Here is a 142419-nt window from a genome sequence, read left to right on the forward strand (position 1 = left end):
CCTTAGCCCTGGGGTTTATAGGTGAGCCAGGCCCTGCCCTTTCCGGTCAGCTGCGTGCTGGCAGGTGTGGGCCACTAGCTCACTCTGGTTGCCCTGGTAACCAGCAGCTGGGGCCTCCAACTCACTGCTATGTCTCCTTCCCTAGCAGTTTCCCCGCTTTAAAGGAACAGTGCACATAACTGCTCTGCGACACAGGGTATAGAAAGTAAAGGAAGATATATCGTGTGAATTTGTTGAAAGAGTGGAGGGAACAGGATGTCTTTTTGATTGACCCTTCCTCAGACTTCTTTAGTGAGATATCAGGTTGCGCTAAGGGAATGGTCCACCAAATAATCACTCCTGTAGGCCAAATTGTGAGAGAGAAATGGAGAAGGTTCCCCTATTATAGATATTAGGTGATCCGGGAGGAAATTACTAAGATACTAGACCAAGGAGTCATTCAAGAATCCTGGAGTCCCTGGTGTAGTCCTATTGTGGCAGTAACAAAGCCAGATGGGTCGTTAAGGTTGTGTGTTGACTTTAAGAAGGTAAACGCCATATCCTATTATGACACCTTTCCCATGCCCCAGATAAGTGAGTTATTGGAGAGGGTGGGGCAGGCTAAGTGTATCTCAACTCTGGATTTGTTTAAGGGTTACTGGCATGTGCCCTTGAGAAAGAAGAATATGGCCAAGACCACCTTTGGCACCCCATTGGATTTATATGAATTCAGGTGTATGCCTTTCAGATTGCACAGGGTGGTAGCTATCTTCCAAAGATTGACTGATTGGGTGTTGGTGCTGCATCATATATATATGGCAGCCTATATAGATGATATTATCATATACACCTGGGATTGGGATGAACACCTGGAAGCTGTGAAGGCAGTGTTGCAGGAATTGCAGCAGGCTGGCCTCACAGCTAACCCCAAAAAATGTACCTTAGGTAAAGATGAGACTAAGTATTTGGGGATCATGGTGGGACAAGAGCATATTCGCCCATTGACTGATCAGGTCGAGGATTTGCACCATTATGTTTCCCCACATACCTTTAAGCAGTTAAGGGCATTTTAGGTCTTGTCGGGTATTACCAATGGTTTATTCCTCAGTTTGCAGAGATCACAGCTCCCTTGACTGACTTATTCAGAGGGAAAAATGGGGGCCCACTTGAATAGGATCCCCTGAGTAGGCAGGTGTTTGAAGAGAAGAAGACTGCCCTGTGTTAGAAGGCCATGCTGGACACCCCAGACTTCAAATTACCTTTCATTTTCTAGACTGATGCATCAAACAGGGTACTGGGTGCAGTTTTGTCAGAAGAAGTCAATGGAGTCACCCACCCTGTGGCCTATGCCAGCTGAAAGTTGAATCCCCAGGAAAGGAGGTATGTGACCGTGGAACATGAGTGTTTAGCTATTAAGTGGGGTGTGACTTATTTTTGTTACTACCTGCTAGGCCACGAATTCACTTTGATAACTAACCATGCTCTGCTGCAGTGACTCAGGACTAAGCAAATAGTTAATGCTTATATCACCTGCTGGGCCTTGGCCCTGTGGCCTTTTCATTTTATTATCGAGTATAAGCCAGGGAGGGCTAATGTCACTGCTGATATTTTTTTGAGATGTCATGAGGAAGAGGAACTATCTGAATATGAATGCTTAGAGGTATAAAAGACACATGCAAGAAAAGAAAGGCATGCCAGGATGGTGGCTTGCCTAATGGTGAGGTAAAGGGGAAGATGTGTGAAGAGGCTAGTGGTGCTTCTTCATGGGAGTGCGACACCCCTAGCCATGAGTTACCTGTGAAGAAGATTGCCACGCTGTGGAGGGAACTCCCAGCACACCCGGAGCCGGCTTTATTACCTTGTCAGATGTGCCATATTGGCTTTCCCAGTGCCCGGGGGCTATTTCTGGCTGGGCAGCTCCAGCAAAAAGGGAGAGGAGAGTGAGGGAAGGCAGGTTGGATGGAGCCGCTGAACATTCCATTTGTGGAGAACTTCCCTGGGATCGGGTGGCAGATTGATTGATCTGAGAGCTCAGAGGAGCTCATTGCTCATAAGGGGTGTTAATTGCTGCCGCAACCTCTTAATTATCATGGCAGCATGTCAGTTAATTGATTTGGCTGTAAAGATTGTGTGGCAGGAGTTGCAAGAACCAGCGGGCTGTAGGCAGGGCAGCAGCTAAGCCTGCCAGCCCAGTTTTCCTTTTTTTTTTTTTAAACTCATTGTTAGGTATTTTTCCCCCAGAGCCAAATCCACTGGAGATATCCACAGCTGGGTCAGACTGGGTGAACACCATCCTTCCCAGAACTCAGTAAAACAAAGTCATGGCAGGCAAGAGCAAGGAGGAACCCCAGTCTGGCTAAGTCACCAGGGTTTTCTTCAGTGATGGCAGGCCCCCCGATATCATCGGGGTGCAGAGGGCCATGTCCTTACGTGGTGGTTGCCTGACCCCTATCTACTTAACCCAAAACCTCCCCACTTGGGGTGGAAAATTGTCCTAAAACAAAAGGTGTGCTGCCCCTTTAAGACAATCCCATTCCTTCTCAGGGTAAAATAACATAAAAATCAGTCGGGTGATAGTCATAACTCAAACATCCCTGGTCTGGGTAAGTGCACATAAAGAAAGAGCAGATTACCACTTTCACTACAGAAGTTCTCCTCCCTCAGTGCACACCGCAGATTCATAGAAGCTTAGAACTGGAAGGGACTTTGTGAGATCAGTTGGGTCCAGCCCCTCTGCTCTGAGCAGAAAAGACTCCTGGAGTCAAATAACCCCAGCAATATGTGCATCTCATCTCCTTTTGAAGATCTCCACGGTAGGTGCCTACACCACCCCAACCCAGAGCCTTCCCCTCTTCCTGAGCTTCCACTGCACCACTTGGAGTATTCCAACTCTAGTACGGATGCTAATTTGGTTCTCCCTTCTGAGCGTTCAGCATCCATAGCCAGCCCCCTCATCTATTCACAGGGTGCCGCCTTATCAGCGCCAAGTGAGTCACAGGCTCACACAAGTGTTTTGTCCTTGCGGCTAACGAGATGCCCAATCCTTCCTCATGCTGTTTCAGTCTGCAGACCTTAGCTCTTCTTGGTGCTTGTTTGTTTATGCCACCTGGTTGTTGGCTATATTTCATCCTTCTCACTACCAGGGCCCCCTGGATCCCTCTTACACTTGTATTACAACAATACTTAGAGGTCCACACTGAAAACAAGCTTCCTTCCTTGCATTAGGTCACAGCGGTCCAACTTCTAAGTGGCTGGGGGGCCGCATTCTGTGCAGCCCCTACTGTGTCCCATGGGCGCTCCAGGCCACAAGCTTCTACAGCAATGTGTGCTGCGATGCACCACACCACCTCCTGAGACAAGGAAATGGGAGCACAAAGATTTTAGCTGCTGCTGCCATCTGAGTGATGGGGCAGAGCTGCGAACTAATCCCTCACAGGCCACCAGTTGGGCAGCCATGCATTAGGTGTGGTATGTACATATTATAAAAGGAAAATCCTGCCTAAAAGAGCTTGTAGACAAAACATAGAAAGCAAGAAGAAAGCATTGTTATCCCTCCTTTACAAGTGGAGAATTGAAGCACAGGGATATTAAATTGATTTGCAGGAGTCAGATGGGAAATCTTTGAGAGAGATGGGAAATGAAGCACAGTACAGTGGCGTAACTATAAGACTTTTCTTCTGAAACAAATGTGGTTTATAACTTTGAGCTATCTATGTGGTGTTAAACATATGGAGTGCAGTTGTTATCAGTTCCAAGAAAAAAATCCTTTTTAGGAAGATGACAGGTTTTAATAAACTCAATATTGTAAACATCTGATATGTTAAATATCAGACTTTAAGTAAACTAGGAAATTACAGAGGCAGGAGAAAACACTAGATAACACAAGTGTACAGAATAATCTTGTATTGAGCAAATCTATACTGCCAGCCAAGCATGGAACTTTTTACTTCTCTGATTGTATGCTGGTTTTGTACTGAATATTTTATTCTGCAATTTACAGCATGATTTGCCTGAGGTGGAAGGGAAATTATTCCAAAATTTAAAAACTGTAATACTTGTGCCCATTATATGATTAGTTTAGTTATTTCACCTGTGGGCACACACACTTAAGTTTTGATGAATACAGTCTTGCACCTGTTTTAAAGGTGGCTTTTGTAAACTTGGCAGTGTTTTATCCATAGTTCAGTTATATGGATAACTATGAGCTGAAGTACTTGATTTGTATATGCCACCATTTCTACATATGTTTTCTCTATAAGATAAAAAAAATATTCATTTGTTCTCAGGGGTATAGGTTGCAGCTGTATTGGTCTAAGGACATGGCCATACAAGGTTATCTGGGTAAATCTGATATCTTTTATTAGACAAACTAAATAGCTGCAAAAAAATTTCTTAGCAAGCTTTCGGGTTTAAAAGCCCTTCGTCAGGCTGAGGAAGCATCTGCAGTTGGTGTGTGCTCTTCCTGGATGGGATGAACAGTAAAGAAGCCAAAGGCTGGTTTATTATCCACCAAATAGTAATAAAACCAGCAGATAAAGGAGGAGCTGTAGTCATCCTTAACTGGGAAGACTACATAAAAGAAGCCAACAGACAACTCTCTGACACCATTTACTACAGAGAACTACAGGAAGGTTCTACTCCCCTTCTCACTTTGAATAATCAAAAATGCCATCAAATCATTTCCATCAGAACTACAAGAAAAACTACAGACCTTGATTCCCCCCACTACCTAACTTGGGGACTTTTTACATGTTTTCTAAAATCCACAAACAAGTGAACCCTGGCAGAGCTATCATATTTAACCATGGAACCCTAACTGAGGAAATATCAGGTTCTGTCGAATCAATCCTAAAACCGCTTGTCACCCAAAGAGCAAGTTTTGTCCAAGTCATTAAAGACTTCTCTAAAAACTTAAAAGCCATGGACCACCATCCCAGCAACACCCTCCTAGCCACCATGGATATTACCAGCTTATACACTAACATCTCACACCAAGCCTGTTTTACATACCTACAAGAGAAAGATGTCTGACCCCTACAAGAGTCAGACTTGAAGATCTGCTCAGGTCCCTTCTGACCCTACCAACTATAAAACTATGACAACTCAGAGTACAGACCCAAAGATATTACTGACCTTATACACTTAGTCCTCACACGCAACAATTTAACTTTTAATACCAACACTTCCTCTAGACCATGGGCACAGCTATGGGCACCAAAATAACCCTACAGTATGCCAACCTTTTTATAAGCTGCCTGGAAGAAGAATTCCTCAAGGACTGCACCATCAAACCCTTGCTATACTTAAGATATATCAATGGCATCTTCATCATTTGGACTGAAAACCAGCAATCTCAGATTGAGTTCCACCAGAAATTCAGCAATCATAACCTCTCCATCTGACTACCTCTTGAATACTCTGGCACCAACATCTCCTTTCTAGACATGATGATCAGTATCCAGAATGGTAAAATACAGACCATGTTATACAAGAAACCCACAGACCAACATACATATTTGCACAGAACCAGTAATCACCCTAAACACACAAAGAAAGCTGTGATATACAGCTAATCTCTCAGATACCACTGAATTTGCACTGAGAACACCTGGGATTAGCACCTCACAAATCTTAAAAAAACTTTCACTCAGTGAGGACACTCCTCCAGAGAGATAGAGTGCATGTTTGAAAGAGCCACCTGGATACCATGTGAAGAATTGCTGCAGTACAGAAGGAAAACCCCCATGAATCACACACTGCTGGTTATGTTATATCACCCCTCCCTTGAGCCTATACGGAAAATCCTCAAACAATTGCAACCCATACTAGAAGGAGAATCAGTTCTTAAAGAGATCTTCCCAGAACCATCCATCCTAGCCTTCAAACAAGCACTGAACCTCGCTAACCTTGTCACCAGAAGCAAACTTCCTACAGCCCAGATCACACCGAATGGATCCAGACCATGCCACGATAAGAAATGCAAAACCTGCCAATGTATCTCCACTAGAGGTGTACTGATACATTGGTCCAATATCAGATCAGCACCAATATAAATAAAATGTAATATATTGTGAATTGGCTGTATCAGGTTGATAATTTGGCCGATAAATTGCCTGTACATCCACAGCACAACACAGGCAGTGAGGAGCACAGCCCAGTAGTGTGGAGAGCTGCCTCCAGTTAGTAAGTCTGGTGTGATGGAAGGGGAGGGAAGAGGTGTGGGGCTGGGGCATGGGCAGCTGGGGTGGGGAAGGGCAGGCACAGGATGGAGCAGCAGCTCATTGGGAGGTGCGGGGAGGGGTGGAGGATGGCTTCCGCCACTGAGCACCACTTGGCCAGGAGCTGCTGATCTGGTGGCTCATCCAGTGCTTACCTGCTCATCGAGGAGCTCCCACCGCTACTCCTGCCACTCATCCAGGAGGGCATGGGGAGGGGTGCATGTGCCTCCAGATCTGCGTGGGGCGGGCCAAAGCCAGAGCTGCGCCAAGCTCTTTCCGACGGGGCAGGCTGCACTGGGAGGAGACTACGGGGGCTAGGGGGGACCGTGGTGGAGCCACAAATTCACTGTAGCCTCTTCCCAGCGCAGCTCTACCGGGAAGAGTTTGGTGCAGCCCCAGGCCCAGCCCACCCTATGTAGACCTGGAAGCACACGCCTCCCCACACCCTCCTGGCTGAGCAGCAGGAGCCGCTGGATGAGCAGGTGAGCACTGGAGAGCCGCCGGACCTGTGGCTCTCAGCCAAGCAGCACATGGCGGCTGGAGTCACTCCCTCCCTCCATGCACCCCCCAGACAAGCTGCCGCTCCATCCCATGCCCAACCCACCCAGGCAACCCCTGCCTCATGCCTCACTCCCCATGGGGGCCTTGATCTGCTCTCCCACTTGCTCTTCCCCCTTCCCCCGCCTCCCTGTCACCATACCAGATTTACCATCTGGAGGCAGCTCTCCATGCTCCCAAGCTGGTATCTGAAATTAGATCGGTATCCGCCAATATGCCTCCTTGAAAATCGGCTATCAGTTTTGGCCACAAAAATCTCTGTCGATGTACCCTTAATCTCTACCACCCCCACAGTTATTATACCCCACAACAGAACCATCAGCATTCCTGGATTTTACAGCTGCACCTCCAGAAATGTAACTGTGCCCACCTAGCCTCGAAGGCCTGTTCGCACACCGCCTTGGCCCAAGTGGCCGATGACGGACGTGCCGGTGCTTCGTATGGCCCCTGAAGTAGGTTTATACCACCTCGGTGGCTGCCCCCAAACTTTCCTGCCATGACTTTGAATGTACTACCAGTGGGGGGTGGGATAGCCACTGGAGGCCCCTCCGGGGTGGTTAGTCTGCTTGACAGCCATTTGTGGGGCTCTACCTCCCCTACACCCCAACCTCATGCCAACCTCCAGCAGGACACCGGGTCTTGCGGCGGTTGTTCCTCCAGTGTAGATGTTCCCTTGATCTCAATGCCTCTCTCGGACTTTGTATTCTGTGCTTATTTTGCCTGCATTGGCTCCCAGGCCTACTAGTTATGTTGGCCGGGTCTCTACCTCCTTTGGGACTACCCAAAAGGGGGGAACAAAAATAGGAACGTGAAACAAAGGAAAAATAAGGAAGGGAGCTGCAATGCTGGCCTCCCTTAGCTACACTCACTCCCCTGTGCTGGGGACCTTCAGGACTATGATACTCCATTAATGAGGCCCACGTGCCCCATCACTGCCCCACCAAAAGAGGGAAAAGAAAATTGAACAAAACCCAAAATAAGGATATGGGTGACCTATTGAGCCGTTCCACTGGCCCCACTATCAAAATGCGATGGGGTCCCCTTGATGTCCCTCCTGGGGAGTTTCTTCAGCTCTGCTACTGCCAACCCGTCTCCTGTGCCCAGTACCTGGGGTGGTCAGGAGAATGACCCATTGTCTCCCTTGGGTCTGCTGTGGCCCCTTCCTCTGGAGCACTGCTTCCCTCACGTTGCTGAATGCTGCCAGCGGTGCTGTCTTCCTTCAACGCCGCCTGCAGTGTCCCACCCCGACATCCTTCAGCCCTTGGGGTGTATGATCTCCTTCACCTGGGCAGAGGGACCCAGCCACCTTCCCTGCTGATCCCTGCCTGAATCCTCCCCTGCTAAGTGAGCACCGGCTACTGCCAGTGTGGAGAGCCTCCTCTGGCTCTCCCTGCTTCTCCTGCGGTGATTCTTTTTATTTCCACCGGCCGGTGATTACCCGTCACGTTACCAGCCACCTTCAGCTGGATAAAGGCATGGCTCATAACCCATGCGGGCTCCAATCCTTGTTCCTGCTGTGTTGTGTATTCTGCTGCGGGTGAGTACTTTTCTTGGTTTTTTGCTTTTAAACATGGCCCCTGTCCCTGGAGCCCCCAGGGTGCAGCTCAGGTCTTTTTTGTCTGAATGCCCCCAGGACAATAACATATCTCATCCAATGTACCAAATGCCCTGATGGAAAATACACTGGAGAGACGAAACAACAACTGCGTACAAGAATGAACGTACACTGGAAATCTATTAAAGATAAGAATACCCAATTACTGGTGGGCACATTTCTCACAAGAAAATCACTCTCTCTCCAATCCCTCAGTTCTAATCCTCAAATGAAACTTACAAAATACTTTTCATAGATGAGCCTATGAACTTCACTTCATCACTGATGCCAAGATGAACATGGGCCAGCAGTGTAGGGATGCAGTCAGGAAGGCTGACCGCACCTTGTTGTGCATCCACAGATGCATCTCAGGCATGTCCAAGGAGGTGATACTTCCCCTCTATGCAGCACTGATCAGGCCGCAGCTGGAGTACTGTGTCCAGTTCTGGGCGCCACACTTCAAGAGGGATGTGGACACATGGAGAGGGTCCAGAAGAGGGCCACTTGCATGATCAGGGGGCAGCAGGGCAGGTCCTATGAGGAGAGGCAACGGGACCTAAACCTGTTCAGCCTCCACAAGAGAAGGCTGAGGGGGGATCTAGTGTCCTGTTACAAACTAGTCAGGGCGACCAGCAGGCACTGCAGAAGTCCCTGTTCCCCTGTGCACTACTAGGAGTGACCAGGAATAACGGTCACAAGCTGGCAGAGGGTAGATTTAGGTTAGATATCAGGAGGCGCTACTTCATGGTCAGGGTGGCTAGGATCTGGAACCAACTTCCAAGAGAAGTGGTGCTGGCTCCTACCCTGGGGGTCTTTAAGAGGAAGCTAGATGTACACCTTGCTGGGGTTGTTTGACCACAGTACTCTTTCCTGCCATGGCAGGGGGTCGGACTTGATGATCTGCTCAGGTCCCTTCAGACCCTAGAAACTATGAAACCTCCTGGATACAAAAAATCATGAACTAAACATAGACATTGGATTTATGACACATTATAACCTACCTGATATCTGGCTCCCCAGATACCTCTCCGCTACTTACCTCCTATATTCATCCCCTTTCCACCCCCCAGCCCCTCTCTTACCCACTGACTCCTCAATTTACATCTTCACTGACTGGCTTTCTTGCATGTATACCAGCCTCTGGCTCCTTTACTATTCATTCCATCTAGAAAGAGCACACATCAACTGCAGATACTTCCTCATGGAAGGTTTTTTAACCTGAAAGCTTGCTAAGAAAACATTTTCCAACTATTTAGTTGGTCTAATAAAAGATACCAGATTTACCCAAAGAACCTTGTCTGTTTGTTCTCACACTTTCTACATGAAGTAGCAAGGGCACAGGTTCATTTTTCCAAAATACAATAAACAGGTAAGAATAAAAGATATGACAACTAGGAGACCATGAAATATTTTTACTTCGCCTCCACTTCGGGTTATTTTCATTCCCATTTTTCAGGACACTTAAGATTTCAAAAACTGTTATATTTTCAACAAGAACATCAATAGTTTTGAATTCCCAAATTCATTGTCATGGGATGGTGTCCCTAGGGATGGACATGATGCCCCTAGGGCTCCATGACCATGCCAATCTTGCTCAATGGACACCCTTTTCCTCGCCTACCATGTATTGCTGGTAATTATAATATAGGGAGGCTGCCCTTGAGTTTATATTTAGACACGGTCCTGATGGACCCCACCGACCCTGTGGGTTCTTGCACCCTTTTTGGGTCCTGCTCAAAATGGATGCCTCACAGGACACCCTCAGCCTTATGGGCTAGATGCGTGGCTCCAAACCGCCCCTTTGCCATGCCCCAAGCCTCACGGATGACATTCACACATTGTCCCTCCGAGGCCTTAGTTTAACTTGGCCTCCAGTCATTGCTAGGCTCTCTGCAGCCCCTTTGTCACTGTGCCCCTGGTGCTGGGGTCCCCACACTGTAGTGGGACCCCAATGAGACCACCTCCTTCTCAAATAGCCTCAGCCCGATCCACCAGTTTACAAACAGAGATCAAAATATTAGCCCCTGGGCTATAACATAATGCAAACAGTTCAGGGTGTGCTCTGTCCCTTTAAAAGCATTAAACCTCCCCCCCAGCACTAAATGCCTTGCAGGCCAGGGTCTCTGGTGATCCCCTGGAGCCTCTTAATCCTACCAGAAGCAGAACAGCCAGTCAAACATCTCCACTTAGCTTCCTCTAAGAGAGCTCCTTCCCCCTTGGCTGCTGACAAAGAACTGCCTTCTAGTCTCAGCCCTGGGGTTTGTGTATGCTCCAGGCCCTGCCTCTTCCAGCCAGCTGACTGGCTGCAGGTGCAGGCTAATTCCCTAATTCCTGCTGCCATGGTAACCTGCACCTGTGGGGTTCCGGCCTGACTGCTAGGGCCCTCTCTCTAGACAGTTTCTGCCCTTAAAGGAGCAGGCACCGTAGTGCCCTGAAACACAGTTTTCCCAAAATGAGTAAATTTTAACTGAATACAGAAATTCTGTAATTTCTACTTGACATGCGCAGAAAGCAAAGTATCGTAAAAACTCTTGTTATCCGGCATCCCCCGGGAATGGGGGATGCTGGATAACAAAATATGCTGGTTAACTGAGCGGCCCGGGCCACTGCTTCTCCTGCCATGTCTGGGGCATCACCATCCCTCCCGCCAGCCCAGTGGGCCCCGCACAGCCTGTTATGCCCCTGGGCCATGGGGACTCAGCAGCTCAGGCTGCTCTACCCTGGGCTATGAGGGCTCAGAGAAACTGGAAGTGACATGGTGGGTACTTCCAGTTTCATTTTATCTTACAAGCCAGTATGCCAGTTAATTGAGCATGCCGGCTTGTAAAATGCTGGTTACAAGAGCTTTTACTGTATTAGGATTGCAAAATTTGAAATAAAGCATATGGAAGTATAATAATATAGGGGTAGAGGGTAGCATGCTTACTTGGTAGCATAATGGCCATGGATGTGAGAGCCAGGTTCAATATGTGCTTCTACAACTAATTTGTTGACAGACTTTGGGAAAATCACAATATTGCTTTCTAACTCAATATCCCGATCTGAAACTAGGGATCATTATATTGGCCTCCTTTGTAAAGTGCTTGTACTGAGAAAAGGTGCTATATATGAACCATGTATTTTTATTATTAGATATGCATATACAGAACTTAGTGCATTCAAGATTGCATTTATTTTTAAATGTTAATAACAAAACCTGTCCATGATGTCTCCTGTTGATAGTACTTCTCTGCACCTGCTTCTTCCTCCTTCCTCACAGGAAATACAAATCCTTTTTATATGCAAGATTGGAGCTACTGGGTATGCTTTCCTATATGAATCAGTAAAATTGTCACTTGTAGGCATTGTAGGGCTTCAGCCCCTTCTTGATAGGTGCCTCACTCCCAGGCGACGTCAGGGTGAGATCACTAGAAGGTGTGGGTGCTGCTCCTACTTGTCTGCCATGTCTTCCATTTTCTTTACTGGGAAGGCAGTTCCCTTCAGGTGGCCCCAAAGCAAAGAGATCTTGACCCTGGTCTCTCTTTGTGGGGCTCAATGTGCTGCACTCCCAGGCACACTTGCAGATGCAGCTCCCAGGAGCAATAAACTCTGGAGCAGTAAGCTCCAGAGTTTATTCAAAAGCAATAACAGCATGTGTAGACATGCCCACTGATTATTTCTTTGCAATTTATCATGATTTCTGAAGACTAATAAGAGTGATTTTCAACAGGGTGCCTTGAGATCCTTTCAGAGGTGATGCAGGATGCCATGCAATTTTAGCACTGTTAAGTGTGCAAACATGATTTATGAGATATACCCAACCATTTCAGACAAGAATCCACAGGGTTGCAAACATTCTGCCTTGTTGTGGTCTTTCTGATTGCTTTGCACTAGAAAAAAATTGTTGTATTATTTTTCTATATTCAAAAAATGAGTAAAAATTCACAGCTGGGTTTCTGACAGGTGCCTTGAGCCTAAAAAGGCTGAGAGCTACTGGACCAACGACTTCAGAGCACTTGGGGCTTGCACTGCTGCAAAGAAGACATACAGCTGTGGAACCAGGAAGGGTGCACTGCTGCAGTTGCACCCCACTTTGTTTACCGCTCTACCCAAAATTTTAAACCAATTACTGGCAGTGACAGCAACATTTCTGTTCAGGCAGCAGTGGAAGCATTAATTGAATTCATGGCTCATTAAAATCTACCTCTTTCTCATCCAAGAATTCTTCATTTCACACATGTTAATGACCTTCTCTCCTTTTTTAATAGTCTTGATGTTCTGCTAATCAAGCTACCCTTTCTTCTGCAACTCTGCTATTTGTTAGTTGCTCCTGGTAATGTAGCTCCTATTTCACAGCTCTGCAGATTGTTTTAAGCACATTCCAGTGAACTTATATTTGTTTTTGCTTTGATGTTAAACTGAATAATATAGTCTCAGGCCCCTAGCATACTAGTAAGGCTTCTAGTTTCTTTATACATTGCGAAAAAGATGTGCTTTGTTATATGGGATGCACTACATTGTTTGCATTTAGCTTTTCAAAACTGTACATCTGCCCACAGCAACACATTAATGATAAGCACTGAAAACAAACCCTCTACAAAGATATGCAAATACTCCAGAATAGAGATGGTCAGAAGAAAGGCTTGATAAAAAAAACCCAGAACTACCATTTACTGGATCAGACCAAGTGTTCAGCTTGCTCAATATCCCGCATCAGTGACCAGGAAAGAGTCTCTGGGCAGAAGGACTCCCAGGAACTGTGGGGCCACTTTTCTGTCTCTGGTCTGTTCACATCTCTGGGCAGAGTTTCACTTTGGGCAGCGTTGGATTCATTCAAAGGCCAGCGGGCACCATCTGGTGCGCTCTGCTCAGCATGCCACCTCGGTACACTCATTTTGAACCTATGACCTTCACTTCTGACCCTGTTTTGTGATGTGATTAGTGGTCCCCCTCAGCAGGGGGGGGCTTATAGTTCTACTTGGTGGACTCTGGCCCAGGTTCTAGAATGGCATATCAAAAGGCCTGGGTCATACAGTGGTAGGGAATGGATGCCGAAAGGGAAAGTGAACAAGGTACAACCAGGAACAGTGGAAAAACCCTTTTCTCACTTGCAGTCTCCAGCATTTAAGTTCTAGGAAGTTCTAATTTAGAGGCTGTATCCCTAACACCTATGCTCAGTAGCCACTGATGCCCCTTTCCTCCAAGAATCTGTCTGATCCTTTTTTAGAATCTGGTTACAGTCAGCTTCCACCATACAAGGTGTCATAGCAAGGATGTCCACACTTGAATGACATCCTGTGTGAAAAAGAACTTCCTTTGTTTAATTTTAAATGTTGTTAACACTGGTTCTTCTCTTGTGTGAGATAGGAAATGATAAATCCTTATATACTTCCTCTTCATCATTTATTATGTTGTCAACCCTTCTCATATCCCCTCTTAAGCATCTCTCCTCTGAACAGAATGGGCCTAACCTCTCTAGTCTCTCCTCATGTGGAAGCCCCTCATACAATTATTCTTGTTGCGTTCCTCGGGACCATTTTTAATTCTTCTACACCCTTTTTGAGCCATGGGGGATGAGAACCCGGCACAGCGTTCAAGGTGCGGCCACACCTCAAAAGTATAAAAGCATGAGGCTACTTTCTGTTTAGCTTACGGTTCTCTTCTGAAAAATCTCTAGCATTTTGTTTGCTTTCTGGACAGCTGCTGAAGTAAGCTGCTGTGGGAGCTATGAAGGTGGATGAGGATACTGTCTTCACTCATGAGGAATCAGAACTTGTGGCAGAGGGGATATCTTTCATTGACCAACTAGGTATTTGCAAAAAAAATTATTCCAAGCTTTGGGGCACAGACACTCTTCTTCAGGCATAGGAAACAGCAAAGGTTGTAAAAGTTCTCCTAGGTAGAGATGAAAATTCATATTTCACAGGAAAACTGAAGGTGTGGTAAAAATCTCCTGTTTGGACAGTTCCTTTTATGCAGATTAGGCTCAGAGAAATTGGAACAGTCCTTTACCTCAAAGCTGTCTGGTGGTTATGATGTTTCATATTTCACAGAAGAGTAGAAAGACAAAATACTTCTCTGGGCAGGAATTTTTTTTGTGGTGAGGTATCTCTGGGCTCTGTGAAAATGCAAATTACCTGGAACAAAGGCAGGAGCAGGGTGTCAGGTTTCAAGTGGGAAAACTTGCTTCTTTTTTGTAAAATTATTAAGTTTTAATTTGAAAAATCAGCTGAAATGCATTATCTTTCATGTGCCAGGTGTGAAGGTTGCAGTTGTAGTGGGCTAGAGGCAAAAGGATTTCTGGATACTATACAACCTGGATACCTTCGCTCATGTGAACACACACAACCCACCCTCCTGGGTGCCCGGCTTCACTTGCTCTGGTCTTTACTTCATCCCGTCCCGCGCTACAACCAACACAGAAAGAAGCCGCCTAATCATGTACCACACTCACCTCCACACCCCCTCTGCGCATGCGTTGCTCATTCGGAGACTTACCCATTAGCCAGCTCCACCCTCCCTTCCACTCTGCGCATGCGTCCTACTTGCTGGCCCCTCCCCCGCACGTCTCCAATCGATGATTCCTCGAGCACTTGGCCTGGCCTGGGGAGGTGGCGGAAGTTGCCAGTCCAAACCTGTCGCTCGCTGAGTCGCGCTTGCAGCTGGCCGCCGGGGAGCTCACGCCGCAGTTGCGGGAAGAAAGATGGTGAGAGCCAGGCTTGGGGCCAGGGCCCGGGTCGGAGCAGGGCAGAGGGAGCGGTCGCGGCGTCGGGGGGCCGAGTCGCGCCTCCAGGCTGGGCTGGTGGGGGAGGGGCCGTGAGTAAGCACTTCCTCGTTGCACGTGAGGCCGGGACAGGCCAGGGTGGGGGGCAGGGCAGGGCAACTCCTGCCCCCTCGGCGGAACACGCCCGGCTCTGCGCCTGCTTTCGCTTTCGGGCCCGGCCTCGAGATCCCCCCGTGTGCCGGCTTCGGCCCCGCCCCCGGTGCGCTGACAGGGCGGGGACGGCTCCTCTGTGCAGTCCCGCGCGGCGCCCGGTGCTTTATGGCAGCGCGTGTCCATCCCTCGTGCACCGCTGCGGTCTCCGGGGACTTGGCGCCCCAGGGCTGCAGCTGCCCCGGGGCCTCTCCCCTCGGGGAAGTGATGGGAGCCGAGGACCCCACCCCCCACAAAAATAAAAGAAAAAACAGGTGTTTTTCATAGTCACAGACAATGAGGGTTGGAAGGAGGTCATCTTGTCCCACCGTTCTGCTCAAGGCAGGACCAGCCCCAACTAGGTCATCCCAGGCAAGGCTTTAGCTGGGCCTTAAAACTTCCAAAGATAGAGTCCAGCACCTCTCTGGGTAGCCTGTTCCAGTGCTTTGCTACTATCTTCCTGAGAGTTTTTCCTGATATCTAACCTAAATTTCGCTTGCTGCCATTTAAGACCGTTGCTCCTTGTTCTGTCATCTGCCACCACTGAGAACAGTCTCTTTCAAACCCCACTTTAGGTAGTTGAAGGCTGCTATTAAATCTCTTCTCAGTCTTGTTTTCTTTAGATTAAATAAGCCCAGTTCTCTCAGCCTCTTCTGAGAAGTCATATGCCCCAGCCCTCAAACCATTTTCGTTGCCCTCCACTGGACTCACTCCAGTTTGTCTACATTCTTTCTGTAGCAGGGAGCCCAAAACTGGATACAGTGCTCCAGATGTGGCCTCACCGGTGTTGAATAAAGGAGAATAATCATTTCCCTCAGTCTGCTGGTAATACTCTTACTGAGGCAGCCCAGTATGCCAGTAGCCTTCTTGGCAACAAGGGCTCACTGCTGGCTCATATTCAGCTTATTGTCCACTGTAACCCCCAGGGCCTTTTCTGCAGAGCTGCTGCTTGGGATGTGTAGATGATGTAATGCTTATATTAGTGCTGAGAGAATCATACACTGCTTTTCCTTCAGCTGTTTGCTGCTTGGGCAAAGAAAAGGCTTCATTGTATAAGTGGGGTAGTGGTGCCTCTACAGTTGAATGCTTTACTGCTTCATAATTTCCTGTCACCTTAGTGCTTTAGTTTGGATGCAAGTTCACCAATCAAGTTAAATGTGCTATTTATCCTTCACTGTTTATATTTTCATCTAATTCTGGTTTCAGGTTAAAGAAAATGGTTTTAATATAATAGACATTTCTTTTCCTATCTGCATATATTCATACTAACAAGTTTTAATATATTCATTTCAGTTTCGCAACCAGTATGACAATGATGTCACAGTTTGGAGCCCTCAGGTAAAAAGATTTCAATTGTGGTTACTTGCTTCCCATTTTTACTGGTGTCCTTTTTCTCTCTTGATGACAGTTGCATCCAGGCATTCAGTGTCCAGGCCCTTTAGGATAGCTTAAATAGCATGGCAAGCTGATATTGCTCCTTGAATGACTTTTGAGTGTTCTAAAACACAGTATGAATAGGGCTGCCTATCACAGGTACTATACATCTACTTTTCCCATCCCTGCAGTATTTAAATCTCCCTCAAAATCCCGGGAACATCCCAGGAAAGTAGGTGAGTTATTAGAATCTGTGTTTTCCAGAGGGCATGTAAGCTTCAGAGATGCTAAATGATGCATCCATGGTCACCCAGGAATTCTTGAGGAACAAGGAATTTAACCCATGTCCTTGGTTTTAGGTGTGTCCTCTAATGACTGGGCTATTCTTCAGGTGTTTGCCCTAAGATACCAAAGGGCTGTTAAATTTAGGGTTCCAAGAATAATGTCAATAATATTTTATTACAAGCTTTTTTTGTTATGTCATTATTAATTGGTGTTTTGCTTGGGTGCAGAGCATAAAGAATAATTAACACATCTGCACAGGTCTGTTTAGCTCTTTAGGTGGATTATAGCAGGGGAGCTATTTCCTTTTCTGATTCAGAAATTTTTTTTTTGTAATACTGATTAGTTACTTTATTGTGTCTTTAACATTTAAATGGGTGTCTTTCCCCATTGTACTCAAACACTGCAAACTATTTTTGTCATTGAAACATAATTCTGTAAATATAGAATAGTTTACATGGCAGCTATATTTGATTTTGCACGTTGTGCAAAAGAGCTGGAGTATGTAAATGATTCGAGATTTTGCCTTTCTGTAATATTCTACGCTCCTCCAATATATTTTGCACAGTGCCAGGTTTTAGTTTTCCAAGTAGAAATATATTCTGGAACCTGCCCTGCACACTACATGGAGTAGCACTCCATGTAATCATAGATGCTTCATAATGGTACCATAGTTAAGCTTGTATTGAGATTTGCATTTATATTAAGAAATAAATTTGTCTATAGTCATTTGTCTATGACTTCAGAATGAGCTTTCTGAAAAATACATTGTACTCCACTAGGGCACGGTCTCTTCGTGGGTGAACAATGTACAACCCAGTGTAAACAGTGCTCCTTAACCACAGGGACAGTATGGGCTAAGTGCTTCATTAAGCCTGGCTATCTTGTTTCTCAGGCCTTCTGCCTCTAATGACAGCCCTGAACTTGACAGAACTAGTTATTCAGAAGACTTTAAATAGATGGCTACTAGTCAGTTTCATCAATTATGTTGTTACAGAGAGTGCAGCTATATTACAAACTAGCCCCTTGGCCAAAGAGTTTTCATTGCGATTAAATAATAGATAACCATTATTTTTTACAGTATGGTTAAAGACACTGCAATTCAGTGAATAATGCAGTTGTTTGATATAGAGGGAAGTTCAGTCCACTACGTCTTGAAATGATCCTTTTCCCTTGCTTTGTGTCCAACTATTTTCAGATAACTGTAGCAAATTACAGAATTTTGAGATCTAAAAACTATTTCATGGTTCTTGGTACAATTAAAGATGTGGGTTATTTTTAAAGTTTGTCAATCTTTTCAGCTTTTTATGCTTCAGTAAGAGTTTCTACTTGTATTTATTAATCATGAAGACTTTCACCATTAAACATCATCATCTAGTGAACCAGAATTTGTTTTTAACAAAGAAGAAAAAGCTGCTAGTTTTCATTATTATGGAAATAGTCTTGAAAACTTGAATGGAGTATAAGTTAATGCAGCAGTGTCTCTGGACCACTGTCTGCAGTTGTATGAACTGTCCATTCATCTCAGTGTGAAGCTAATTAAAATTTAGAGGTGACAATTTAAGTCTTAGCGTTGTAGACCATTTCACTGCTGATGGATTTAGCAGTAACATATAGCTGCTGAGATGTGCGTTTAAAATAGCCTTTATAATTTTGACATCTAAACATTAAACATTCAGTTTGCCTTCTGAGCTTTATTATTTGATTTGGAGCAGTTCTCAGAGGTATCTGCTTAAGGCAGCCTTCATTCTCAAACAGTTGTCATTCTTGGTTTACTTTTGGTTTTATTTTCAAGTTGATTTTCACAGTCATCATTGCTAGACTTTGTCTCCACAAATTGTCACTGTAGAATTGTGCGTTCTGCCTTATAGTGAAACGCTTCATTTCAAAGCCAAGTAGCTGTTACTTGCTTAATGGCAGTAAAGCTGCAGGAGGTGTGAGATTGTAACACAGGAAGATTATGAGTATCATCTTCATCCCTAAGCCTTCCAGTAGCTGCAGGTTAATAAGTGTCTGGTAAAGTTTTCAAGCCATGATGCAGAGATCCTTAAAAAAAATATAGTACTATTATGCATTGTGTGTAGGGGGGTGTATGGTGGGGTGGGGGTGTGGGGTTTGTGAGGGGGGGTAGCTATGTGTTGGGGGTGTATATGTAGGGAGTTGTGGGTGCAGAATGTGGATATGTGGGGGTTGTGAGAGATGAGGAAGGGTGTGTAGACCCACCACACATTTGCCCCTCCCTCGCACCCACACCCTGCTTACTGAGCTCTGTGCTCCTGCCAGCCCCACACTCTGCCCAGCCGCAGCTCCTGCCACCACTTCCCTACTGGCTGCCTGGACCGAGTGCTGTGGCAGGGAGACGAGGAGCCGCTGGATGCCAGAAAAACTGAGCAGGTCCCCTGGCAGCTGCAGAAGTGGCAGCAGCAGCCCTCCTGGAAGCTGCGCAATGGCTGGGCCGGGCCCTTTGCACGCAAGGGTGGGAGCGAGGTGCTTAGCCCGGATGTGGTGCAGTTAATTGGTGGGCAGTTGCAGACTGGATGAAATTGCCTGGCAGGCTGGATCTGGCCTGTGGGCTATATTTTGCCTACCTCTGGTCTGTGTTAATCAGATAGATGGATACATTGTGCAAGGACATGTGAGGGCAGAGTCTCAGCTCTGCATACTCAAGCTTTGCGTTCTGCTTCTTCCAGTTGTCTCATGCATGCTATTTTTACCTGGAATTTGCTGACAGTTTGTTTGATTAATATAACTGGACTGCAGATGTAACTATGAAACCACAATAACTTTCAGATATGTGGCTAATGTTCATTTCTGAGCTAAGGTAATTCTGGTCCCAGTTGAAGTCAAAAGGAAAATTCTCATAGAATTTAAAATAGGCCTAATTTTTACTCTTTGTGCATAGTGCCTTGCTTACTTTGCTTGGAGCGTTGATTTTTAGAGTGATTAAATTTGAATTCATTCTGCAGGGCCGGATTCATCAAATAGAGTATGCCATGGAAGCTGTGAAGCAAGGCTCGGCTACTGTGGGTCTGAAATCGAAACTACATGCTGTTCTGGTTGCTTTAAAGGTAAATTTAAAAATAAAATTTAGAATGACTTTTCTTTGAAAGAAAGGCATGGTAAAGAAAAGATTTCTGTCTCTAAATGAGAATGCAGTTGAGGCTGAGTAAGTTGTCTTCTAAATTTTTGTTTATTGTACCTTAGAATACTTATTATCATATTCCTATATTGTTATAGAACTACTAATATTAATCCTTTGGTGGTGAATTGAGCCTTAATCCTATTGTAAAATGGAAGAAGTAGATGAAAATATATAGTTATAAAACAAAATAAGTTGGTTCAGTGGAATCTCCATATTTGCAGTTAAATGCAAAAAAGTTAAAATATATTGTACTTATGTATTTCCAGTTAGAAAGCCCAGTTCTTTTCCATCAATACGTTTCTTCTTCAGGTGGGATTGGTCTTTAATTTCACATTTTTTTTTCAAGGTTACAGAGTTTGGGCTCTTTTGTGAGGTTGCATTCAGTCATTTTTATGAATGCTAAAAACAGGTCCCTACTTATTGGTTTGTGTAGTCTGCCACAGTAACTTTTATGATTTATGATCTTTTGTGATGTAGAGAGCACAGTCTGAGCTAGCTGCTCATCAGAAAAAAATCCTCTATGTTGACAACCATATTGGCATCTCAATTGCTGGGCTTACTGCTGATGCAAGACTGTTATGGTGAGTATATATTGTGTATATACATAAGGTAAAAGTGCTTGTACATTTCTTGTGTAGTTATTAAATGGGATTTTATGACCAATTAGGAACTTGCCTATTTTAAATGGTCTTTAGTACTATACAAGAGATGAATATAGCTAAAATGTCACTGCAGAAGTGAGTGAAGGAATTCCCATTTAGTGAGGTTAGGATTTTACTCCTAGACTTTATTCTCTGTCATTGTCTGGCTTTCCTAAATCTGTGTGCAGTATGAGGAATATATATCACACATTGCTTTCTAATAATTCTTCCAGATGGTGGTGTAAATAAGCTCTAGAAAGGTTCAATTTTCAACTGTGGTTTTGGTAAACAGGATAAATGTAAACCAAGTAAACGATATTTCTCACTTGGTTAGGAAGGCAAAGAAGAGGTAATGAAGAATCCACTCAAATATGATTTCTTTCAGTAAAATTACAAAGGAATATTTCATCTTAATTTATATTTGTTTTGTTTCATATGACCCTCTTCAATCTGCATAAATTTCTACTTTCCTTTCATTTATATTGTTGCAGCTGTAATATTTTTGTCAGCTATGTGGTCAACTCTCTAAATAATCATGGGTCATAAAATGAAATTGTATTGTGTTGTCCCTTAGCTTTATGCAGAAAAACAAGCAGGAAAAACCTCACTGTGTTGGTAATCTGTGTGTGTTTTGCTCTTTTACAGCAATTTCATGCGTCAGGAGTGTCTGGATTCTAGATTTGTTTTTGATAGGCCTCTTCCAGTGTCACGTTTAGTGTCTCTAATTGGGAGCAGTATCCTCTTTGTTATGAAAATACATTTTTGACATTTATGACTTTGTTTTTCTTAAAGTTCAGTTTAGTTTTTAGTGTGTTCTTATAGCTGATTATATACATCAATGCTTATTTTCAATTTTCTCAGACACAAACACACATTGCCCTGAAAGTTAACAGGAAATAGATGTAAAGATCTTATTTGCTCATTCTTTGAGAGGATATCCTTTATTATCCATTGAATGGGTTGATGAGGAAATGAAGTGCCGTACAGGGGACCTTGTCTACCTTTTCAAAACAGTATTTTGAATACTCATTTTCTGGAACACCCACACTGTTCCAGTTAATGTTTCCTTTTGAGGGAAAGGGTTCAGCCTTTAGTGGAATACAATGAATGGTTCATACACTCTTTACTTGATAACATAACAGGTGCTTCAAAGGGAAGGGAGTTAAATTGATCATAAAATTGATCATATTACTTGTGTGACTATACTAGTAATTTCTTTGGAAAAACTATTAGTCTGGTCCTATTTCATAGACATTAAGGCTGGAAGGGACCTTGGAAGATCATCGAGTCCAGCCCCCTGCCTCAGGAGCAAGAAGTCAGCAGGGGTCAGTTTGCCTCCAACCCAGCTCCTTGAAGAATGGTTCTTGTCATAGAGCCAGTCTTAGCTCATGCACTCTCCTTACTAATGCATGGGTGGGAGATGATGGTGGGATGGGGTTAGTGAATGGCTGGAGGGTGGCATGCTGTACCATTCCCCCAGCCCTGACAGATGCTGCTTCTCTGTTCAGTCAGGAAGGCAGTGGCTGATCAGGGCTGAGGACAGCCAGCTTCATCGTGAGCTGGTAGCAACATGTAGTTAAAGCATGTGTGTAACCAGAGCACAATCTAATGCAGTGCTGAGTCTGGTGAAGTGAGGGCAGCTTTTGTTTCCTGCCCTTCTGTCCCAACCCACTCATCCAACATACTTGTTTGATCTGGAATGTCCTCAGTGCTTTACACAAATAAAGGCTATTGGGATGAGTTGGGGCTGCAGTTATTGGAGGTGAAGACCTTGTCGTTGGCGTTCAAGATGAAGAATGAAATCTGTTTCCCTGAAAGGATATTTCTAATACAGAAAAAAGTAGAGGGGAGCTGAGGCATCAGTCCAATATCGGGTTGGCACTGATATAAAGAAAATGTTCTTTGTATCGGAAATCGACCTGATGTGGCTGATTAATTTGTCTGATAAATGCCCGTGTGTACAGCTGCAGCACAGCATGTAGGCAGGAAGGAGCAGAGATGGCAGTGTGGAGTGCTGCATGCAGCTGGTAAGTCTGATGTGGTGGGAGAGGGGAGGGTTGGGGGGTGCAGATCAAGGCCCCCGAGGTGAGGGAGGGAGTGGGGCAGGGGTTGCCCAGCTGGGGCTGGGGGGAGGGTTGTGGGAAGGGAGGGGGGGGCCTTTTCCACTACTGCATACTGCTCATCCAGTGCTTGTCTCGCAGTTCCCACCACTGCTTGTCTGGGAGGGCACAGGGGGTGGGGGGGATGGCATGTACCCCTGGATCTGTGCAGGGCGGGCTGGGGCCAGACTCTTCCTGGCCAGGCAGATCCGGGGGCACATGCCCCTTCCCCCCATGCTCTCCTGGATAAGCGGCAGGAGCAGCAGTGGGAGCTTCCAGACGAGCACTAGATGAGCAGTGTGCAGCGGCAGGAGACGCTGCCCCCCAAACACCCCTGCCCTCCTCTTCCACCACACCAGACTTACCAGCTGGGTGCAACTCTTCAAGGTGAAGACCTGTGTATTGGAAATTGGATTGGTATTGGCCAATATGCTTCCTTAAAAATTGGCTACCAGTATCGGCCCCAAAAATCTGTATCAGCGCACCCCTAAAAAAAAAAAAGGTTTCTGCTGTAAGATACTGGATGGATATTTCTAGCTTGTTTAAGATTAAAATGAAAACAAATTACTTTGAAATGTTATTTTTAAAAGATTCCTTAACTTGCTTAAGAAACCCAAATACCGACACAGCGTTATGGCAGAAGACCATATGGTGTAGGACTGTTGATTGCAGGCTATGATGTAAGTAAAGTATGCTGTTTTCCTGATCTGATCTGACAGAAGAATGTAACAAATTACATTTTTTTCATTTTAAATAGTATTTTGGGTTTTTGCAGGGTGCAAAATTTGCTATATGAATGCCCATTACCAGCCAAGGGCCTTCTTGCCTCTTCATATTAAACGAAGCTGCTTATTCCACAGACAATGTAGAAGTTTTGGGGTATCATCTACACAGTATAAATCTGAGAGAAGTCTAAATATGGGTCCCAAAATTAGAGTGGTATAAATCTTGCATTTTCAAGGCTTACCAAAATGAGATACCAAATATCACATTTATTTTTTTAAATTTTTTTCTCCATTTCAGCCTATTGGCACAAATGTAAAAACTTGTTCTGGGTAGCACCCTGATCTACAGGATTTGAAATAGGAGATGCATAAAATGCTATATTTACTCTCATACACCATGTACTTTTTCTCTGAAATTAGCTCCTGGGTATTTGGATGCATGTCTTAAACAAGGAAACTGGGGAACAGAGAGCTCAATCATATGCATAGCTGAAGTGGGCAGCCAGTAACACCTGCCAAGTCAGCTTAGTGTCTGTCTGGCTTGAGAAGCCAGGCAGTTCATCTCAGCCAGCAGCACCTGCCAGCTTAGCTGAAGGTAGATCCTGCTGGAGCTGAACTGCCTAGCCTGTCTCGAGTCAGAGGCAGCCAGCAGTGCATGCTGTACCCTGCAGCTAGAGGGTTAACAGATCAGCCAAAGGTTTTTGCTCTCTTCCTTGCTGACATTACACATGATTTATCTTGAGGCTGAAATCTTTGTAGGAAGCAGTCAGTCCTCCTGAACATGTTTGATGTATAAATATTTTATTTTGTCTTTTGCCAGGATATGGGTCCTCACATTTTCCAGACCTGTCCCTCTGCTAACTATTTTGACTGCAAAGCTATGTCCATTGGCGCTCGTTCACAATCAGCTCGAACTTATTTGGAGAGACGCATGGCTGAGTTTGCTGACTGTGAGTGATGACTTCTATTTATTTAGTGATGTTTAAAGGATGTGTAGATTATTTTGTGTTTGTTTTTATAGTTACTACTCTGTGAAAGGAGAAAATTTAAAAGCCAAGTACAAATAACAGGGTAAACGGAGAGTGAAACTGGATGGAAAGGACTGCATTTTCCTGTCTGTTAAACCAAATAAAGGAAAAGCTTCTGTGCAGAGAAGCTGAAACAAAGTTAAATAGGAAGAGTGATTTTTGTTTTTGTAGAAGAAGCTATACCTGCTCTAACACTTGTTTATTACAAAATGATTCACTGTATTTAGTTGCATGTAAGACAGGGGTGGGCAAAATGCAGCCCGGGGGCTGGATGTGGCCTGCCAGGCCATTCTATCCAGCCTGTGGAGCCCCTAAAAATTTAGAAAATTAATGTTTATCTGCCCCTGGCTGCCTATCATGCGGCCCTCAATCGCTTGCAAAAACTCAGTAAGCGGATCTCTGCCCAAAATAATTGCCTGCCTCTGATCTAAGATGAGGTTTTCGCCTCAATCAGCATGGGGGGTGGGAAAAGCCCCTTTCTTAGATCTGCATACAAAGTTGGGAAGGGGAAGGGGGCAGGTGGTTGCTGCAGCTCTGACTGGCTTTGAGCCCAGGTTGGAGCCAGAGTCAAACTTACTGCAGTCTCCTAACCGGCATGTGTCATGTGTGTCGTTCCTCCCCCCCACCCCCCACAAACACACTAGTCCTCTAGAGCTTTTGCCTTCTCCTTGCCCCCCCTTACTCTCAGCCACAGCTCAGCTCCAACTTAGCCTGGGTTTTCTCCCAGGCATGGGAGTGCCAGCATTGCTGCATGGCTGACAGGGGGTGCTCTTCCAGGTGCTGTGCTATGAGAGGGAACGATGCCAGAGCAGTGTTTGATAGTAAGTGAGGGGGAGAGGCAGAAGCTGTGTTTGAAGTGGGGAAAGAGGCTGACTGCATAGAGCCAGGGGGCAAAGAGAGAGAGAGCTTGTGGAGTGTGGGGGAAAGGTGGAGATTGGGGGGAAGCAGGTGGTGAGGGGGCAGGAAGGCTGCAGAGGGTTAGGGGGCCATCTGACTCCTCCAGCCACTGCTTTCTTAGCTGTAGCAGTGGGATGAATTTAACACAGTGCTCCAATACTTAGGTTCTGTACCTGGAAAACTACCAAATTTATAAATTATACATGTATAGAATCTAATTATTGGGGGGGCAACTTAAATTCAGGTAAATATGGTCATATTTAATAATTGTGATCTACTACCAAGTATCTGAAGTACTATGACATAAAGGTGATAAATTAGTTGCCATTTATTCAGATTTTAATATTAGTTTTCTGATGTCAGTCTTGAGAGCAGTTTCCTCTGATATCCTAGTGTCTATTGTACAGCTTACTATCAGTAAAGCAAATTAGGAACTTCTAAGGTCTGAGCTGGCCAGCCTGCTTTTGCAACTAGAATGGGATGCAAGTGAAGGGGATCTCTAGAAATAATATTGTAGGTTTGTAGGTATTTTAATTGTCTAATTGCATATTATCTTCAGGTAATCTAAATGAACTAGTTAAACATGGTTTGCGTGCCCTGAGAGAAACGCTTCCTGCAGAACAAGATCTGACTACCAAGGTAAATGCTAAGATTTTTACTATTTCCAGAAGTCCCTGCTGGGATTAATTATTGTAATGTCTACTAACTTAAAGTGTAGTTTGTTCTCTAAGCCCCATTTCAAGTGTGGAGCTCTGACTTTCAATATCTGATGAGAATTTATCATTACCAAATATCACGTGAAATAATCAAATTTACATCCATGGTGCCAACCCTTCCTGTGTTTTGGTTCATATATGCAGAAATTCTACATACTCTGTTATAAATTTTAGTTTCACTAGTAGTTTGTGTCCAATACATTTTGACTACTATTCCCTCAAATAGTGCTGTCCAACTTTAGGCCCATGAGGGGCTAGTATGTGGTTACTTCTCCCCCTGCTGCATGGTAAGGGAGAGGCTGGGAGGGGGCTACATACTTCTGGTACAGCCGACACAATGGCAGGCATTCTAGTGGGCCATATGCTGCTACTGCCTTTGAAGATCCCTGCCCGTACAGTATTTATCTTCTGGCCACACTGACATTGGACAGCTGTGCCCTAAAACCTATGTTTAAGTACTGTTGCTGTATTAGATGAGAAACAAGTGCACATGTAGGTGAAGAGATTCTAGAAGAGAAAAGAAGAATGACAGTACTTAAAGGTTCATTGGGGATAGTTCTGATAGATGAATAACCTTTAAATCATGTTAAATTTGATTGAAATAAAATCTAAAATTATTCAGTGTATGGATTTGACATGGATAGCCCTGGATTTATGCTTGTGTATCTGAGCTAAGAATTTGCATCAGGGAGTATGTGTTTGTCCTCTAAATTCGTTATAAAACAAGTCATATGGAGTTTTTATCCTGTGCAAAAAGATTAAGTGTAGTAAACACTTCTGCAGGTGCTCTTCTCCAAGTCACTGCTTCCAGGGGCTTTGGCTCAAAGTCTTAGAATACTGTCAAAACTTAGAGTCTGTCAAAACTTGTCATCTTAGTCACTTTTGTTCACTAAAATTCTTACATTAAGATAATTTTAAAATATTGTGTAAAGCCAACAGTAGTGAAAAAATGGATGATTCGTTTGTAAAATGGCATGTTTGTCTGTAAAATGGTGCAACATAGAGCCAAAAGTAGTTGTAAGAGTTGTAAGTCGGAAATCATCAAGCTGCATTATGACCAACAGTATCTTGGAACGCAGTAATGTTCTTAGAGGGCAACTGTCCCTGCTTTTCTTTGTTTACAGAAAGAAGCAGCTTACCACAAAACAAATATCTTGATTTTTATTCCCTCAAGGAGATGCATTTGGCAGAGTGCTCTTGGCAGGCAGCTGCAGTCTACAATTGTAGTATGTAGATTACCAGGATACAGTTTCTCAGGTTTTTTTAAAAATTGTCTTTTACAGAATGTGTCTATTGGAATTGTTGGCAAAGACATGGAGTTTACCATCTATGATGATGATGATGTTGCACCATTCCTAGAAGGTCTTGAGGAAAGACCACAGAGAAAGGTATGTGTGCGTTAGATATGGTATATAGGTGATACAATATAGTCAAGTTATTATAGCTTTTGGGGAGGCAAGCAAAAGAAGTTAAGGTGTTTTAATCCTTTAACAATTTACTTAATATTTATGGGCATTTTAAATATCTTTAACATCCTCTTAATATAACAACTTTGAAAATGTTTGAGGTTGCTTCCTATTGAAGATTAACAGTTAACACTAGGCTGAAAGACTAGGCACAAAACTTATTAAGTAATTTACCAAGTGAGACAGTAAACTTTTCAGGTTGTCTTTTCACCTCAGCTGCAATTGGCTCAGACCTTAACTGCATTTTTTGTGTACTGATAAGAGTATATCTCCACTTTTTTGATGGTCTTCACACTATCCAAGTCCTGCCAAATTCCATTTCTCTCAGAATCAGCCCTCTCCCCATTATCCCTTCATGGAATGGATTTAACTCCACTCCCTTCCCATCCTTCTTCCAACCCCCACCCCCAAGCTTAGCTTGAATAATTTTACTTCTATCTTCTCTATAAACTTAGAGGCAAAGATGTAGTCAGATGTGGAGGTGTGATGGGTTTTTTTTTATGGACACGTGACGGGAGTTCTTAGAAAAGAGCCCAGGCCAACTACAGACTTTTGCATTATCGCTATAGGGTTATTTCACAAAAATAAAAAAAAGAAAATGTACAAAACCCATGTTTTGGCTAGTGACTTTCAGCAAGAGAATAAAGATTTGTATAATAGAAAAATAAATTGACACTGGTAGGCCAGTGATGGCATGTAATCTCTGTGCTCTAATTGACTGATGCACTTTTGTTTCAGTACGTGTTTTTTAACCACCCTTCAGGGAGTTGAATGCTGCTATTAAATCCCCCCTCAGTCTTATTTTCTCCAGACTAAATAAGCCCAGTTCCCTCAGCCTATTCTCAGAAGTCATATGCCCAAGCCCCCTAAACATTTGTGTTGCCCTCTGCTGGACTCTCTCCAATTTGTCTACATCTTATATGTAGGGTGGGGGGCATGCATTTCACTTGGCCACCTGAGCGCACACTTATTCCAGTACGGGGCTGACTTATTACTGATTTTTGCCTTTTGTAGTAAAATCTTTTTTTCTCTCCCCAAGCCTGCTCCACCTGCTGATGAGCCTGCAGAAAAGGCAGAGGAACCAATGGAGCACTAATTTGTGGATGAGCCTATCCATGTGTTGTCGTATATGAAATCATACGGGAATGTTCATCCATATACTGGTAACCTTTATCCTGATCCAAATGCTTATTATAATGATACACTGGGAAATTAGCCCTAAAAAGGATTTGCAGCATACCTAAACTGGGAGCCAAGAAGTCATACTTGGGCATATTTTCTTTGAAAGGAAAGGTGTAATCATTTTTTTAAATAGTACAGAACACTGTTTTGTATGAAGACCAATATTCTCTTTGACTCATAAGCACATCTGTAAAATAAACATTTTCTTGAAACTTTCTGCATTCCTTTGTAATCTGTGACACCAAAAACTGACTAGTCAAAATATTTATGTTATATCAGCATAATCTTGAAGTGCTGTCGGGGTGCCTGTGCATTTGACCATTTAAGTTGCAACAGCTACTAAGCAATAACTAATAAATGAGAATTTTTACTTGCTAATGAAGCTGGTGCTTCTAAAATGCATTGAATTGAAAGAAAAAAAGAATGAAGTTGTCTCAATCTGCAGTGCAGCTGCAGAAGCATTAGAGTACAGAACAGACTTCCCTGTCCAACTGACATTTCAACCTTGATCTGGAAAGACGCTTCTAGTAATGAAGATTATTTATAAAATCCAAGTTTGTGCAATCCTTGGTATTTCTTATGAGGTGTTCAACAAGCTTTTTCAATTATCTTTTTTCACTGGTGATTTTAGTAATGGTGGATCTCTGCCCATTTAGAATTGCACTGAATCAATTCATTTCTCAAGAGCCATCAAACAGCCACCAGCTGGGTAAGAGCTTTCAGGCACTAATAGGGCTGAAAGGAGCTGATGATGGAAATGTACAAAACTCTCCCATTACCTGTCTCCTGAGATTTCCTGTCTCTGCATTGCCCATTAACAACTGTAGACACTTTATGGGCCTCAGTCTGCTATGGAGCGCACATTCACTCTTCAATACAGCCACAGTTTGGGTTTATGTTGAATGCCATAGAATTTGAACTACCTTCTAAATACTTTAAGATTTTTCAATGTTAAATCAGCTTTGCAAGAGCTTTTCTTACTGACGTTCCATAAATCTTTTCAACACTAGGCATTTTATGAGGAGACCGTTAGCCATGTTAATCTGTGGTTAGGCAGAAGGTAGAGCAGAGTGGCATCTTAGGGACCAGTTAAGAGAAGCACGAGCTCTCATAGGCTCATAGGCTTGCTTCATCGGATGCCTCTCTGAACAAGATAGCCTCCAAGGTGCCCATCCTGCCATGCCTTCTGTCTAGATATTGCTATTGAATGGTATAGTTCCATAGTTTCTAGGGTCAGAAGGGACCTGAGCAGGTCATCTAGTCCGACCCCCTGCCATGGCAGGAAAGAGTACTGGGGTCAAATGACCCCAGCAAGATGTGCATCTAACCTCCTCTTAAACACCCCCAGGGTAGGAGTCTGCACCACTTCTCTTGGAAGCTGGTTCCAGACCCTAGCCACCCTGACTGTGAAGTAGCGCCTCCTGATATCTAACCTAAACCTACCCTCTGCCAGCTTGTGACCATTATTCCTGGTCACTCCTGGCAGTGCTCGGGGAACAGTGACTCCCCCAATGCCTGCTGATCCCCCCTGACTAGTTTATAACAGGCCACTAGATCCCCCCTCAGCCTTCTCTTTTGGAGGCTGAACAGGTTCAGGTCCCATAGCTTCACCTCATAGGGCCTGCCCTGTTGTCCCCTGATCATACGAGTGGCCCTCCTCTGGACCCTCTCCATGCTGTCGACATCCGTCTTGAAGTGTGGCGCCCAGAACTGGATGCAATACTCCAGCTGTGGCCTGACCAGTGCCGCATAGAGGGGGAGGATCACCTCTTTGGACCTGCTCGAGATGCATCTGTGGATGCATGACAAGGTGCGATTGGCCTTCCTTACTGCCTCCCCACACTGCCAGCCCATGTTCATCTTGGAGTCAGTGATGACCCCCAGATCCCTTTCCGCCTCTGTGCTGACAAGAGGGGAGTTCCCTAACCTGTAGATGTGCCAGTTGTTCCTCCCGAGGTGCATCACCTTGCACTTGTCTGTGTTGAAACCCATCCTAGTCTCGTCCGCCCACCGTTGTAACCTGTCTAGGTCTGATTGTAGCCTGTTGCATCCTTCCAGTGTGCCCACGTCCCCCCACATCTTCGTGTCATCAGCAAATTTGAACAGGGTGCTTTTTAGCCCCTCATCCAAATCACTCATGAAGATGTTGAACAGTGCGGGCCTGAGGACTGAGCCCTGTGGAACCCCACTGCCCACGTCCTTCCAGGCTGAGAAGGACCCATCCACCACCACCCTCTGGGTGCGGCCCTCCAGCCAGTTGGTGACCCATTTGACCGCGTGGGTGTCTACACCACAGCCCCCCAGTTTCTTAATGAGAACGGGGTGAGAGACAGTGTCAAAAGCCTTCCGGAAGTCCAGGAAGACTATATCCACTGCTACCCCTGCGTCTAATGATCTGCTGATCTGATCGTAAAAGGCCACCAGGTTGGTCTGACAGGACCTGCCACTGATGAACCCGTGTTGGTTGCCCCTAAGCATGCAGTCCCCTGCTGGCCCCTCCTGGATGTGTGCTAGCATAATTTTCTCGAACAGCTTGCCTAGGATCGAGGTAAGACTAACCGGCCTAGTTTCCCGGGTCCACCTTCCTGCCTTTTTTGAAGATGGGGACCACGTTGGCCCTCTTCCAGTATTAGTTTGATTAGCCAGCAATCAAAGAAGTAAGTGGCTTACAGTTCCTAGTGCTGGACTGCCATCTTGTAGATTGCTAATGAAGTCTATTTTCAGTGATACCAGCTGCTAGTAAGCATACATTCTAGGAAGTCGACTAAAATTCAAATGCAACTTCAAAGATATTTTGCACTTCACAACGATGCTCCGTCCATCGTGCAATAAGCAACATGAATTTGGTCTGCCTCCTCTCCTCTGTTGCCACACTCTACTGCAAAAACGTTATTAGGATGGCCCCAGGGACCATGCCCTATCTTGTAATTTACATTAAATTGTAACCTGTAATTTGCATTAAAAATACATGACTTTTAAAACTTGGCTTAAAGGAGGATATAGTAGACTGTAGAGAGATATTGCAGTACATTTAGTAGAACTACAATGTACAGGTGGCTCTTGCCTGGAGCTGGACTAGCCTGGTTGCAGCCCCGTGTCCTGCTCTGGGTGCAGAAAGCTTGGGGGGGCACATGTTCCCCCTATCCCCCCTATTCATCACCTGTGCCTCCCTGCCTCTCCAGAGATCACCTGCCTCTCCCCCAAACTTAACTGGAGGGAGCTGCTGTCCACCACAATACACACATGCATGTGGCAGCCAGGTATGCATGTGGTGCTCCCTGATAGCCTGCAAGGGGAAACTGGTGGTTTCCTGAGTTTTTTTTCCTTTAAAGAAGAAAATCTGCAGTTTTTGGTGGCAAATGTATAAACTCGATCCGTCATCATCAGAAAGCACCAGAAAACAAGAATTCAGTGGACTAAGGGCTGACAGCCTACTGGGTCTGGCTTGCAACCTGGGGTACTATGAAGGATCAAGAACACGGTTGCACCAACCCACCTGTTGCTTCCACAGCCCTTCCTCATCAACTCTTCCTACTGCTCTCTAACCATTGCTGCAGAGAAGCTGGGTATCTGCAGTGATGGTAAGAGCAGGCAGATGGGGCTACAAATCTTTGTCCCCAGGAGAGCTCAAAGTTGCAAGCTCTGGACTGAGGGCCCTAGAATTCTGCTGCCCTTTGCAGTAGGTGGTAATGTTAGGTTTGACAGTTTAATGCTGATTTCCAGATGCTTTCTTAATAATATCATGTTGATTTTATGCAGTAGTTTGTGATTTATCTGTTTTTTGCCTTAGTACTTCATACAACTAGAAATAACTTTTTCCAGTTGAACATGAAAATCTAACTTGTATAATTTTTCTTTTGTGCATGGTCTTACTAAACTTATGAAAAAGGAAAAATATTGAAAAAAGGCAGTCCAAAGGAACGATCAAACTATTATATGATTGCATTAGTATCTCATGCAAGCAAAATCCTGTTAAGACTAGGGAGTTTGGACAAGTTTTGTATGTCCTGTCAACTTCTATACTGTATTTTTTGGTTCACTAGGACACACAATGCTATGCCTATGCATGCTTGAGATGGGTTTCTTACCACACTTGATGGAGCTGCTGCATAAACTGTATGGAAGCCAGAAAACCATAGTCAGAGTTGCTGGATTGAAATCAGAATAGTTCCAAGTAGACGAAGTTTGTCAGGTCTGCATTTTCTATGTCTATGCACAAGTGATTGTGTACCACTACCAGGACTTGAAGGGGGTCTGGGATTTGGAGGCTGAAGGCTTACTAATTTGAAATATATCGATGACTTTGTTCTGATTATCACTAGCCAGGAAGAACTGAAAGATCTACTGCAAAGAGTACCTGTGGCAGGAAACAGACATGGCATCCTGATTAATATTCCAAAAATCAAAGCTATGACAACTACTGAAGAAAATCAGAGCTGACAAATAATATGCCCTTAGCGCAAGTCTCAAATTTCATGTAGTTTGGTGTCTTCTGTTAATGTTTCAATAAATGCATAAATAAAGTAAGACAAGGTTCTTTGGGTAAATGTGATATCTTTTATTAGACCAACTAAATAGGAGTTTAGGGAGCTTCTGGAGGGGCTGGATGTATTCAAGTCAGCCAGCCTGGACGATCTCCACCCTAGAGTTCTTAAGGAATTGGCCAAGGTCATTGCAGGACCCCTGGCACGGCTTTATGAGCACTCATGGTGCTCTGGTGTGGTGCCAGAGGACTGGAAGAGGGCCAATGTGGTTCCCATCTTCAAAAAAGGGAGGAAGGAGGACCCAGGAAACTATAGGCCAGTTAGTCTTACCTCGATCCTAGGCAAGCTGTTCGAGAAAATTATGCTGGCACACATCCAGGAGGGGCCAGCAGGGGAGGTCATGCGTAGGGGCAACCAACACGGGTTCATCAGTGGCAGGTCCTGTCAGACCAACCTGGTGGCCTTTTATGATCAGATCACCAGATCATTAGACGCAGGGGTAGCAGTGGATATAGTCTTCCTGGACTTCCAGAAGGCTTTTGACACTGTCTCTCACCCCGTTCTCATTAAGAAACTGGGGGGTTGTGGTGTAGACACCCACACAGTCAAATGGGTCGCCAACTGGCTGGAGGGCCGCACCCAGAGGGTGGTGGTGGATGGGTCCTTCTTAGCCTGGAAGGACATGGGCAGTGGGGTTCCGCAGGGCTCGGTCTTCGGGCCCGCACTGTTCAACATCTTCATCAGCGATTTGGACGAGGGGGTAAAAAGCACCCTGTTCAAATTTGCTGATTAAACTAAGATGTGGGGGGAAGTGGGCACACTAGAAGGGAACACATTAAATGTTTCCTAGTCCAACAAATGGGCAGTCGAAAAGAATTGGAACCAAATTGAATTGGAGAATGGTGAAAAAAGGAAGCAGAGTACTAAAGTTGGTTCCTGGTTTATGGTTCCTTATTTACAAATCCCAGTTCCTTTTTCAAAGTTTTGCTTTCAACAATTTTAAATTTGTTGGCAATGAATGAGATAAGATAAAGTACTATAGTTCACCAAATACATGTATTTGCTAATAAAAATCTAATTTATCAAGTACTCCAGTCATCATCCATAGAAATTAAAAGTTATATTAACTACATACGCATGTAATGGGACACAATATAAGAAACCACTACAATCAAGAGGCAGCCCTGAAGAAAAATGAGTAAAGGTGCTGCTGGACCTGAAGCTTGGTTTTTGCGACATAGTGCCATAGGAAAGTTCTCTACGCCTGTGTCCTATGTACGTTGTGCTGAATAAGATGATGAGTTAGGCTGAGATTGTGGGGCAAAATCTGTCTTGGGTCACCGCAAACAATGTCTCTCTCACTGGGGGGCGGGGGGGAAGCACTATCTCCTGAAGATGCGTGGATAGCATGCTGCCTGACCCAAAGCTGGATTTGCAGGTGATGTGGTGTCACCTGACAGCTCCTCCGGCCTTTGTGCTGTGTATATTGCACCGAATAAGGAGCTGAGTTGGGTTGGAACTGAGACAAAATCCGCCTCAAACAACTCAAAATGAAACATCTCTGACCAGGGGACTCTTGAAGCAACCTAGGATTCAAGCAATGCGGTGCCACATCACAGCGCTTCAGTTCTATGTGCTATGTACATTGCACTGACTAAGGAGTACAGCTAAGCTAGGAGTGTGGGACAAAATCTGTGTCAGTCACCCCCCAAAATAATTCAGTGGATATGCTCTATTGGTTGCAGAATACTGCACAATTTAAAAAAGGCAACAATTTTGGAATAATGTGAAGGAAGATTGTCCAAAGCTCCCTCAAGCAGGCCGTTGGGGCCAATAAAAGATACCACCCCTTAGGAATGCTTGCCTCTTGCACAGTTCCTGGACCATCACAACTGCAACTTCACTGTAATGTTAGGGGAAGAAGCAAGATGCTGACTCCAAATAGTGGGGCATGGTGAAGAGTCTTCACACTTTTAGAGTGGGCATCCCCCACACCCAACACAAACTAAAAGCCTTGAGAAGCAACTGTGCTGGATTACCCAGATGGTCAGCAGGCCTCCAGGCATTGTAGCCGGTAGCGCTGTAGATCACAGGTGGGAACAATGCACAATACCATCACCCTGTTAACCTGTCCCTATATAGAAGATAGTTTTCAATGTCAGAATGTCTGAAAGCATGTACCAAGTTAAACATCTCTTTTGTGCCCTGTTGCTGGTGTAGCAGCAAGGAACAGGGAAACTGCTTTTACAACTCAGAAAAAGAGTGAGAAATACACAATTCAACTTCCATTGATCGTTGATTATTCCAGGCAGCTTCCCATCCTAAAACACATCCTAAGGCCCATGGCATACATTAAGCTTAAAATGTAATTGACCAGTTAATCGCATTTCAAGTTGTTACCCACTTTAATGCAATTAACGGTGTGATGAAACAAGGAATAAGCCACAAAGTTGCTACATAAAAAATGTAAAAACTGATTGTGGGGCTCAGATCTACTGACAGCTCACAACCCCAGGAGCACATGATGCAACTCCGTGGCTGGGAGCTGGGATCAGCTGACAGCTCACAACCCAGTGCATGATGCACTCCTATAGCTGGGAGCCCCCTTCAGCTGCTCCCAGCACAGGAACTAGCTACCTGCCAGAGGACAAGGAGCCTGAAATACCTGCTGTACCCACAAAAAAAATGAAAGGGTCTGATTCTGGATCCCACAATCATACCTACCATGCCTGTGTGGCCAGGGCCTAAGAGTCAAATTCACTCCATCATCACACTCAGCGGGAAGCTGCCTAGGGCAGAGGTAAACTGCGGGTTACCTATAAAACCTTTTTAAAAATTCTTATGGTTACAAACACAATTAAAATCAGGACACACGCATGCTACTGAACTACATGACTGGGCCAATCATAGAAAATGAGGGTTGGAAGGGACCTCAAGGGGTCATCTAGTCTAGTGTTTCTCAAGCCATGGGTCACAATATATGAAAGGCTTGCATACAAACTTTGAAAACAGATCAACAAACTTTCATAGATTCTAGAATCGGAAGGGACCCAATGGATCATGTCCAACCCCCTCTTCGTACGGTCTTTCACGGAGACCACTAATCATGCCCTCCTCTGAGCCCTTTCCAGATCCTCCGTGTCCCTCTTGAAGTGCAGCACCCAAAACTGGACACAGTACTCCAACTGCAGCTTGACTAATGCTGCATAGAGGGGAAGCACAACCTCCCTCAATCTGTTGGTCGTGCATCTGCTTACACATGACAAGGTGCAATTAGCTTTGTTGATGGCCTCATTGCACTGCCAGCTCATGTTCATCTTGGAGTCAACTATGACTCCAAGATCTCTCTCAGCCTCTGAGCTACTGAGGTCATCCCCCAACCTGTAGGTGTGCTGGGGATTCCTCCTTCCTAGGTGGAATACCTTAAATTTATCTTTGTTGAATTTCATCCTATTTCGTTCCACCCATTGATCTAACCTGTCCAGGTCAGGCTGTATCTGCTCCCTGCCCTCCGGTGTATTAACTTTGCCCTGTAACTTGGTGTCATCTGTGATCTCAGAAAGGGTGCTCAACACACCCTCATCCAAATTGCTGATGAAGATGTTAAATACTGGCCCAATGACTGAACCCTGTGGGACCCCATTGCCCACTTCCTTCCAGGTTTAAATGACCTATCCACCACCATTCTCTGGGTGCAGTCCCTAAGCCAGTTAGCCACCCACCTGACTGTGTAGGCGTCCACTCTACAGCCTGCTAGCTTCCCTATGAGAATAGGATATGAAACTGTGTCAAAGGCCTTCCTAAAATCCAGGCAGATAACATCAGCCTCCACTCCTGTGTCAAGGCAGTGTGTGACTTGGTCATAAAAGGCTATAAGGTTCGTCAGGCAGGATCTACCTGCAAGGAACCCATGCTGGTTTCCTTTCAGCATCGCTTTGCCTGCTGGGCTTTCACAAATACGCTCTTTGATAATTTTTATAGTATTTTCCCAGGGACAGACCAATGACATTTGGTTCTTGAACTTTAAACATGGATTCTCCTTTAAGGGAGAAAAATGTGGGAAACTGTGGCTTTTCTATTGCAGACTGGCAAAGACCCAGCCTGCTGGGGGTCCTCCCATGCCCCACACACTGCAGGGCTGGGGACAGTGGGCTGCAAGTGAAGGGCACTGGGCCAGGACTGGTCATCTATGAGTCCTGGTACAAAAACGGTTGAGAACCACTGATTTAGTCCAACCCTCTGCTCCAAGCAGGACAACCACCAACTAGATCATCCCAGCCAAAGCTTTCTCTATACAGGTCTTTAAAAACCTCCACGGATAGAGATTCCACCCTTCTGGGTAACCTGTTCCAGCGTTTTACTACCTTCCTAGTGAGAAAATTCTTCCTGATATCTAACATAAACTTCCCTTGCTGCAACTTGAGACCATTGCTCCCTGTTCTGTCATCTCCCACCACTGAGAACAGTCCAGCTCCATCCTCTTTAGAACCACCCTTCAGGCTGCTATTAAATCCCCACTCAGTCTCCTCTTCTGCAAACTAAATGAGGCCCCCTCCCTCAGCCTCTCCTCTTTACAAGGGAGCGCTCTCACACATCCCAGCTTCTCTGTTCTCTTTTCAGCCTCATAGAACCACCCTGCTGTGCCCCGAGCAGCCTTCCCAGGGCAGAGCTCTCTCCCCGGCAGCCACCATGCAGGAGCCGCGGTGGAGCGAGGGAAGGAGATGCCCAGAGCCTGAGCCGCGGGAACCCCGCGCTCCCCCTCCCGCCCCACGCGAGGCGGCTCCGGGCAACAACGTGTCTACTCAGAATCTTGAGGCGACAGAAAAAGCACCTGTTCGGCACGCAGGGCGCCTGCGCCGTACTACCTCTTCGCTTTCCCTCCCCTCCCAGCGCCTGCTCAGCCCAGAACGAGACAGACTGACTTCAGAGAGCGCATGCGTTATGTTCCCACTCCCTCTTCCCCTTCCCCACCCTGCCTGTGGGGCCCAGAACAAGACAGAACGAACACGCAAGGCGCATGCGTACTTCCTCCCCCCTCCCCCGTGTGCGAGGCGGAGTTGTTCTGTGAGCCGCTCGGAGGAGGCGTGTCCTGTGAGGGCCGCCGTAGGCTCGATGTGGCCTGCCCGGGGGAGGCCGTTCCACGTCAGCCGGAGCGGGCAGCGGGGCCGGGCCGGAGTCCCGCCGCGGAAGGCAGGTACCGCGCCGCAAGGGCCGGGCTGGGCCGCAGCGGCTGCCGCGCGGGGCGGCTGGGGCAGGGGTGACCTCGGCCGTGTGGGTCCCCTAGGAGCCGCGGGGGCAAACGGGAGACAGCCGATGTGTCCCGTCAGAGCCGCGGCCTGGAGGCACGCCCGACCCGCCGCGGCCTGCAGGGCTGCTTTGCGACGGGAACACCGCTGTGTTAATTTTCTGTTGGCAACAAAGAGCTGGGGAGCTCAAGGGGGCGAAAGAGTTTGGGAAACGCCGATGCAGGTTTTGAGCCACAGTGATTTCATTTTTTGCAGAGATTGACCCCGGGGGTTGTCGTACGTTTTCATAAACGTATTGTCATTTAGAAAGGGGCTGAATTGTAGAACAGACGAGTATCTTTGGGTAGATGCGATATTTCTTGCTAGAGCACCTGAATAGTTAGGAAAATTGTTCTTGGGAACAGCTCGTGAAAGGGGTGGAGGAAGTCTTTTGCTTTTTTGCTTTGTTTAAACTGGTATCAGCACAAATTTTATAATGAGTTGTGTCTTGTGATGAAGGATGTTTATTCTGTGTCTTTCACCTGGTGGTGCAGCTCTATAGTTCAGGGGTAATGTTTTCGGATGCGTGATATAGTAATGTAGTGACAGGTATGTGTAAAACAAAGAGTTCCCCAACTGTGCAGGGGACTGCTTTGTTTTCAGTTTTGAAGCCAAATAAAGGAGGAAGAATCATTGCCCATTCACCATTAACAGTAGAAACTTTAGGGGAATGGTTTTGTTAAATGGTAGGAGCCTAGTTCATATAGCAGTGTTAACTTGGAAAGATGGTAACAAAGGATCTTATAAAACCTAATGGAGGGTGCCCTAAGGCTTGTGTGGCTCTCGGAGATTGAAGAATTAGAACCAGCAGCAGGACTGTTTTAGAGGCCATACAAATTATGAATGCTGCTTGCACAACACATGAAGCTTCTCGTCCATGTGAGCGCTATACTTCCAGTTTCAAAACTTATAAATTTTAAGGCTGCATCCAGAGGACCACAGAAATGTGGCATGCATCTGTGGCACCACCACACACTGCATGTTTAGGTGTTCCCTGGACTCCTAGCTTGTAGTGTGGTGGGTTTTGCTTGACCCCAGGAGATCCTGGGGTCAAAAGAACCCATGCTCAAAAAAAGCAGGGTGGTACATGTGACAGCAGCATGTACCACCTAAAACCTGATCAGCTGAAGCCACACGGGTTACTGGCCAAGCTCCGTGCTGCAGAAGTGCTGCGGTTGGAGATCCTTGATGCCCCCAGGACCTGAGGTAAGGCTGCTGGGGCCAGGGTAGTTGCTGGCCCCAACTTCCTCTGCTTCATCTAGGGTAACCTGCTGCACACAAAAGCATGCATGACATGGGTGTTCCTCAAGGACAAGTAGCCCCAGCACAAGGTGTGCCACTTGGGACATGGTCTAAGAGTTGAGCTCCTTGGGGCATGGGGTAATGCAGATGGATGGCATATGCTTCTGATGCAGATTTGGGAAGCTGTTCAGACCTAATGCAGTTCAGAACCTGAAGTTCCACACAGAAGTAACCAAAGATGGTCCCCTTTTCACACTTCTCTTCACCACCAAATAGTTGCATAACAGGTTCTGACCGTTCTAATGGTTCTGTACATAGTTCTGAAAGTCAGTAGCAAATGGAGCCCAGGACCTCTTGGAGTAATGCTTCCTGCAGGTTAACTTTGGGGTTGTTTTTAAAGGAGCATGGTTCAATGTGACTAGTTTCAAGCACTTATTAAAATCAACATCTTGGGGATTTTATTTAAGTTAATACATGATAGGATTGGCCTGGTGGAGGGCCAGGCAGTTTGCTTCCCTTGGAAAGAATGCCTTTGCTGGTGCTAACAAGAGATAGTTTCAGCCTTCTCCTCTTACCATCTCCTTGCCTTCCCATATAGAAATTGAAGATAAAGATTTTGTTCTTTGGGGAAGTGCACTAGTTCTTCCCATCTCTTAGGGAGTCTTATCAAGGCAGGACTTTGACTGGGAGCATTCTCTGGTTCAGAGTCTTTCACATCTCACTCTTAGTGAGGGAAGCCATTTACCACTCCCTCCCCAATTCTGTATCCCAAGTGTGATGCCCTGTATAACTTGGAAATGGTGTGCCCAGGATTACTAGGTTCTGTGGACCTTTGCCTATAAAAATGGTGGGAGGGAGCTGTAGTTGAAATCCAAGATAAGTTAATAAAAGTTAAGATCTAGCTACTCTGGTCTCTTCTCATACATCTCTGTATTAGGGGTGAAGCAGCTAGCTGCAGGAACTTGAAGCATGGTCTATGGTGATGACTGGGGATAGAGGGTTCATGTGATTGGCGAGGTGACTGAATTGTCATTTTTAAAAATGTGAAAGCAGTTGGCCTTTTTTGGTGACCTGTTATTGGATCAATAGGAGAAATGTTAGAGAAGCTATTGGGCCCAAAGTGCCCTTTCACAGGTCATTCTGTGACCAACTACAATGTATACCATTGGTCCAGTAAAAGAGATCACCAGACCACATTTCCTGTGTCATCATGGCTACAATAGGACTCTAACCTACTATTACTAAAAATGGTCATAAGTAAATTGCAATTTTTTAAAGATGACATGAGTATTTAAAACTTTTTTTTAAGAGTAACTTTAGGACTTGTTTTCACTCTAGAATTAATTTGAGTTTTGACCTGAGTTTTATACCTGCCTTATTTCATCCACACATGCAAATCCTAACTTTGAGTGTGATGGTGTTTTTTTAATCAAATGACTGTCCTGTTAGGAGAAACATGCTACTCCTTGAGTTATAATAGAGCTTGTCTGCTATTTAATCTCTCTCCAAAGCTCAAAGGCTGTTTTGTACTGTCTGATCTCATTCGGTACTTGCTAAGTTCAGAGGAGGTATGTTACAAGTAACTCTTGCTAACTCTGAAGTGAAAACCGCCTTAAATTGGGATTAAGGAATGTGTAATGGATGCTAAAACTTTTATGAAAGTCATCATATTTGTTGGATAGTCTCTCTCAGACCAGAGCATTTTTGGTTTAATAATAGTCCTTTTCATTAGCCCCTATTAAAAATAAATATATAAAACAAGTGCAAGCATTTTACGCAGTGATGTTTTGCTTAAGTGGTGGTTCTCGTTATTAAGATAGGAACTGCTGGTTTTCAATATTTTGTAATGTTCAGTTAATATCACTTGTTGAAGGAACTTATGAGTAGAGATCAAACGTAATAAATTAATTTTGAAAATAGCTTGATTTGAAAGTTGGCTGTAGGAAGTTAAAAATTGCATATCTGAAATGTACTCTTTACCTAGGGGTTTTTGTAAATCTGTATTTTAAAGTGTATAATAGCATGAGATGTTCACCCAATAGCAGAGTACTATAAGCCTTTCATTAAACAAAGGCCAAGGAAATCCTTTTGTACTCTTAATTGTCATTTATGTTGTTTGCTATGAAAAGGCTTGCACTTGTTTTCACTTAAAACACTTGTGAAGATTTCGGAGTGCTTTACAACTCTTCTCAATCCACTAGGCCTTATAAAACTTTGCTGCATTAACATTTAAGCAATGAACAGAATTGCTTTATGTAGTTTTTGCTTCTTATTCTGGGGGGTTTTCCATACATGTTTTAATGATTTATTGTGAAACATTCTAATATTTTTGTTAATTGCATGGATATTGTGCTCTTCATGGAGGAGGGATTTTGAATATGTTTTTAAAAGATACTTTTATGTTATCTATTAAGTTTTCTTAACAGGTTGCATTTATTTCAGTTTGTTTTTCTAGACTCTGACATTTATCAAAAATAGTTCTTCTGTTAACAACTTCTGTAACCAAGAAAAATGACGGCTGCAGAGAATGTATGCTATACGTTGATTAATGTTCCCATGGATTCAGAACCACCATCTGAAATCAGCTTAAAAAATGACCTAGGTAAGTAATCTATTTTATGGATGGAAGGCTAGTCAGTTTTCTTTGAACTGACATTTTTTTTCTTGTAATAGTCTAATCTTTTCTCTAATATTTGTTTTTGTAAAATATAAAACTTTTAAAGAAATGAAGCATTAATATTATATTGAAAAGTAAAAAAGTTGGTTTTGAAATTGGAGATGAGTTTCTCTGTTCACTATTTTGTGTTAGCAGCACTTCAGTATATTTATTAATCATATTCAGGTATTCACTGGTAGATGAGAATTGAGTACACAGCAAATCTACAGATGACACCATGCTGGATAGAATTCCCAGCACTATGAAGGATAAGATGAGGATTCAGAATGAATTGGTTCAAAATTGATAGACTATAAAAATAAAGACAAGTGCGATCACCCCCAGATATAAAACTGGGGAGTGACCGACAGAGCCTCAGTACGGCAGAAAAGGACCTGTGAGCTGAGTGTGACTCAAGTGTGCTCTAGTTGCAAAGAAGGCCAGTAGCATATGGCAGGGTTTGTCAACCAGGGGTACACATACACCTAGAGGTACTTAAATAGGTTATAGGGGTATGCAGAATGATTGAGAAAAATTAGTAAAGGTGCAACTTTTTTTGACTGATGTGGTTGATAAATGCCCTGTGCATGTACACAGCTGTAGTGCAGCATGCAGGCAGCCAGAAGCACAGCCGGGCAGTGTGGAGAGCAGTAGGGTCCGGCTGGCAAGTCTGTTGTGAGGGAAGTGAGGGGGGGACGGATCGAAGCCCTCGTGGTGAGGGACGGAGTGGGGCTGGGGCTGGGGCAGGTGCTGCACAGCTGGGGTGGAGTGGGGGACAGAGTCACGAGCTGCTTGTCTGTGGGGGGGTGGGCAGCTCCCACCACTGCACATACCCCAGGAGGACATGGGGGCATTCCTGTATCTGTGTATGCAGGGTGAAAGTGGGCTGGGGCCAGGGTGGCGCCGGGCTCTTCCCAGCAGGGGTTGGGCCATGGCTGTGCTCAGGGTAGCAGTGATGCTGGGAGCCAGGGCTATGGTGAATTTCGGGGTGGCTGCAGCCACCCCCATAGCTCCCCTCCCAGCACTACTGCTGCCCACTCAGAGCCCAGTGCCGTCTCAGCCCCAGTCCACAGCAGCAGGCCACCCTCGCCCTGCGCAGATGCACACAGCAAGCAGGAGCTGCCCCCACCCACGTCCCCTGAATGAGCTGCTCATGGTTCCATCTCCCACTCTGCCCAGCTGTGCAGTGCCTGCCCCTGCCCCTGCCCCAGCCCAACTCCTTCACCGTGGGGGACTTGACCTGCCCCTCAATGCCCCCAGCAGCGTATCAGGCCCAAACTGTTGTAACATAACTATGAGGTATGTGTTTTGGGCATTGAACTTCAAGAAAGGTGTACTTGGATTGGAAAGAGTCCTCTAAAGATTGGCAGGAATGATTGGAAAACTACTTACGGGAAGAAAGTGGGAAGACTGGCAGTATTTAATTTGAAGACAATATTTGAGGGATTTGATAAGTCTTTAAATACCTAAAGAGTTGGTATAAGGAGGATGATAACATTATTATCTCTGGCCACAGGCAACAGGACAAGATGTAATGAGGCAAATTTAGGTTGGATATTAGAATGTGCTAATTATAAGGGTGGGTAAACATGGGAACATAGAGACATTGTGGAATCCTTCTCCTTGGAATATTTTTAATATAGGTTAGAAAAGCATTTGTCTGAAAGGGTTTAGGTAGGGATGATCCTGCTTTGAGCAGGGGATTGGAGTAGATGATCTCCAAGTTCCAGCCCTGTTTTTGTATGATTAATGATATTCTTGACGTAGCTCTTGTCATTATGGTATGCCTATCTGTCTGGGAAGTCTGTTTTTCTATTATTTGCACAGAACATATTTATGCTTAGAGAGATTTGGTAAGATATTAGCTGTATTGGAGACTTCAGATTTGTTCTTATTTGTAGGTCATTTTATATTGCTATTCGCATCATTGAAATAAATACTAAGGATATAAGAGCAATGTTAGAAGGTCTGTAACACCATGGGACATCTTGGTATGAAATGCTGCTTATCAGTAATAAAATATTTTTGTTAAATTAGTAAAGTGGAATTAACTGAATTTCAACAAAATTGAAATTGAAGCTTTATTTAATGCATCTATTCTCCTTTTCTATTCTTTTAGGAGTACAGATGTATTAGTATGCCACAGGGCATTGTTCTGAGGAGAGAGGTTTAGGTTTGTTAGCATTTAGGATAGAAATTTCTGTTAGATTACTTGTGGGAATGAAGGTTTCCTTTATCCTCTTTTGGTGGCTGTGCTTTATTTTGACTAGAACTCCTCATTTTCTCTCTCCCCTCTTTCCCATCCCTCTTCTAGAAAAAGGCGATGTAAAGTCCAAAACAGAGGCCTTGAAGAAAGTAATTATTATGATCCTGAATGGTGAAAAACTCCCTGGACTCCTGATGACCATTATACGCTTTGTACTGCCACTTCAAGATCATACTATCAAGAAATTGCTTTTAGTCTTTTGGGAGATAGTTCCCAAAACCACTCCAGATGGCAGACTGTTGCAAGAAATGATCCTTGTGTGTGATGCATATAGAAAGGTAAACCTTTTGTTTCCACTTGTGTGAAGATCCATCATTGACACATTTGAGCAATCTATATACGAAGGATATCAAGTTAACCACACATTTGTTATAAATAATGAGTGAATGGTCTACTTTACCTTCATAACCACTGTATTTGAATGGTTCAGAATAAAGGAAACTACCAACTAGAAAACCAGTTGCTCAAGTGAACTCCAGCATTTTCATTCGCTACCATGACTAAACGAAGATATCTCATGCTATCTGCTTTCCAGCTGGTGTTGAATTTCAGAAATGAGGACCAACCCAGTTTGTCTCTTTTGGTGGCATCTCTGAGGATAGGTAGACTCACATAAGGGGAAGAAGTTATCTTTAGGATAGTTGTGTCCCAAGCAATTTAGTGGTTTAGAGATTGTAATGTGCACCTTCATATACGCCTGGGAATGAATTTACAAAAAAGTAGTTTTGGGGAGAACTGTGGGGAGTTTTTCCCATGCAAAGGTTAGTGTGGGAGAAAACACAAGAGTGCCTATTTGATAAGTTAATCAATGGGCAGTGTGGGCAGACCTCACTGGCAGAGCAAATGTGGGTGTTTAATCTTGAAGGACACTGTTTTTGTTCTGGTAACTGTTTTTTTTTTTTTTTGGTTGGTAGGTAAAATATTCTTCTTTGTTTGAAGAGAAAGTAGTTTAATTACAGAGTTTAATTAAAAAGGTTTTTATTTATCTATCCCCCCCCACTCCCTCCCGCCAGTCATTTTAGCTCTTGTTCTGAGTGACTATTAACAGCAGCAGGAAAACAGTGTAATAGCAACACTGAATATTCCAGAAGATGTTAATGCTTTACTTTCTTACTCCAGGATCTTCAGCACCCTAACGAATTTATCCGAGGCTCCACGCTTCGTTTTTTGTGTAAGCTGAAAGAAGCAGAATTGTTAGAGCCTTTGATGCCAGCTATTCGTGCATGTTTGGAACATCGTCACAGCTATGTGCGCAGAAATGCAGTACTTGCAATCTACACAATTTACAGGTAAGTACAGTAATTCACTCAGTCCTTTGGAAACATAGGGCTCAAGCCATTATTAGCCTCTGGAAGACATTATATTTATCACTTGATTAGCTTGTTAATCATGCAGTAAATTGTAACATGCCATATGTTCAACTAGCTGTGAAGATGTTCCATAGGTAATGGTGGTTTGTATGGCACTTTAATTTTGAACATGTGACATAGTCAGCTTTGCCTTGCAGCCCGGATGCAAGGTATTAATTCAGCAAATATGAGTGTGTATATTCCATACATTCATTCACTTCTTTATCATAAATGCACATAGGGTTTTGAACAAAAAACAAAGATTCATCCTATTTGAATGGCTTGTTTTGGGTATTTGTTAAGATTGATTAATCAAGATAAATAGAGGATAGCCATGTCTTTAACTTTTTCCCAATGTTTTAAAAAAGAAACTTTGAACATCTTATTCCTGATGCTCCGGAACTGATCCATGATTTCCTGGTGAATGAAAAAGATGCAAGCTGCAAAAGAAATGCATTCATGATGCTGATTCATGCAGATCAGGTAATATTGATTGCCTTTGCCTCTTGTGGCTCTGTATTTGAACAGCAATTAAATAATTGATCTGTTGCATGATTTGTTAATGGTTTAAACTATTAAGGTACTTTTGTATAGGCAGGCAGGAGGTAGGGCAGAGCAGTGCCTTAAGGACTGTTTCAGAGAGGCATAAACATTAGTTGGCTACAACGTAGTTTGTCAGGTGATAGGAATGGACTGCCAGTCTTGGAGGAAATGGTGTAATATGTCTAAAACTTCTTCACTCTTAGCAAGCTTTATTGAGCCCATTGATCTATGTTCTTGGGAATTTTTCAGAACTTTATTCTATGAAAGACTTTAGCCTGAAAACTGCAAACTTACAACTAATTTAAGTTATGAATAAGTATTTGGATATGGGCATCCAGTGATTTGAGAGCTTCTTAAATATTTGGCAATTCTAATATTATAAAAGCCTAAGTCTGTCTGTAACGCTTTATTCACATTCTGATTGGCTGATGGAAGCAGTCAGAGTGCTCCAAGCATGGGAGAGCGCCACCATGATTCTGAAGCCATGCCAGGGCACCTTGTGCACTATCCCACTCCCCGCAAGAGGCTGAACAGTGGCAGCATGGGGCGTTAGGTGGCCGCACTCCATCTCAGACCCCTCCTCCCCGCCCCCCTTTTATTCTTACTGGGCAATTGGCTACTGCTTTAATAAAGGCTTTAATAGATCTCCATTTGCCAGCAATACAATTGGCTTGTTTGGAAGGAAGGTGCATTGACATCCAGAGAGAGCAAGAAAGAAAGAGAGGGTTTTTTGGCCCATGAAGGTCTGGCAAAACTGAAAACTTGCCTATGGCCTACTTTTTTTTTTTTGTAACTGTTATCATTAATTGAAAAACTGATAACCTTCTGAAGCCAGACTGCAGTTTCTGTGTCTCATTTGTTCAAAAACCGAATGCTTGTTATGTAGCAGTAATGTTTCAGTGTTATGTAGCAGTGATGTTTCAATGTTTCACTTCATTTGTCTTACCAGTGGCAAAAACGAGGAAAAAATTGGGTAAAATCAATGATCTTTATGGACTAAATGGATAAATTTGTTCTTAACATGTATTTTATATATTTTTATTAGTCTTGTAGGCTATTTGAAAACTGCAGGCTGAATTGAGAGAGAGACTTTTTGTTAGTTGTGGAGTGATGATTTTAACATTTATGTTTGTATTATTATTTTTGTCAGATTCCTTTGCTTTATCTGAGAAGCTTTTTATTATTATTTTTGTAGGATCGAGCTTTGGATTATTTGAGTACTTGCATTGACCAAGTCCAGACATTTGGTGACATTCTTCAGTTGGTTATAGTTGAACTAATTTACAAGGTAAAGGGAAAAGGAAATAGTGCGATTTTACACAAAATTGATAACTGCATTTTAAACTGTTCGGTATAGTAAGATGGTTCATAACTGGAACTTTTATCTTAAGTGACCAGTTAGCCCCTGTTGGAAATTACTCCTTTGTGACTAGAACTGGAGATAATTTCTCTTAAAAACAATGGATTAATTGTGGTGTTGATAAGGCAAAAAAAAATATACAGCATCTGTCTTGCTGTATCCTGGACTGTCAGTAAATATTCTGGCTTGTGATATTCTAACTCTTTTACATATTGAGTGCGCCGTCTCAATAGGATATACAGACTTTTTAAATTTGAAATTGAATACTGAAATTGAATACTATCTAATTTTGTATTGCCCAGTTTGCCTGGGATGAGGTCTTTTATCCTTAAACTAGATCGGCCATGTTTTTCACTGGCATCTGAAATGGGCTGATGTTGGCTATTGGTGTACAGCTTTTCACTTTCTTTTAATATACTTTTCATCTCTTGACTTTCTCCTCCAGGTCTGTCATGCTAATCCATCAGAAAGAGCTCGATTTATTCGCTGTATCTATAATTTACTGCAGTCATCTAGTCCTGCAGTAAAATATGAAGCGGCAGGCACGTTGGTTACGCTTTCCAGTGCACCTACAGCAATCAAGGTATTGGAGTGAATTTATGATACCACTGAACATTTTAATAAGCCTTCTGCATGTTACATTGACAGTATTGGTTTGTAATATAATCTGAAAATTTTTAATCTGTAGTGCCTAAAAGGTTAAAATTCTTTGTCATTAACTGGTTTTTGCTAGACAGGGTGCAGCTTTCTTATCAACCTCTCCTTTTGTACTGGTCAACAGAAAAACACATTAGGACTCCTTACTGTTTTTTGGTATGTAGAAAACAAGTGGTGTTGCCCATCCAGTTGCTGGTGGATGTATACAAGAATAGCATGCAGTGGTTGCTATTAATTTGCATTCTTTTTCATGTGTTTTAACAGGGCATCAGAATACCTAACTAGTCAAAAATGAAGCCACTCTCTCTTACCAATAAGACTTTTCCCGCTCTGTTAGGCACTGGTGAAACTTTACCTGATGTACTGTGTCCATTTTGGGGTCCTGCATTTCAAGAAGGATATGGACAAATTGGAGAGAGTCCAGCGCAGAGCGACAGGAATGATTAGGGGCTAGGAAGCTAGACTTATGATGAAAGGCTGTAAGAACTAGGTTTATTTAGTCTGCAGAAGAGAAGACTGAGGGTGGGATTTGATGACAGTCTCCAAATACTTGAAGGGTGATTATTAGGGCCGTGCGAAGCTTTGGTTGCTGATTTGACTCGGAGGAGATTTGGCCCAATTCAGAGGCCAAATCCGAATTGAATCGGGGCACTAATAGGTCTGAATTGATTTGAAGCCTCTGATTTTGATTTGGCAATTCAGGCAGTTCCCACTCGCCACCGCAGGGAGCTGTACCCGTACTTTGTGCCACTAAGCAGGGGGTGGGAAGGGGGTTGTGGGGTGGGGACCATGGGTGGGGGGACCCCCATGAAGCCCCATTCCCTGCCTGCTCCCTCAGCCCCCGTGAACATACCCCAGTCCCCGCCTGCACTCTCAGCCACCTCTCCCACCCCTGGTTGCCCTGCCCAGCCCCAGTGCCCTGGCACTTTATATTTAGAAAAAATAAACAAACGCCCTGCACTCACCAGCTGCTGCAGCAGCCATCGGGACTTCTGGGGTCTTGTAGCAGAGCCCCCCCACACAGCACAGGGCAGTGGAGGACAACGGGGATTGTCCCCCCACCTCCCGCCTGGCAGGAGCCAGTGAGTGCGGGGCTTTATTTTTTTAAGTGCTGGAGCCAGGCAGGGCTGCCATTGATGGACCTGGGAGAGCGGGCAGGGATGGGGCCTGTTCAATTCAGAGATTCGGTAGCAGCCGAGTCTCCAAATCAGCTTTGGTTGAATTGATTCAGGCCAGTGATTCGAATCATTGAAGCAAATCACTGTCTCCTGAATTGGCTGAATCTGAAGCAAATACTAGCTGCTTCGCACAGGCTTAAGGATTATAGTGAGAATGAAGGTGGGCTTTTCTCTGTGGCCATATGGGACAGGACAGGAGCAATAACCTTAAGGGGCAGCAGAGTGAACTTGGGTTGGAGATTAGGAGCAACTTTCTGACTATGAGGGCAGTCAAGTATTGGAACAAGCTACCTAGAGAATTTGTGGAATCTCCATCCCTAGAAAACTTCAGGAGTAAGTTGGACAGGCACTTAGCTGGGATGGCTTCTTCAGAAATGATTCTGCCTTGACCATGGGGCTAGATTAGATGACCTTGTGAGGTCCCTTCCAGCCTGACTTTCTTATGATCCTGTATCCTTTTAGAAACAGGATGAAAGTGTGTTTTAATTCAGCGTGGAAGGTTTGAATAATATAGTGTGGGGGGGGAAGTTAATGCAATTGTATATTAGTGCTGACCCTTATTTGTCTCTCATTGATAAACAGACAATTGTAGTACCCAGGGCTGTTGATCTGACATGATGTAAACACTAAACTCACACAGAAGCTTATTCAGTAAAATCCAGGATTAAAGAAACAGGTCACAAGTACTTGAAATGGTAGTTTCAAAGTCAGATGGAGTATTCTTTTTTGAAATTTTCTTTACTCCAGTGTGGTTATTTGGCTGTATCCAATACTGTAGTTAGAAGTTGTGAAATTTAAAACTGTATTTAGGTATGCTAAAATTTTGTTTTTTGATTTAGTTTAATTATCCGTGGTATACATATAAAGTTTGACCCAAAGCATGAATGGCAGTCCTTCTGTTCACAGTTTTTAGATCAGGCCCTCATACTCGTAGCCATATGAATTTTAATGCATTTTTTATTAACATAACAAAAGTATACTCTGAAAAGTTGATTTGCTTCCTCACCACTGTACTGTTGCTTATGTTTTATTTGAACCATAGAAGCAGACCCTGTTTCTAGCCTGGGACATTTTTAGCATGAATACAGACGGTGCTGGTGAGATGACTTTTCTGAGCTGGAAGAACAGGTGTAACTTATTTGAACATTCTGCCTCACCATTGCCTCTGGAACTTGGTGCTATACTAAAAAGTAAAAATGGATATTTTTGATCAGCCTCATTACTCAGTAGCTAAAATTGCATTTTAGAACATGCAAAAGGCTATTGGTAATGTATAAATTAGATGAGACCTTAATGAATAAGGCAATTCTAGCAATTAAGTCATAAACAAGTATTCAGCAGCTTTTTTTATAGGTTATTTAAAACAGATGCTCACATTTTTAATGTATTTCTTGACTGGATTTCCCACAGGAGTTGGTGTTCTTTTTCAGTATAGGGTGTTCTTTTCTTTTTTGAAATATTGCTTCCATTCTTTTATAGGCAGCAGCTCAATGCTATATTGATTTGATTATTAAAGAAAGTGATAACAATGTGAAGCTTATTGTCTTGGACCGCTTGGTTGAACTGAAGGAGCATCCCGCTCATGAACGGGTGTTACAAGTAAGCAGATTGCTTGTTTTCCCTTTGGCAAGCCTATTTTAAGTTTTGTTTTACCTTTATATATAAAAAAGATGAACTATGCTTTTGAAAATATTTTTTTCATGTATTTATAGAAGGCATCCTACCAGCATTTCATGTTTAGATCTACTAATTCTATTTAACCACTTGAGAACTGACGGTAATAAATGCTGATTTGTTTGAAAACTTGAGTGGTGCAGCCTGCAGGAAAGGCACTGTTTAGTTTTATCCATGAAAAGAAAGGAAGTTAGCTGTGTTAGTGTGAAGTCAGATGGAAGGCAGGGCAGGATGGCACTGTAGGGCAGGCGTGACCAACTGTGGCATAGGCAGCCTCTGTGTGTGGCACATGGCAGATTGTGGAGGGGTAAAGTGGGGAGGCAGTGCTGTTTGGTGATTTAGTACTTTTTTTTAAAAAAAAATCGTAAAATGTGTGTGTATTTAATCAAAGTAAAGGTATATCTATTCATTTCAGGACCTGGTTATGGACATATTGAGAGTGCTGAGTACACCAGACTTAGAAGTGCGTAAAAAAACCCTTCAGTTAGCTCTGGATCTTGTGTCATCCAGAAATGTAGAAGAGGTAAAATATGTGTTTTTAGTGCTTTAATTCCTGTGTTTTTTGTCAGTGAAGCATATGGATTAATTGAAACTCACTGGCTCTATCTTACAGCTGGTGATTGTTCTGAAGAAAGAAGTGATCAAAACAAACAATGTAACAGAACATGAAGATACTGACAAATACAGGCAGCTGCTTGTTCGGACATTGCATTCCTGTAGCGTTCGGTTTCCAGATATGGCTGCAAATGTTATTCCTGTGGTATATAATATTTAATTATATTTGCAGAAATGTATTTTATATGTTCAAAAATCCCCGCTACCCACTCAGGAGAATAACTGGGGCAGAGTTCTTCACTGGAATGTGAAGACTTTCTTAAAAATAAGGACAGTAACCTATGGCCTCTGAGCCAGATCTGGCCCATAAGGATTCCATCTTCCCTGCAGTGGCTTTCAGTAGCAAAGGACGTGTTTTAGCGCATGGTGGCAGTGGGATTTGCTCACAAGGGAAGTGGCAGCAGCAGGGTCATAAGTGGCAGCCCATCCTGGGGTTGAGCTACATTAATTTGGCCCACAGTTGTTAAAAGGCTGCCACAGTCTGTCCTAATAAACTTTAAGGTGCCTTTTAATTTTCTGATTACTCTTCTACAGTCTTTATTTTTGTGTGTGGTGTTCCTCCTGGAGAGAACAAACTAGAAAAATACATGCTCTAAAAACCCTGTAAATCGGTGGCAATGATTATGCTTATATCTTTAGACTATACACTAGTTTGTATTTAAAGTAACGTTGTTTGAATTTTGCTTTGATATCTAGTAGGTGAATATTAAAAAAAATGCATAGATAATTTTATTGTTTTGAATTAGCAGAGAAAGCATTGGCATTTCAGTTTTCATCAGTTGGAACTATAATGCAAAATACATACATATTTGCTTTATGATTCTTGCCCTTGTTCCATCAGTTGCTCTTTTGTTGGTTGGTACTGTACTATCTCGTGCAAAGCTTTAGCCAGTTTTTCAAATTGTGGAACTCCTTCTGTTTGTGCTTATGTTTACTTTTTTGTCCTAGCTGATGGAGTTCCTGAGTGATAATAATGAAGCTGCAGCTGCTGATGTCTTGGAGTTTGTTCGTGAAGCAATTCAGCGTTTTGATAATCTGCGGCCTCTTATTGTTGAAAAGATGCTGGAAGTCTTTCATGCCATTAAATCTGTGAAGTAAGTTTAAAATACTTTTAAGAAATGTAATCCACGCTAGCTTCAAATTATACACAATTGTTCCATTTTAGGTATCTGAAAGCAGGCATTAGAAAAGAAAGTGAATGATTTTAGTGAAGTACTATCAGCCTCTCTTTATATTTAAATATATTTTTAATATATGGCAGGAGATCCATTTATATTTAGGAGGAAGTCCCTTCCAAATTTATATGAAAAAAACATCTAGTATGATACTTGCATTGAATAAGGAACAGTCATTTTAATCTTATCCTTATGATTTAATTGTTAATTGTATTCACTTTGCTAGCAGGCAGCATTGCTAATGTAGAGTAAATTTAAAGTGATGTGTCCATTAAAGTAAAGTATGGCTGCCAGGGGATCCCAATAACAGGATTTTAATCCACTTAAATATGTTTAAAGGAAACTAGAAATTACTTATTGTGTGTCATGAGGGAACTTGCCTAAACAGGATTCTGAACTCTGTACTTATTTCATAGTCTACTAATACCTGTAATGCCATAGTGACTTTCAGAATTCCTGTAAGCTTTGCATTACAGCAGCAGAGGTTCAGCAATAGCAAAAGAAATCAGTTTCCTGTAGTAGACCATCCTTTTTATTGTCCTTGCAGTAGCCATCACTTAATTGTAGTTTTCCTACAGTTCAGATCAAATTGGAACCTCTGGTGAAATTAAGATGATGGGGCAAAAACAAAGCAAGGCGAAAAATGGGGTTTGCTGCTTTATATTCATCCTGTTTTGATTTGTAATCTATCTTGATGTGTAGATTTTCTGACTGATCTGCTAGCAAGTTTAAAATTTGGCCCTATTTTAACATTAATGGTTTATTAGAAGTGTTACAACTGACTTTATTGTAAAAAGACAATTCCTGGTAATAGTTAGAAGGTATTGGAACTGAACTTCAAGTGTAGCCAGGAATACTATCCTTAACAGAAAGCACCAGTTCTTTTAATTTATATATTCCAATTATAACAAAATGAACTAGATCAGCACTACCAAAAAGAGGTTGGTTGTTCTTGATCAGTTTTGTGTTGTGTTCTTTAGCTTGTTAACCTACTTAAAAGCACAGCATAGCCTCTTAAGGTTGGTGTATCTGGTATTTCCTCAATGTCCATGAGGGCACAATGGACAATAATTGCCCCTGATACCATTTTCAGTGGTGAATGAAATGTAGCTGAATTTGCTTTCTTATGTTAGGATTTACCGGGGAGCACTGTGGATTTTAGGAGAATATTGCAGTACAAAGGAAGATATTCAAAGTGTGATGACAGAAGTCCGCAGATCACTGGGAGAGGTATGTCTGTGTTGTCTGTCAATGCTTCTCTGCTTTTGTTTCTGCATTTTTGGATGTAATTTAATATTTTAATGTAAAGTAAGATTAAAAATGCATTTAAGATGTTTCATCTTTTAATCTGCAAGAAGTGGTAGGCTCTAGTGTGCACCAAAGTGGTTTGGAAGCCTAACAGTGCCTCAATCACTATAAGAAAATAAATTCTAAATGCCTATACATTTTTGTCACTTGATTTTTTTGTTTTTTATCATGGAAAATCAGAGCTTTCCCTACCCCTTTTTAGTTCACAGAATGCAGGTCCAGGCCTCTCACTCCCAAGCCAGTCCCCTGGCCCTGCTGGTGGCCCTCCCTCCCTCCCTTCTTCTCCCCCTCAGCCCTGCCGGAGGGGGTCCCCAGCTGCCAGGGCTACAGGGCCAGGGACCCAGGTCCACAGCTCTCTGCCCCATGCAGGAGGCAGTGGCTGCTGCAGTAGTGTGTGGAACTTGGCTCCCTCCCTTGCTGCGGGCTTGGGCAGGGGATGCCGGCTGCCCACTGCTCTGCATATTCCTGGAGGGACAGGGGGGACTTATGCCTTCCCAGATATGTGCATGGGGCAGGGGTGGGCTACCTGCTGTGGTACCACCATGCTGCCCTCCCCTGGAGCCTCCGCAGCCCAGTGGGTGCAACCTAGTGCTGTAGGGAACAGCAGGGCCCTGTAAGGAAGCTTGCTGCTGCTGTGAGCTTCAAGCTGTCCTGACAAGGTGTCCCCTGCCTTTGTGGCAGCACTGAGGGGCACAACCCCATGCCGCTGCCCCGTGTGCAGGGGACACCTTGCCAGGGCACCACATTTCTTGCAGTGGCAAGCAGCTTCCCTATCTGGCCCTGCTTTGCCCTGCAGTGCCAAATAGCACCCACTGGGCTGTGGAGGGTAACAGGGCAGGAAGCCCAAGCCTGCAGTGGGCGACCTATGCCCATCCCACATAAATCTGGGGTCCCCTTCTGCCTCCCTTCCCCCCCAGGAGTATGTGCAGCAGCAGGGAGCTGGTTCTGCTCCCAGCCCCATCCTACTCCCTGCTGGGTTCCTGTGGTTGTCCATTGTGGCCCTGGACCTCAACACACTGCTTGAGTGGGATGCAGCCCCAGCCTGGCCCTATTCCCTTCCTCCCTATGGGGGCCTTAATTCCCCCTCCTCTCCCAACTTACCTGTGGGAGATGCTCTTCAGGCTGCCTAGTAGCCAAGTGCATGGTGCCCCATGCCTGACTGCCTTCCTCCTGTTCCCCCCAGCCCCTTTCAGGCTGGAACTCTGTTAGTCTGCAGTGAGCTCTTTATAAAACTGCAAAATCTGTGGGCTTCTCCGTTAAAATGAGAAATCTGCTTTTTCTCGGGTAAGGGAAAAATCCACATTTTTCTCTCTTTTCTGTGGGAAATGGAAAACCCGGATCCCTGTTCCTGATGCTGTACTTCTGTTGTATCTTTTTTTCAAGGAAACTAGTAGACCAACAGCGTTCTCTTTGTTGTAAGAGATGAATTTCCAACCTCACTGTCAGAAGGGTAAACGAGAGAATCTTTTTGGGGAAAATGAAGGATGAATTGTAAATTACAATTTGTTCATTGTTTAAAAACAGATAATTCCTTTCCTTTTGTAATTTCTAAAAGACTCCAGGGTGTTGTGGCAGGGGCAGGACTTTTCATTAGGAAACCAGGCTTCTGGGTTCATATGACTAGTTCAAAAAGAAATCAAAAAGCCAAAAAACGTATTGCACTGTAATTGACCCTTTCATCCTTAAAAATTCATAAATGCAGCCATATTTCAATAAAAACAAGCCACCTTTCTACAAGAGGCGTCTCTGTTTTCATACTTTTTATTATATTTTTGTCTACATAGTATATTCATTTACCATTTACTGTCAGATCCCAATTGTAGAGTCTGAAATAAGGAAAGAAGCTGGTGAACTGAAACCTGAAGAGGAAGTAACGGTGGGTCCAGTCCAGAAACTGGTGACGGAGATGGGCACCTATGCCACACAGAGTGCCCTCAGTAGTTCCCGACCTGCCAAAAAGGAAGAAGACAGGTAGCTAAGCATTTTATATTTTACTGCCAATGGCCAGGACACTAGGTTTTCTAGAAAGTGAGACTAACATTTTTCAAGAATTGTTATGCCTATAAAAGGACCTCTGAAGCTTTTTCCCTACTAAATAGGACTTTCTAAGGAAAGGCTTTTTTTGTGTTTTAAATCACATTACATTTGCTTTATTGTCCACTTCTACCTGCTTTTATTTATGTCAGTTTCCAAAGGGAAGATTGTCTGCTACCTCAATATTGGGTTGACTTGCATTATTGAAACTTTGTCTAAATATAACGGGGAAAATATAGAAGTTACTATATTTGCAGGGGAGCAGGGGTGGTTCCTGGAAAAGTTTGTTTAGGCGGTAGCATAAACCAAATCTTAGTTGAAGTATGGCACTTCTATTTGGACCAGCAAGGGAAATACTCCTCTTCCCCCACCCTCCACATGTACTTTTTATTTTTTTTCCTGTCTCTCATTCTCTTCCATTATTTTTTCTCTTTTTCTCATACTCCTCTATCATTTTGTTCTTTCATCCTTCTCTTGTCCCTTCCCTTCCTTCCTTTTGTTATCATCCATTGGTACTTGATATCAAGTATCCAGTCACTTGGGAACTCTAACATTGGTGGCATTTATCACATTACATTGTTAACTATGTTTTCTTGGCCAAAATTCCCAGTTACTTGATGTTTGGCAGTGCACGAAAACATTTGTGCTTTGTTCCATCTCTCCAATAGAAGAACATAACTGCTATATTCCTCTACCTCACAGTTGGTTATTTGGAAATGTAATTATTCAGTATTCTTATACAGCTGTGCAATTCGTGGATAGCATTTTATAGAAGTGCAGATGAATATCTTTTGTATTCTCCTCTTCCTTGTCACTTGCAATGTGAAAATTGGGTGATTTGACTTGTAAATATGTCTTTGTGTATTCAAAATAGTTTTTAATAGGAAAAAAGAATCTTTTCCTTTAGCTTCTGGGACTTTTAAAGCTCTACATTGGTTAAGCAATATGAGAGTTGAAGTGAAAATGCCAAAATATGTAGATAAGAGATACAGTGTCTTCCAAACTAACCAACTTCTCATGGCTATTACCTTTTCAGACCTCCATTACGAGGATTTTTGCTGGATGGGGATTTCTTTGTTGCTGCTTCTCTTGCCACAACTTTGACTAAGATTGCTTTACGCTATGTTTCTCTTCTTCAAGAAAAGAAGAAACAAAATGTAAGTTTTATTCCTTATGGAAGTTTTTACAGAGTCTAACTGAGAAAGATCCTGAAATGAATTGTTGGCACAGAATGATAATTATTCTGGTTTTCTTATTACTTACCAGTCAAGGTGATTGGATGGTCCCTAAATCAAATTGTTAGAGTTGTGACCAACAAGTCTGGGATAATATAATAAAATGTTAATTTGATTAACTTTTTAGTTCAGTTGCAAGACTAACATAAACACTTCTGTAATTTGAAGGACAGTCGGATTTTAATCCCCTCTTCCTTTTCTTTAGTCTTTTGTCGCTGAGGCTATGTTGCTCATGGCCACTATTCTTCATTTGGGAAAATCCTCCCTTCCAAAGAAGCCAATTACAGATGATGATGTGGACCGTATTTCCCTGTGTCTCAAGGTTTTGTCAGAATGTTCTCCTCTGATGAATGATATTTTCAACAAGGAATGTAGGCAGTCACTTTCTCATATGCTTTCAGCTAAGCTAGAAGAAGAGAAACTTTCTCAGAAGGTAAGATGTTATTAATGTTGGTATGTAACTGTACCTTCTTGCGTACTTGAATTTTGACTATCGTCTATGTCTAAGGACACCTCAGGAGCTGCATGAAGCTTTCTGTACTTTGCTATACCTTTCTGAGGTAAGGTATCTTGCTTCCTTTTCACAGAAAGAGTCAGAGAAGAGGAATGTGACGGTTCAGCCAGATGATCCTATTTCCTTCATGCAGCTTACAGCTAAAAATGAAATGAACTCAAAGGAAGACCAGTTTCAGCTGAGCCTTCTAGCAGCAATGGGGAATACACAAAGAAAAGAAGCTGCTGATCCCTTGGCCTCCAAACTTAATAAGGTAATGTGTAGCTTTGTATTTTATTCCTCTAATTTGTATTACTTACCCAAAAGATCAGGTATTACAGGCATAAACTTGGGATTTTGTGGGGTGCTAGGGAGCCTAACTAGACTTCAGTGGCAGCTGAGAAGCCTTTTTACTTTTACTGTTCAATTGGATACTCCTTCACCCTGTGCTTTGTAATAGTCTTGTGCTAATAGGAAAAGGTGGTAGTGACTACAGGGGGAGACCAGAGAACATTCAGGTGGTGGAGTGTAGAGAGGGGAACTTGAGGCCTGATAGGTAGAGAACTCACCAGATATTCAGACATGTACAACTCATACACTGTTCCCCTGCTCCACTGTTTCTTCTTTGTCTACTTTCCACAACCAACGTAGAAGAGTTGAGAAAAGTAACTACCCTTAGTTTGCCACTCACTGCAGGGAGTATAAACATTAAATAAAAATCCAAGATAAAATTTGGATGTTTGTTTTTATTTTTTTTGTAGAGTTTTTTTTTTTCCCAGTTTAACCTGAGTTTAGTATTTCTTGGTTTTGTAATACTTCTAATAATCTGACAGTTTTCAAAAAGCAAAAGCGTTTTGAATTTTTGCTTTCTATTCTGAACTTTAACTGATTTTTTTAACAATTTTATAACTAATGCATATGCAGACACAGGTAGCATAACATTGGAAAGGGGTGACCTAATTTGAGCTTTTTTACATATAACGATGAACAATTTTTAAAAGGCATCTGGTTAAGAGCAGAATTTATAACTTGGCAATTTGGCATGTATATTTATGTAATGCATAGCTACTGTGGTTAGATATTGTATAAAGCCATATTTACAGCTATGCTATCGCATACTTAGAAAACACTTTTAACATGAACATTTCATTGGTGTTCAGTTGGATGCATTTTTATATACCATTAATCAGTTTTTTGAGTGTGCTTCTGTTGGGTGGGATATCTTTACAGGGGCTTTAGTTGACTAGAATTTTAAATACAAACACTTTCCTAAGTCAAAGCAAGTAAACTAATAACGTGCATCTCTCCTGTGTGTGTCATGTACAAAATTGATATGATCATCTATTAAATTACCTTCTTATTCTGACAGGTTACTCAGTTAACAGGTTTCTCAGATCCTGTCTATGCAGAAGCATATGTTCATGTCAACCAGTATGATATTGTACTGGACGTGCTTGTAGTGAACCAGACCAGTGATACTTTGCAGAACTGTACATTAGAACTAGCCACACTAGGTAAGGAATATTTCAGTGAAACCAGAATATTCATTGTTGTATATTTAATGTGGGCCTGAAATTAGGCAGTGGGCACTGTTGGGGTTTAAGAAATTGTATTTCAAATGATAAATATATAAACGAATGCTTATCAGGTCTGCCATGTCGTCATTCCAAAAGGGTGTTTTAAATTGCCTTTTTAATAATGAAGTTTTCATAGAGCTAATGAACTTTCATTTGGCACTTGACAACATAATCACATGCTCTTAAACAAAATGTTAACAAAATAACATCCTTCATTCCATGTAAGCTAGTAAAATTGCTTAACATTTTGTTGCCTATCTTCCCTCAAAACTCTACAGTTTCTTCAGTCTGCTCAGCCCCTTTGCACTAGCTCACCTGGCTCCTGCTCCCCAATTCCAGTTCCCAGGCATGAGAACTGTACTTTGATTTTGGTAGAAGGAATGACCAGAGTATGTTGTGCTTTGGTTTTGCTTAGTTGAAATGCATTCCCTTAGGAAATGTGTTTTGGAGTATCCTTGAGGCTGCTTTACCCTGTCTCTAGGATAAAAAATCAGAAAGCTGTAACTACCTTCCTGTCAGACTGCCTTATCTGCTTATGCGGTCATGGCTGAAGCAAATTTGCAAAGGAAGAAGAAAGGTTTTATGGTGCTGCTGCATGGTATTTTCATCATACAACTTTTATACATGGAAAACCCTAGCTGGTCCCATCACTTTCAGAAGCACCAAATTCAGGGTAAAATGGGCATAGGGGAAGGAATAAGGATAACTGAATTTAATATAAAGGTTGCTTGGTAGGAGTTTATTTCCATGTCGTTTTTTCTAGTTTCATACAATAGACTGTATTAGTAGTATATAAAACATTCAGAATATTATATTGATCTTTGAGGATCTTGTCATATAATGGTGTTGGCTTTTTGTTTGTTTCAGGTTGAGTTGTGGGGGGGGCTCATTTGTTTGTTTTTGCTTGTTTAAGTACAATTAGCTGTTTGTGACTACATAGTTTAGAATATATTCTCAATATCTTAAGCTTCACTAATGGAAAAAGCACCCTGATGGAATAAAAGAAATTGCTTGTTATTTGACTAACCTAAAAGAATATGATTTTTAATTTTCTAAAGCAATAGCTTTCAAAGTAAAGCTGATACTCTGGCCTGTCTGGGCAGCTTAACATACGTGGTTCTGAACATTGAACTTTGTAATTTTTTTGAGGTCGCTTAAGCTTTGTGCTACAGTTATGGTGGAGTTAAGTGGCAGGATTAACTGTTTCCTGCTTTGATTGTAAGTTAATATGAAACTATCTGGGATTAATCTAAAACCTACTGAAGTCAGTTGAGACTTTGTTTGTTTTCACTGGGCTTTGATCAAGGCGATTTAATGGTTCTACTAACTTTTTGTTGAAACATGTAAACTTCCTTTGCTTCGCTAACTAATATAAAACATGTTAAACCAATGAAATTATGGATTTTTGAGGCAATTTGGTTACACTTCAGAATTTCGACTGGAAATTTTAAAGTTTTGTGTCTTGAAATTTTAGTTGAATTTTGTCTCTTGAATGCCTGTAAACCCTTTTTTTCCTTTCCTTTTTTCTTTTGAAAAGGTGACTTAAAGCTTGTGGAAAAACCATCTCCTTTGACACTTGCTCCACATGATTTTGCTAACATTAAGGCCAATGTCAAAGTAGCTTCAACAGAAAATGGAATAATTTTTGGTAATATCGGTAAGTAAAAAAAATTCCATGTGCGTAGTCATTAAAAGTTCAGTATTTTAATCTTTTAGGGAAATAGAGCTACTTAAAGAACCTTTCATGCTACAAGATAAATTAAATGTTGTACAATATGAGAATATAGCTGAATTTAAAAACATTGTTTTATTTTTGTTTTTCAAATTTAATGCTACTACTAATTTTATGGGGGGGGAAATGCTGGTGTAACACACTCCCATAATAAAGGGGTCAGAATGAAGATTGAATCAACTGCTGGATTTAAAATCTTGAGCCTCTACATAGCCTAAACCAGAAGTGGTCAACCAGCAGCACGTGCCACAAATGTCGTGTGTGTGTGTGTGTGTGTGTGTGTGTGCAGGAGAGCAATAGGCAGCACAGTGGTTATAGGGAGCCTGGTGGCAGATGTTAGGGCTGTGCAAAGCTTTGGTAGCTGATTTGATTTGGAGGAGAGTTGGCCTGATTTGGGGACCAAAACTCAGAATCCAAATTGAATCAGGAGACCAAGTAAAAGCTATGAATTGATTCGAAGCATCCAAGTCAATTCAGAAAAAGATTCAGATGATTCAGAGATTTGGACATAGACTAAACAGGCAGCTGATAAGTCTGTGAAGGTTGTGGGAGGGGGAAGGAAAGTGGTGTGGGGGAGGGAGGGATTGGGCCTGGGGCTGGGGCTGGGACAAGCTGCCCAGCTGGGACAGGAGCATGGGACTCCGGAGAGGAGGGCACGGGATGCTGGCATGGCAGCTCTGGGAGCAGGGACTCTGTCCTTCTGCCGCTTGCCCGGGATGTGGGTGCAGCTTGCTCTGGGCAGAAATGGGCAAGTGGAAGCAGGGCATAGTACCTGCTCCCAGCGCTGCTGCACCCACATTCCCTGCTTTCCATGCTGGCTGGGAGCGGAGGCTCTGCTCTGCTCCCACTTAATACGGATGTGGCAGTGCTGGGAGCAGGGGCTATGCAATGCTGCTGTCCAGAGCAAGCCGCGCCTGTATTGCCCCCCCACCCCGTGCCGGCTGGGCAAGCGGCAGCAGGGCATGGCCCCCATGCCTCTCCCTGCCGGGGCAGAGGCAGACAGCTGGGGGAAGCTGTGGGAGAAGACCCCATGGCTGCCCTGCCCTGTCCCATCCCCCGCCTGGCCCAGTGGGGATCATTTTCCCTCCGCCGCTTGGCACCCACGCAACAGCTGCCCCATGGCATGGGTGCTGCGTGCTGCCTGGGAGCTGGGGCAGCACCACGTCAGCTGGAGCCTGGCGGCAGCCCCAGCTCTCATGCAGAGTGTGGCTCCCTGCTGAGCCATGCTGCACCCATGTGGGTGCCAGGCAGGGGTGGGTGATCCCCACTGCCCCACGCTACGCAGGGGGGCTCTGCCACGAGCACCCAGAGGCCCCAATCACCACTCTTGCAGCCAGTGATTATGAGGCTTTTTTTAAAGTTCTGGGGCTGGGCAGGCAGCCATGGAGGCTTCTCCTGTGGCTCACCCTGCCCAGGGAGAGACAGGCAAAGCCAGAGGAGCTGCCCGACTGTGCCTGCCTCTTCCCGGCCAGTCCGAATCGCCGAATCTTCCAAAGCTGATTTGGCCAGATTGATTTCAGGACAGTGATCTGAATTGAATCCCTGTCCTCTGAATTGGCCGAATCCAAATTGAATACTTCCCTATTTGCAGAGGCCTAGCAGATATGGCAGGGAGCAGAAAACAGAACAGTAGATCAGGCAGGGAGCACAGGGCATGCAGCATATCAAGCAGGGAATGGAAAGTAGGCAGCCTGTTGAGCAGGAGAAAGGGATTGGAGTGGCACATTAGGGAAGGTGCAAAGCTAATTTGTAGTATGTTTCCCCAAAAAGTAGGCCCTCACTAAGACAAAGAACCTTACAATCTTAGTTCAGAGATTGAAGCACCACCAACTCTGTTTCAACCTCTGGAGAAGGACAAAGTTTCATACTTAATGTCTTGGTTACACTGATGAATGTCAAAAGAACTCACCCTTTTGTATTGTGAATTCTGTAGCCACTCTAAATATGTGTTTAACACATATGGGTTGTGTTTCTTATTTGCAGTTTATGATGTATCTGGAGCAGCCAGTGACAGAAACTGTGTCGTCCTCAGTGATATTCACATTGACATCATGGATTACATCCAGCCAGCTTCTTGTACTGATGCGGAGTTCCGACAGATGTGGGCAGAATTTGAATGGGAAAACAAAGTTAGTTCTTTTAGCTTGCTAATCTCATCCCCACTGGTACTAGATACAAGCTAATACTTTATCTCAACAGTTTTCTTAACTCGTGAGGCTTTTAGGGGAAGGAAAGAACCCATTCTGGGTATTTATATAACACATTGCAACTTCCTATATACTTAAAGTTTTTTCAAAGATTTTCCCCCTTTTTAGTTTGTAGGTTTTGTTTGCCCTTAATGCAAGCAGATGGACTCTTGTAGTCTTCTAGACCTTACAAAAGAAAGTGATTTCTTATCCTTGCTTGAACAGCTAATTTCATTTTTAAAAGGAAAATCTTCAACAGTAAAATATATAGAACATAGATCTTGAAAGACTGCTGCTGTACATAATGTCTAGGTGATAGAATAAAATGCATTGGGTCTCTTGCCTATTTTTCTGTGTATGTTGCAGAGTTCTTTGGCTTCTTTTAGGCCTGAAGAGTGCAAACCATTGATTCCTGTGGATTGCATACCAAATGTGCAGCTCAGTATAATCTTAAAATAAATTCTGATGACATTTTTCTTTCTTTTTCTTTCCTGAAGGTTACAGTTAATACAAACATTGTTGATCTAAATGAATATTTGCAGCACATACTGAAGTCGACCAACATGAAATGCCTTACTCCAGAGAAGGTGAGATATTTGCTTACAGGAGTATAGGTTGTAGCTGTGTTGGTCTAAGGACAGTTTGAATAAATCTGATATATCTTTTATTAGACCAAGTCAAATAGTTGGAAAAATTATTTGCAAGATTTTGGGTATAAATACCCGATATTTGCTTAGAAATCCTTCTTAAAAAGGACATAAAAATATTATGCAAATAAGTATGCATTTGAATGCCAAAATTTTTATACCACCACCTCTCTCTCTTCCCCCTTCCCCACCCCCACATGTCCCCATATTTGAATTCTTGGCCACAAGTTGAACTATTTGAATAATGTACTTTTCATAGTAACCTTCAAGCTAAATTACCTAGTCTGAGAGTGCATGTTGTATTTAATCTGTTTCCTTTGCATTCTTTTCAGATACTGTTTTTAGACGTTTACATTCTTTAGACAGTTTACTTAGTCCAAGGTCTCCTTTTTTTAATAGAACTCCATCCACTATAGGTTTTTGTGTGCAGGGCTGAAGATTTGAGTATGCTTTATAGCTTTGAAATTGGTGCTCAGAGAAGGCTAAATGCAAATGAACCTATTTGATCATTTTCAGCCAAGTGGCTGTTTTAATTAAGGAAGAAGTTTTGTTAAGAAAATGTCAGTTGCTGTAATGCTCTTGTTAATTACTAATGCCCTATTGACCTGATGAAAATTATATTTTCATCGCAAGATTTTTTTTCAGTCAAAATTAATCTTTCTAAAAGGCTTTTTCCACCTTTACATCAGAGCCTAAAAGTGCTGATATTCTCAAGCTTAAATGATTGTTGGAGGTTTAAACCTCTATTTATTTTTCGTGTTAAATTCTGTTTTCTCAGAATCTGAGTTTCAGGAATTTTACAATATTTGTGCCACTTTATATAGATAGAAAGCTAATTTTTAAATATCAAACCTGCTCAGGTATGTTTTAATACAAATCAAAACGCCTTTGTAAGGAGTGTGTATTCTCTTTGTAGGCACTTTCTGGTTACTGTGGATTTATGGCTGCCAATCTGTATGCACGTTCCATATTTGGAGAAGATGCACTTGCAAATGTCAGTATTGAAAAGCCAATTCATCTTGGACCAGACGCTCCTGTCACTGGCCACATAAGAATTCGCGCAAAAAGTCAGGTAATTATAGTTTCTTTTTAAAGAGTTTGTTTTTCTTTCTTCTAGGGGTACACTGATAGAGATTTTTTGGGGCCGATACTGATGGCCGATTTTTTAAAACGAGCCATGTTGGCCGATACCTATCTGGTTGCCAATATGCAGCCGGGCAGCTTGAACAGCAGAGTCCATCTAGCTGGTATGTTTGTCGGGGGCGAGAAGGCAGATTGAGGGATCCACAGTGAGGGAAGGAGTGGAGCTGGAGCAGGGGCAAGCACTGCACAGCCAGGGCAGTGCACGGAACGGAGCCTCCAGATCTGCATGTGGAGCACGCACCTCGCATGTGGGGCTCTGACCTCTTCCTGGTGGGGGGGTTAAGCCGTAGCTACACTCGGGGTGGGCAGTGGCAGTGCTTGAGAGGGGCTTACTGGGTGGGCTGCAGCCATCGCAAAATTAACTGTAGCTCGCTCTCTGCGAAGAGCCTGGCGCTGCCCCTAGCCCCAGTCCCCAGTGGCAGCCTGCCTTTACCCCACGTGCAAATCTGCAGGCACATGTCCCCATGCCTTCCTGGGGTGCGTGCAGTGGTGGGAGGAAGCCATGCCCCCTCATTTGAGCCACTCGCAGCTCCATTCCACACCCTGGCATGGTTGTGCAGTACCTGCCCCTGCCTCCGCTCCAGCCCCACTCCCTCCCTCACCACTGGGGCCTCTATCTGCTCCCCCCACCACTCCCCTTTCCTCAAAACAGACTTACCAGCCAGACCCAGCTGCTCTCCACACTGCCAGGCTGTGCTCAACTGCGGCTACGCACATGCATGAGGCATTGACAACATTATTGCCTGTTGCTGATACTGTCAATTTTCCTGATATCGATGCTGATCCAATATGGGACCGATGTATTGGTGCACCTCTACTTTCTTCTTTTTTCCCCTTTCTATACTTGTAGAACTTGTAAAATGTTAATATCTAATATAAAATTCATACACTTGAGCAAAAGTAGGGAAATGGAGGGTGGGGAAAGAACGCAATCTGTTTTTAAAACTGTTCAGAATGAAAAGCTTCCAGCTTCTCTTTCTTGCATATAGTGCTGTTACAGGGAGGGTAGACAACAAAGGGGAGAAAAACAGGTCAATATTTAAGTGAAACCTGGTACTGTAACAAGTGACTGTCTCACATGGCTATGTATTATAGCAGTGGTTTTTCAACCTGTGGTTTGTGAACCCCTAGGGGTCTTCAGACTATGTCTAAGGGGCCCCCTAAAGATATATGTGAATACCCTCACTTAAAATTCAAAGGGGTCCACACCTCCATTTGAAAATTTTAGGGGTCTGCAAATGAAAAAAGGTTGAAAACCACTCAACTATAATACTGTAGTAGTCTGAGACTGGTTCTTTCCTATAATATCTTATATGTACACATCCATCTGCACACTCAAAATCCATTTCATTACTAGTTGAAACAACTATTTTAATTTTCATTTCACAAGAAAATAAGGTTCTATATCCATTTGTTCTACACTCAAAAATCCACTAAAATAGTTTAGTTTTCAAGAAAATTATGGAAATATTTCAATCCCTGGTAAAATAAATTTTTAGACTGGACACCTTTCTTTGAATAATGAAGGCGCTAAGGTACTAATTGAAGGATGGTGCACGGTTTTAAAATTGCAAAGGATTTTTAGCCCTTTTAGGTTCAAAGGAACTGTTTTATCTACATGATGCCATTGGAAAAATTTAGAAATAGTTTTAATTCATTGTATTGACAAAGGAACTCTTAACATAAGGCAACATTCAGTTAGGTCTGCTCACTTGGTTTAGGATCCTTTCACTACAGAGTGAGTAGCAGGCCAAACTCTGAATTTTCTATCTTGTTTTTAGCGCTAAGAGAGCCTTCAAATACCCATATACGGTTAACATAGTAACATTAATGACCTTCTAAGATTTTTATTGAAGTGAAAAGGCTGCTGCCTGGATTAGTTTTTCAACATTCTGACTTCAGTTATTGTCACTTGGATTATAACCAATAATAGTTGCTGCACTGGCAGTATGTTTTAAAATTATGGAAAGCCGAGGGGATTAAAGTTTTTGAACCTTCCGTCTTTGTGGGAGGGGGTACAGAATCAGCAATTTCCTGTAAGGTTCATTGTTTCAGTAACATAGCGTCTGCACATCTAACCTGTTCAACCTGCCTGGAAATTGTGTACTCTTTGAAATTTCATTTGTATACAACACCTACAAAAGTTAATTTTACACATTTTCCATACTCCATATGGAATAGGATATTCTACCTATGCTATTAGTTTTATAAATGTTATATACCAAGCTGTACATGAATACTGTATAGCAGTAGTGCTCAACCGTTTTGGCTGGCTGGCCGGACAGGCAGTGCCCAGTCCCTCTACAGGACAGATCTGCCCCATGGACCCAATCTGGCACCTGTAGGTGCCCCATCTGGGCTTGCGGAAAGGGTTGGGAGGTCAGCCTGGCCTGATCTAGCCATGTGGGGGAAGGGGACTATGGCCGAGTGCCAACTAGGTAGAGCACAGGGGAGGGGAACATGCCTGGCTTTGTGGGAGGAAGGGGGAGTGGCCTGGTTCTGGGGGATGGGGCGTGGTTCAACTCTGTTGGGGAGACGGGGGCACTTCCTGGCTCCAACCTGGTGACGCAGAGGAAAGAGCATAGCCCGGCCCTCATCTAGTAGAGGGGTTGTGGCCCAGCTCTGACCCACTGCTCAGGGCTTGGTATTTTGGCAGCGGGGAGGGGTGGCAGTATTAACTGCCACTGCTTCCATGCTGCCAAATTTCCTGATGCATGGGGAGCCCTGCGGGTCAGATTCTAAGGCTCCATAGACCACATTTTGCCCACAGGCCAGAGGTTGAGCATCCCTGCTATATTCCAGTGCTGGTACAATAGCTGTCTGAAATATTGCAGTGATGAAGATTTTTTTCCCCCTTTTTTTTCTTACAGGGAATGGCCCTAAGTCTCGGAGATAAAATCAATCTGTCTCAGAAGAAAACAAGTTTATAAACTTGTCTTTTCAGCTCCTTTTACAATTAAAGTTTAGGTATGTGATTCAGAACATCCTGTACTCTTCCATGTTCTGTAATTGTAGAAGCCGAGCTCTTGTGCTGAATCCATTCCAGTGGATAATTTATAGAGGGGTCCTGCCCTCCCCCCCCCAAATCAATATTAAGTAAAATTTCCATTTATTTTCTCTGTCCTGGAAGTCATGTATACTTTGTCTCTATTATACACTGACTCTTTCACAGTACAACAATAAAAAAAAAACAAACTATGCCAGTGTGTTTTTGTCTTAATTTATAAATAAACCCTGTAGCATTTGATTACAGATATTCGGTAGCAAGGTTTTCTGGTACTCCAAGGAACTGGAATTATGTTACATGCTATGTCTACTGAAAATGAATAGCCCTGAAGTGTGTTAATGTGCAGCTGTGACATGTCCAAACGAACATAAATTTGAGACTTATATCAAAGGCTGCATCTTTTAAGCAGCTGGTTTGCTAATTTAATCACTTCACACTGGCAAAGCTGTAACAGGGTAAGCATATGTGGTTTGACATTTTAGAGCAAATTCCAGTTCTTGCCAGCAAGGAATAAAAAATTTTAAATTAGGGTAGACTCATTGAGATGTTTTAAAAAATCAGCAATATATAAGGCATTATTGGCATTTTTTCCCTTTTATATCTGTTTTTAGCAATGTGTATGGCCCATCTCAGAATACCAGAAAGGGATAGTGTGGTGTAATAATATTAGCAACAATGAGTGGTAGCATTGTGAGCCATGTTTTAAATGGGTACAACACACACATAGTGATCTAGTTGAGCTCAGGAGGAAGAATTTAGACTGAGTTGAGTAGAAAAGCAGTAAATTGAACAATATTAGGTGTGTAAATTGTGGAAGAGCATTGAGGAGAGAAAAGGAAGAAATCTATCCCATAAAGGATGATAAATTACAAACCTGGATTTTAAAGTAAGTAAACATTTTTAATTTTTTTTTGTCTCCCAAGTAAAAAGAAGTTAAGAATGACTGACTGAATTAAAATATGGGGACATTTATACCAAAGATGCACATAACTTGCTTATTAAAGTTGAATTCTGAATGTTGTGGCTTGTTGCAGGTGATGAATTCTATAGCAAAGACCTGGGCCTGAGAAGAACTTACTATTAGATTTGGGAAAGTAATTTGCTGTTAGACTGGGGAAGAATTTATTATTTGAGATGGCTGGCTACTGTACTCTCACTGAAATTGTGTTGCAGTGGGGTGTATAGCAGGAAGAGGCCATCTTCAAGGTATCTGAATTCCACATTATGTAAGGTGTCAGGGAGCACAGAAGTAACTTAAAGAATAAGCCAGTAGCCAGTGAAGAAAATAATCAGGACTGTAAATTCTTCTAGTACTGTAACACTGAGTTACTTCATTCCATCTTATCTGAAACCTCTGGGTGTTCTTCAGCCATCAATCTTCAAGTATTTTGCAACATCAAAGCTGAAAAATGACAGATATATTTGGTGGGGGAGGGGTTACAATCTCCTGCCAAAAATAGATAGCTTTCTACTGCTACCTGAAAATCCATGTCCAGCATGTGGATCCATGAGCAGTGCAATGTCCAGTAGATATTGTTTGCAGCTTGAAATCCTATGTGAAGTGAGCCATATTTTAAATGGATGCACCTTGTTTGTTCTTCCTGATGTCATTTTTTTTGTCTCTCTGCTTTACTGCTTTTTTTGTACGGTGTACTTTTCACCCAGTTTTCTCCCACTCCACATGTTAGCTGCTTGGAGAGCAAAGTCTGGAGAATCTTCTAACTGTGGGGGGGGAAAAGGTAGATTTGCCCATAACACACATTTTTCCACTGTTGTTGCTGAAGAGCTGCAACTCACTAGCAGAAACTTCAGTGGCTATGTAAAGCATGGCCTGCCTCTGTGATTTATTGTGGTTTTGTTTGGTTTTTTTAAACCAGTAAGTAACAGCAGTGGAAGCCCTGAATACCTAGGTGCCTGCATTCCCTAGGTATTGGTCTGCATTCCCCACTCGAGCAGGCCTTCCATGGCAGGAGTTGCTTACGCAGACAGACTTGTAGAGCTAGATAGCCTCTTGAGTAAATGCAGAACAAGCAGTGGTCTGAAACCACAATTTTTGAACAAGGAAGATAAATTTAGGCACCAGAGAAGTGTGATTCTGAAAAGAGTTTGCTTTAGCATTTCCTGTTGACTCTACTGAGAACTAGTTGAATGCTCAGCAGTTTCAAACACCAGACCTCTTACTTAGAAGAGTAAGCATGGATTTAAGGCTTAAATTTAGGTTCCCCTTTTAATCATTTCAAATCATAGGAAAGTAGGGCTAGAGATTGCATTGCATTTGTACTGCAGACCTCAAAGTAAAGAGACTTTTCTAAACTCAGAATGGAGGCAATACTTCGGTGTATTAGAGCTGCCCTTAACTGGCGGGGCCCATGGCAGGGTACAGAGCTGCTCTAGAGCCTGGCTGGGATATTGCGGCAGTGACAGCATGGTCCAGAGCCAGGGCAGAGCCGTGATCTGCAGCCTGCATACCCTGGGCAGGGACATGCAGACAGCGAGTGGATCATGGCTCTGTCCCAGTTCTGGACCCATGCTGTCACTGCTGCAAGGAGCTGCAAGGAGCAGGGGCAGAGCCACAATCTGCTGCGTGCACAACCCTGCCTTGGGTATGCAGACTGTAGATCGCAGCTCTGCCCTGACTGGACCACACTGCCACAAGATCCCAGCTGGGCTCCAGAGCAGTGGTGCACCCTGCTAGGTTACTGGGGCCGGTGTCCATGGAAACACCAGCCTCATGCTATCACAGGGTGGCTGCTGCAGGGGTCTCTATGGAAATCGTTCTCAGCCAAGCAGGCAGGGCCTGTTGGGAAATGGAGTCTAGCTGCTGTCTGGATCCACTATTTTGTCCATCCCTGCCTTCAAGACTATTGCATTCAGAGAAGCATGAGCCTTTTTTTGTAGCCTGTCTCCAGATGCTATGACAAAACATCTGACAAAGTAGGCTGTAGCTTACAAAAAGCTCATGCTTCTCTGAATGAGTTTCTATAGCAGTTTTTCTCAACCTCATTGGACTTGAAGTGCACTTCTCCATAACTTCCATAAATTGAGAGGCATGAAGTTCAAAAAATGAATGTATATCGTACAATGCTCATTTTGCAGAGGGCCCCGGGGAGTGGGGAGGTAGGGGGTGGAGTTCAGCCAGATCAGGACAAACCTGAACCTACACTTACCTTCTCACACCTGGCTCATCTCAGCACCCTAGTTGAAAATCCTTTCTCTGAAGGATCACATTTCTCCACCTTCTGCCTAACATGCTGAATATGTTCTTTTACATATGTTTAGTTTATGTAAGAATATTAAAATGTATTCAGCACCAGTTGGCATGGTCTTTATGGTTTGCTTCCATTGTGAGTTTTGCATCTTTTATTTGCCCCCAAAGTGCATACAGTACACAAGTGGTGCTCAGTCTTTCTGCCTTGTGGGCCATATGGTCAGTGCCAGGTCTGTTTGCAGGCCAGATCCAGGTGGTGGGCCCAATCTGACGCGAGTGTCAGGCACAGCTGGCACCCCAAGATTTGGCAGTAGGGAGGGGTGGCCAGTGCTCCCCCTGCTGCCAAATTTACCAACCTGTGAGGTGTCTCACAGGCCAAATGCCATTTGATCACCCTTGCAGTACACAATAGGCAATGATCCTAAAGTTTGCAAGCATAATGCCATGCACTATGTAGTTGATACAGCAGGTTTTGTTCTAATATAATGGATCCTATGTATGAGCATAATTTAACATATAGGAATCACTGGAGGTAGAACTGAAATATGAATAATAATAAAGCACAGTTTTATTTCTTTTTCTATCGCTTAGTCGTAGTAACTTGGTTATGGTTTTATGTTTTGGCTCTGTCTTCATTTTTCTGAGACGGGCCTATTGATTCATTGCAGATGTTTTCTTCTGTCTGTTATGGATTAGATTGTCTATATAGGAAGGCAAGGTTTCCCTTTCTTATGTCAGAAGTTTCAATAACTAAAGTTTGACAAAGATGGAATTCCCAAGCTTTGTCATAGGGTGGATCACGTCTTAAGAGATTATCCTACTTACAATCATGGATCAGCTCTCCTCCCACTGATGGGGGAAAATGCCATCCTTTTGATGATTGTAATAATTGCTTACAGAGAAATGCATTAGGGAAATAATGTATTTCATACTGGTTTTAGTGAGCTCACTATTGGAAATAAAGAGAACCATAATTTGAAAATACTGTTTTGAAGAACACACAAGACTAGAAATCTATGCAATTGCTAGGCACAAGGTGGGTTTAATGGTAAGCAAATATTTCTATGATCGGAGAGCTGTAGTCCTCCAAAGTAACAAGATCACTGCATGTCAATATGGAAATGAGTATATCAAATGGGCCACTTTAGGATCCAGTCGTGCAGAAAGCAGCTTCTAAATTGCAATCTAAAAAATCCCATAAGTGGAGTGTAACTGTTCTGGTGACAGAATCTGGATACGCTGTGTAACCCTCTGGCTGTAAAACTGGATGGTCTGTATAACCCATACAATAAATACTTGCATGTGAAAAAATGCTTTTTATCATGCTGGCTTATGAAATGTAAAAGCACTAGTACAGTCTGGCAGAAAAAAATAGTTGGGGCAAGACGTTTTACGTGGTTTTAAAATGGAACTTTACAAGCTTATATGACCTGTTGCATGTAACAGGGGACTCAGCTCACTGACCCAAGTCATCCATTGCAGTCTTATATTCCTAGCAGGGAGCAGCTCAAGAGCAGGGCTTATTTTGAAATGTTGCCTGATGGAGGAATAATGTTCCTGTTCTGCTGCACAGATAACATTTGGAAAAGCAAGAATATGTGCACATGTGACAAAAGAATATATGCAGCTTTTTATATACCTTTTATGATGTTAACATATTACACCAGAGGGTGCTGTCTTACAATTGGTTTGGTTTTAAATTTGCTCATTCAAAACATGTTAAAAGGTAAGAAGAGGGAGAGATGGGGAGAAATCAAGGAAGACCCCTTGAAATGTGCAGCCTTTCTGCCATGGAACAGAAGATAGAGAATGAATCTGGCCCATAGTTTAGATGGCTGTTTATTGTTTTACCTATTTTTCAGGTCACCTAGCTGTGCAATGATAATATGCATATTATTATACATTATTATACATTTCATAGTTTACTTCTTCCTTTTAGTGATTTTATTTTTTGGAAAGCTTAATGAGCTGGGTGTCGCTGTGTATATCTGGCACAGGGAGGATCTCATTTTTGAAAGACATAATGATTTCATTGAGGAAGGGCTGTAGATTAAGTAATCTTTACCATCACTCTGCATGTAAGCTTATAACACTGATTTAGGCATTGTTTGATTAAGAACACAGATGTGCTGCTCATCTCAACTGAAAACGTCTTCCAGGTTTTCTGTGTACACCCCTTAGAACCACACAGCATTATTTTTCTAGCCTCAAACTCCAGTGTGCTGTTTCTCATTTGCAGTTTGAATGCTTCAAATCCACCACATGTACAGATTTGGTACTAAAGTGCCATTTGGATAGTTTTTGAAGATCAGCATAATTTTAATGTTCTTGATGCTTTTGAGACCTATTTAAAATTAAACAAGTTACTGGTTATTAAAATGGGGTAGACAGAAAGAGGCTTTATTCCCCCAGGCTCTGTGTCTGTGTCGATTCCAAGACTGGGTTTGGGAGAAGCAACAGTTTTACATTTATCCTGATCCCAGATACATAAGCATAATTTTGCACACCTGCAGACTCTATCTCCAGTAAGTGTATTTAACCAATGAAGTAATGCCTGAATAAATGCATTTGATATTTATGATGGGTTGCGTTATAAGCACCCTTTAAATTTAAGATCGCACTTTTCTCTTGTTCTGAAAAGATTTGTGTTGCATTTGCTGGATTTGTAATGCTTGATCATGTTTGCTGACAAGATGCTTGGAAATACTTTCTCGTTTTGGTGCAACTTGTCTTTAGAAGTGTTTGCAAACTATAAGTCCACATATATAAAAAAAAAATCCATTAGAATCTCAATTTAGATTCTGCCCCCCCGCTTTATTCTGAGCTTCTATGATTCTAAATAACTTGCTTTTACTCATCTTTGTAATTATTATTATATGTACTAAGAACACTGGATCTGACCATTCAGTTGTCCTTCAGAATTAATCTCTCTCTTGAATTTAACCATATGCAGCATCTTTACTTTTAGATAGGATTCCCAATGGCCTTTGCTTGTATGAACACTTTTTTTTTTTTTCTTCTCTTTTGGTATAAATATTTTCTAGCAGCTGGAAAGCAGGGGGCTGGGAGATGCACCAGTGCAAGGGTGCAGCTTCCAGATCCTTGGCCCCCGCTGAACCAGGACCAGGTTGTTCTGGCCTCCAGCTTGGAAAGGTTTCCAGCTGTTGCTTTATGGTGTTTTTTCAAATGAAATCTGCCATTCTTTGCCATTCTATATACAGTAGAGTACCATGATGCTATTAATCCATGAGCTGTTACTCCTTCTGAAATGAATAAGGGAGAAAATTCCTTCTGTTTAGAAGGAGAATGTATCACTTAAAGAAGTCTTCTCAGGCTTTAAATAGGGTACAAGTGGCGCAAAGGCCTGGAGCAGATAAACATTTTTTTTGAGACAGAGGCAGTAGTAACTACAACATGTACATGTTGACACATTCCTCTGTCTTCAATCCTAGTAGATGAGAACTGCAAATATGACAATGGTGGTATGGATTTACCTTGCGTTATGAGACCCTATACATGACACTGCTTGTCAAAACTCCAGTCTGCCTAGTAGTCCACACAAGGGTGTGATATCCTATGCTTCAAAACAAAGACGAGTAGGGTCCCTGCTGGAGAGGCAAAAAGCCAGATAAACCCCTTTTGTTGGAACTCTGCATATTCTGGTCCTTGATTTCTGGCTCTGTGAATAACAATTTTGTCCCAAAGAGGTTTTGGTGTCTGGCTGAAGCTTGAGATGATGATGAGGTAAGTCATTTTGGTTCTTTTAAAAAATACCTGTCAACTTGGCTGGAAGAAATGACCAGCTCATGGCTGGGAAGTTGATCCTTGTGGTACGTTTAAGGAAACCCTAAAAGTGAGACAGTGGTATGGGAGCCTTCTTGAAAGAAGGCTTGGACAGGGATGATCCTGCCTTAGGCAGGGGGTTGAACTAGATGAGTTCTGGAGGTCCCTTCCAGCCCTACTTCTCTATGATTCTGTGACTCCACGATGGGTCATTGCCACCAAACCTATGTATCCGAGGTGGATAAGAGCAGGTGGCAGATCTTTGTCTATTGTGTGGTGGGCCCAGCCACTGCCCTACCAAATGCAGGGGAACCTCATCATTAGGGAAGCAGTGGGGCCCAACTGGAGCAGGCAGAGTGCACACACCTGGATGTCTACAATCACAAAGGACTGGTCTTTCCTGTCCAGGATGTTCTGGCATAAAATAGAAAATAGCAGCAAACAGAGGTGCAGAAGGCTGGTCATAGTTTCATAGTTTCTAGGGTCGGAAGGGACCTAAGCAGATCATGCAGTCCGACCCCCTGCCATGGCAGGAAAGAGTACTGGGGGTCAAATGACCCCAGCAAGATGTTCATCCAACCTCCTCTTAAAAACCCCCAGGGTAGGAGCCTGCACCACTTCTCTTGGAAGTTGGTTCCAGATCCTAGCTGCCCTGACCATGAAGTAGCACCTCCTGATATTTAACCTAAACCTACCCTCTGCCAGCTTGTGACCGTTATTCCTGGTCACTCCTGGCGGTGCTCAGGGGAACAGTGACTCCCACAATGCCTGCTGATCCCCCCTGACTAGTTCATAACGTCACAAGATCCCCCCTCAGCCTTCTCTTTTGGAGGCTGAACAGGTTCAGGTCCCATAGCCTCTCCTCATAGGGCCTGCCCTGTTGTCCCCTGATCATACGAGTGGCCCTCCTCTGGACCCTCTCCATGTTGTCGACATCCCTCTTGAAGTGTGGCGCCCAGAACTGGACGCAATACTCCAGCTGTGGCCTGACCAGTGCCGCATAGAGGGGGAGGATCACCTCTTTGGACCTGTTCGAGATGCATCTGTGGATGCATGCCAAGGTGCGGTTGGCCTTGCTAACTGCCTCTCCACATTGCTGGCCCATGTTCATCTTGAAGTCAATGATGACCCCCAGATCCCTTTCTGCCTCTGTGCTGACAAGAGGGGAGTTCTCTAACCTGTAGGTATGGTGCCAGTTGTTCCTCCCGAGGTGCATCACCTTATAGTTTCATAGTAGCTAGAGTCGGAAGGGACCTAGGTAGATCATCTAGTCCAACCCCCTGCCTTGGCAGGAAAGAGCACCGGGGTCAGATGACCCCGGCAAGGTGCTCATCTAACTTCCTTTTAAAAATCCCCAGGCTAGGAGCCTGCACCACTTCCCCTGGAAGCTGGTTCCAGGCCCTAGCCGCCCTGACTGTGAAGTAGCGCCTCCTAATATCTAATCTAAACCTACCCTCCGCCAGCTTGTGACCGTTATTCCTGGTCACTCCTGGCAGCACACGGGGGAACAGGGACTCCCCCAATACCTGCTGATCCCCCCTGACCAATTTGTAGCAGGCCACAAGGTCCCCCCTTAACCTTCTCTTCTGGAGGCTAAACAGGTTCAGGTCCCGTAGCCTCTTCTCATAAGGCCTGCCCTGCTGACCCCTGATCATACGAGTGGCCCTCCTCTGGACTCTTTCCATATCGTCCACGTCCCTCTTGAAGTGTGGCGCCCAGAACTGGACGCAGTACTCCAGGTGCGGCCTGACCAGTGCCGCATAGAGGGGGAGGATCACCTCCCTGGACCTGCTTGAGATGCATCTGTGGATGCATGACAGGGTACGGTTGGCCTTCTTGACTGCCTCCCCACACTGCTGGCCCATGTTCATCGTGGAGTCAATGACGACTCCAAGATCCTTTTCCGTCTTCGTGCTGGCAAGAGGGGAGTTCCCCAACCTGTAAGTGTGGTGCCGGTTCTTCCTCCCCATGTGCAACACCTTGCACTTATCAGTGTTAAACCCCATCCTATTATCATCCGCCCACCGTTGCAACCTGTCAAGGTCAGCTTGTAGCCTATTGCACCCTTCTAGTGCACCTACATCCCCCCACATCTTAGTGTCATCAGCAAACTTGAACAGGGTGCTTTCTACCCCCTCATCCAAGTCACTGATGAAGATGTTGAACAGTGCGGGCCCAAGGACCAAGCCCTGCGGAACCCCACTGCCCACGTCCTTCCAGGTCGAGAAGAACCCATCCACTACCACCCTCTGGGTGCGGCCCTCCAACCAGTTAGCGACCCATTTGACTGTGTGGGCATCGACACCACAGTCTCCCAGCTTTTTGATGAGGACAGGGTGAGAGACAGTGTCGAAAGCCTTCCGGAAGTCCAGAAAGACTACATCCACAGCAACCCCTGCGTCTAATGATTTGATGACCTGATCGTAAAAGGCCACCAGGTTGGTCTGACAAGACCTGCCACTGATGAACCCATGTTGGTTGTCCCTGAGCATGCATTCCCCCGCAAGCCCCTCCTGGATGTGTGCCAGGATAATTTTTTCAAAGAGCTTACCCGGGATTGAGGTAAGACTAACTGGCCTGTAATTTCCCGTGTCCTCTTTTTTTTCCCTTTTTGAAGATTGGCCCTCTTCCAGTCCTCTGGCACCTCACCAGAGCACCACGAGTGCTCATAGAGCTGCGCCAGGGGTCCCGCAATGACCTCGGCCAGTTCCTGTAGAACCCTAGGGTGAAGATCGTCCGGACCAGCGGACTTGAACACGTCCAGCCTCTCCAGAAGTACCCTAACTAACTCCTCGCTAACCCCTGGCCCAGGCGTGTCTCTCCCGGGGCCCGAGGGGGGCCCAGCAGGGAGGTGGCTGAACTGGTCCCTACTTAGGAAGACAGAGGCAAAGAAATCGTTAAATATGTCAGCTTTGTCATCTGGCATGACGACTAAGTTGCCCATCGTGTCCTGCAGGGGCCCCACATTACCCGGGACCCTCTTTTTACCCCCTATGTATTTGAAGAGGGACTCCTTATTGTCCTTAATCCGGGAAGCTAGTCCTTGCCCTTGTCTGTGTTGAAACCCATCCTATTCTCGTCCACCCACCCTTGTAACCTGTCTAGGTCTGATTGTAGCCTGTTGCATCCTTCCAGTGAGCCCACATCCCCCCACATCTTAGTGTCATCAGCAAATTTGAACAGGGTGCTTTTTACCCCCTCGCCCAAGTCACTGATGAAGATGTTGAACAGTGCGGGCCCAAGGACCGAGCCCTGCTGAACCCCACTGCCCACGTCCTTCCAGGCTGAGAAGGACCCATCCACTACCACCCTCTGGGTGCGGCCCTCCAGCCAGCTGGCGACACATTTGACTGTGTGGGTGTCTACACCACAGCCCCCCAGTTTCTTAATGAGAATGGGGTGAGAAACAGTGTCTTCCTCTATGAGCTATTAGTTAGGCCACAGTTGGAGTACTGTGTCCAGTTTGGGGCACCGCACTTCAAGAGGGACATGGAGAATCTGGAGAGGGTTCAGAGAAGGGCCACCCACATGATTAGTGGCCTCTGTGAAAGACCCTATGAGAAGTTGAAAGATCTGGATCTCTTCCGCCTTTACAAAAGACGGCTGAGGCGTGACCTTGTGGCCGCCTGTAAATTAACAGGGGAGGACAGCAGGGAATTGGGGATGCTCTGTTTACCAGAGTGCCCCAGGGAGTAACTAGGAATAATGGATGCAAAACTAGTGGAGAGTAGATTTAAGTTAGACATTAGCAAGAAATTTTTTTACGGTAAGGGTGGCCAGAGTCTGGAATGTGCTTCGAAGAGAGGTGGTGCTGTCACCTAACTTGGAGGTCTTCAAGAGGAAGCTTGACAATCACCTGGTTGGGGTCATCTGACCTCGGCCCTCTTTCCTGCCAGGGGCAGGGGGGTCGGACATGATAAATAAATGAATGATATAAATCAAAGCCACTGATGAACCTGTGTTGGTTGCCCCTAAGCATGCAGTCCCCTGCTGGCCCCTCCTGGATGTGTGCCAGCATAATTTTCTCGAACAGCTTGCCTAGGATCGAGGTAAGACTAACCGGCCTATAGTTTCCCGGGTCCTTCTTTCTGCCTTTTTTGAAGATGGGGACCACGTTGGCCCTCTTCCAGTCCTCCGGCACCTCACCAGAGCACCACGAGTGCTCATAGAGCCGCGCCAGGGGTCCCGCAATGACCTCGGCCAGTTCCTGTAGAACCCTAGGGTGAAGATCGTCCGGACCAGCGGACTTGAACACGTCCAGCCTCTCCAGAAGTACTCTAACTAACTCCTCGCTAACCCCTGGCCCAGGCGTGTCTCTCCCGGGGCCCAAGGGGGGCCCAGCAGGGAGGTGGCTGTTCTGGTCCCTACTTAGGAAAACAGAGGCCAAGACATCATTAAACATGTTAGCTTTGCTGTCTGATGTGACAACCAAGTTTCCCAACGTGTCCTGCAAGGGCCCCACGTTACCCAGGACCTTCTTTTTACCCTCTGTGTATTTAAAAAAGGACTTCTTATTGTCCTTAATCTGGGAAGCTAGTCCCAGTTCCATCTCTGCCTTGGCCTTCCTAACTACCCCCCTACATCCCCGAGCAACTACAGAATGGTCCTCCCTGGTGATGACCCCTTCTTTCCATTGGTTGTCAGCCTCCTTTTTAGCAAAGAGACATTCCCGGATGCTTTTGGTGAGCCACGGAGGCTTGTGTGCTCTTCTGCTCCCTTTGATCCTCATTGGGATCACCTTCCTTTGGCCTTGGAGGATCGTCTCCTTAAGGAGCGACCACTCTCCTTGGACACCTGGCTCCCCTCCCCTCTGGGACCTCAGCGCTTCTCCAACTATCCTCCTTAGCTCGTTGAAGTCTGCCCTCCTAAAATCTAGGGCTGCTGTCTTTACTGCATGCCTTTGCCACCTTGCGCTGGATGGTGAATTCCAGCAGGTGGTGATCGCTGTTGCCCAGGTGGTCGAGCACCCGCAGCCCCCTCACCAGGCCATCACCCGTGGCCAGCACTAGGTCCAACAAGGCATCTCCCCTGTTGGGGCTGTGCACCTCCTGGTTTAGATGGAGGTCCTGCACTCTGGCCAAGAACCTGCGTGAGCGTTCAGACCTGGCTGACTGTCCTTCCCAGCAGATGTCTGGGAAGTTCAGGTCCCCTATGACTACCACATCCTTAGCCTTCACTACCTCTGTGAGCTGACCCAAGAATTCCTGGTCAAGCTCTTTTCCCTGGTTGGGAGGTCTGTAGTAGACTCCCACCGTTAAGTCCCTTTCCCCTCGACTGCCTTGTACGCTAACCCAAAGCACTTCAGAGTGCCCCTCCCCTGACTCCTTGCTAATGTTCCATCTAGTGGTGTCCGCAGTGCATCAGCCTGAAGATTTATCTGTGTGTTTCCTGTGTCTCTCCAGGCGGCCACACCATTGCCACCACTGTCAGCAGATGGATCTGTCTGGCGCACCTCTATTTCCAGGAAGAACACAGGGTTAGACAGAGAAGGGCTGTGGCAAGAGTTGGCACCCGTGCCTGCTTTAGATGCATCATAAATCTGAAGTAGGCAAAAGCGTCTGTTCCTGCCACAGCCCCTTCCTGATCTGGCTCTGCACAAGGTGCACGAGGTATCTCCATCTGGCTGTAGCACTGAGGTAAGCAGAGGTAGCACAGATTTGGAGAAGTTAGGGAGAGGGACCTTGTATCTAAAAAGGAGAACCACTGGTGTAGAGTAACTATTCTTTTTTTTCCAGTTAGCCCTACATTGGCCTTGAGCTGGCTATTTGCAAAAGGACAGTTTCAACCTAGGTGTACAGCTTGGATTGTAGTGCCATATCATATGCTTTGATATATAATGCAACCAGGAATTATTGTTATCACTATTATGCATTACATTCTTACATATAAGGGTTTCTATAAGAATGCATTACAGTTGAATTGTCCATGTCTCCAACATAACATGGCATTTATTGTAAGCCTGATTCAACTTCCATTTGAATTCATAGACGTTTAGTTATAATCCTTACATTTGATATTGTTAAGAGTGTGTTTTGTTTTTTTTCTAGGCCTTTGAAAAAAAAAATCTGATATAAAGCCATTTAATGAAAAATGCCTAAAATCCAAAGTTTTTGACTAGCCAATGCCATTACCCTCATGCTACGTGTAACTTGAAGTATTTGGGGTGTTTTCCAGGTTGAATTAATACATCTTTAATGAAATGTATGACTATTGCAACACTTGTCTGTCTGCTTCATAAGTAAGAACAGGTGCTCTTTTCCTACGCTTGTTCTCACTTAACAGACCAGGCATAAAAGTTTTGCCAATGATACTATATCGAGCCTTAATAAATATGAATGTTACCGTAGAAACAGTATTGTCACTTAGGAAGAGGTGTGGAATGCCAAAGAAACCTGTTCTATGAGAATGCAGATGCTAGAAGCAGATAAAATCAGTAAATCATTTATCAGTAAAGCATTTAAGGCCGTTACTTATGGCAAATGTAAATCATCAAAGATGCACCACGCTATGGAATGTGTTTGTAATTCAGTCAAAAATCAGGGACTGTGTTCCTTCCAGCTAATTCCTGTACTGTACAGTATTGAGAAACCATACTATATATCTTGTCAAGACCTTACAAATTTTATCCAATGGAAAAGTAAAATAGTATCTACAGCTTTCTGTAACTGTTCATATTCTCAAAATGGTTTGTTTTGCCATATACAGTTTTCAGAAAAGAGTATTGAGCAACAAGATGGTGCTTTCTTACCACTTGCATTTGACAAGTCATACTTCCTTTTATTTTTAAAGACTGCCTGTATGAACTTAGTCGGCACCTGTGACTGGGCAGAGGATAAATATTTCTCAAAATCACCTACATGACTTAGTAGCTAAGAGGGCTACTAAGGGGTCAGAGAAACCTGTGTTCTGTTCCTGGCTTTGCTATACAGGCTTCTTGGGTGAATTCAGGCAAGTCACTCTTCTCTCTCCCTGCACTTCTACCTGATATGCAGGAAGCCAGCATTATATTTCTCTGGTCAGATCTCACACAGATGCAAACATGCATCTAGAGAGTCAGTAAGACGGCAAGAGGGAGTCCTGGAAGATGGCTAGCTACTGTGTAGTTGGAGGAGAAAGGAGCTTTACGAAGTTTTACATACAATTGCTTAGGGTTAGCAAAAAACTCCCCAGCTTGGAATTTACTTTTTGACAGACTACAAATGTTAACTTTAGTGAGTTGTGATCAAAGCAAGAATTTGTCTGGTCTTTGCTCTTGAATGCAAATACTCAGTAGTGTGCTTCAGCTGCTGTTAAATACAGTGAGACCAGGAGCAAATTGGGCAAGCCATGGTGCCTTTCAGCTTAGTTTTTTGGTGAACTGAGAAAATAAAGATAGAAAAAAAAATCTTGAAATCTGGGGTCACCCTTGAAGGCTACAGTCCCTAATGATTTTGTCAGTCATGAAGTAGGAGCACAATATTTATAACAGTGGGGAAAAAAATACATTCCCTCTTTATTTTTTAATATTCATTTACTTTAGTAGCCATGGCTTATCTGTGATTGAATGGCAAGAATGAAATTCACACTATTACTCACTTACACTGTAAACTAGTCTTCAGCCATTGTCTCCATCACACAAATCTATATATTTTTTTACCATTAACTGTCTAGTGACTCTGGTAAGTGGGACAGAAAGCATCTCTAGTGCTGCCTCATTTGGTTGCTTATCCCCTTTGAAAACTTCTGGTGCTTTGTAAGCACTTCTGAATGCTTGCTCTAGAGATAAAAGGATAACCTTTGGAAGGTTCTACCCCCCAATATACAAACACAACCCACACAGTTTAGCACAGTGAGGCTCAAATAGGCAAGTGGTGCTTCTCTCAAGCATCCAAAGTTGCTTCAGACTCTGCTCCCAAATCATAGGCTCATAGAAAACGAGGTTTGGAAGGGACTTCAGGAAGTCATCTAGTCCAATCCCCTGCTCAAAGCAGGACCATCCTCCCCAACTATATCACCCCAGCCAAGGCTTTGAAATCTCAGAATCTTGAAATGTACTAGTTCTGTGTTCATTCATTTGTAGCAAGCTATGTCTCAATGCTTACCTTATCTTTCTAAAAGGGTAAAGAGATGATATTAAAATAGGCAAATGCAGTATCAGTGTTCTTCAGTACTCCCTGTCCCCACCTTCCCAGTCTTCTGGAGCACTAGCAAAAGCACCATTTTTTTCCTTCTGGCTTTTAAAAACTATTTGCTTTGCCTCAAGGTGCTGGGAACATCCTTTTGGTCTCATTAAGCTGACCACACATTTGTTGTATTAGATGCATATGAAATAATCATGCAGGTTTTGTTTAAAAAATGATTTATTTGAAAATGGTAGGTGTTTGCCCCAAAGGGGTTAGAACAAAATATATGATGACATCATTTGTCTGAATTTGGGGGGGGGGGGGGTTCAGTCAAAATAGGTAAACTTTGCCCAATAGCTCCCCTGGTAACTATTCTGTAACATAGCACAAATTCATGAGTAATTTATGAAACTCTAACTTGTTTGCAATGAAGCAGAAGTCACAGAGGTGATTACTAATAGCAATGAGGGTGAATTGAAAGCCCCAGAAATGTGGAACAAATTTGACAGTAACAGAAGAACTATTAGGAAATGGGAACTGGAAGAAGGGAGGGGAACCAAGCTCTTAATTATTGAAAGTAGTGCAACTTGACTTATATGAATTGTATTGAATGTTATAAACTGGATAAATTTTATAAACTCTCTTAGCAAAACGGCCTGAGAGTTTGTGAAGGTCAAACTTACTTACATCATAGATGAAAACTTCCTTGCTAAGTCTGCTATTGGCTGTGAGCTACTAATGATAATTTATCAGAAGGCTAAGAAAAAACAGATGCTTACCTGTATCCCACTATACTGCCAGGTTTTTAACATGGAGACTTGATAATAGGATTGCTTTTAAATTACAGATGAATGATGTCACGAGCTGAACTAAGATTCAGACAATACAAACAAAAAGACATGATCCTCATAGCTCCAGTGACGGGTATAACCCCGTTTACTCTTTTTATATTATTGTGAAGTAGTTTAAACAATTCTTCCTTTACTGATGGTCAGATTTTTTACACATGAGATTAAACTTCTTTCTAATATTGGTGGCAAGAAACTTAATGTCCCAAGTGTCAGTGAAATTATTCATGTTAATAAAGTGTATTTTACCTACAAAAGAGCAGTGGGAGGACCATGAGTAAGTTGCTGAATCAGGGCCTATATTTAGAACACTTGACTCCACTGAGCTAAAGCCATCACGTAGCCTCATTGTTTTTCCCCAAGCAAATCAACGTTAGGGAATTCCAGAGAACCCAGTCCCTGCCCTCTTTGCTCTGGCAGAACTCCACTGATTGAGTCAGTTTTGCCTGAGTAAGGACTGTAGGATGGAGCACAGTCCCAGAAATGAGGATGAAACAAAGTGGAAAAAAAACAAATGTTTTCCCCCCAGAATATGACTGTTTTTAATGCATTTCACATGCTGGGCTGAGAGCAGCTCCTAGATGCATCCCTTCCCTTACTTCACACAGCAGGTAAGGGAAGGGATCTTTTTCCAGTCTCTCTCCAAAGGCCACAATAGAAAGACTCCAAGACTGGGTTCTGTCTAATCTGTTTTCAGTACAGTAATGCTATAGCATCTGTTATTGTAGTAAGAACAAAGATCAAGATTGTACCAGACCATTTCAAATTATTATTTTCCCCACATTTTCTTCATAATATCTGCAGGTAACATACTGGCTGTGGCTTGCAAAACTGCACTTAAGGTGGTTGACCACATGGTACCAGAGTTCAGAATCAACGTCCTTATGATGTACCTTCAGCAGCAGCAGTCCCTTGACACAAGGCAGATGTCTTCCAGTAAATCGACAAGTCATTAGTGAGTCCAGAAATGGCTGAGGAGCCCAATTCAAGATCTGCATGTTTGACTGCAAACATGGGAAATAAGTTTAGGAGGAAGGAGAGGGACCTGGTAATGTGAGGTCACAGCTCTTTGCCATTCTTTCTCTCCCCTGATGGTGAGGCGGGTTTGCTTGAAATGAGAAATGCTTTGTTGTACATCATGGTGCCATTGTGGGTGGTTCAGCACTCAAGTCTCCCAAGTACTGACGTTAATATCGCATTTCTTCATATTGGCCTTAAAGGTGTCCTTGAATCTTCTTTTGCCCATCTCTAAAGTAGTGAATTGGGAATATTGTATAAAAGCTGAGGTGGGAGCTGTCGAATATTGTTGTCTACATTAATTTTTTGGGAAAGGTGGCTACCCAGGTAGGGGAAACGCTCAACATTTTCCAGGATTGCCCTCTAATTGTAATTGTAATATGTGCAAGAGTGGTTGGTTGGTTTGGGCTTGTTTCTTTAGATTTGGAATGCAATGGGTTGATAAAGCAATACTGTACTGGATGCTGCTTCCAGATGGCAGGCTATCAGCAGTGGGATGCAGAATAGCTGCAATATAGATAGAAAAGAGTGACCCGAGTTCTAATAATGAAGGGGTCCATTTCCAAGCCATTGTTTCAGACAGTTGTCATATCATCATGAAAAAGTCCAATGAAGGATCACAACCTTGAAGTGATGGAGCGGCTTGTGTGCTACCAGTGACCACAACAGCAATGTTGTTTGGAGTTTTGTACTCCTGGTAGGGTTACCCATGGCAGCATGGTCAAGAGTGAGGTTTCCAGACTAACAGTGATCCAAAAATAAGAAGTTCTCAATGGTGGAGAAGCCGGATGAAAAAGCAATTCTAATATAATAAAGGGCTTAGTCTGTCTGTCTGTATATCTATCTGTCCATAACGCTTTTGGCCAACTGTACATGCGCTGCTGAGGGGGCAGGCAGCTATTGGCTGTGTGGGCCCGGGCTGCACAGGCCCAAGTTTACTCTGCTGTTTGGGAAGTTTGTGGTGGTGGTGAACATGCTCTGGCCACCCAAGCAGTGGGGCTGCCCTACACCTCTCTGCCTGAGGTGGCAGCAGCAGCTCCCTCTCCCCCCACCTCTGCCTTCTCCCTTGAGCAACAGAGCTACCCCTCACCTCCCTGCCTGAGGGCAAAGGGGGGAATCACAGTAGAGGCACTCCCCTGCTTTCCAGCTCTGATGCCACCCAAAACAGCCAGCAGGGAAGGGGGAGGGGGAAGGGAGGCAGGCTGATGTGGGCCAGGCAGTGCAGGCCAGGCAGATGCAGAGCAGGAGGAGGGGTGGTGCAGGGCCTGACATGGCGCCATAGGCAGAGGGAGAAAATTTTTGATACGGAGGGGGATGAGTGCACATGCCCCCCCCACAGGAAGGTCTGTGGGAGAAGGGGTGGAGGGAAGGGATAGGGCTGTGGGTGGGTGGGAAGGGAGTGTGGTGGGATTGGACGGGAGCGCAGCCCAGAGGCTTCTCTAGAGGTGTGGCACCGAGAAGCCAAGCAAGAGGGGTGCACATGACCCCCCCCCCCATTTTTGCACAGGGCAAGGTCAGGCTGCAGCTGCGGACTGAGCTCTGTCTGCTTCCTACCTCCATGCCTCACTGGCGCCTTTGAAAGCAGTGCAACGCCTTGTGCCTCGCTGCCTGGGCCACCCAGCGGTGGAGCACACATGGCACCACACTGCTTTCAAAGGTGGCAGCGAGGTAGAGGCAGGGAGCAGAGCCCAGCCCATAGTTGCAGCCTGCCCTTGCTCCATGCAAAGATCAAGGGGTCACCTGCCCCCCTTGCTCCCTGGTCCCATGCATCTGGAGGAGCCACCAGGCTCTGATTATCCCATTACCTGGCCTGGCCAGGGCCCCATTCACCATAAATGGGGCTCCAGCCAGGTTGGATCATGGGACAATCCCCACACTACAGCAAGGACTGGGGCAGGGGCAGAGATGAATGATTCACCCCCACACCTACCCCACTCCCTCCTGCACTGTGGGGGTCTCAATCTGTGTCCCCCCACCCCCCAAGCCCAGGCAGTAAAGAAAGCAGATCGAAAGAAACTTACCTGTCTGCTGGTTTAGAGTGGGCTGGACACGGAGTGGTAGGTGGGTGGAGCAGAGCCCGATACAGACTGGCGGGGAGGAGAGGCACATAGCCAGGCATGGGGCTCTGTAACTGCTCCCCCCCCCGGGTCATTCTTTTCGGGCAATTTGTTAGTACTTCATAATGGTTGCGAGGTCATATGGTAGAATAGAAACTGGTGGTTAGCTAAGTTGTCCTTGCCACTGGATTAAGGGTTCCTTCTCATGAAGTATCATGTGCAACAGTATCCTGATGTTAAAAGAAGGCATGCATAGGCATCTCCCATTAATAGTGAGGCAATGGGGGCAGGTGCTAGTTATTACTGGAGGCCCCTGGTCACACACCTACATGGAGGTGATGATTGTTTGGTGGTCATTTTGTACTTGAAATTGAGATGGGTATACAATTCAGCAGCTGCAATCATGACTGAACTGGCCTATTCAGGATCCACTCTGCTCACCCCATATGGGGAAGGGGTAGAAAAGGTGCCCTAAGCATAGTCTGTTTCGGTTCACCCAATGGAAGAACTGCCTCAGGGGATCACTCTATTTGTGGTCCAAATCAAGTAATGAAGTTTGAAATCTGGAAATATATCTTATGAATAACTGCTTGCAGGTGATTCACTGAAGAAAATAGAAACATGTTTTGTATATTGGTCGCTTTTAGAGTTGGGTTTATTTTAGCCAAAAAAGGTAGTACTTGGTTCTTCTAATCTCAGTAAGACCTTTGTTCAGATATGCTCATGTGTGTGCCCCTCCTACCCCACTTCCCTCTCTTCCCTTTGTTGTAGCAAAGTTCTGCACTGTCTGAAAGCAGTTTTAAAGAAGCCTATTTTTCCAAATACTTTGAAAACTTGATGAAATTTTAAAAATCATTTCACTTTCTCAATCTCAATTAAGCCAATAACCTTATGGAAGTAGTTTATGCGCTTGGACTCAGGGATTTTGACAGAAGACAAATGCAGTCATTAACAAAGTCAGACTCATTCCATGCCTGACCTCACACCAATGGCATTTAAAAAATGCAGGTTCATTATTTTGTTCAGGTGAATCATTCAAAATTACCATTCATTTGAAAGAGTTTATCAGACACTAATGGTGTTTTGCAAAATAAATGGCTTGGCAACTGACCATATCTGTTTGCCAAGAGAAGAGATGAGTGACTGAGATTTTCATTAACTTCTATCAGTAGCACTAACTATAAAAAAGGAGTGGGTTTTCAAAATCATCTAAGAGAAATGGGCTGCTTGTTCCCTTTTAACTATCAATGAGAACCTTTTTCATGTGCAGTCATTAGCACTAAATGGACAGATGTCTTCTTTCCGTACTAACTCTGTAAAAATAATTTAATCTGTCATGAGAATTCATACTTTTCTGCATAAATGTTATATTCCTCCTAGTGAAGAACAGCAATAGACATCTAAGCACTTGTAATAAGAAATCTTCCATGTTTCTCAGGTACTTAGTTCATTATCTGCCATAAAGTCAAATGTTGATATTAATTGTGTTTTAGTTTCCAATAAGTGGCATCCATAGCATCTTACAGACATTGGCTGATACAGCTTCACACACAGGCGACTGGTAGGGGGTGCACATGCCCCCCCGATAGGGCCGGTGCCCCTCCTGATGATGACACTGATGCTGTCAGTAGGGCTGGTGCCCCCCCCCGACAGGGTTGCTGCCATCAGTGGCTTCTGCAGGTGCTCCCCTGGATTCAGGAGGCACCAGTCACTCACAGTTTCACAATTAGCAGGTTATGAGTTTGTGTGTGGCACGCATGCACCCCTCTCTGTTTTACTGATAGGAATGCTGGAGCAGGGAAGGAGGCACTGCTTAACTGCACATTTTCTTAACTTCTTAAAGGAATGAGAAAAAGAAGATTCATACATTACTTACTCCACATGTCCTCAGAGAGAGGTGTTGGGCTGACCATTGTCCTTGAATGGAATCTCAGATTATTCATTATTGGTTAAAGGCAGGGGATGCTGTTGACCTACAAATGTTCTATAAAATTGTTGAGAGGATAAATGAGAATGCCTCATGTTTGTCTTTTTCATGTGGTGAATTTCTCTATATGGGAGAGGAAGCAGGACTTGACTTTGGGGGCAACTAAAATGAAGGGAAGTAGTTTATATGAAAAGAATTTCTGGATTGAAATAACTTGGGTTGATAAGGAATGGTCAGGCCTATGAAAGGGCATGCTCCTACAACCAGAGCTTCCATCAGATGGTAGAAAGAAGACAATTATGACCCTTTGGAAATGTTATATTTTGACTGACAGTGTTGATGCAACTTCTTTTGAATATTCTAGGGAGCACCTGAATTTGGATTGCTTCATTCTTATTATGTTCTGTTCATTTATGTCCTTCCACTTTGATTTTTCCATCTGCTGCCTGTGCTTGGAGCAGTTTCCTTGTTGATGTATGCCAAGCAGCATTTCTGGTCTCTTTTGGACCACTTCCAAAAACCTATTAACAGTAGGATTGTTATCTGTTGTCCATGCAATTGCACTGTATGTGGAAGCCATAGAATTACTCTGTAGTAATCTAAGAAAGTTGGTATATCATAATGGTATGAGTGCTCTATGGAAGCTGGTTGTTGAGAGAGAAGTTGCTGAGGAAATGAAATGCCTAGAAAGCTTGAATTTAATAGGAACTGTCCAGGAGGGCAAGCCAGTGGCTTCCCATATTGGAACATCCTGGCACAAACTTGAAAAACAATTGGGTAAGCTGTTAACTTTGAGGATTCTGTATCCTGTCTCCAGTTTGTTTTATGAGGCTAGAAGCCTGGAGATCAAGAGGACACTAAATAGTTGAGTCCCTGAAAAGACAAGTGAGTTGCCAGTGTCTGTCTAAGGAGACATGCTGTCACAGAAAAGTTGTGCAGAGAAGTCCCTGGGAAGTTGGACATAGTGGAGATTTTAACTCACAAGACTCCTATTAATTGTTCTCAAAATATTGACACAATACTATGATGAGATGGGCTCTGAAGAAAAAACATAATTGTCATAAGCATATTTTTCTCTGGTGACAAATTTCGACAGCTGGAATACTTAATCAAATTTTGGATATTCATTCACCAGAAGCAAATGTTTATTTAATCTGCAGAAGCAGGAGTGTTATGTGGGTAGCACAGAGCTGGCACATACGTAATCTTACCTTATGTAATGATGACAGAGCCACAAGTTTTCAGCCAAATTGAAGCTTATTCTCTTTTCTTTGGGCCCACATTTTCATACCTACATAATGACCTGTTGAGACGCATCTCGATTTTTAGGAGTATGAGTTGAGAAGTAAAAATATCCAGACCTAGGCCCACAATTAGTGCAAAATGTATCTGCAGTGAGGGAATCCACCTTTTTCAAAACTTGCCCCTCAAATCGTAATTCAGGTGGAGAAACGTGTTAACGAGACTGGATTTTCATTCCAGGAGCTCTCATTTCAAATCTTACCTTGGTCACTGGTAAAATTAGGGAGGTTAAGATACACAGTTACCAGCTGTCAGTAAATTTACTGACTGTCAGTAAAAATCAGGCTGCGATGGTTTTCAGCAAAATCCATTAAAAAATTAGCCATTGGTAAAAATGCAGCTGTAGCTTAACTGAAGCTCCAACAGACTGAACATAGCAGTGACATCTGATGTCTGAGTGGGAGTGTAGCATCTTGAAGAGAGTATTTTCTCTCAGCCATGTGCTGCTGCTTCCGTAATCCCAGGCTGCCTGAAATACTGCTAGGTCACAGGTAGGCTTATTTGGGCACCCATTCCAGGATAGGGGGAGCAGGGCCAGCAGAGGTAAAACTGGGGAGTGAGCTAGGGGGAGCAGCATGGTATAGTCAGTTGGGGGGCATCATGGTGTTGGGGTGAATGGGGGGGCTGGAGCAGAACAGTGTGAAACCATTGTTGCACTTAAGAACTACCAACCCAAGATCTTTTTTTTTTTTTTCTTTTTTTACTGCAAACTTTTTTTTATTGACAACCAAACTCTTTTTATTAGGGTTGGTGTTAAACCCCTGAACTTGAACACAGCCCTTCTAATGGGCCTGGCAGAAGAGTTACATTTACATTAACTGACACATTTTTATTGATATATATTCAATATAAAAAAAAATTTGGCTGTCAGTAAAATTTTACAGATGATCAGTTAAAAAAAAAATGTATTGGGTTAGCAACTCTGCTGGGACAGTATCTTTCTGTATGTTTGCACAATCTAGTATCACAGGAGCCCAGGAATCATTGCAGTATTTAGGTGGTACCGCAATATAAACATATATTAATACTATGTTTTGGTTTCTCTTTCTGCCTGAGCTGTGATTATTTATAGCCCAAACCTTGATCATAATTGAGAGAGCTTACAGATCACCTCTCTGCTCAATGCTTGCATGTGCTTTTTCATGAGCACATGAAAAAGCTGACCCAGAATAACAACAAATCCTTTTTTTCTACCACTATCTCAGTGAAAGATATTGAGAGCTTTCCTTAGTTTAATCATGATGGGCCAGTAGAATGGACTGGGAATGCAGTGGAAAAACAGGCAAAGGTAGCTCCTGTAAAGTTAGGTGAAGTTAACTTCAGTTTCTGGCTAAGATGTGTTTCATGTCTAAAGGTTAATAACATCTTTCATGTCCTGATTTGAGGGTAGAGGTATTTAAATAAATGTTCTTTTTCCAAAACTGTGCAGATTAAAGATGGGGATTTTTCAGAGGCTGCTTGAGTCTCTCTAATGTAGCCCTTTATGGCTAAAACCTTTCTTGGAATAAAACCACAGGTTACTTCTGCCTGCAGCTTTTGGAGCTATATCATGTGTATGCTCATTAAGTTAACTCTGACTTCCTCTGCTCCTGATTTTATTCATTAATGAATATTGTAGGTTCTTTTATTGCATTTTCTTTATCCTCAATCATAATAGAGTCACTAAATTTTTAATTCTTCCCAATGGCATACACTAGCTGTTCTTTCTCTTTTAAGAACATAGTAATTATGGAGGAACCTGAGGTAGAATATTGTTAAACGACTGAATCTAATTTAAAACTATCAGGAAGGATCCTTTAGGCAACCTCAATGCCAGATTAGTTTTTGTCTCTCTCTCATCTCTCAGGGATCTCACTCTTACCTCTCTCTCCTCCCAGCATAGGTATTCCTGTAGCTGGATTCTTTTTATAACAGATTAATGTCATAAAGAGCGAGGTAGTTAGCTAAGTTAGCTAAGTTAGTGAAGGAGGCACAGGGTGATATTTTACAGATTAACCTGAGGTCTATAAGGTGCACCCTGCTCTGTCTTTTGCATAATGTCCTAAAAATATGGATGTGTTTGTACATTACAAAAAGTACTCTTAGGTTACAAAACAAAATCCTGATCTGATCTGGAGCAGCTCCTACAATTCTTGTTGAAGTTAGTGGGAGATCTGGGTCCTTAGTCCCTTTCAGGATATGGTGTCCTTTGGCCCATGTGAAAACAGTGCTGCTCTTGCATAACTCTGCCTGTTTCTATATTTTGCTTGGGCTGGGTAGATTCCTGGGCTAGGACCAGCCACTGGCAGAAGAATTTACTTTCCTCCTCTTTCTGTATAAGTCACTTGTGTGTCATGGAAAGCAGCCACTTAATAGTGCAGGCAGTTGACCCCTCTGGGTGATAGTGATAGCATATCTAATTAGCACTAGTTACAGAATAAAGAAAGCTGCCCCCATTTTTTTTGTTACAAACTTGAGAGGAGAATACATCTTACTTTACACGCATGCGGTTTTGGGGTATATGTTCTTCTGTTCATATTTGTCTGGCCTACACGTGGTATGCATAATAGTGAGGACTAATAGCTTAAAGCAGTGGTTCTCAACCTTTTTAGATGCAAAGCACCTCTGGATAGACTTGAGGCACCCCTCAGAAAATACCAGTTCTTAGTTCTCTGTAGTCATAAAAATACTGAAAAGTGCTAGAGCAGTTTTTCTGTTGCAAAGAACTCTAAAAGACTGCAGCTAGGTATTTCTATTTGAAATCTCTAGTTTTATTTTGTGAATCATGTTTATAAACTTGACAGTGTTAACACTGGCTACTTGCAGATGTGGGGGGGGAAAAACTCCAGAGCTTTAAACTTGTCTGGCTCTCTGCTGAGCCCAGCACATGCCCAGAAGATGCAGCACCTTAGTTGCACCTGGCTTTCCCAACATCTTTGTAGATTGGGCACTGTAGTGGGGCTTTTTTAGTGCTTTTATGTAATAGTTGATTCAATCAGGGTTAGATAGAAGCACCAAAAAGCCCCACTGAAGCACCTGATCTACGTAGATGCTGCACAGCTGGATTGAACTAACATGTGCTGCCTCTGGTAAACCATGATTTCCTTCCCCCCACCTGTGAGTGCCTTTTGTGTGGCACTTTGCAGCACCCCGGAAAGGATCTCAAGGCACCCCAGAGTGCTGTGGCATCCTGGTTGAGAATCACTGGTTTAAAGCCTGATGTGCTACCTACTACAGAGAAAGATGACAACAAAAGTCTAAGTCCTAACTAAGTCTTAGTTGTGGGATCTAGAGGTGGTAAAACTAGAATTCATTATGGATTAACTCAATGCACTGCAAGTGTTATGCTCTACTTGGTGCCTAGATTTGAAGATGATGGGCACTTCATAACAGGGCTGTCCAACTGGTGGCCTGCAGGCTGCATGGAGTCCACGAGTGATTAAGTTGAGGCCTTTAGTGTCTTGCCAGCTTCCAGCAGTCTCCAGGCTCCCTCTGCCACCTCCAGCTTAAACTTCCAGCCTCTGCCTCAGTGGGGTGAGACAATATGATGCGATGCAAGGAGTTGGTGGGAAATCTGTGGCCACATAGACGTGGTGCAGCAGCGGAGATTCTGTTTGATGGGCGGGAGGAGAGGAGGGGGCATGGATCACCCTTTTGTGGCCCGTAAGTGCAGCCCATGAGGCATTCAGCCCCCAGCCACTTAGAAATCGAACAGCCTTGCTATATAACATCTTTGGTAGTAGAGACAGGACAAGTACTGGGTATAACATCTTTCACAGCACTGTGACTGCACCTCAATTATCTCTGTCTATCTCGCACATCCATTATTCTAGTCCTTAAAACTCAATTCATCAAAGAGCATCCGTTGTGCAATAGTGCTGCAATGAAGACAAATCCCACAAGTGCCTAAGGCCATAAACCCATTTCACTTCTGCCCATGCATCAAATATGAACTCATGTGTCTCATATGAATTAAGTTTCTGCACCAACAGTCCCCAGCTCCACTATAATGCTCTAATTTCTATATGGGTCACAGGGGAATATCTCAGGCCTTTACTTCAGGATTTGCAGATGTAGATTCATTGTCTAGATTGTTATTCATTATCCAAGATTTATCTGGCTTGTTTCCAAAATTTATCTCTAGTACCAACACTGACCATTTCCTTGTATGGACAGGGAATGGTAAAAATGAATGTGCTCTCCATTTTTCCAATGGGGTGTCTTGTGCATGATAATAGTGTTGCAAAACATTCAAGTAATTTTCAAAATGTCTTAAAGCTGCAGGCTCTTATTTGCAATGAGGTCTGAAAGAAAGTGGTCAAGGTTCAGTGAAGCTGGTGTAACATATACATCCGGCAAGTCCCTCCTGTTCTGCAGAGGACGTTCATTCCCCCAGGAGTACATCTTACTTCCATTGCAAACCTTCCTCAGGAGGAAGGGAAGCTCGCTCTGTGGAGATCATCTTCAACTTCCGTGCAAGCGCTGTAGGGACTCTCCAGGCGCAGGGTCTACTATGATAGGGTGCAAAATGAGCAGACTCCCTGGATGTACTGTTCACATGCTCTTTGCAAACCAGGGCCACCTACTTATTCATTGCGACGCTGTTCCCTTATTCTTCCCTTTTTTAGTGAATGCTGCAAAATTGCTCTCCCTCTTTCTCTTCAGGGTCCAGAAGATTTTTCCACTTCAGCTGCTCTTCTGCGTAATGCCACCATGAATGCATCTCTGACACTAAAAAGAAAATGTTGATCTTTTACCTTAAGAACTTATTTGATTTAAAGAACAGCACTGGGGGTGAGGAACTCCTGAATTCTATTCCCAGCTTTTCTGACAGCTTGGGGTCCTTGTGAAGCTAATGTTTATGTTGGAAGTGCTAAATATGACTGTGTGTCAGATTATCCCAGCATGCCACATCTGTGCTTTTCCCCCAGGCAACAGGCTGAGAGAAGGGAGAAGAGCCGCTTCTGCATTTTTGCACCAAATCACCATCCTAGGGCCACCTGTGATCTCACAAACATGAGAGTGACACTTCTGAATGAGACAGACAGGAGGAAAACTCTAGTGATATATTAAAAAAAAAAAAAAAAAAAAAAGAAAAATAAATCTTCTCCTCATTATTGGTAACCAGCAATGATAGGAAAATATTCCTGAAAGCTTAATCAGCCCTTGATAAACTCTTCATTGCTAGTGTGTGTGTTGGACTGTAGCTGTAATTCTTGAAGTGCCACATATGGACCATTTGATGTACTGTCACACTTGACACTGTTGAAAACCATTGATATGTGTCCAGAAGCACAGGAGACTTGAAACCTAGTCATGTGTAGTTTTAATTTCTCATTTTCTTTCTCTCTTTTGAATTGATCATATACAGCTGGAGCTTTTTCTCACTTGTCACATAAAGGAGCAATGCTGCTTGCAGCTTTTCCTTCTACTTATCTAGTTCTGAAGCCATGAGGTACAGGAGGAATCTCAGATTCTATTTTCTTCAATTTTCTGCTAAATTTCCTTTGAAGGTTATCTTTCCTGGAGGCCTTAACTGAGCCATTTTTCTTTTTGTGTTTTTTTTTTTTTCTGACATCGTGTTATGTGTTTGCATTTGGAGGAAGAAAGGGAAGAAGAAAAAAATACAAAACATTTTTGTAAATATAAAAACTCTGGATCCTGTCGTGCTCTTGGCTTTGTCCTTGTAAATCCTCAATTCAGCTGCTACTCCTCTTCTCTGCACAGTAAAAGTAAGATTTAGCTGTCAATGGTGACCATCTGAAGATGGAACCTCTACTCCCAGCACTTTTCATTGGCTTTGGGTTGGGTCCTCAATTAGCAAATCTACTGTGCATACTCATTCAGTTGTAATTGTTTGCCCTGATGGTTTAAAATTAGTTTTTATTTCTCTGTGCTCCTTTTTTTTAGGCATGTGGAACCAACATAGCTAAAACTCTGTTGATTTTCCTCACCTGCCACCAGCGATGTTATTTGTTTGCCACTGGGTTTGTATATGTGCAACTGAGAGCATCACCTGACTCGCTAAATGTGAAAAACTTTCATGAGTGGTGATGAACTTGAGGAAGGACACCCGATGCCCAAAAGCCTTTTACAGCTCTCTTAACTATACATTATTAAAAAAATGCTTTCCTCTTGAACACTTCACAACAACCACAGAACTCCAACTCTATTACTAATGGTGGGGATGGACAGTAAGGAAACAGTCCAACTAGAACTGTCAGTTCTTAGGTGAGTTTGCAGGGCTAGCCATTGGAAATCCAAAGGTATAATAAGTAGGCTCCCACACAGAATGCTCTTCACAGGATAGGTCTAGCAGAGGTCCAGGTAGCTTTTTAATAGTATGCTGTGGAGCAAAATGAAGGATGCCCAAAAACGCCGCACTCTGGGTGAGATCTGCGGAACTTGGGGGCCCAGTTCTCATTGAGATAATCCAGATTCTCTCCGTAGCTATGAAAATCTTAGCCTCAACCATTTTCCCTTGTACCTCACTTATAACTCACCTCAGAATACAGAATAAAGCTGCCCCATTGCTCATTAGTGATAATGTGTGTAAGTCTTCTGCCAGGCACAGGGTGATAGTAAAAGAGCCAATGTCAATGTAGGGATTTTAAACTTGAGCCCCCATCCATGACCCTGGGACAATGAATTCTGTCTGAGTGTTTCAATGTGAACAAAATTCCCCACTCGCAAGCAATATTAAACCATACCAGGGTTTACTGAAGGGGGAGAAGACAATGGGACAACAAACAGACTTGGGAAATCCTTAATAATCACCTCAACCAACTATTAAAATTTTATCACATTTGGTATATCTGGAGCATGCTCTCTCCATCCCTCTCTCTCCTCCTCCACCCCCGCCCCCATACAAAATGAATTTGATAGTTAGTAGAGCCTGTGTATCTGCTAGGCCAAGCTTTCTATTGCCTCACCACTGCTGGGCTTGCTGCTCCACTGCTGCTGTCACTTCTTACTGCCTCTGGGAGGTTTCATAGTTAGGTGCTGCTCCCATGATGCTGTCGCTGGATTGTGGGGGCATGGTACCCTTGTAAACTTTACAACTTCAGAAGGTAGGGTTAGTGCACACAAACTTGACTCACCTAGTCCCTTGTACTCAAATGGTTGAAAAGCAGTTAAAAACATGTTATTACAGTCAAAACAAGCAAAAGGCAATGGCACTCCCCCCCAGCCATGCACATCCATAGCCAGAAGTGAATCCAGGATTTTACAAACAGGGTGCAAGAGTAGCAACTGGCGCTGTAGGGGGGGCTGCAACCCCCACTCCCAGCCTGTCCCTCCCTAAAGCAGGTAGGAATTTCTTCCCCTTCTCCTCCCTGCTCAGAGCATGTCCCCCTCATCCCTTCCCACCTTCTGCCCCCCCACCCCACCTACCACTGTCCCTGTCCCAGGGGCAAGGGGAGCTCCTGTCTCACTTCTGCCCAGCTACACAGGAACTGACCTCAGCCCAGGACAGCATCAGTGAGCAAGTGGGTCCCTCCTCCCTGTGCCTGCTCCTGGGCTGGCAGGAGACACACAAGGGGGTACCTGCCCACCCAGTATTGCTGTTGCTGCTGTTCTGGGCTGAGCCCAGCCTCAGCACAACCTGGCTGGACAGGGACAGGAGCTCCCTTCACTCCCAAGACAGTGGAGAAGCAGCAGCAGCAGGTGGGAGATGGGGGAATGGGAGGGAAGGGGGCAGGGAAAGGAGGAGAGAGGATGTAACGGCACAGAGGGGAAGAATTCTTCCCTTTTTCAGGGGCTTAAAAAAGTCCCCAGCTGCTGCTCCTGCTAAATGGTCAGAAAGGGAAGTATGGCTACACCCTCTGGATCCACTCCTGGATGCAGATAAGGAATGCCATTCCCAGCAATTTGACCCTGCATAATAATGTGGGTATGCTGGTAAGCACCATGGAGAGGTTGTCGCACAGAACATAGATACAGTTGCAGGGGTACATGTGCGTTTGTGCACGTATGCATGTGTGTCTGTATCTCTGAGTGTGGGGGACGTGATACCTGCTCCACAGTTTTTACCAGCTGCTGTTTTATGCTATGCTTAAAGTATTTGAAAGTTTCTCTTTCTCTCTTCATGTCCCTCAAAGGCTGTCATGATTGCTTGGATCGTCCTTGCTCTCGTTCTGTCTGGAGAAGTCCAGGTTCTCAGGGCTTTGGTCCAGAGACCCTGCTTGTGGCAGCCTTTTGCTGAGAACACCCATATCAAACTTTTACTTGTGTCTTTTGGTATTTCTTGCAGACCCTTCAAAATTCAGGTCAAAAGCTCTTTTGAGCATTTTGGCCACCTCTCACCACCTCTTCCTTTTCACAGATTGCTCTTATCTTTGTTTATCGCTGCCCACTTCCTGTTATTTATTTGTCACAGTTGGCTGGTTGCCCGAGTCGCTGCTTACACTTTAAAATGGTACTAATTCTTATTTTTCATGTGTGTAACACTCTCAGTTCCTGTGAATGATACCTTAGAAAATAGAAGTAAAAATTTCTACAGACCCTGTTTTGCCTCGGGGTTAAAGCTGCACTGAGACCCTTTGGTGAGGACTGCCTGTAGGGAGATGGATCCATCTCCTTGATCCCAGAGCAGATTGGGTTAGGAAGGATCTTGCTCTGTGTTAATGCTGCTGGACCTTTGTACCAGTGGAGGACAGACTATGCTACAGCTCAGCTCAGCTTGCCTCTGCGTAGCTCCTCCCTTAGTAAGCTGGGTATAGCTGGCATAGGAGGGGAATATGCTGCTATTCCACAATAACAGAGGTTCTACCAACATGGGGGGAATTTTTCACTGGAAATCTCTGGTTGGGTTCAGGTTACTTTACACTGACCAACAGCTCTGAGAACCCTTAAAGGGATGGAGCACCTGAGCCACAAATCTCTGGATTGAAAAACATAAAATATAATGCTAAAAATATTCTGCTTGGCAGAGCATTCTGTTCAGGAGCCCCAGCATGCTAATAGTTACCAGTATCCCTGCCCTCCCCTAGACAAATTGGAGGATTGGGCCAAAAGGAATCTCATGAGGTTCAACAAGGACAAGTGCAAAGTCCTGCACTTATGACCGAACAATCCCATGCACCAGTACAGACCAGGGGCTGACTGGCTGGGCAGCAGCTCTGCAGAAAAGGACCTGGAGGTTACAGTGGACGATAAGCTAAACATGAACCAGCAGCGTGCCCTTGTTGCCAAGAAGGCTAATGGCAGTGATTATTCCCCTCTATTCAGCACTGGTGAGGCCACACCTGAAGTACTTTGTTCAGTTTTGGACCTCCCACTACAGAAAGGATGTGGGTGAATTGGAGACAGTCCAGTGGAGGGCAACAAAAAGGGTGAGGGGGCTGGAGGACATGACCTCTGAGGAGAAGCTGAAGGAACTGGGCTTGTTCAGTCTAAAGAAGAGAAGACAAAGTTGGGATTTAATAGCAGCCTTCAACTACCTGACAGTGGGGTTCGAAAGAGGATGGAGCTGGATTGTTCTCAGTGGTGGCTGATCACAGAACAGGGAGCAATGGTCTCAAGTTGCAGCAAGGGAAGTTTAGGCTAGATATTAGGAAGAATTTTCTCACTAGGAGGGTAGTAAAGCACTGGAACAGGGTACCCAGAAGGGTGGAATCTCTATCCGTGGAGGTTTTTAAAGACCTGGATAGAGAAAGCTTTGGCTGGGATGATCTAGTTGGGGCTGATCCTTCTCTGAGCAGGGGGTTTGACTAGATGACCTCCTGAGGTACCTTCAAACTCTAATTTCAGGTCCAATTCTATGATTTCTATGATTTTCCCACAGGAACTCCGAATCACTGCTCACTCTCACAGATAGCAATGCCTTTTTGCCCTAGTGGACAAGAATCTCATGCCCACATTTCACCGAGAAAAGGAACCTTGAAAGCTGTCTTGTTGTGAAAAAATCCTGGAAAGAACTCTAGTTCTTGTGAGAGAGAGAGAAAAAAAATCAGCTTACCTGCACACTCATCTTGTTGATGGAGGTGGGGAAAAGAGACCTAGCCAAGAATTTTTGTGGTATGGTTTGCATATGTGTTCTTAGATGAGCATTCAGGTGGTCCTGATGCTTGGGAGGTTAGAGTTCTGTGTAGTGGGTGATTATGAGAGGTGGGGTTGGAGACTGATTGAACACAGCACTTAAGCACATACTTAACTAGAAGCTCAAGTTTCAGAGTTCACAGGGCACTCTTAAACAGTGTGTTTCAAAGAAGCCCCTCCTTAAGGTACATATGATAACTCCAAGTTTTTGATTGTGTTCCTTTTCTTCAAAAGAGCAATAGTTGGTTTTAAATGAACTTAAGTTTGAATAAGACATTTGCATGTCCTCTTTAAAAAGGAACTACAAAATAATTCTCCCATTAGTCCAGGTACATTGTTTGCAAGAGAGACAGCTGCTAGGAAACATCATGCATAGATCTTTGGTGCTATCTGTTCAGCAGAAGTTAATTGTGCAGAAGAATAATGAAATTATCTAGCCAAGTTATATTTCATTATTCATTGTGCAGTCTTAATACGCAGTATTGAAATGTGCAGTGCACTGATACAGATTGTACCGTTTCATCCAAGTGCACATAGTTTTATTATTTATTCTCACTATTCTTTGCATTTAATGTGGAGCATGACTGTGAATGATGTGATTTTATTTCATTATGATGCTGTTGTTGCTGCAGCCTCTTTGTCCTGATGGAATATTTTGTATGACAATGACTATATGATTAGGTCTTGTATCACTAACAAGGAGGTAACTGTATTTCCAATGCATGGAATTTTCATGACTAATGCTGTTTTTGGAGCATCCCCAAAATAGACGGGAATGACTGAAGTGTAAGTAATTAGCAATCACTACTAGCACATTTATTGTTTTTAAACAGTGCCCCACATCAAGAAAACAATCTTATTACTTTAGCCTATTCTCAGCCACGCTGTTGTGACACCCTGGCATGCTTTAAGACCCTTTCAATTGTGCCACAGGATGTCACGTGATATTAGCAGCATTAGGTATACAAATATGAGTTACAAGGAAAACCCAGAGAGTTGGAATAGGAATGCATGGTGTTCAAAGTGTTCTGACCTGTTGTGTTCTTTCCAAGTTCTTTGCAACAGAAACTTTTCTTCCTTGTTGTTCTGTAATCAAACAAAGATTGAAAATGAAGAGCTTGCATTTTCTGAGGGGTGCCTCAAGTCTACCAGATAGTCTCAAGTCTGTTGAGGGGTGCCTCGAGTTTAAAAAAAGGTTGAAAATCATTGAGCATCTGATTTTAAGTCGCATTGAAATCAATCAGTCAGTCAGCACAAATCAAGCCTGAGTTTGTTAAATGAATTATTTGAATTTTTGGGCTCCATGGTATACTGGGTTGTATTAGTACATCATGAAATGCATCATCATGATCATCTTGAAGACCGTATAAGGACTGGCATTAGGAGATTGCCAGGTGAAAGAATCAATACTACATCCATTTGAAGTTGCTGTGGGAGGGTTTAGAATATGATTATTTAAGCTGGATATTGTCCAGCTTACCAAGAAAACCTATTAATAGGAAAAGTGCTTTGGAGTCTTGATAACTGCAGATCACTACAGCCTCATTTTAGAGCTCATCAAAAGAATAGCAGCTTCATCAGTGACCCTGCCAAACCTCATTTTCAGGTATTAGCTCAGCCTTAACTGAGAGGTAGGAGTCCAGGCAACATCAATGTCACTTCCTGCAGCATACAGATATTACTTGGAGATCTTTTTTCCCCAGAAAATATTGATCCTGTCTAACACTGCTTAGGTTCTGAGATTTGAAAGTTCAAAAGCATGTGGTAGTATGACTACAGGCTATTATGAATGATCACATTTTAACTCAAATCTTTCTTTTACCTTAAAAGGACTGTTGTGTATTATGTTTACTGTATGACAGACCATACATTTAAGAATGGATTACCAGGGGTCAGCAACCCACGGCATGCGTGCCGAGCACGGCACACAAGGCCACTTTGCTCGGCGCACTACTGCCGGCCCGGGCTCTAAGCAGCTGCTGCCAGCCACAGAGCCCAGGCTGCTCCCAGCAGGCAGCTGGGAGGCTGCAAGCCCCACTGCAAGCAGACTGGGCTCCATGGGCTAGCTGTAGCCAGGAGGCTGCAAACAGCTGCTCCAGGCTCCAGCATGTCAGCACTCTGGGTAGACATTGTGGTTTTTTTGGCACTCCGGCCAAAAAATGTTGCCTACCCCTGGATTTGACCCTTTCCTGCCAGAGCTTATGAAGCTAAGTATTCAGCTCTGTGGGTGGAGGCCTCTGTCATGATTCACAAGTTATGATTCTTTGTCTCTGAATCAGATGTTAAGGATGAAAAAGCTCTATTAGGTCATCGAGACCCTCCCTTTGTTGATTGTTCCTTTCAGGATATATGCTTCAGTTCTTTGCTGGTGCTGCCTAAAAAAATAAAGATAAAGGGAAGTGCAGTTGCATCGCCTACCTGAAAAACTGGTGTGTCACGGAAGTCTATAGGTCTTAAATCATATTTGTTCATGGAGAGTTTTTTACTTGAATAAATTCAGTAAATCAGTGTGTTTTTCTTTTTGACTCATTGCAATTAGAAGTGACAAAGTTGAGATAAAAATAACAGCACAACAGATGATCAAGCCAGAAAGAATTTTAAAATTGTAAGTGACTTTTCAAAATGTATCCCACCTGCCTTTTGCTTCTTACTCAGTGACAAACATGCTACTTTAGACCTTTTCCATTTTATTTGTGGTTAGATTTCCATTTCTCGGACATTTACAAGCACTGTTGCTCTGGCCCCTTTTGATACAAGTGGCTAACCAAAATGTGGAGGCTGGGAAGTTGTTTCAGTACGGAAGAGAAAGGGTGAAGGAATCAGGTATTTCTTTGAGGTCTTTTCATTTTTGGATGTGTTCTGAACAGAAAGAATTAAGCAGAGCCAGTTGCCCTCCCAAATTTCCCTCTTTCTTTCTCTCTCTAAGCTTTTCCTTGTGGTTATGCTATTACATGGGTATGTACAGAAGTTATGTTTTTGCACAATGAGGCCCCCAAAAGCACTCTGTAGTCATAACACAACAAATGTTCACAGCTGCAGAGTGCTTTTCAAATGGCTGATTGCAGGAAAATTTAAAACCTCACCTGATGTAGTATCGGATGGGGCGCTCTAATGCAGATTGTCTTAAGGAACCTGTACTGCGAGGGTTAATTTTGAGTGTGGGGGGGAGGGGGATGGAGCTCCCCTCTGCCATGTGGGCCTGGCCTGGCTCCCCTTAAGACCACACACAGAAGGAGGGCTTCCTTCCCCCACCTCCTGCCCCTTGCAAGGTCCTGACAGTGGCAGCCATGGCTGCTGCACCTAGAAATGGGGCAGGGGGGACAGAGCCCCCCAGTGACCCCTCCTGGGGTCCTGGGGGAATCTGGGCCAGGCCCATGTGGTGGTGGGGGGGGGCTGTGTGAGTGTCTTCACAGTGACAGAGACTGCTGTGTCTAGATCTGGGGTGGGAGGGGGGAATGGAGCCCCCCCCCACCTGGTGAGCCAAGCCAAGCTCCCTTGAGACGCCAGCAGGGGCAGTTGGGGGGCAGCGTGCGGTCAGGGGGATGTGTCCCCACCCCCCAGCCACTGCTGACAGTTCCAAGTGGCACTCTAACTCATCGCCCTTTGTGTAGAGTGCCTTGAGTTATAACACCTCTCATGCACCTGAGATATACTGCCTGACAGTTCAGATTCCTTAGCAGCCTTGCATTGGCCTTTATTTTGCATCATACTTGTGTTTTTTGTTTTGGAGATTGCTACCATTGCAGTCCCAACTTCTATAAAGGAGCTCAGTGGGGATGGGAGGGGATGGCACTGGGCCCCTGGGATCCAGTCTTGGCATGTGGAGGCAAGAGAGGGCAATGCCTGGCCCCCAAGGACCAATTAGGGTGCCCGGGGTGGTTTATTAAAAGAAAGGTGCATATTTATCTGAATAAAGTGATTTGGGAGCCGGTTTCAATGGGAACTTGTGTCCGCTATTTTGGGCTCAGCTTGCAACTCCCAAGACCTTGTTCTGGAGTTAGCTATAGCTCTAAACTCAAACCAGCTCATCTGTTTAAAGTAAAGGCATACTTATAGTCTAAGGTAAGACTTCAGTGTGTGGAACTGTGACTGAGATCAGAGCAGCAGCTGGGCTGCATTTATCTGCACAGCTAAGTTAAGTGATATGAAAAAGCTGGTAGGGGTCATCGCGGAGCCCTTCGCCCGGCTGTATGAGCATTCGTGGTCATCTGGCCAGGTGCCGGGGGACTGGAAACTAGCTAATGTGGTCCCTGTTTTTAAGAAAGGGAGGCAGGAGGACTCAAATAACTATAGGCCCATAAGCCTCACCTCGAGTCTTCGGGAAGATCTTGGAGAAAATCATCAAGGAGCACAACTGTGGGGGGCCAGCAGGGAGAGATCATGCTCAGGGGCAACCAGCATGGGTTCATCAAAGGCAGGTCCTGCCTGACCAACCTGATTGCCTTTTATGACCAGGTAACTAAATCCTTGGACGATGGTGTCGCTGTGGACATAGTCTTTTTAGACTTTAAGAATACCTTCGACACTGTCTCTCACCCCATTCTCATTAATAAATTAAGTGACTGTGGCATTGATGCCTACACAGTTGGATGGGTAATAAACTGGCTGATGGGGCGCACCCACAGAATAGTGGTGGATGAGTCGTACTCAAGCTGGTGAGATGTGAGAAGTGGGGTCCCCCAGGCCTCAGTCCTTGGGCCCGCACTGTTTAACGTCTTCATCAGTGACTTGGACAAGGGGGTTGAAAGCATATTGTCCAAGTTTGCTGATGACACTAAGATGTGGGGCAAGGTAGGCACACTCAAAGGGAGAGAGAGGCTGCAACTAGATTTAGACAGACTACAAAAGTGGGCAGACACGAATAGGATGGGATCTTGACGATCTGCTCAGGTCCCTTCTGACCCTACCATGAAACTATGAAACGTAGACAAATGCAGGGTGCTGCACCTTGGGAGAAGGAATCCACAGCATACATACAGGCTGGGGAGTTCCCCTCTTGAAAGCACAGAGGCAGAAAGGGATCTTGTAGTCATTATTGACTCCAAGATGAACATGAGCTGAAAATGCCAGACCGCAGCCAGCAAGGCCAGCCTTACCTTGTCATGCATCCAAAGGTGCATCTCAAGCCAGCCCGGAGAGGTGGAGTCCCCTCTATGCGACTTTGGTCAGGCCGCAGTTGGAGTATTGCATCCAGTACTGGGCACCGCACTTCAAAAGGGCCAACCTGGCCAGCCTGGAGAGGGTTCAGAGGAGGGCCACCTGCTTGGTGAGAGGGCAGCAGGACAGGCCCTACGAGGAGAGACTGAGGGACCTGAACCTGTTCAGCCTCGGCAAGAGGAGGCTGAGGGGGGACATGGTGGCTGCCTACAAACTCATCAGGAGAGATCGTCAGCAAACAGGAAGAGCTCTATTCTCCCCAGCACCACCTGGGGTGATGAGGAACAATGGTAATAAGCTGATAGAGAATAGGGTTATGTTAGAGATTAGGAGGCAATATTTTATGGTTAGGGTGGCCAGAATCTGGAACCAACTTCCCAGGGAAGTGGTCCTCGCCCCTACCTTGGGTAAATTCAAAAAGAGGTTAGATGATCACCTGTCTGGGGTCTTATGAACCCAGCATTCATTCCTGCCTGTGGCAGGGGGTCAGGCTAGATGATCTGTTCAGGTCATAGCTACTATGAAACTATGGTACTCTATAGTTTGATAAAAGGCAAGCAGGATCACAGTTCTTGCAGAACACAAAATATGTATGGTGCAATAAGGAATTAAGGGTGTGCTGGCAATACCACTGGATGAGACCTGTTATGACAGGCAACTAGTCCGAATGTGTATTGTCCATGGAATTCCTAGGACACATGGCACTTGGGAATAGCTTGCCAGTCTCCACCCGATGAAATTGTGACTGTATCTCCTTCCCACAATATTTCCATTTTTCTCTTCTCTTCCCTTATTTTGGGTATTCCTTAGTCCTACCGCACCCCATTGAATTAGGGGTGTGTGGAAGTGAAGGCTTATTTTTTTTCTTTTATTAAATGTCATATAAAAAAGAATTCTTGGGAGTGATGATTCATATCAGATGACTCAGTATAGGATATCCTGGATCCTGCCAAAATCATTCCTGTGATGTCTTAGGAATTCAAGCCTGGGTATTGAGTTGTAGTGAAAGTGAACCTAAAATATCTTTTAAACTATCTTTTTAAAAAAATGTCCTTAATTAAAATGAAACAAAACAAAAAGTATTTTTTAAAACCCCAAACATCCCCCAGTTGCTTGGTGAGGTGAGTTAATATTTGCAAGGATATCACAAAGAATAAGAAAACAGCTATAGTTATCAACAGGGATCCTGGTTTTCTCTGATAAAAAAGCCAAAATCCATGATTAAAATGAAACATCACTCTATATAGGTATCAACTGAACACAATGGTTTATTGATATATTTATCATTTTAAAGCAATTTGGAAGCCTATCAGTGCCTCAATCACTATAATAAAATAAATTATAAATACCTATAAATTTTGGTATTTGATTTTGGGTTTTTTTAATCATGGAAAATCAGAGTTCCCCTTGTCATCTTTGCTCACCAAGACACAGGTCCTGGTTCCTCACTCCCAGCCCACAGCCTCCTGGTTTTGCTGGTGATCCCCCCAGCCTGCCAGCCCAGCGGGTGCCCCTTACTCCCCAACCACAGCCCTTGACCCTACAAGTGTCCCTTAATTCCCAACCACAGCCCCCCAGCTCTGCTGGTGCCCCTCATTCCTGACCCATAGCCCACTGGCCCTGCTCGTAATCCTCACCTGCCAACCACATCCCCCCACATCCCTGCTGGTGCCCTTCACTCCCCACCCATAACACTCTGACCCTGTAGGTGCCCTTCATTCCCCAACTACAGTCCCTTGGCCCTGCTGGTGACACTCGTCCCCCAGCTGCCAGGGCTATGGGGCCAGGGACCTGGATCCAAAGCCCCCTGCCTCCCAAAGCAGTACTTGAGCCCCAGCTGCCACTCATGGGAGGTGGCAGCTGCTGCACTTCAAGCGGGGAGCAGAGTGCAAAGTCTGGCTCTCCCTCCCCCATGGGCGGCACAGCCAGAGCAGAGCCTGGGCGGAAAGCTGCCATCTGTGGGCTTGGGGCTCCCTGCCCTACTACCCTTCCCCCTGGGGCCTCCACAGCCCAGTGGGTGGGACCCAGCATAGCAGGGTAGAGTGGGGCTGGGTGCAGAAGCTCCTTGCCACTACAAGGCCTGCACTGACCTGGTGAGGCACCCCCTGACCCCGCCTGGCAGCAGTGAGGGGTACAACTCTGTACCACCACCTCTGCTGCTGCTGTAGGGCAGGGAGTGCTTTGCGAGGGCAGCGTGGGGCTTGCAGCAACAAGGAACTTCCCCACCCAGGCCTGCTTTGCCCTGCTGCACTGGGTCCTGCCTGCTGAGCCACAGAGGCCCCAAAGGGAGGGCAGCAGGGTGTGGAGCCCAAAGCCTGCAGAGAGCAGCCCACCCCTGCCTGCATACAGATCTGGGGGGCACATGCCCACCCCTGCCTGCATACAGATCTGGGGGGCGCATGCCCCCCTGCCATCCCAGGAGTGTACACAGCGGTGGTGAGCCAGGCTCTGCCTGCAGCTCCCTGGAGAAGCCACCCATGCCTCTGTCCCACTCCCCACTGGGGTTCAGCGGCCGTGCATTCCAGCCCCGGGCCCCAAGCAGCATGCACCTCCCAGGTTAGGCAGCAGCCCCAGCCCTGCACCACTCACTCCCACCTTCCCTCCCTTCCTTTGGGGGTCTCAATCCTCCATCCCCTGCCAGACTTACCTGTGGGAGCTGCTCTCTAAGCTGCCCCCCAGCCCCTTGCAGGCTGGAGCTCTGCAAAAATGAAAAATCCGCTTATTTCTCCATTAAAATGATAAATCTGCATTTTTCTCAGTTAAAAGGGAAAATCTGTGGGGGGGGGGGTTGTTTTTCCATAGGAAATGGAAAACCTGGTTCTCTGGTTATCAACAAGTTGGCCCATGAGAGGTCAAAATGAGGGCCTTGCAAGCATCCAAATAGGGAGCACCACTACCCACAACCAGCACACAACATTCCCCCCCACCATCACTCGACATCATGAAAACTGTCTGCTTGGAGCCCTGCTCCTCCTATGGACCCGACTAATTGGAACTCCCAGACATAATCCAGAATACACCATTGTCTGAGGCTAATGTCCATGTGCTTTTTTTAACCAGTTTGGGGTGACTGAAACAATTCTGCAGTTGAAGGCAGTGCTTCCATAGCTGCTAATAAAGGAGAAAGGTTATCAAATGATTTATCCATCTACTGTTAAGAACAGGTATGTGCTCAGTAAGTAAGTAGTTACAAGTAGTTTCCAGAGGAAAACTGGCAAACTAATGACTATTGCATTCTGTTCCGTGCTGGAGTATATCAAAGCACTTTATTAAGTCTCATAGTGCCTATTAGCTCAGTTCAATAATGGATGTTAAAGCATCACGTAATCCTTCCTAAAATGCAGCTACCTCTGGAGGGTAAGATTAAAGATTTTTAGCAACGGTGAACTACTACAAAATAGTCATTGATTATTGTATCCCCAAACTGCATGCGAGCATTAGGCTACCAGCATGCAACTACCTGAGCTGGAAGCTGCCTGAGCTAAAAAAAATGGGCCCAGAATTTTGGATGGTCAGACTGGTTTTACTTCACCTGCAGAAAGAGCATTTTATTCTGATTTTTCTAAGGACTGCCCTTGTCACCTGCCTGTGACTCAGAGATCAGATTGTAAAATGCAGTTTGGTTTATGAGATGAGCTTTTCAATTTCAACCTTAAGAGCATTAGGTATTGACTTGACATTTATACAGCTTCTGACTCATGGGATGAGTTAACTGATTAAAAAAGAGGACAAGTAATCTACCGGAGTATGAGAGAAATGATTGATTGTGAAGATGTAATGGTTGATAGTAATTAAGGGAAGATTATAGATTCATAGGCAAATATATGGGTTTGGGACCTCACAGGAAGATATTCACTTGGAATAATAGCAAAAATTAGATAGAGCCTCTCTTAGTTTCATAGTTTCTAGGGTCGGAAGGGACCTGAGCAGATCATCTAGTCCGACCCCGCGCCATGGCAGGAAAGAGTACTGGGGTCAAACAACCCCAGCAAGATGTTCATCCAACCTCCTCTTAAACAGCCCCAGGGTAGGAGCCTGCACCACTTCTCTTGGAAGTTGGTTCCAGACCCTAGCCGCCCTGACCATGAAAAAGCGCCTCCTGATATCTAACCTAAACCTACCTTCTGCCAGCTTGTGACCGTTATTCCTGGTCACTCCTGGCAGTGCTCAGGGGAACAGTGACTCCCCCAGTGCCCGCTGATCCCCCCTGACTAGTTTATAACAGGCCACTAGATCCCCCCTCAGCCTTCTCTTGTGGAGGCTGAACAAGTTCGGGTCCTGTAGCCTCTCCTCGTAGGGCCTGCCCTGTTGTCCCCTGATCATGCGCGTGGCCCTCCTCTGGACCCTCTCCATGTTGTCCACATCCCTCTTGAAGTGTGGCACCCAGAACTGGATGCAGTACTCCAGCTGCGGCCTGACCAGTGCCGCATAGAGGGGGAGGATCACCTCCTTGGACCTGCTCGGGATGCATCTGTGGATGCATGACAAGGTGCGGTTTGGCCTTCCTAACTGCCACTCCACACTGCCGACCCATGTTCATCTTGGAGTCAATTATGACTCCAAGATCCTTTTCCGCCTCCGTGCTGACAAGAGGGGAGTTCCCTAACGTGTAGGTATGGTGCCAGTTGTTCCTCCCGAGGTGCATCACCTTGCACTTGTCTGTGTTGAAACCCATCCTATTCACATCCGCCCACCCTTGTAGCCTGTCTAGGTCTGATTGAAGCCTGATGCTACCTTCTAGTGTGCCCACGTCCCCCCACATCTTAGTGTCATCAGCAAATTTGAACAGGGTGCTTTTTACCCCCTCATCCAAATCACTGATGAAGATGTTGAACAGTGTAGGCCTGAGGACTGAGCCCTCGGGGACCCCACTGCCCACGTCCTTCCAGCTGTGTGGCCCTCCAGCCAGTTGGCGTGGGCGTCAACACCACAGTCCCCCAGTTTCTTAATGAGAACGGGGTGAGAGACAGTGTGAAAGGCCTTCCGGAAGTCCAGGAAGACTATATCCACTGCTACCCCTGCATCTAATGATCTGGTGATCTGATCGTAAAAGGCCACCAGGTTGGTCTGACAGGACCTGCCACTGATGAACCCGTGTTGGTTGCCCCTAAGCATGCAGTCCCCAGCTGGCTCCTCATGGATGTGTGCCAGCATAATTTTTCTCAAATAGCTTGCCTAGGATCGAGGTAAGACTGATTGGCCTATAGTTGCCTTGGTCCTCCTTCCTCCCCTTTTTGAAGATGGGAAACATGTTGGCCCTCTTCCAGTCCTCTGGGACCACACCAGAGCACCACGAGTGCTCATAGAGCCATGCCAGGGGTCCTGCAATGACCTTGGCCAATTCCTTAAGGACTCTAGGGTGGAGATCGTCTGGGCCGGCTGACTTAAACACATCCAGCCCCTCCGGAAGCTCCCTAACTAGTTCCACGCTAACCTTTGGTCCAGGTGTGCCTCCCCTGGGGCCGGAGGGGGGCCCAGCAGGGAGGTGGCTGTTCTGGTCCCTACTTAGGAAGACAGAGGCAAAGAAATCGTTAAACATGTTAGCTTTGTTGTCTGGTGTGATTACCAAATTTCCCAATGCATCCTGCAAGGGCCCCACGTTACCTGGGACCTTCTTTTTGCCCCCTATGTATTTAAAAAAGGACTTCTTATTGTCCTTAATCTGGGAAGCTAGCCCCAGTTCCATCTCTGCCTTGGCCTTCCTAACTGCCCCCCTACATCCCCAAGCAACTACAGAATAGTCCTCCCTGGTGATGACCCCTTCCTTCCATTGGGTGTAGCCTCCTTTTTAGCAAGGAGAGATTCTCGGATGCTTTTGGTGAGCCACGGAGCCTTGTGTGCTCTCCTGCTCCCTTTGATCCTCATTGAGATTACCTTCCTTTGTGCTTGGAGGATCGCCCCCTTAAGCAGCAACCACTCTCCTTGGACATCTGGCTCCCCTCCCCTCCGGGACCTCAGCGCATCCCCAACTATCCTCCGTAGCTCACTGAAGTTTGCCCTTCTAAAGTCTAGGGCTGCTGCCTTACTGCATGCCCTTGCCACCTTGCGCTGGATGGTAAATTCCAGCAGGTGATCTTATAATAGCGCAGGATACAGTAGCCTGCTTTTTATTATGATTTGTCTGTTAAACTAGTTTAAGTATTAAAATGTCAAGGGCAGGTTTTACCAATTGTGTAAAATGAAGGCTCTCTTCCCCTCAACTGCCTCATCTAATGAGGGGGCAGGGACAAAGCTTAGCTACAGATCCATGTAGCGTTCAGAAACCAGGAAGCCTCCTTCACACTCTCTAATGTAATTTATGATGGCTGGCTCCTGACTCTCTCTCCCTGAATGACAACAAACAATGAAAGGCAATGGGCCCCTAGCATATTGTGCAAAGGGAACCATTATAGCCAGGCAGATCACAGGCAAGAAGAGCTGGAAGGGACCTCATGAAATCTAGTCAAGCTCTCAGTTCAGGGCAGGATCATTCCTTATTAAATCATCCCAGCTAAGTGTCTGTCTAACCTACTCTTTAATGTTTCCGAGGATGGAGATTCTACACCTTCTCTAGGTAAACTCTTTCAGTGCTTGGTCACCCTCCGTGCTAGATCTTCATGTTTTAGGCATTTGTTGTGCAAATGGTGAGATGTGATTTTCTGTTTTCCTACTCAGCTGTTATAATTTTGCTTACATTCATCCCTCTGGTCTGTTTTGTCCATCTGTTGCATCCTGCCATCCAGACTGCAGGCTCTGTGGTATATGGTGGCGGGGGTGGGGAGAGGTCCTTCCTTGTTGGTTGTCTCTACTGTACAGTTCCAACCAAAAATAAAGCACAGATCTTTCACAAGAGTTCCTTGGATATTCTTTTCATTCATATAATAATCTAACAATATTTTTATCAGCAGCAGATCTCACCTCCCTAATGCATTCTAATTATTTGATATCAAGTAACTTTTTGGATGCAGACAGAACTGTCACGTTCCCCTCTTTATGATTTTGAGGATAGATAGCAATATGCAAAGATTTCCTTCCCACTGTGCAGGAATGACACCATGGGAATCCCTGCCCTCAGGGAGCCCAGGGGCTCTGCAGGGCTCATGCTACTGTTGATGCCTGGCTTTTCCAGAACAGGAGATAAGGGAAAAACCAACATTCCTCTTTCCACTCCAGAGCACAGAGACAGCTGAGCACAAAGGGACATATGTTGCAGCAAGGGCTAGTTGCATAAGTTCAGTTAAAACAGTTTTCCTTTGCAAAATACCATTTCAGTGAAAACTATCAATTTTAGTGACGGCTGACAGAGTAAACTGTGAAATGGGTCAAAATTGAATTGGAGCTTTTCATGTTGATTTTATTTCATTTAGACTTCCCCATTTTCTTTTTTTTTCCCATGGCCTTTTCAGTTTACATGACCTTGAAATATACTATTTTGCTGTTTCAGAAACCAAATTTTGGAATACTATTTGCAAACATTTCATACCTTTGATGTTTTGTCTATCTTTCTTTGCTTCCCATCCAAGCATGAAGAGTCCATTTCTTCTAATCTAACATGTCTTTAAGTTATGACAGTATTTCATACACCCCTCTCCTCTTCCCCCCACCACTTCTCCCATTTTCTGGCCCTCTGTCCTTCTTTGTTGGATGACTTCCACTCTAAATGTTTTTCATTAACATCCTGTCTCCACCCATTGTTCTCTAAAGGCCTAGGCTGCCCTGAATGGATGAACTGCACATGCAGACAGAAGCTCCATGGCACACTGAAAGTCAAATTCTCCTCTGAAGCTCAGCTCCTTTAGCTTGTCTGGGTAAAAACTGGTTATTGTAACCCATGAAAAATCTCCCATCACATCTGGCAGCTACTCTGGTTAGCAAGGAGAGGAGCCAGCACAAGGCTCCATCCTTTCCCCAAACCCTTCTTGTCCACTTGCTGGTGGTGAGCAGAGAGCAGGTGCTTTGACCTGTATCAGACCTGAACCAAAATACAAGTAGGTAGGATCAATTTTACCTAGTAGGATAAGGCTTGTGGCACTGACATTTTCAATTCCTTCTCTACCTCTGGCAGCTCCCCCAGTTCTTGGAAATTCCCTCAGTCGCCTGTCGCAGGTGACAGTAGTAGCATCACTGGAGGGGAAGGGTGACCAGGGCAACAGCCCCAAGCACCACCTTTGCTAAGGGACACAAAAACAACTGTTCCCTTCGGCATGGCCAGAGGGTGCTGCGCCAGGCACCGTGTGGCTGCCCCAGGCATGAATCTGTGCTCCTACACCTCTGGGTGACAGCCTATTTCATTAGATGCCGTGAATCTGAAAAAGTAAATTTTTTGCCTACAAAGGCCTTTCTCAAAAAGCGACTCTAAGGTGTCACCCTGCTCTGCATTTTGCCTGATTATAAGAGTGGTAAAGACCAGGAAAATTAGAGAGGGGAAACTTCTAATGTAGTTAGAGGGGAGGGGGCTTTTGCAGTGGGGCAGCTGTTGGTGATATTCTCCAGGAAGAAATGGGAGTGTTTACTGAGGGGAGATTAAGAAAGACGATCTTGGTGAGACAAAAAGATAGAACAGTTATTAATAGCAAGGTAAATGGGAGTAAATGGAGAAAAAATACGAAGAAAGACAAGTGCCAAGGCTGTTTACTATTAATCTGTGCCTGGGTGAGCACTGAACTTCCCCTTTGAATAAATTACTGTCACTATGAATACTGCATGAGTGAATCCATGTGTCTCTCCTCATATGCACAAGCAAAGTAGTGCCTGTCTTTTCCAGAACTTCATGTGAAGGTTTTTTGCAAACCAGACTGGAGCTTTATTAGCATATTTGCCCTGTATTTTGTTTCTGTTGACTTACATTTCAGCTGGTTTAGGGTTTTTTCTCTTCTTATATTGTCAATGTTTATTCAACATATTTAAAGGAGAGGGAAGTCCCACAATCACCAGTAAGTAATGCAAATATCCTCTCAGCAGGGTACAGTAGTTAACCATGTTAGTCTGAAGTCATGCAGGGGGAGGGTAGAGATGCACCTAGTGGGGTATGAACAGGTGTGAAATTCCATATCCTTATGGGGTATGACATTTCTGAGAAATTTCCACTGCTAGAAATCTTTCCAGGAGATGGAGCAGTGCAGGCTGAAAGCCTGAAGCTGCCCCCTTTCCCTTGCTCCCTGCATGTTCTCCAGGCCAGGATGATCCCAGTCTGGAGAAAGCATGGGGTGCAGTGGCTATGCCAATCCTGTTCCTGAGGAGGAGTGGGGCAGAGGGGAAAATCCACTGGTGTAGCAAACAGAAGGGGATGGCATTTCCCACTGCTCCCTCCCCCTCCCAGACTATGAGGAGGAGAAGAAGCAGAAGGCAATGCTCCCACCCTTTTCTCAGACCAGGGACATCCCAGTCTGGGGAGCAGTGGGCAATACTTCCTGCCTGTTCCCCAGATCAGGGTGTCCCCATTCCATAATTTCATAGATTTCATAGACATTAGGGCTCGAAGGGACCTCAGAAGATCATCGAGTCCAGGCCCCTGCCCCAGGGGCAGGAAGTCAGCAGGGATCCCAGCAAGATAAACATCCAAATTTCTCTTGAAGGCATTCACAGTAGGTGCTTGAACCGCCTCCGATGGCAGGCTATTCCAGACCTTGGAGACTCGAACAGCAAAGAAATTCTTTCTCATGTCCAGCTTGAAACGGGGGAGGCATGGGGGGCCTCTCACTGCTGTGCACACTCCCAGGGAGGCATGAGGGGCCATCCTGCCCTTGCCACCCTGGATCTGTACATGGGGCAAGGGAGGGATGCCTGCTCTGTACTCAGGGCTGGACGCTGTACCAGGCTCTTCCTGGTGGGGGAGGGGCTGGGCCTTGACTGTGCTCAAGGCAAGCGGGGGTGGGGTGGGTGGTGGTGGCACTAGGAGGGGATGTTACAGGGGGGTTGCAGTCACCCCAGAATTCACTATAGCCCTCCCCCAGTGACCCCTCTCTCAATGCTGCATCCAGTGCTGCTGCCTGCCCACCCCACCCCCATCCATCCTGAGCACAGCCCAGGCCCAGCCCCCACAGCAGGAAGAGCCCAGTACAGCCTCTGGCCCTAAGCACACAGAGAAGCATCCTACCTTCACCCAACACACAGCTCTCCAAACTGCGGGCTGCACCCCTGGCTGCATGCATACTGCAGTTGTGCACATGCATGCAGCATTTATTGGCAACATTATCAGCCACATCAGCTAAAAAAAAGCTGATTACCAATAATGCTAATTCTCCTTTTATTGGTGCTGATACAATACAGATTGGTGCATCGGTGCACTAGTCTAGGGTGTTCAAGATATTCATTAATCAAGATGTTCGTTAATGACCTCCAACCTGTCCTGAAAAACTAATGTTTTCCTTTCTCTTATTTCAGCTAGGGGGTTCAAGAATCTACTACTGACATTTATAGGATCTCAGCTCCTCCTTTTATTCTTACCAGAGTTATTTATAGATGGACCCTGAGGGACAGCTCAAGAGGAGGCATTTCGTATCATTTATATCACTTTCTCTTTATGGCTTTCTTTTTATCACTCTGCTGTAAGTTTCTTATGTGCAAAGACTCAGAGCCTTGCTTGCTAAATGACTGCAAATCTGAAAGTATTGACATAGAAAGTTGCCAGTGGTGGTCTTTGAGGAAGGCATGTTGCTGACTAGTAAGAAAATGGTAAGCGATATACGGAAGCATCATGGGAGAATTTTTTTTTCTGTGTAATTTCCATAATAGTATCATTACGAGTCACTAACAAGGTGCCAAGCCAGATTTTCCATGCTTTTAAAATAATGACATTAATGGGACATTTACTGTCCTGGGAAATGACAGTAAAACAATTAGAATAAAATTGGGAGACTCTCAGATATGACCTACTACCTTGCTTAAACATCTGGTCCAAAAACAAGAGACCAATAAAGGAAAAGTCTGAAATATCATGATCTGAATAAAGATCATACTGAATCCAAATGAAAAAGATGCACATAATGTTACTTGTGGTTCAACATGTCTTTGAATTGTACTTGCTTATGTCTGCATTAAAATTCTAGCTTTTAGAAGTTGCTCCCAGCTGAACACCATTTCAAACCATTTAGCACTGTCTTAATACACCACCACCAGGAATAATTTTGTATAAGAAAACTTCATTAAAAATGGTACCAAACACTTTTGCATGGTAGGTAATTGGTCAAGGGTTGCTGTTATAGCCGTGAGGTAGCAGGTGCTGAAGCTCGGCAGACATGCAAAACTCGAAGAGGGTGGAGCAGTTTCTTGAAGTGGCTGATCAAATAGAATACGAACTGACTTCTCACCAAGGGTGTCTCCGTTTGTCCCTCTTCCTTAGGCTTTGTCCTGCAAACTTGCTGGATCCGCTTCCTTATGGATCTGGCAACCAAATCCTATCTTCTTACCTTTGACACCTTCACAGGTTTAGCAAAACAAGAACAAATTAGCCATGTGTGTTGTGAAGGGTGATTCAAGATATGATAGCCTTAGCTACCTGTTGTAGTAACATTGTGTTTCTCTGACCACCGGGGCTTCTTAGTCATGTACTGAAAATAAACTCTGTGTAGATAGAATTCTCCAGGGTGCTTCAGGAATGAGAGCACAAGTCAAGCACATTCCCACAGAAGAAGAAAAATGATTTCTCACAACTAGCAAATGTGACCAAGTGCTATTTCTGCAGTCATATAAATTATACCGCATGGTCCACCACTTGTGGGGGGAGATTTCTAAAGAAATGCAGATTAATTATTTTGTTGACAGACTTTTTTTATTGGCGAGTCATCATTGTGCATAGCTATAAGCCGTCATAAGCAGCTTCTGTCCATATCTATAATAACTCATGCTTATTTCTAACAGAACCGCCCCATGGGAGAAGCATCAGATAGAGTTCCAAGTACTGCAGTCAGTTATACGTATGACCATATGCATTATGACTCAGGCCCCATTCTTGTAGTTAATAGTTTCCACATGAACTTCTGTGTCTTTGCAGGGCATCATCTGATTTTAGAAGGCTCTGCAAAGACACTTGAAGATGGCTTGGGCATTGTCCGAAAGATCAGAGCCATTGATTTTTAATGTTCAAGAAATTTAAAATAGTCAGAGATTCAGTGTGCAGAAGCATAAATTTATGTAATACAGTGCTTGTTGCCCTTCCTTTGCCCTGAGTGCCTATCTCATTGGTTAAAAAAGAAAAAGGATGCAAATAGACTGCTTATGGCTATCGCTACTTAAGTTTTATGCTGAAAAGAAAAGATGGGGTGGCAGTCAGTGTGGGCTCTGACAAACCCAGGAGGGAGATGAAGAACAAGGTCCAAACCGAACCCAAGTAATTGCTGTATAAGGTTAATGACATCTGAAAATGCTAATGTTTGTTTGTTTTGGTTGCAAAACATTTTTCCATCATTGAACACATTGTCACTTAGCTCTCTGTATATGGTGGTTAAATGAAAGGAGAATTGTCAAGATAAAAATACACAGAAATGTGCAGATATGAATAAATGACAAGAAGTTTATTTTATTGCATCCCACAGTGGAAGTAGGAGCTGATCTTTATTTTTCCAAGAGACCGCAAATGAAAGTTGAACATATGACATGACATTGATTTTGTTTTTTGTCAGCAACATCTTTAGATTGCTCTAAGGATAAGGCTAGTACCACTATTAGGGTGAAAATGGAGCCCGTACTGTCATCAGGTAAGTAGAAATAAACCAAAACAGCCTCTGAAAAACAAACCCTGTCTTAGCTGCACCGTCTTATATCTGGTTTCCAAACAAGGAGTCTCGGTGCCAAAGGAGGCCATAGCTGCTACAAGCTGCGTTTTGAACCCCCAGCTAGCCACTCATTTCTTCAGATCCACCATTATTTTGTTTGCAGGGTAATTGTCCGGAGGCAGGCACTCCCTGCATTTCAGTGGCTGTGCAGAAACCATCCTCGTGTCCCCAGTTACCCCCGGTAAATGTAAACTAAACCAGTGCAACTTCGACCTGTTTCATTGGGTCTAGCCATAGCTGTGAGGTAAGAACAGGCACAGAGATGGCTTACCACAAAGTATGTGAAGCATGCTAAGTCCCTGCCTTCTATTAACCGTGACCATGGGAGCAGTTACCACTGAATGAGCCAGTATGAAATTATAGGTTTGTAAATGGGTTTGTGACTGGCAGAAGTTTGGGAGTGGAATGGTCTAAGCGATTCTGGTGGTTCAAATGTCTCTTTGTGCATAGCCCATTATGCCATGTATAGGAGTGACGGGGGAAGCCCCACTTCTGTGGTAGCCACTGAAGAGGCTGCAACACGTACTCTCATTTCTTAACCAGGCAGCCCTGCTTACAGATGCCAGGTGAGTGGGATTACAGAGCAATCTCCACCCTGCCCTCTTTGAGATGTCCCAAGCTCCTGGCAGGACTTGATTTCGGGTGGATGACAAGACTGAGACTGTGAGCTGATCCTGGGCTCGGATGCAATCAGAAGGGTTATTTTCTTCTTCCAGCCTCACAGAGAGGCAGCTCACAGCTAATTTATAAGCCTTTTCCAAGCTTGTCTCTGTGTTATATATAACAGTGACCACACTGCTGCTCTTAACAAACAACCTATAATTTCAATTAATTGGGAACCAAAAGTTTCAGCATTTATTTCTCTTTCTTGTGAGCTCGGTCACTGGTCATGCATCTAGATATATTTCCTGGTGCAATATGAGAAAAAAAAAACAGTTGGATCCAGAGATGTGGGACAGAAAATTTTCCAGTGCTTTATTTTTCCGTGGGAAATTTTCCATTTCTAAAAATTCTTTGTTTCATAAAATTCATTAATAACAATGAATAGATGCCAATAGCCTAGATGACAGACATTGCTGAGTACCACGCTCCAAGAAAAACTTTGGAGCAAAGGCATCAGTTGGCGGGCAGCAGAGAATATGTCTCCTCTCACATAGAAGGGAAGGGATACTGTTGTCCCTGTCGCCTGTTGTCCAGGATTGCTCTAAGGATCCTAGTTACTCCACCAACAGCAGCTTCTTGTGAATGGAACTGGAAAATGTGGTTCAAGCAGTTCTGAATCAGATTTTCCTCAATTTGATTCTGAAAAGGAACTAAGAAGTAGTGCAAGTGATTCTGCCGATCGTGACAGTGAAACTGGAGGTGCCGCAATGACCTTGGTGGAAGAGAGTTAAACTCTGTTGAAGTAGATGTGTGGACAGCCACAGCATATCATGCATAGTTCTTTGGGTGTGCTAAAATTAGTGTCAACCATTTTCAGTGCCTTCATTTTTTCCCCTTAAATTTAAACAAACAATGTAAGGGAAGTACCTGCTATTGTGTATTGTCTTTACATTTTTACAAGTATTCCATTAAAAATAATTTCTTTCCACATAAAGCTTTGAATTTGTTTGAATATAACATTGAAACCACATTAAGTGTGCTGTATTTAATTTTTTTCCTAATCAAATATTTCAGTTCAAATACTTGTGGCTATTGGGACATAAAATTAGCATGGGGTACTTTTTTAGTTTTACTTACTAAATATAAGTCATATAAACATGCTAAATCAGATCACGCTCTATTCAGGGCATTGGAACATTTTCTGGAAAATTTTCCAATTAAAAATTTTCCAGAAAACCCACATCTCTGGTGAAAGACTTACCTCTACCAAAAATGATGTGCTGGCTTTATGGGAAGATCTCTGACAAACACTGTCTTGGTTGCCTGTAATGTGGTCTCTTTTGGTGTTCTTGTTCTTGTTTCCTTCCCTCCCCCATTAGTTATATTACTAGTTTAGTAGGTCTGCTTCTGTAGGCTCCAGTCCAGTAAACTCTCAAGGCACGTTATACTCACCTGAATAGTCCTAGTCAAGGCAGATGGTCTGTTCACATAGGTTCACTGGATTATAGCTATGTTGACTAAGGGTTAGACCGAAAAAAAGACCTTGAGGCCTAAAACAGGGCTTTAGACAACTAAATTGTAATCCAAAAAAAACCCTGCTCAGTGTCCACCTAACCATGGAAGTACCTAAACTCATTAGGCACCTCCCTTTTGGATCTGAAAGTTTCCTACATGCCTACAGTTCTTTATTCTACCCTGTCTTCTACCCTGAACCAAGGAGTTGGGCTGCCATCTTTTACAAAATGGTCTAGTGGCTATGCCAGTGATTCTCAACCAGAGTGCCACAGCACCCTGGGGTGCCAAGAGATCCTTTCAAAGGTAGAACACAATGTGAGCTGTGTAAATATGATTCACAAGAGAAACCCAAAGACTTAAAATAGTCATTTGTGACCTTGTGATCTTTTTTAGTCCTTTGCAACAGAAGAATTGCCTTGGTATTTTTCTGTAGTCAAAAAACAAGTGAAAACAAAGAGCTGGTATTTTCAGAGGTGCCTAGAGTCTGTTGAGGATGCCCTAAGTCTAAAAAGGTTGCGAACCACTGGGCTAATCTATTCAGTGAAGGCTCAAGGATAATGGAGGTGCTCTGGCTGCAGACAGGGGAGAATGGCACCATGGAAATAGAGTAAGGAACTACTGACTCTGGAGAGCAGAGATTGGAAGTTGCCCAGGGAGTTTGTGCTAAGGATTAAGTCAGGCCTGCTGAGTCATCCATCACAGCTGAGCAGGCTCTTAGGCACAGTGGAACAGGGCAGGTTTGAGTTCCCTTACCTCAGCCCCTTTGGCATAAGAAGGGATGACCAGTGGTAGTGAAGTGGCATAAATAGAAAGACTGGCACTGTGCCTGGAGAACGCAAGAGCTGCAGGAGGACTGCGGGGTTGATTGCTCACATAAGAGGCTGTTAACTCAGCCCAGAAGGCTATAGAGGAGGCAGAACCCACTTCTCTTTTTTTATCCTGGGTTTGGTTATATACATTTTTATACTGGGTTGGGTTTTTATACAGGTATATTGGGTTAAAAAAAGGAGTGCTGGGTTAAAAGATTCCTGGGACTGGGAAAGTAAGCAAGAGAGCCATGCTCTGCAGTATAGTAGGTAAGGTCCTCAGCTGGGAAGGGAATGTCCTGGGATCCATCCATGTTCCCAGAATTCCTCTTCCTTTTTTAAATCCAGTGACTGGATATTGTAAGATACATAAATAGTCCTGGGAGAAGGGGTTGGGGCACAGGTATCTCCCTCCACGTCCCAGCTCCACCTGGTTTGGGGAAGCTGTCACCACAGATCTACCTACACATTATGTAGGGCAAGTCTGCTATCTTTGTGCTATGCTCAGGGCTGCTGCTATGAAGTACACCCCACCTAGCATCAGTTGAGCTTCCTTAGCGTAGCCCTGAGCACATGTTCAGCACTGCTGTCTGGCTGCACCCATGAATCTGGAGCCTCAGCCTAACCAGCAAAGTCGCTCATCCCAGCCTGCCACCTTACAGCTGACTTCCCACACCAGGCAAGTTTGGCTTGAAGCTGCCATCAGGGGCCTAGCCCACTCCCTGTCACCAGAGTGGCTGATTGGGGTCTGCTGACTCTTCACTTCCTCCATATAGGCTCCTGAGCAGTAATAGGAAGTATCTGTGTAATAGGTCTTGATCTGATCTTGGACTGCTTTGCTAGCTGGGTTTGTGCTCTCTGTTTCTGCTCTCTGTTTGAGCTCCTGGCTTCCAGACCTAGCTTGCTCTCTGATTCCACTCTCTGCCCCATATCTCAGCTTCCTGACTTGGCTTGTTCATAGATCCTGCTCTTGGGTTGATTTCTTGGCTTCCTAACATAGCTTGTCCCTGGATTCTTCTTGTTCCTTCTGACCCCAGTTGACACCTTGATCCCTGAGTGGTCCCAGACCTGGCTGCCCACCACCTGGCATGACTCACTCTCTGTCTGTCCATCTCCACTGTACTTGCTGGTGTGTGATCAAGACAGTTTAAAAGCAGCTACATAACCTCATTTCCAGAATTTAGCACATAGAGTGGGAACAAATGGTTAGAGCAAACTTTATGTGGCCCTGTCTGCTGCTGCACAGAGGCAGTACAGATATATGCCTTGAGTGTATCCGTACTAGGACTGTGCAAAGCTTCTGTCCCTGATTTGATTTGGCGGAGATTCGGCCTGATTCGGTGGCTGAATCCAAATCAAATCAAATCAGAGGACCCTTTAGTCTCTCTGAATCGAATAAGAACCCTCTGGATCAATTTGGAGAGATTCAGAGATTCAGACATAGAGACAGCTTTAAATGTTTTTTCTACATACCTATAGGTAGCAGGCATCGTGAATACTGCGATGGTGGAGTGGATGAAATGTCCCACAGCAGTGCGGGGGGCTCCCCAGTGTGCTCGGCAGCAGACCCAGAAGTGGACCGGAAGCACTTCCAGTCCACTTCTGGGTCCTCCGGGGAGCACACTGGGCCCCCCCCCACCATACCCCCCTGGCTCGATGACTGGTGCCTCCTGAGTCTGGGGGGGGCACCCAGGGTCCCCTTGTGACTGATTGCTGAGCTGGGGGGTGTGGGGGGGCCCCCACCAGACTCCCCAGCAGACCCAGAAGTGGACTGGACATATTTCTGGTCCACTTCCATGTTTGCCACCAAGCACATGGAGGGTGTCCCCACACTCCTGTGGGACGCTCCATGTGCCCCAGCATCGCAGTGTTCATGAGCCATGCTGGTACCTTGAGGTATGTAGAAAAAACATTTAAAGCTGTGTCTATGTCTGACTTGCTGATTCCCCGAATCAGCAACAAATCTTCAGATTTGGATTTGGGCAAATCGAATCAGGGACAGTGATCTGAATCAGTGAATCAAATCACTGTCCCTGATTTGAGCCAAATCCAAATCGAATAGGGCCCACTTCACACACCCCTAATCTATACCCCCTGCTCAGATACCAGCTCCTCCTGTTGCTCCCACTTTAAACTTCTCTTCCTGCTGAGTCCTTACAAGATAAGGAAGGTCCACACCAGTGGTGGTTTTCCAATCTAGAACAAGGATCAGTTCTCCTGGTATTAGGGCTGAGGGATCAGTTTGTTTCACTTAAACCATACTCACAAGTTGTACTTTTTCATAAAAGGCCCCAGGGGGGCACACCTAGGCCAAGGGTTAGTGAGGATGTAGTCAGGGAACTTTTGGAGGGACTGGATGTATTTAAATCAGCTGGTCCGGACGATCTCCACCCCAGAGTGCTGAGGGAATTAGCTGAGGTCATTGCGGGACCCCTGGCACGGCTTTACAAGCACTTGTGGTGCTCTGGGGTGGTGTCAGAGGACTGGAAGAGGGCCAAGGTGGTTCCCATCTTCAAGAAAGGGAGGAAGGAGGACCCAGGAAACTATAGGCCAGTTAGTCTTACCTCAATCCTGGGCAAGCTTTTTGAGAGAATTATTCTGGCACATGTCCATGAGGGGCCAGCAGGGGAGATTATGTTTAGGGGCAACCAACAGGGGTTCATTAGAGGCAGGTCCTGTCAGACCAAGCTGGTGGCCTTCTCTGACCAGGTCACCAAATCCTTAGATGCGGGGGTAGCAGTGGACGTAGTCTTTCTGGACTTTCAGAAGGCCTTCAACACTGTCTCTCACCCCATTCTCATTAAGAAACTGGGGGACTGTGGTGTCGACTCCCACACAGTCAAATGGGTCGCCAACCGGCTGGAGAGCTGCACCCAGAGAGTGGTAGTGGACGGGTCATTTTTGACCTGGAGGGATTTGGGCAGTGGGGTCCCCCAGGGCTCAGTCCTCAGGCCTACACTGTTCAACATCTTCATCAGTGACTTGGACGAGGGGGTAAAAAGCACCCTGTTCAAATTTGCTGTGGGGGGATGTGGGCATGCTAGAAGGGAGGAATAGGCTGCAATTGGACCTAGACAGGTTACAGGGGTGGGCGGATGAGAATAGGATGGGATTCAACACCCACAAGTGCAAGGTGATGCACCTGGGGTGGAAGAACCAGCACCATACGTACAGACTGGGGAACTCCCTTCTCGTCAGTGCAGAGGCAGAAGAGGATCTTGGAGTCATCATTGATGCCAAGATGAAGATGGGCTGGCAGTGTGGGGATGCAGTCAGGAAGGCCAACCGCACCTTGTCATGCATCCACAGATGCATCTTGCGTAGGTCCAAGGAGGTGATCCTCCCCCTCTAGGCGACACTGGTCAGGCCGCAGCTGGAGTACTGCATCCAGTTCTGGGTGCCGCACTTCAAGAGGGATGTGGACAACATGGAGAGTGTCCAGAGGAGGGCCGCTTGCATGATCGCAGGCAGCAGGGCAGGCTCTACGAGGAGAGGCTACGGGACCTGAACCTGTTCAGCCTCCACAAGAGAAAGCTGAGGGGAGATCTAGTGGCCTGTTACAAACTAGTCAGAGGGGACCAGCAGGCACTGGGGAAGTCCCTGTTCCCCCGAGCGCTACCAGGAATGACTAGAAATAACGGTCACAAGCTGGCAGAGGGTAGATTTAGGCTAGAAATCAGGAGGCGCTACTTCATTGTCAGGGCGGCTAGGATCTGGAACCAACTTCCAAGAGAAGTGGTGCTGGCTCCCACCCTGGGGGTCTTTAATAGAAGGCTAGATGAACACCTTGCTGGGGGTGTTTGACCCCAGTACTCTTTCCTGCCATGGCAGGGGGGAGGACTCGATGATCTGCGCAGGTCCCTTCCGACCCTACTAACTATGAAACTATAAAGTATGCATAGCGTCCTTTATTAGTTACACATGTATTTAATTCAGATATAGAGTAGTATAGCGTCCACATACTTGACCTGACTTTAAACAAGCTAGCTTGTATACTGGTGGCAGTCTACCTGTGCAGCATGGAGCTCCATCTAGACTAATTTATTCTGCTTCTCAGTAAGAAACATTGTGAACCTATGCCCCTGCTCTTTAAGGCATTTGTTGTGTATTCAGTCACTCTCTCTAAGGCATGTGGAAACTTCCAGGTCATGAGTTTTTAACCTGGTTTCACAAATGGGTCAGTGGATTAAGACTGCTGTGCCCTTTCCATATTGTTAAATAGGAGAAAGGTTCTGCTTAGCTGTTTTTGGGTCTCCCAGAAAAAATAGTTAAGAGCCCTGGCTCTCGCTCATGCTAGGCAAGCTCTGAAAGTTAACATAGCAATGCCTATTCATGTTCTTACTAGTTACATGATATTTGCTCTTACACGCATAATGTGAAAAAAATGCCTGGAGTACAATAATGACTACTTAGTACGCAAAAAGAAGTAAAATCAGAAACACAAGGGCCTTTATTAAAGGATGTCAGTGGTATTTTGTTAGGTTCAAAACTATTAACATATTTTACAGTTTGTTGTGTCATCTGATTTTTCTTGGCAAACTTGTGGATTTGTTTGCAGCGTGTCCTATTTTAGCACTGAAGTTTTCAAAGAAGTTAGTGTATAGTTTTCATCTGAATGAACTCCATTGTGAATCTGCATTATGTGAATTTTTACTTCTCCAAATCTTATCTCTGTCTCCCCTCCCATATAGCTACAGGTCCTACCACAGACCTAAGCACATTAGAGTAGCAAACTTAATTCTTTCTAAGGTCTATTACTAATAGCAGACTATTACTGCTACAAGTCTGCTTTGAAAGATTCAGGGAGAAATTCTGGGTCTTGAAATCAATGGTAAAACTCCTTCTGATGTCAGTGGTATCAGGTTTTTACCATTAGGGTATGTCTACACTGTTTTTTCCCATATGATGTACCTTCAGAATGCAGCCATGGGCTAGAATGCTGCTTGTGGTATCTGAAGTAGCTCATTTAAAGCTAGCATGGGGATATTAATCGCATACTGCAGACATACCTGTAGTATTTTATAGACTTCTATATTACTGAATTATTTATATATCATGATGTTTTGATTTTAGTAGCTGAGCAAGCTCTCTCTCTGCTATGGAACTGCACTATTTCAAGGTCTCACATTACAGATCTAGATTCTGAATATTTTTTGTTTCTGCAGCAGTTTATGTTTGTATTACCAGCCTCCTTTCTGCCAGTAATCCACACGCAGTTCTCCCTCCAAATATTTCTGTAGTTATGAAATGTGACTTGATACCAGGCACATCTCCCTGGAACAGGTGCAGAAATTGCTGTATTTTACCTAATGTATTTGTATGTAATGCATATTATATGGATAAATATTCAAAAGGGTTCACTGATTCTTGATCTGATCTGATACCTTGTATTTCAGGGGTCTTCTGTTGAAACACGTGCTTACATCCACAGCTGATGTCAGTGAGAGGTGCAGGCATTCAGTGTCTTTGAAAATTAGCACTTCAGGATAGACACCCAAATTAGCGGAGACTTTTAAAAAAATATATGGTTTTACATTTGTAGTATGAAGTATATGTTTGCATCTGTTTCATTGGCTCCTCTTGTATATAATTACTCCTTTGAAAGCTGAAGTTCATTCAATACTACTCAAAACTACGTTAAAATAGTAATGTTAAAACTGCAAAGTCAAATACTCAAAGACCAAGAATAGTCAGGAATACCAGATGTAAGGTACTTATGCTCCATTGTCAGTCCACCTTCAAACTTTATTCTGCTGCTGTGGAAATTGTAGGAGATACTCCATGCTTCAGAATCGTGTTCTAGAATCTCAGCTTTCATGGAGGACAAGGCCTCCATGAAAGATGGTATTGATGGACAAGGCCTCCAGAAGATGGTATTGATGCGTCAACGTTGCTAACTAGCAAAACCCACTTACAGGTTTTGCTGGTTATACAAGTGCTTATATGCCAGTGCTATACTGATATAACAGCACTTGTACAAGTATAGCTTCTGCTGATTCCTCTAGCCATCTTAAATTGGACCAGAATAAACCTAGATATAGCAGTAAAATTGTGTGTACGTATTAGTTTATACCAACACAGCTATGCGTCACACCCCTGCTTGATATAGTTATGCTGGTACAGTTTTTCAATGTTGCCCACCTCTTTAAGAAAATGTTTCTGGCCCTTGTGGTCTCAGAGATAACTTTGAAACCCAGTGTAAAACTGATGTAGTAAAGGCCAACTGTGTCTCAAGCTCGTGAGGAACAAGAGATCTTAGAAGTGGGATTACCTCCTCCCCAAAAATATGTTTTTTGGCTACAGAGGAATCTCTTGTACAATCTCTGGCTTTTGGACTCTCTGGTTATAGAGGTGGCCATTTTTCTATACAAGGCATTGACTTTATTTTATCTTCCTGTCCTGCTGAAACTTGTCTACAGTTGCCTCTCGTTCTAAAGCTTTTTCACAACAGGGGGACACTTGATGAAGGAGTTTAGCTTGCAGGGAATGGCAAGAGACAGGAGCAGAGGCTGGCAAGCTGGGCTGTCTGGGAACCATACTGAGGCCTAGGCAACTAGAAAGATGGGCTATAGGCACCAATTACAAGCTCCCTCTTCCCAGATACCGTTGTGGGGGGGATTTCTAAAAATGGCCTCTTGAGCCAGTATGATGAGAGCCAAAGCCTGCAAAGCCAGATTTGACTGGATGGCATAGCACAACCCTGCCCCACCCCACAAACCCCAAAAACCTCCTCAAATATAATAATCAATGAATTTTACATCAGTGAGTATTTTCCAACTGTGAACCAATAATGGTTTGGGTATGGAGAGGGGATGAAAGGAGGGGTGTTTTTACAGCAATGGAATAAATTAATGTTGCCACAAAATGTAAGGGTTGGTGCTGCAGAACACAAGAATGGTTGCCATGTAATTTAGGAGTGGCTAGAGCAGAACTTGATCCTGCTGTACCACACAGGCTTGGGCCCTGGGTAAGCAATATACTACAGTCTTCAATTACATGATCGCATAACCTTTTTTTCTCCACCCCCTCACAGGACTCCAGCTCCATTTTCTGTCCCCAGACTGGATGGCTGCTTTCTGCCCTGTCCAGGTCTGCTACTCAGTAGCAACTGAGTGCTCTGAGATTCCAGGGTTGTCCTCAGAAGCACTGTAGGTGAATGAGTGTTTCAAGTGAATGGGGCAGGTTTCAGGGTTTGCTTTAGGGGTAGTAAAATCATACCCTTACAAAATGCTTAGTATGCGTTTATGTACATTTACAAAAGTTTTTACAACTATGAAGACCTATGATTTTGAAAATAGCTAATGAGACTCAAAGGTAGTGAAATGGGAGGAGAGAGACCAGGAGCAGCTAGCAGATGGCAAAATTGCCCTAAGAAAAGATTAATAAATTCATAGACATTAGGGCTGGAAGGGACCTTGGAAGATCATTGAGTCTAGGCCGCTGCCCCAAGGGAAGGAAGTCAGCTGGGGTCACAGGATCCCAGCAAGATATATGTCCAATTGCCTTTTAAAGGAGTTCAGGGTAGGTGCCTGCACCACCTCTGGAGGCAGTCTGTTCCAGGCCTTGGGGACTTGGACGGTAAAGAAGTTCTTTCTTATGTATAGCCTGAAACGGTCTTGGAGGAGTTTAGGACCATTTGACCTTGTCATCCCATGGGGTGTTGTGGTGAACAGCTGTTCCCTCAGATCCTGATGTACACCCCTTATATACTTACAGGCAGCCACCAGGTCCACCCTGAACCTGCGCTTTTCCAGATTGAAGAGTCCCATGGGTCTCAGCCTCTCATCATAAGGCCTGTTTTCCTGCCCTCTGATCATGTGCGTGGCTCTCCTCTGGACTTTCTCAAGCTTCTCCACATCCTTTTTAAATTGTGGAGCCCAGAATTGGATACAGTACTCCAGCTGTGGCCTCACCAAGGCCAAGTACAGTGGGAAGATGGCATCCTGGGATTTGCTGGAGAAGCATCTGTGGATGCAAGCCAGAATTTTCCTCGCTTTGCCAGCCACAACATCACATTGACGGCTCATATTCATCTTGTGGTCAATCACGACCCCCAAATCCCTTTTGGCCATGGTGCTAGCGAGTGTAGCACTGCTGAGCCTATATGCATGCTGCGGGTTTTTCTTCCCAAGGTGGAATACCTTGCATTTTTCAGAGTTGAAGGCCATCAGGTTTACATCTGCCCATTTTCCGAGCCTGTCAAGTTTGGCCTGAATCACCATCCTGTCTTCGGGTGTGGACGCTTTACCCCAAAGTTTGGTGTCATCAGTGAACTTGGCCAGTCCTCTTCTAACTCCAATGTCCACATCATTAATGAAGATGTTGAAGAGGATAGGCCCAAGAATGGAGCCTTGGGGGACCCCACTGGTCACAGTGCACCACAACGATAGACCTCCGTCAACTACCACTCTCTGGGTCTGGCCTCGAAGCCAGTTCCCCAGCCAGCGGACTGTGATATAGCCGAGGCCACAGTTGGCCAGTTTTTCCATAAGACGATCATGGGATACCAGTTCGAAAGCTTTTTTTTCCCTTGTGCCGTCAGGATTGCTCCCTTGAGGAACAACCACTTTTCTTGGATGACTCTTGCAGTCAAGTCTTGGTCCCTTAGGGTGTCAGCAACGAGCTGCCTGAGCTTGTTGAAATCAACTTTCCTGAAGTTGAGGACTTCTGTCTTCTGACTGACTTGTCAGCTTTGCAATGGATAGTAAAGGTGATCAGCTCACGGTCACTTTCACCCAGCTTGCCATCAATTCTTAGGTCACTGACTAGGTCATCCCCTTTGGCCAGCACCAGGTCCAGCAACGCTTTACCTCTCATCGGCCTGTACACTTCCTGAGTCAGGTAGAGGTCATCCACACATGTGAGGAAGCTTTGCGACCAATTGGATTTTGCCGAGTGCTCTTCCCATGAGATGTCCGGGTAGTTAAAGTCTCCCGTGACCACCGTGCAGCGACAGCGTGCAGCCTCAGCCAGTTCCCTGGCAAATTCCTGGTCGAGCTCCTGTTTCTGGCTGGGAGGTCTGTAATAGACTCCTACCATGATGTCCCCTGTGGCATGTTCCCCAGGTATTTTGACCCAGAGGGACTCCAGATGTCCTTCCTGGGTGCCAAAGTCAACTTGGAGGGATGCGAAGCAGTCCTTGACATAGAGAGCTACACCCCCACCCCTTTTGTCTACATGGTCTCACTTGAATAGGTTATAGCCATCTATACCTGTGGCCCAGTCATAGGTGGAGTCCCACCAGGTCTCTGTTATCCCAATGAGGTCATAGTCCTTCTTATTTAGCAGGAGGACCAGTTCCTCCTGTTTTTTCCCCAAGCTCTTGGCATTGGTGTACAGGCAGGGAAGCATCCCATTGGGAGCTCCTTCCTTCCCTTCAGGTAGTTCTGTTGTTTGGGTAGGGGTGGGTTCCCTTAAGTGCCCTAGCTTGATGGATTCACCAGGGGTGGCAAGTGGGCTAACAGTGGCAACAGACCCCCCACACTCTCAAGGGGCTTAGTTTAAAAGATGGCTTGATTAGTGGTACATCAAGATCATTAAAAAAGCGACAATGATTAATACCTCTGGAGTGAAGAACAATGAACCATTATATTACTTGACTCCTGTAGCTTCATGAGTACTAATTCAACAGCTGCTGTGCTGTGTAGCAGGAATCAAAGCAGCATACTTCTATCAAAGTCAGAAAATCAACTGCCCTAATTAATATACTCTCCCCAGTTTCGGGAGTCAGATTTTTTTTTTAGAAAGATGTGTGTTGTATGCACGAAAATAAGGTAATTGGAAGGTGAAAAAATTGAAAAACTGGTTTGTATCTTTTTATTTCTTTAAGGTTTACAAAAAATATTGGAAAGGTTTTATGAAAGTGTGGGGTGGGCAATTATGCTGCTGATGTTAGCTGAGACAAATTAGGACAGTTGTATGTGGTTTCCCCTGGCTTTGCTGGAAGGTTGCCCAAATACCTCACTGTTGTACATGCAAGGTCACACACCCTTGCTGAATGAGTGGAGCTGTCAAATTCTAAACAAAGACATAATTTTTCCAGAATGTCCGTTAGTCATTTAAACTGTGTAGGTGTTAACAAAAACAAACACCCTAAGAATTTTAAATAAAAAAACCCCTTCCCGTTCAACTTAGCTTTTACTTCTCTTTGTGTTATGTTGTTGTAGCTCCCCATTTGCTGTTGAGTCTTCCAGAACAGAAACAAAGGAATCACCAAAAGAATTTAAAAAAACCAGACAAACCAAAACCCCCTCAATCCTAATGTACATGTTATTCCCTTTTATGGTCACTTTTATGTGTAAGATCTATACTCTGAATGATTAAGAACAATATTGTTTTGTTTCCTTTTGAGCTGCATGTATGCCTAAACATTAAAGACTATTTTTCTGGATTACATAAATACATAACAAAATTAGAAAGTGATCAGCATCAAAATATATAACTTTGGCTAGAAGCAAAAAAAATGCTTTGCTTCTCTTGAGGAAAGAGAAGTACTATACTTATTATTCAGATAGAATAGCGATGAGTATGTTGGAGGAGAAATGATTTGTCTTTCCTTTTATAGCTTGTAACAAATAATTCAGATTTCTGATGCACAGTGAAAGCAACTGTGCATTTCATTCTGATTTAGAATTTGATTTCCAAGGAAACTCAAACCATTCAAAATACTTCTCCCTGTTATGCAACTTTCAAAGAGCTTATTGTTTTATAACTGAGGTTAGCCTGACTACATACCATAATCTTATGATCAGCAACAGAATTCTTGAAAGAAATCACAAACTTTGGAATTCTTTATAAGGTCACAGCATTTATTTTTGGAAGTGTTCCTTAAGGCCCTGGTTCGGCAAGGAAAATAAGCATATACTACCCCTTGAAACATAAGAGAGGTTTTATATTCCTACCTCCCAGGAACCTGGCCAAGCATTTTTTACTTATTACCCAAGTTCTATATGTCTGGCAAACCAGGATCCCCCCTCAATGTCTCTGCATTGGCAGTATCATGGAGGGAGTGTCTGGCTAAGCATTGAGTGCAAGAATGCCACAGATTTCCTAATAAAGCTAAGCTCCCTTGACAATCTTCCAGCAAATGCCATATTGGCCACCACAGATGTCACACCTCTTTACACCAACATCCCCCTTGAAGAGGGATTATAAACCATAAGAAAGAACCCCAGTTATGAAACTGCTTCTGTTTCCATCACACTCTTCTGCTTTTTCCTCCCATGTAGCTATTTCGGATTTGAAGACTCCCAGTACCTATGAATGAATGACACTGCCATGGATACATGCATGGCCCCACAATATTTCATAGATTTCATAGACATTAGGGCTGGAAGGGACCTCGGGAGATCATCGAGTCCAGCCCCCTGCCCAAAGGGCAGGAAGTCAGCTGGGGTCATAGGATCCCAGCAAGATAAGCATCCAATTTACTCTTGAAAATTGCCAATATATTTATGACAGACTTTGAAGTCTGCTTCCTTGGCAGGTGCCTTCTTGTCCCCTGGGTATACATAAAGTACATTGATATCATCATCATAGGGATACATGGGAAAGAATCTCTAGAAAAATTCCACCAGAATGTTATCAACTTCCATCTCTCCAGGTGTAACAGGGCACAACTGAGGCAAGCTGACTCACCTGTTAGCATCCCTGGACAGAAGGATGCAGCCGCACCTTCAGATTTACCTGCAACGACTTGATGTTTTAAAAGGCAGAATTCTTTCAATGGGACCTTTCCATTCTCCCAGGCTGGTACCTCTGGCTGACTTGTCCACTCTACCATTCATGATGTTCCCCATCATCCCAGGCGTGGTCCCAGGCTTCCCTTGTTCCCCACTCAGGGCTTCCTCCATTGAACCCTCCAGGCACCCCACTTCACACTGTATCTTCACAGCCGGGATAGTCAGCTCCATGCTGGTGTGGACAGTGCTTTAGCAAAGCCAGTGGCAATGGGCACAGGGAAGGGTGCGAGTGGGCTTGCTCTTTCTCCTCTTCCTCTTAACCTGCTACACCATCAAACTGATCTCTGGATACTCCAATCCAGGAAATTCATTTCTTGGTCCCTGAAGTGAAAGTTTTCAATGGTTATATTGCCACCACATTGCATCAGGAACCAACTGACTACTCACTACTTCCACACCACCAAATTTCATTCTAAGCATGCTAATAGAGCCATCATCTGCAGCCAAGCTCTGTGTTACAATTGTATCTGCTCTGATCCCACCTACTGGGATGCACATGTTGGGGATCTGAAGCAGGGATTCGTGCACTTACAATACAATCCCCAGACGGTGGCTACTCAAATCAACAGACTCAAACCCTACTATAACACCAACCCCATAACAACAGAATCCCTTGTGTTGTTGCAAACAGCCCTCAAATTGAACACCTTGGACACATCATTAATGACCTCCAGCCCCTTCTGGAAAATAACAACTATCTCAAGGCAGCCCTGGAAAACAAGCCTGTCCTGGCTTACAGGCACTTCCCCAACCTCAAGTGACATCTCTACAGCAACAGACTACCTAACTCCTACTCTCTTCAAGGCACCAGGCATTGTAGTAGACCCAGATGTCATCTGGGTGCCCTCATCAACACAGACCACATCATCACTAGAGCAAACAAGATAAATTAAAACATTAGGTATTATAACACAGTAACACCTCAACATCAGGTACTCCTCTACCAGTGCCATGTATGCTATCACCAGCTTACAGTGCCCCTCTGCTGTCTACATTGGACAGGCAGGGTGATCCCTACATGAAAGAATGAATGGATACCAATTTGACATCAATTCTATAAAGACACAAATACCTGTGGCAAGACAGTTTAACCTCACTGGGTAGTCCATTGCTGACCTCATGATAGCTGTTCTTATACAACAGAACTAAAAAAGCCAACTTGAATGAGCAATACTAGCACAAGAAATCACCCACAGACTGGGTTGTATTAAGTATATGCTCAACAGATTATTTACCCATTACCTGGACCAGCTTTTATAACCCCTATATCCTTTCCCTATATCTCCCTGTTTATCCTCTTTGATCTTTTCAACTGACTTTTGCCTCTCTCAGAAGTGCCTTTCATTTCCCCCTTCCCCTTTCACTGTTCTTCATACTTAAATGACCATAATATTTTTGTAGTACTCCTGCTCTCTGCAAGTCCATTTATAGTAGCTGATGAAGTAGGCTGAAGCCTATGATATCTCATGTCTCTCTGAACTGTTTAGTCTATAAGGGTTCCTATACATATGCACAGAGCCTGCTTTGATGCACTGAATTTCCAAACTTGATTAATCGAATCTGCTGGAGCACATAAACTGGCAGGTTTCAGCAGCCTTCCACGTTGCATGTATCAGTGTCCCAGCACATCTCCGTGCTGAAAAAATGGCAGCAGGGCGCTTTGAAATAAAACATGTTCAATGAGCTTTAATTCAAAGCATCCCGCCACCATTTTTTCAGTGCAGGGATGCTAATATGTGTGACAAGTGGGCTCTTTTAATTAGTGTGGCTCCCTAATTAAGGGTCCTGGTGCTACATCCCGCAGCACATGTAAAAATGCCCTAAGATGCCACCCTGCCCTGCCTTCTGCTTAAGGCATATGAGTTGACCTAATGTTAATCAGATGACACACAGGCATATCCTAATTTTATGTATTTTAGTTATGTGGGACCTTCATGAAACTAGCATCAGCTTGTGAATAAGATTTTTTAAAATGAGCTCCATTATATCACTTAGACTTCCTATTTTTAAGAGTAAATCTTCATATTTACCTCCTGTCATCCAAACTTGCGTATCGGCTTGTTTTTTGATTTACCCATGTTTATGTCCGGCCATCATCTTAAACAGTCAGAATGGAGCTCCTGTCCTCCCTTTTCCCTCAGCCCTTTTCTCCCCCTGCCCCTTCCCCTTTTTCCTTTGGTGCCAGAAACAACAACTTTATCCCATGTCATTCAAGGCTGTAAGCAGAGTGACATCTTTGACACAAGTCCATTTCTCTAAATTGACATATCCTGGCTGTATCTAAAAACTGCTGCTTTCTCCTATACAACATGTTTAACAAATGCTGTTTTCTTGTCCATTTCTCCAAAACTCTTGTCCCTGCCTGCTCTCAATGTTTCTTCTCCTGTTTGGTGTAAAACATTGTAGTCATGTCTTCCTCAATAAGTGCAAACTGTTGTTGCAAGACTATCTTTCTGGCTAACTGCTTGTACTGCATAACACCCCTCCTTCAATAGCTGCCTATCAGTCACACGTTTCTTGTCTGTGCTTTTCAAGCCTTTCACCACTTAGTCCTACCAGTTTAGCTTATCTTGTCATTTTTCACAACATTGGTTGTTATCTTCATGCCTCTGAGTCCTATTCTTTACTACAGGCCAGTTATATCCTTCAGACACCTCCTATCCTTTCTCCTATGCAGCCCCTAACGTGTAAGAAAAACTCACCATAAAAATCTGTGTAGCTATTAATTTGCCCTACATAAAATCCATCTTCAAGGCTTGCCTTTGCTGGGGTAAAATACAGCCTGCAAATCATGGCTAGGCAATAATGAGCTGTGACTCTCCCTCTCTTCCTTCCTTCCTCTATTCCCTTAGTCTAACAGACTCTCCCATTCTACTCTTGCCCTGCCTACTTCCTTCCTAAAGAAGGAAGACAGTACAAACAATGTTCATTAGTTTGTGTGCTATATGCCCTATCCTCAGCCCTTCATCCATGTGACTTGTATACCCCCATATTCAAATGATCCTGCTCAGAAGGAACTTTATGCACACACTTATGTTATTGAGTTCGCTAGGACTATGCTAATGTGTAAAGTTATGCCTATTCTTAACGGTGTGCAGAACCACAGCTTACGACTGTAAATCTTCCAGAACAAGGGGTTTTTCTCTTTTTTGTGTGTTGATGTGCATTAATCAGCACAATGGAATCTGAGTTTTTCTTAGTAAGATTAAAACTATTGCTAATATTTAATAATAAAGAAGTACTTATTTGTCACTTTCTATATTTGTTTTATATTTATGTTCATTGCTTTGTGTCTTGCAAGAATATCACTTAGCTTATGAAGTGGGATTTGTCAGTAAATAACAAACAATTGTGATGATTATAAGCCCAAATTTTTAGCAGTGGTTTTAACATAATCAATTATTTAAAATATTTTAAAACTTTAAAGTGACTGTCAATCTTGCATAAATCAAAACTCTTTCTGTGGAATTGTAAATATCTAATTTCACAAGGTTTTATAGCTGTATCAGTATGAAAAACAAATCATGAGTATGACAAATGAATTAGGAAACTTAAAAAGAAAAGGAAATATTTAAATATTAGTTTTCTGAGTAACTTTCAACCAGTGGAAATGCTGATCCTGCTGCAACCATTTGTGATGATCACACTTTGTGTGGTCTAAGAAACCTGTTACTGAGGATGTGTAAACTTTCCATTTCAGTATGATATCACAAGTCAAAACTAATTGGTCTACTGTTAATGTCAGCTTGTGAAAACTTTTTTTGTGACTTTTTTCTCTTCCAAAAAATGACTGTCAAAAAATAAAGAAACTAATCACTAAACATAAGGTCTCTCATTTTCATAGTTTCATAGTTTCTAGGGTCGGAAGGGACCTGAGCAGATCATCTAGTCCGACCCCCTGCCATGGCAGGAAAGAGTACTGGGGTCAAACAACCCCAGCAAGATGTTCATCTAACCTCCTCTTAAACACCCCCACGGTAGGAGCCTGCACACTTCTCTTGGAAGCTGGTTCCAGACCCTAGCTGCCCTGACTGTGAAGTAGCGCCTCCTGATATCTTATCTAAACCTACCCTAGGTTTAGAGCATCATTTTGTCATAGCTTATATTGTTTTGAATTATTGTTAGTGAAGCATACCATTTACTTGGGACCAGTTCTTACACTGTAGCTTGGATATAATTTTCTCTCAAGTCAAAGGAGATTTTTATCAAGGTAAAGACGGCAGAAATGGAAACTGAAAAGTTATTTTCTTTAAGAACCCTGCTTCATTCTGTATTTTAGATGTTTAAATATGGATGTGATTATTTCATCTATACCTTTGTGTTATAGGCATGTGAATATTATGACACAGTGAAGGGAGGTGGAGTTTTCCTATTAGATGTACTTCAATACCAATTACCGTTTAAAGTTCTCCAGATTCCTAGGGTTCTGCTTCTGTGTATGCACTGAACTGCTCCATTTTGGGTACCTCAATGCATTTCTCCTGCTTATATCCAATCATAATTCAGTAATTAGACATTCTTCCTCTTAAGGCAGCTTATAGCCCTGATATAACCCAGAACCTACCTAATGCAGACCAGCTGAACTGAGCTCCACACAAAGTATTTTGGCATCCACCTTTCAGTAGGTAGAGCAGCCATCAAGGAAGTAAGAATTCTAGGTTCAATCTCTTCTCAGTTGGAGGGGCCTGAAACCTACATCTGCCTCCCAAAGGGAGTAACTACCAGGCTAGAGGCTACTCTGGATTTGGGAGCATTCTCCACCCTTCCTGTTGAAGCTGTGCCACTTTGTTGTCAAGAATGCAAGGTCTGTTGTGCCAGAGAAGCTGCAAAAGGGCATATGACTCTTCCATGTAGTGAGGATTGCCTAAAACCCAGGGCTCCCACCCCTTGGACATGTCTTGTAAATACCATGCCATTATAAGAAAGGTGGATACCATCACCATGACTGAGCCTTGCACTGTCATGAAGAATGGGTTGTAGGCACTTACCCTCAGAAGAGAATTGCAGAAAGGATGAAGGTATCTCCATGCAGCCTGGACTCAGGTGCCCAAGCTCCCGAGGTCAGTTCTACACTGCTTCCATGGCACTTTTACAGATAGATACTCCCAACTATGCCCTCCCCATTTCCTCCCATTTACACATGCCAAATCTGGAAATTCAGTGATGAAGCCTCTCCAGAGGTATCTATCCACAGCTGCTTTTGATATTTCTCTTTCCCCAGGTGTGACTTGGGGAGTATCCCACCCTAAAAGTGCCACAGAAATAGTGTGGCATATTCTTGTAGGGGACAGAATTTCAGTCACTTACATAACTCTAGTTGGCTCTAAGCATATTGGTCTGGCTGCTTTCAATCCCACTCTGAGATAAATACTTCCTATACATATGGATTCTATAGGGAGTCTGGGCACTCAGCACAAAGTTCTGGGTTACACTCTGAGGGTCAGACATTTAACTTACAGGCACCAAAGTCCTGTATTGGATCTAGCCCTGATACCTCAGAGCTGTCAAATCAGTATTTTTATTAGAGCTAAATTAATTAAATTCAATAAAAACATATTTAGTGTGTGACTGCATGTGGTTCTACATTGATACTGTTCATTAGTTTCAATATTAGTGACTTCTACTTTTAAGAGTATATTGTTGTAAGGGAAAGTACTAGCTGATGATTTTCTCATCATAATAACTCCAGGAGTGAGCCTCTTCAATCTCAGATCATGATATATAGATCAGATAGTAGGTGTTATGGGTTCATCTAAGGTACCACATAATTCTCTTATTCCTTTCTTGCCTGATGCTTTTCCTTCCCAGCATCATGACTAGCAGTCACCTTTTAAATTGGTTATAAACATCTGTAGCTTGGATTTGACCAACATGGAGTGAAACAGCATATAGGAATTTAATTCATGCTGCCTTTTTCTTGATCTTCAGAACCTTGTCTTAACAAAGTAAGTTTCCTAGTGGTCATGGTTGCTGTAGTAGCTTAAAAAATGAACTCTAGTGTAATCATATATGCTGAATCTGTTGGGTTACCCTTGAGATGCAATCTGCTCTATTCATTTCAATAGTTCAGATGCCAGTGACAATACTTTAAATAATAATATTGCTAATTACCTGATGCCACTGAAAAGGAATTGAGCACTAGGAGAGCCTAGAGATTATACACCCATATTTAAACATGTGCACAACCTATTGTGAGCAGCATTGGCGTTTGGAAGAGTACCACTGTCTTCTCCTCCCCCCCTCTTATATGTGCTTGTCTTTGATAGGACATATCCTAATTGCTTCAGCTTTTACCAGAAACTATTTAGGTTTATTGGGTGAAATCCTAGCTCTTCCCCCTCCACTGCAAAAATGGTGATAAAACTATTACTTCTGGTGGGGCCAGAATTTCACCCTTTGGGTATAAGGAAAATAAATAGCTGATACTCTTGTCAAATGTTTCATGATGACTATCACCAGTCTCCTGAGATAATTTCAAAACTTTGTAACATCTGCTTATAGTACCCTTGAACAGAAATTCAGCTATTGCTCTGTGATCTTGCTTTTACACTGATCCTGGCTTTAACTGTTTCTTCTCTAGGGTGCTGGGCAGTGATCTTGAGAGGAGTGCAAACTTACTACAATCTTCCATTGTGTAGCTGATGATACATTTAAATATAACATTCAGATATTACTAGCCCCTTTTGGGGTATCTTCCAGATGGTATGCATGTCCTGACTGGTCACAATACACTACTCTTTTGTTTTTAATTTCAAAACTCTTTTATAGCTGCTATTATGCTGCTGGAGAATAGGCTTAACTCTGTTTTCCCAACAGTTTGAACCAGTGCTTAGTGGATCATTTGATATTTGATAACAATCCTTTCTTTCCCAAAAACAAACAAGTCTTTTTTACCAAAAATGTTCATGTGAAGTAGTTTGTAAAAAGGACCAATATCTTTTTCAAATAATTTAAGATGTTCTCTCTCTCTTATGCAGGTATTAACACCTCTAGTTAAGGTTTCCTAGTTGCTTATGACTTCAACAAACTTCAGTATTTAGGGCTGAAATGTCTTGTACCAGGTGTCTATCTCAGAATTAGAAGTAGCAGTTGAAATTTAGCATGGGGGTTGGCTTAGTATTTAAGGATGTGGTTTTGGCCCTTCTCATGAAAACTTGTCCAAATATAGCAAGTTAAAAGCTTCCAAAGATAACACAGGGCATTTATAGACATGCTTTGGGAGCCAGGGGGAGGGCACTTTAATTAACTGAGCTCTCAGAGCTGGGCTAATTAAAAGGCCTGGAGTGTCATGTGTATCAGTGTCCCCATGCTGAAAAATGGCAGCAGAGGCGCTTTAACCAAATAATCAAATGGGCTTTAGTTAAAGTGTTCCTGTTGCCATTTTTCAGCATGGGGACACTGATATATGTGACACTGGAGTCTTCTGGAGCGTGGTAATTACCATGCTCCAGCAGACTCGATTAATCAATTGTAATTACAGCACACTGAAGCAGTCTCCCTGCACGTGTATAGGAGCCCACAAGTTTCACAGAGCTTCAGATGATTTCATTTGCACAGGGCATGCTCTAGCCAAACCCCAAGGGCTGAATAGGGCCTTCCCTGCTTGTCAGCCTCTAGGGACTCTGATGTGTCCCAGACACAAGAATAAGGGCAGGAAAACTTTCTTTTTTTGTGGTCTCAGTCCTTAGGCTGTTTTCAGGAGGGCAAAGAGAAGATTTGATTAAAATGCAGAGATATGGTAAGAGGAATTAGGGTGTGTGTGAGTGTGAGGCGGGGAGGCATGGGGACTGGCAGAGGCAAACTATTGAAGTTGAATAGGGTGGCTGGTAAGGACATGATGCCAAAACAGGAAGCAGGGAGCAGCACAGGGTAGTTTAATGCAATGGGTGGGTATAATAGCATGTGGGCAGAAACATGCTACGCTGGAGATGTGGGGGTGGGGATCAAAGATAAGCGGCTGTGACTAAGATGGGGCACAGACAGGATAGGAAGATACATGGCAGGGGCAGAGGCAAAGAATGAGTTGTATGATGGACAGTGGATAAAAGGGTTTATAACCACTAGAGTGCACAGAACCCAGATTTCTTTCTCACGATTCTCCTTCTAGAAAACAGGTATGAAATCCAATGAAAAAGTGTCTGTGTCCTTCATGTCCAGTGCATGGTCAATGGACAGGACAATGGCCTGCCTCTGCTGACAGGTACTCCATTAACTTCAGGCATAAGTGGTCTGTTGTGTGTATGGAATGATTCTCGCCCTGCTGCTGACCTCTGGAGGTTATAATACAACCTTTACTTTTCAGTTTCTTTTTTCCTAAACCTAGGAAATTACAGACAAGAATATGACGTTAAAGGAAAGTTAAGGCTGTAAGTTGAGCACTCAAAGTTAGGAAATGCCAGAATTAAAAGATTGCTTGTGCAACTTTAATTCGGCCTGTTTGCACTTCTGTGTTACGATGCATCTCTTAATGATGATAACTTACTGTGTTTTCCATGGGCAGAATGGTTGGTGCTCTAAGCATGAACCAGGGCTGTGTAAAGAAAGAGATTTTGGTTGTTAGGACCTTTGCTTTGTTTGCTGCAGAATTTGGAAGGTGTGTAGTCAGGGGATTGCATGAAGGGAACGGCTGGTTCAGTGGCTGAATGATGCTCTGGGGAATGGAACTCCAATCCTGCCTCACACACACAGCTGCCATGTTACTGAGCAAGTCACTGGAACCAAAAGCTTTACACTTACTCTGTGGTCTTTCTTTTCAGAGAAGAGGGTTTTGTAGCATAAACTCTTGCTGACAGAGCTATGTCACTCAGCTGTGATGGGGTGTGATCCTTGACTGGCATAGCTGTACTGGCAGAAGCATCTGCATAAATGCAATGTTGTCAAAACTGTTTTTTTCCACTCCAGAATTCTTACTGGGGTTTGGGACCTGGAATAAGCTATCCTGGCTG

The 142419-nt window shown here is 44.1% G+C and overlaps 2 protein-coding genes and 1 pseudogene across 4 annotated transcripts; all 3 read left to right on the plus strand.

Moving 5' to 3' along the window:
- Nucleotides 1-4728: 4728 nt before the first annotated feature.
- On the plus strand, nucleotides 4729-6032 carry LOC149871493 (uncharacterized; annotated as a pseudogene).
- Nucleotides 6033-14919: 8887 nt separating this feature from the next.
- On the plus strand, nucleotides 14920-29005 carry PSMA1 (proteasome 20S subunit alpha 1). The gene is made up of 10 exons (XM_090032627.1): nucleotides 14920-15034; nucleotides 16535-16579; nucleotides 19864-19965; nucleotides 20517-20620; nucleotides 21326-21414; nucleotides 23389-23459; nucleotides 24325-24454; nucleotides 25989-26068; nucleotides 27429-27533; nucleotides 28651-29005. The coding sequence occupies exons 1-10, from the start codon at nucleotides 15032-15034 to the stop codon at nucleotides 28705-28707; spliced, it is 786 nt and encodes a 261-aa protein (XP_089888753.1). The 5' UTR covers nucleotides 14920-15031; the 3' UTR covers nucleotides 28708-29005.
- A 9307-nt stretch (nucleotides 29006-38312) lies between these two features.
- On the plus strand, nucleotides 38313-68830 carry COPB1 (coat protein complex I subunit beta 1). Of its 3 annotated transcripts, none has more exons than XM_090032628.1 (22): nucleotides 38313-38467; nucleotides 42247-42406; nucleotides 44775-45004; nucleotides 45846-46015; nucleotides 46444-46558; nucleotides 47814-47906; nucleotides 48424-48561; nucleotides 51293-51412; nucleotides 51903-52010; nucleotides 52101-52247; nucleotides 53051-53196; nucleotides 54411-54507; nucleotides 56396-56556; nucleotides 57656-57776; nucleotides 58060-58287; nucleotides 58442-58621; nucleotides 59717-59861; nucleotides 61462-61581; nucleotides 63640-63785; nucleotides 64340-64429; nucleotides 65406-65561; nucleotides 68503-68830. In XM_090032628.1, the coding sequence occupies exons 2-22, from the start codon at nucleotides 42316-42318 to the stop codon at nucleotides 68560-68562; spliced, it is 2862 nt and encodes a 953-aa protein (XP_089888754.1). In that variant the 5' UTR covers nucleotides 38313-38467; nucleotides 42247-42315; the 3' UTR covers nucleotides 68563-68830. The 3 variants fall into 3 exon arrangements, with proteins under 3 accessions (XP_089888754.1, XP_089888755.1, XP_089888756.1); XM_090032629.1 differs by having other exon boundaries at nucleotides 38329-38471; XM_090032630.1 differs by lacking the exon at nucleotides 38313-38467 and adding an exon at nucleotides 38513-39768.
- The last annotated feature ends 73589 nt before the right edge of the window (nucleotides 68831-142419 follow it).

Source organism: Crocodylus siamensis, chromosome 2 (assembly GCF_052110815.1).
Source record: "Crocodylus siamensis isolate JL-2025a chromosome 2, ASM5211081v1, whole genome shotgun sequence".
In the NCBI taxonomy this organism is placed as follows: domain Eukaryota; kingdom Metazoa; phylum Chordata; order Crocodylia; family Crocodylidae; genus Crocodylus; species Crocodylus siamensis.

Excerpts from the sequence above, each read along its gene's own strand:
- COPB1 (XM_090032628.1), top strand. The coding sequence starts at position 42,316 with ATGACGGCTGCAGAGAATGTATGCTATACGTTGATTAATGTTCCCATG. Across the intron at positions 42,407-44,774 it reads CAGCTTAAAAAATGACCTAG|AAAAAGGCGATGTAAAGTCC; the intron begins GTAAGTAATCTA and ends TCCCTCTTCTAG. Across the intron at positions 53,197-54,410 it reads CATGCCATTAAATCTGTGAA|GATTTACCGGGGAGCACTGT; the intron begins GTAAGTTTAAAA and ends TTCTTATGTTAG.
- PSMA1 (XM_090032627.1), top strand. Across the intron at positions 21,415-23,388 it reads AGTGTCTCTAATTGGGAGCA|AAACCCAAATACCGACACAG; the intron begins GTATCCTCTTTG and ends AACTTGCTTAAG. Across the intron at positions 24,455-25,988 it reads CATGGCTGAGTTTGCTGACT|GTAATCTAAATGAACTAGTT; the intron begins GTGAGTGATGAC and ends TATTATCTTCAG.